This window comes from Zingiber officinale, chromosome 5A, assembly GCF_018446385.1.
Source record: "Zingiber officinale cultivar Zhangliang chromosome 5A, Zo_v1.1, whole genome shotgun sequence".
NCBI classification, from domain to species: Eukaryota; Viridiplantae; Streptophyta; class Magnoliopsida; order Zingiberales; family Zingiberaceae; genus Zingiber; species Zingiber officinale.
The window spans coordinates 116696963-116841141 of NC_055994.1; the positions used below are offsets into that span (position 1 = coordinate 116696963).

Consider the following 144179-nt stretch of genomic DNA (forward strand, 5'->3'; position numbering starts at 1 on the left):
CCCTAGCTTCTCTTCTTGGCTTTGATCCGCCTCTTGACTTGGAAAACTTCTAAGATCCTTCAAGAACTGGCGATCTGAGCTTTGTGAGTGCTGTGGAGGAGCTGGCGAGAAATCTGGAGTGAATCGGAGAAGAGATGCAGAAATGAACGCTGCGGCCTTTATCGACGCCAGCGGTCGGATCCCGATCGATTCGAATGTTCCCAATCGATCGAGGCTTTGGATCGATCCACGGATCGATCCGGCGCTTCGTGCCAGAGTGCGGATCGATCCATGGATCGATCCGGCGCTTATCGCGCGAACCGCATCCCAATCGGTCCACCGATCGATTGGAACATCTGATCGATCCACGGATCGATCCGAGGCTCTGTTCGCTTAGGAGAAGCCTGGATCGATCCACCGATCGATCCAGCTCCTGGATCGATCCACTGATCGATCCAACACTTGGTTTTTGCCCAAAACCAAGTTCCAAGCCTCTCAAACCAACATCCGGTCATCCTTGACCTGTTGGTACATCATGCCTAGCATCTGGTCACTCCCTTGACCTGCCAGGACTTCCCACCAAGTGTCTGGTCAATTCCTTTGACCCACTTGGACTTTTCTCGTCATGCCAAGTATCTGGTCACTCCCTTGACCTACTTGGACTTTTCTATTCAGATGTCTGGTCAATCCCTTTGACCTATCTGTATTTCCTCGTGCCAAGTATCCAGTCAATCCTTTGACCTACTTGGACTTCCCAACACCAGATGTCCGATCATCCTTGATCCATCTGGATTTTCCCTTGCCTGGCTTCACTCACCAGGACTTTCACCTAGCTTCACTCACTAGGGTTTTCCATCTGCCTAGCTTCACTCACTAGGGCTTTCACCTGGCTTCACTCACCAGGACTTTCACCTAGCTTCACTCACTAGGGTTTTCCATCTGCCTAGCTTCACTCACTAGGGCTTTCACCTGGCTTCACTCACCAGGACTTTCACCTAGCTTCACTCACTAGGGTTTTCCTTCTGCCTGGCTTCACTCACCAGGACTTTCACCTAGCTTCACTCACTAGGGTTTTCACCTGGTTTCACTCACCAGGACTTTCACCTAGCTTCACTCACTAGGACTTTCACCTAGCTTCACTCACTAGGGTTTTCCTTCTGCCTGGCTTCACTCACCAGGACTTCCTTGTCAAGTATCCGGTCAACCTTGACCTACTTGACTCTTCTTCAATCAATTTCTTATTGTCAAACATCTAAACTCAAACCAAGACTCAGCTTGGTCACCCAGGTCAACCTTGACTTGAGGGATGTTGCACCAACAATCTCCCCCTTTTTGATGTTTGACAATACCACAATAACACTTACAATACCACATGTAAGTTAGGCTAATCCTATAGCCTCAATCTTCATGTCACTAGGTAATGAACATATAAATTAAGCTCTTCATTCTCCCCCAACGAGGGCACACTCCCTCTAGGTAATGAAAGCCTAACTTACACCCATTCATAGGTCCTTTCATTCTCCCCCTATTGGCACACATCAACCCATCTTTGGGCACACATCAACCCATGCCCCAATTTTGGGTACACATCAACAAATCCATTTGTTGACGACTCTCCCCCTGAAGAGTTACTCATCATTGTTCACAACATCACTTGTTGTGATCAACACGATAATGAAGGTCTCATACCCTTCATTTATCCTTAACTTCTCCCTCAATGTAGACAAATACCCAACCTTGAGCATTATCTAACCACTTGAGTTCCCACTTGAAATAATGAGGATATCCACTCCCCATTTCAAGTTCAAAAGCTCATACATGAGCATTTTCTTTAAAGAAGGTTAACCACCTTCCAAGGTTCATGAAAAGTAATTTTTCATGTCTTTAAAGAGTCCCTCCCCTAAAGACATGGTGGTAACTTCTATCATTGCACCAACAATGACTTGGAATTCCTAAACCTTTAGGAAACCCAAATTTAGAAGTTTTGAGGTTCAAATACTCAAAATTTGAAACAAACCTCAACCTAAACTTCAATGAAACCTTCCTTAACCAATCCATCCTTGTTTTCACATGAAAACACCCTTTGAATGTATACAAATGTATTTTAGGGGTTTGGAATGGTTACCTAGACTCAAAGAGGTTCAAAGATGCTGAAATCAAGCCTACCCAGCCAAAATCAGCAACTTGGATCGATTGGAGTTGGGTTCCAATCGATTGAACCTTTCTGAATCGATCCACTGATCGATTCAGACTACCTGGATCGATCGGCTGATCGATCCAGCGAGCTTCTGCTCGCGGGAGACTTGCCTTCTGAATCGATCCACGGATCGATTCGGGCACTCCAATCGATCCATGGATCGATCGGAGCTCTGATAGTTGCTGAAATTCCATTTCAGTCAACTTCAGAAACCCCTAGAAAATTCAACAAAAATCCAAAAATCATGAAATTTCGTGTAGACATTATTTAGGGCATACTTAATCATGGAAAAATAGCTTTCTATGAAAATACTTCATATTTTCAAAGATTGACACAAACTTGAAAACTTGTAAAAACTTTAGTGTTTTTCTTCAAGTTTGTGTCTAACTATTCAATGGTGATTACTATCAAAAGATAGCCTTCACCAAGGTTTTCCAAAAACATTTTAAAAACATTTTCAAAACTAATATCCCATCATGTTCCTTGGGCATAATGCACATGACTTGTACATTAGCTTTCCCAATGATGGGAAAACACATAACTATGTGTTTTGATGAACCTAAAAACTCAAAAGAATGCACTAAATCAACATCTTGAGCTTTGTTCATCATCCTAACATCTCACTTGTATCTAATGTGCACTAATCACATACAAGTCACCTTATAGTCTTTGTGAGATGTAGATTTTGGTTTTTGCTCTAATCTAGGGATCATGCATATCTATCTAGGCATTCTAGAGATATTAGACATCCACCTAGGATGTCACTCGTTAATAAGTGTTGTTAAATGTCATTTGTCCTTAATTACAAGGAATTAAACTTAATGCATGATTATGTTATGGCATACATCAAAAGAAAATAATTTTCAAAAGAAAATATCCTATTACTACATGATGTATGAATGTCATGACATGGTATTTTTGGATTTTTCATAATAAAACATGAATGCAAAACTAGACATGATGTCATGGCATATGATGGGCAAATAATCATGGCAAGATTTAGCATAAATAAAATATACCTAGATTAACTATCTAAGTATCCTTAAAGTCTTAGCTAAACTTACACCTTAAACCTAGATTGCCCTAAAGTGCTACAAGAGAATGCCAAAGCCTAAATTGGCATTTCTAATTCCCTTGATTAATTTATGCCAATCGAAATTAAGCATATCCTCAAATGTTGGCATGTTTCATTTTTCACAAGAGTAGCACTTTTAAATTAAGGCCCGGATTGCCTTAAATTTCCAAGAGAATACCAAAATCCCAACACGGTATTTCTCAAGGTTCTCCCAATTTGTGTCATTTTAAGATAAGATCAATTTTTCCACCAATAGGCACATTTTACTCTTTAAAGGAGTAAACAATAGGTCCATTTCATTTTCAAAGGTTCCCAAAAACCTTGAAAATGCTCCTTGAGTGTCAATGTCCTCAAAGTTGGGTTAACTACCCTTCTAATCGGAGTTGACACTCTCTAACCCATCTATGGGATAGAGAAGATGCTCCTAGGAACCCAACACCTATTGGTGCTCCTTGGATGCTCTAGGTATTCACTAGGGATAACTTCCTAGTGACTTTGTTGGGCTTCTTAGAAGCCTTGGTCACAGTTTCTAGGTCAACTCTAGGGATAACCTCCCTTGTGACCTTGTTTGTGACTTTCTTAGACTTCTTAGAAGTCTTAGTCACATTTATTGTAAAAATACTCTTAGGGATGACTTCCCTAGTATTCTTGGCTTGACCACTAGACCTAGGGTTTGTTCCATAACTATATGGAACTCTATGGTAAGAGGGCACATCCTTCTTAGCCTTTGGTTTGTATCCCAAACCTCTATGGCCATTAGATGACCTTTGTGCTCCTAGACCTAGGCTATGCTCATTTTGCCCTTTTAGGATACTTTCCATCCTTTTTAGGGTCCTTTCCATTTTATCAAGCCTTGACCTCAAGACTTGATTTTCTATCACTAAGTCCTTAGTTTTAGATTTTTCATTTGATTCATGAGCATATTTGTTCTTGGGCTTGTATCTAAAATCTTTAGAGTTATTGCCCAAGTGTCTATCTACCTTCCTAACCTTAGGTTGGGTAGTTTTGGCATGTAGGGCCACATGTTTTTCCTTAAAGCCCTCATGCTTTCTATTCTTATGGTAAATTGCATTAAAATGATAAAAGTTAGAACTATCATGCTTTTCATCATAATGTAAGGGGGTAGACTCAATAAATGTTACCTTCTTCTTTACCTTGGAGGCTCCCCCTTGACGAATGCCTCCTTGAGCCTTGACCATCTTCTTCCCCTTGGGGCATTGACTTCGGTAATGCCCTTTTTGATTGCAAGAGAAGCACACAATGTGCTTCTTGCTCTTCTTTGTTCCGGGGATGGTCTCCTTGGGCTTCGCCTTGCCCTTTTGTGCCACTTGGCCCTTCTTCTTGGCCAATTTAGGGCACTTGCTCTTGTAGTGCCCATGTTCCCTACACTCAAAGCATATAATATGATTTTTATTTTTAATTGAAATATTTATACCTTTGCTTGTAGGAGTGGCATCTTTCCCTTTGGATCCGGAGGTAGAAGCTTCCTCTTGATCCGATCTTGATTCTCCTCCATTTGATTTTTCTTGACTCGTGGAGGTAGAAGCTTCTTCAATCTCTTCATCTCTTGACCCGGATGTAGAAGCTTCTCCTTCTTCTTGATCCGGCGTCACCAAGGATTGCTCCCCCTCAATCCTAGAGGTGGAGGCTTCATCATCTTGAATATGAAACAAGGAGTATGCTCCCTCCTTGTTCCCTTCGTTGCATTCCCTTGAGGATGAAGCTTCTTGGATTTCTTCTTCTTCGGAGGTTGAGCATCTCTCAACCTTGGAGTCCTCCTCTTGATCTTGCTCCAAAGAGTCACCCTCTCCGGATTCTTCATGATCTTGTACAGTGGAGGGGATCTCTTCATGAAGCTTGGCCAATTTGCTCCATAGTTCCTTTGCATCTTCAAATTCTCCAATTTTGCAAAGGATGGTGCTTGGCAATAAGTTGACCAAAAGCTTGGTCACTTTGTCATTGGCCTCGCACCTTTGGACTTGCTCTTGGCTCCACTTGCTCCTCTTGAGAACTTTGCCCTTTGAGTTTGTTGGAGTCTTGAAGCCTTCCATAAGAGCAAACCATTGCTCTATCTCCATCATAAGAAAATTTTTGATTCTTGATTTCCAAGAATCGAAGCTCGTGGAAGTGTATGGAGGAGCCACCCTCGTGTCGAATCCAAGCCCATCTCGGAATTCCATTGTAGAAGTTGAGCTTTTGAGTTTCTTTGACTTTGACAACTTTGCTTCAACTTCTTCACCCTCTAGCTCTTCTTGTTATGCTTGACCCTTCCGGCGATGATTCCGGTGAAGAGCGGCCTCGCTCTGATACCACTTGTTAGGACCAAAAGTAGCTAGAGGGGGGGGGGGGTGAATAGCTCGTCGCGTTCGCTCGTTGCTCGGCGTTGCTTGTTCCTTCAAAGATGTACAGCGGAAATACAAAGAAACAATCACACAACGCTAACACGGTTGATTTACTTGGTATCCACCTCACAAGAGGTGACTAATCCAAGGATCCACACCAACACACACACCCTCCACTAAATAACACTCTCCTTTATGGTAACTACCAAGGGCGGAGAAGCCCTACAAGACTCAATACAAGAAGAGAGGGAAAGGATACAAGAAATACAAGCTTACAAGCTTACAATGAGTATAAACCCTAACCCTAGCTTCTCTTCTTGGCTTTGATCCGCCTCTTGACTTGGAAAACTTCCAAGATCCTTCAAGAACTGGCGATCTGAGCTTTGTGAGTGCTGTGGAGGAGCTAGCGAGAAATCTGGAGTGAATCGGAGAAGAGATGCCGAAGGAAATGAACGCCTGCGGCCTTTATCGACGCCAACGGTCGGATCCCGATCGATTCGAATGTTCCCAATCGATCGGGGAGGCTTTGGATCGATCCACGGATCGATCCAGAGCGCCTCTGTGCTCTGGAAAAGCGCCTGGATCGATCCACGGATCGATCCAGCGCTTATCGCGCGAAGCAGCCGCGTCCCAATCGATCCACTGATCGATTGGAACATCTGGATCGATCCACGGATCGATCCAGAGGCTCTCTGTTCACTTAGGAGAAGCCTGGATCGATCCACTGATCGATCCAGCTCCTGGATCGATCCACTGATCGATCCAACACTTGGTTTTTGCCCAAAACCAAGTTCCAAGCCTCTCAAACCAACATCCGGTCAACCTTGACCTGTTGGTACATCATGCCTAGCATCTAGTCACTCCTTTGACCTGCTAGGACTTCCCACCAAGTGTCTGGTCAATCCCTTTGACCCACTTAGACTTTTCTATTCATGTCAAGTATCTGGTCACTCCCTTGACCTACTTGGACTTCCATCAGATGTCTGGTCAATCCCTTTGACCTATCTGTATTTCCTCGTGCCAAGTATCCAGTCAATCCTTTGACCTACTTGGACTTCCCAACACCAGATGTCCGATCATCCTTGATCCATCTGGATTTTCCCTTGCCTGGCTTCACTCACCAGGACTTTCACCTAGCTTCACTCACTAGGGTTTTCCATCTGCCTAGCTTCACTCACTAGGGCTTTCACCTGGCTTCACTCACCAGGACTTTCACCTAGCTTCACTCACTAGGGTTTTCCTTCTGCCTAGCTTCACTCACTAGGGCTTTCACCTGGCTTCACTCACCAGGACTTTCACCTAGCTTCACTCACTAGGGTTTTCCTTCTGCCTGGCTTCACTCACCAGGACTTTCACCTAGCTTCACTCACTAGGGTTTTCACCTGGTTTCACTCACCAGGACTTTCACCTAGCTTCACTCACTAGGACTTTCACCTAGCTTCACTCACTAGGGTTTTCCTTCTGCCTAGCTTCACTCACCAGGACTTCCTTGTCAAGTATCCGGTCAACCTTGACCTACTTGACTCTTCTTCAATCAATTTCTTATTGTCAAACATCTAAACTCAAACCAAGACTCAGCTTGGTCACCCAGGTCAACCTTGACCTGAGGGATGTTGCACCAACACATCTTTTGGTTCACTTGCCCTATGAGGCCAAAGTTGGAGGACTTGCCTATTTTCGATGGATGTATCCATTTAAAAGGTATAATTTACATCTTCTATACTTCGTTATTAATGCATAAAAATTGATAAATTTTTGATATATTAATATCTAATACAAATTGTTATATTATAATCATATTCTTATATCATTTGAAGAAAAACGTCAAAAATAAGGCACATATTGAGCCCCTATTGTTAATGCATACATTATGGAGGAAGTAATAACTTTTGCATCATATTATTTTGAGTCTCACGTTCAGACCAAAAGACGGAGATCGAGATGAAATGATGAAGGTCCTATTAATCCCAATTTGAACTCATTCTCAATTATTAACTATCTTGGTTGACCAAATGGACCATGTAAGCAGAGATACGTAACTGATCAAGAATAACAGGCAGTCAAGTCATATGCTTTACCTAATTATCCAGATGTATCGTCATATTTCAAGTTAGTATATATTTTCTATTTTTTTCTTATGTCATAAATTATTTGTGTTATAATTCAATTTTTTATGATAGAATTTTTCAAAACTTATATTCTAAAATGCTAACACTAGAGTTTGATCGCTTCTGCGATCAAGAATTTGCACCATGGTTCAAATCATATGTACTTAGTTTTACATAAATTTAGTTTACACATATCTTAACTTTTAAATGAATAACATATTCATACAAGCTTAGGTTTAAGCTAATCAAGCTCACCTTGAACAAGAAATGTTATTCCATCTGTCATAGGGTCCAAAGCAATGGTATGCACTTGACCAACATATTTCATAAATGGATATAATTATCATACTCAGAAATATGGAAAAAGGAAGACTATAATGAATAGTGGGGTATGTGCTTAATCATCCAATGATGGAGGTACAAATAATGATTTTTATGATTTGTCGGATAAAATTATAGAGCTAGAATACCTTAGCCCATAAATGTGAGTTATCTTATTTATGTGTCATTGGTTTGACCTTATTAGAGGGATAAACGTGCATCAATGATATAATTTGGTTGAAATAAATCATAGAAGATTGTATAAGAGATATGAACCATTTGTTTTGGCACAACAAATGATTCAAATTTTCTATGCTTCATATCCTAGTTTAAACATGATAAAATTGATTGGTGGGTTGTTTATAAAATGAAAGCACAAAAAAAAATTAAGTAACGTTGGGAAAACATTGCATATCAATAAGAGGAAGTTGCAAATATATTTCAGACTGAGGAATATATTATTCCAACGTTATGAGATCCCAATGGAGCAGTCATAAACTTGGATGCCAATGAATTTCATGAGAATGATGATAATGATGATGATGATGAGGAGGAGGAGGAGGAGGAGGATAACGATGACAACAACGACGAGGATAAGGATGATTTTTGGCATGTAGGATAAGTTTTTTTATGATTAAATTTAATTTTAATCTGTAAATTTATAAAATTTATAGATCAATTAGTTGTTTATATATTATCTCATTATTAAATTTATATATTCTATCTATTTTGATTGTGTATTTTTTTTCCTATAGATCAGTAGAGATGACATTATCGTTGTAGATTCTTGCACTCTCAAATATTCATTATGCATATTGTAAGTTTTTTTATATTCTTCATTAAGCGTCAAGTTTTTATTTGCTTTATTTTAATTTTGATTTTTGGTTGGAAGTTTTGACAAGGTGGTCATAGATGATAGTGTCTAGCATTGGCCAAACTAATTCATCATCTACTAGCATGGTACCTATGCCCCCCTCGGTAGGACCTTCACATGGCTAGTCATCGGTAGGACCTTCACATAGCCTGTCACCGGCAGGACCTTCACATGGCCATTTGTCAATAGGGCCTTCACATGGCCAGCCATCGATAGGACCTTCCCATTCACCTTTCCCACTCCATTTGCCGGCAAGACCTTCCCATTCACCTTTGCCACATCAGTTGTCAATACCTAACAAACACTCATCTGCTGAGATTATTGACACTCGATAGCATATAGTCCCTTTAGAAGACTCATAAGTATTAAAAATATTATTATTTTTCAACTAACTTAATTATTTAATATTGTGTATTTGTAACTTTATGATAAGTTCAAAAATTTTGTAAATGTCATTCGTGAGATTAATCAAATCGTGAATAACTATTGGAGAGTTGATTCAATGTCATATTCAAGCACTCCAAGACCCACAAAAGAATTCTAGTGGTTCGAGTTTAAGGTATGATCAATTAATTTTATATATGAAACAATTAAATAAATATATAATCAATTATTTTTTTTCATTTTTAGCTGTCATTCACTTGAGACCCTTATCAAGAGATGGAAATTATAAGAATTTTTATTTAAAAAATGTGGCAGCCACATTCGGTATATATTGAATCATGCCAAGAATAGTGGGAAAAAGCCAGCCTTCATCATGTCGAACAATTGGAGTAAGATCTCCAATTATTGGCAAACCGATGAGAGTAAAAAAGGAGTCGAGAACAAAATAAATCAAACATATAATTTTGGAGAGTCATCTGCAACATATCCGGGAGGATCTGCAAATATCGAGGAACATTCATGCAGAAAATTTTAACTTTAAAACTATTTTTAATCTATTTTATACTATTACATTATTTCTAACCATATTATTTTTAGTCCAGGGAATTGGGAAAGAAGTCGGATTTTATAGACACTTTCGTTCAAACTTTTCAAAAAAGATAAAACTTGGAGTGGAGACAGAGCTAGAACTATTAAAGTTTGAGTTAATATTTAATCTTAATTTGTAACTTAAATTTTATTAGTTTTGTACTTGGTCTAATTAAAATTTTAATTTTTCATATGAGTGATATGATCAACTATCGCTATTACAGAGAAGTCCAGGTGATGGCGATGATAATGCCCTATCTGAGCCGTCTGTTAATAATAATTTGGAGTTATGACTAGAGGTCTCTGGGGGATCAAAGGGGAAAGGATATTTAGTATGAGTTCTATGAGCAAAACCCATAATGTTCCTTGTAGATCTTTTTCTTCTTTTACCCCACCAGTAGTAACGACACATATCCACGACTTAACTGAAAAAGTTAGTAATTTAAAAGATATAATACATGAAAGTGATTGATAAATTCAAGAAATACAACAACAAAACTCACAAAGGGATTAGGAAATAATAGCAATGCGTCAACAACCTGAATTTATTATGAAACACTTTCAGTAGTTTAGCTCTGGTCCACGTTATATTCCTCTCGATACTGGTGATGATGCTGACGATGACAATGATAATACATGAATGTTTATAATTAGTATTTTTTTTATTTTATTGAATTTGTAAAATTTTTATTTTTTATAGTTTTGATTAGTATTGTTATTTTTGTTTCAAACGGGTTGGTGAGACTAAAATTGGAAATCCATATAAAAATAAGTCTTTACATATTTATTTTTGTGTTAGTTTATATAATTTTTTTTATTAAAAATGATACTTTTATTTATTTATTTTCTAATGCAGGTAGAAGAAGAAGGTTGGAATGAGAAGGATCTCTTGAGTACCAGATTATCTTTTATCTTATCTTTCCCTGGTTTTGTAATATTGTGATATGAGATTGTTGGACATTATATGTATGTTGTAACTTGATTGTATTTATTTTTATTGTTGCATTGTTAACTATTGTAACTTGGTTAGTTAGTTGTAAGTTGTATTGAACTTGGTCGATGAAACATATTATTAGTTAGTTATATTTGGATATATGGAACATGTTTGGATATATTGTTGATGATGAATATGTTTGGTTTATGTTATTGTTGTGTTTGTATTCATTTTTATTGTATTTGTGTGAGTTTTCAGTTTTGTTGTATTAAGTGTAATTTATATATATGGTAAATACCAAAATAGAAATATTACTAGTAATTTTTTTCACTTTTGCGATGAATTTTGTGAAGAAAAAGAGTTTGTTGCAAATCTATCATAATATATTGTTTCATCAAAACTTTGCAACGAAAATCAAAATTCATCACAATTTGCAATGAATTCTGAATTCGTTACAAATCTGCAATGAATTCTGAATTCGTTGCAAATTTGCGACGAATTCTTATTTTGTTGTAGATTTACAACGAATTCTAAATTCGTTGCAAATCTGCAATGAATTCAGAATTTTTTTGTAGATTTACAACAAAATTCTGAATTTGTTGTAAATTTGCAACGAAAGTCAAAATTCGTCGCAATTTGCAACTAATTCAGATTTTGTCATAGATTTGTGATGAATTCAAAATTCATTGCAAATTGCGATGAATTTTTATTTTTGTTGTAAATTTGCAACGAATTTTAAATTTTGTCACAAAAACCTAATTTTCAACGGTAGGGAAGTTTGCGATAAATATATATATTTTTAGCAAAATCAATGACGAATTTTGCAACGAATTTTCAGTTTTTTGTCGCTGATTTACAATAAATTATTTTTTTGTCGTAAATGCATTTTGCAATGATTTTTTTTTTTAATTTGTAGCAAAATTCATCCCTAAATGATGAATTGTTTTTGTAGTGCATCTCAATTTTAGTTTAACATGTCAATATTCCATCAAAAGTTGTTGAAATGATGAACAAAACTATATAGGAATTTATTATCATGCACAACACGTTTGGACACCCCGATGATCCGCATGAGAGGCGCCCATGCGCATTGTGCAAGGTGAGCGATGTGCGTTGGCACCTCTCACATGGGGAGGCACCTTATATATATATATCAAAATTCCGTAGTTCTACATTTTATATTATCACGTAGGATTAGTCCCATTCTGATGGACCTCTTTGGTCCTAAATAGTCAACTTTTTTTCAAGCAAATACACATCTCAGAGGACTATTGTTTAAGCAAATTATCCTCTAATCCGACTTGCATTAAAATAGGACACCAACGCTGTTAAAATAGGACACCAACGCTGCTATGGACATAGTATCTGGTAGTATATTATAGGTTATGGTTGCTAAGACAGGCTAAATGATGTAGGATTAATATTTTTTTAAAAGTTGATACTGAGTATCCAGTTTACGCCAATAAATTTTGGGGTGATCGATTCGACTTCACAGAAGTTTTTCACAGGTCATCAGGATAAATCAGGAAGTACTCACAGTAGACGACCATTAGTTCGGCTCTTAGGTCAACAATGATAAACTCATTTAGTCTCATTAACTAGCCCTGGAGGTGACCGGTCTAACTCTACAGAAGTTTCTCATCGGCTACCAAGGTAAATCGAGAAGCACGTACGACTAACAGCTCTGGAGCCCAACATCCTTTGGTTGTGCATCTCATTTGGAGAAAAAATTCCTACAAATATAATATAGCTATGAATCAAATCGTAAGTATCTGGATGATAAACTAGATGTCCTCCCGTGATACCATAGTTCTGGGGACAACTCTTAAGTTAAAAATAAGACTAGAAAGGCAGGATGAATAACCATATGAAAACAAAAACAACTTGAATACAAACCTTAAATAAGAGAGTTGGATTAGTAGAGGAAAATAAAATAATAACATTAATGCAATCAAATTGTTTTAATATGGCTTGGACCTAGTCCTACTCTACAGCATATTGTCTTCTCATGTGAGTCAATTCTCGAAAATCCACTAATTTGTTCTCTTTTAAGAGGTAGAGATATCTCGTATTCTTTTACAACGATAAATGTAATTATATGTGAAAGAAAAACTTGTAGAAAAACGAAAACTTGCAAGAGCTTAAAGATAGAAATCTTAAGCACTTGCAGTAAAAAAATGATTCACTTGTCCCAGTGCTCCCATCAACTATCTCTAGGCCAACATAGAAATCTTAAGCACTTGAAGTTTCAACAAGAGTATAAAGACTACAAAATTAATAAGAGAGGATTTTGAGCAATATAATTGTCGCTAAATTTGCCAAATTTGCCGTGAAAGAGCTCCCCTTGCTCCTCTATTACTATGATACATAGTTTAATTTTTAGTTAGTATTTTTTTAAAATTAGTTGCAATTTTATGAATGTTACATCTTTGTTCTATTAGAATTTAAGACTAGCTTCACAATCATGTTGAAGCATACGAATTGTTCGTATTTAAGTTATGGTTTGCTTATCTTTGTTTCTTTGAAGGTTGATTATGAATAGCTTGACATTAGAAACTTGGATACTTGAGATGTGACATATTTTGAGTTGATCTTGTTAGTATCCTAAGATAGTTTTGATATGTTCAAACAAGGTAGGTTAGATCCTGTTATGTTTAACCCTCTGTCTAAGTGTGCAAGAACTTAGAAGCACAAGAAATCGAGCGAAAGACCCAGCTAGCGAGAAGGACGGCACGGGATAGAGCCGACAGGTTCAGTGTGTCTGAGGGGCGAGGTGCTGCGGAAGAGTACACTGGCGGACGAGAAGGGAGTGTGCGGTGTTTCCAAGGGACAAAAAGCCAAGAGCGGAAGATTGCTCGAGGAGCAAAAGACGCAGCAAGCGAGAAGGTCAGCACGGGAGAGAGCCAACGGGCTCGGTACATCCGAAGGACGAAGCTGTGGAAGAGTACTCTAGCGGACCAAAAGGAAGCATGCGACGATTCCAAGGGACGAGAAGCCAGAGCGGAAGGTTGCTCAACAAAAAGGCCGAAAGTTAGGTTCGGGTGAGCCCTATTCCGGATGGCCAAAATCACCCAAGCGAGTGGAGCTGGAGCAAAAGACTTGGACCGAGGCGAACCGAATCGAAGAAGGAGGCCCTGGCCAAAAGTCAGCAAAAGGTTGACTTCTGATGCCCGGGGAGCCCGGAGTAGGTCGGGGCACCCGGAACCATTCTAGGCGCCCGAAATCCTATTTTTATCCAGATCGACGTGGCTTTTGACCGTTGCATTAGAGATAGATTTCTATCCCATTCCAGGCACCTGGAACACTTCCAGGCACCCCGAGCAGGGTTATATAAATAGCCCTGCTCCCAGAAGCTAAGAACAGAACAAGAAACTGTGAAACAACACTTGTACGCTTTTAGTTTTCTGTTTATCTCTCTGATTCTGTGTTGTCATTGCTGTAAAGAGGTTTCTCTGCCTGAAGGAGAAATTAGTATGCTTTGCTTCCTTGGATTAACCTCCCTAATTGTAACCAAGTAAATTCTTGGTGCCTCGGTCTTTTAGTTTCTTTATCATACTTATGCAAGTGTTAGATTTATAAAAATGTAAATCTGAGAAAGGTCTTTTTGTTCAAAAGCTATTCACCCCCCCCCCCTCCCCTCTAGCCGGCTGTCAAGGGTCTTAACAAGTGGTATCATAACCAGGACGCTTCAGGAGGACTAACCACTAAACGAAGCCCACGAGATGGCCGGACCGAGCATCTACCCACTAGTATTCGAGGGGGAGTTCGCTTTTTGGAGACGACAAATGGAGGTTTATTTTAAAGCTGATTTTAATATTTATCTAACAATTGAGTATGGTTTTGATATGCCCAAAAGCGAAGAAGGAAAAGAACTTGAGAAGCATTGATGGACTGAAGAGCAGCGCAACGACTTCATGGATAACGGTAAGGCTGAGTTTCACCTTCTGAGCGTTCTGCCTGCCCAGGATATCGATAGAATCGGCAATTAAAAGATTGCAAAAGAACTTTGGGAAAAGTTCTTAAAGCTTTACAAAGAACCAAAAGTAGTCGAATCCAACTCCTCGATGAACTTCGTGTTGTTATCAGAAGCAGAAAATGAGGAAATTGCCGAAACTACTCTCATAGCCGAGTACCTACCTGAAGATAAAGAAAGTTCTTCAGAAATGAGTATTGAGAGCATCAATAAAGGGGGAGCAATATCGGAGGAAAACAACTCAACAGGGGGAGAATCAAAAGTCGACAAGGTAAATCAGGTACGGTCTCTACCTCCTGACCAAATATTTAAATTTATAAAAATATTGTCGAAAGATTCTTGTAAATTAGAAATTGAAAATAAAAAATTATTAACCAAGAATAATGAGTTAAAAGGAACTCTAGCAACAATTTGTCAATTAGAGGATTTCGACGAACTAAAAATAGAAAATAAAATGTTAAAGGAATAAATACAAACTTTAAAAGTTTCTGCATGGTCAAAATTCTCTACATCAAATTTTAGAAATGGACTAAATTGAAATTTAAATATCACAATGGACAAATTAGAAAACTGTCAAGAAAACATGTATCTAAAAAATTTCTGGTTAATCCAAGAAATCTATTTTAGATTCCAAAATCATGCTTGTATTAAATTTTTTTTTTTTTACAATTGATTTTTTTACACAAAATTCATTTTGAGTTTAATTATTGTTCAAAATAAATTTGATACTATTTTTTTTATAAAGAAGAATTCAATATTCATCTATAGAAAAATCTCATTTTTTTTAACATTTGAATTTTGCTATTCAAAATTTTTAATTATTTCGCAAGAGTTTCCCTGCTAACTAAGAAAATTTTTTTGAAAAGTTTTTTTTGAGTTATTTATCTAAATATATTTTTTAAAAAATAATTTTTAAAATTATAAATTTTAAAATTATAAATTTTAAAATTATATTTTCTTCTGTTAAATTGCATGCTCTATTTTTCAGAAAATATTTCAAGATTTCCAAAATTATTTTAAGGCTTTCAATTTTGATTTTTTTCTTAGACTTGTGTTTAAGATTCACCAAAGTTTTTTTTAAAGTCATTTTAACCTTATAAATTATGAATTTTATTTGTTAAACGACTTAAAATTCTTGACAAGTTACCCTTAGACTTTTGAAGTACCCACTTTTTTATGTGATCAAAGGGGAAGAAGCGAAGATTAAGTCTAGGGGGAGGTAGTTTAAATTTTTTCAAATTTTTACACTTTAATTGTAAATTTATTGTTTTTTACTTTATGTTGGTTTACCCTAACTTAACTTGGATTGCTTACATCAAAAAAGGGGAGATTGTTGGTACCCCAAGATAGTTTTGATGTGATCAAATAAGTTAGGTTAGGTCCTGTTGTGTTTAACTCTGTGTCTAAGTGTGCAGGAGCTTAGGAGCACAGGAAGTCGAGTGAAGGACGCAGCTAGCGAGAAAGACAGTACGGGAGAGAGCCAACAAGCTCAGTGCGTCTGAGGGATGAGGTGCTGTGGAAGAGTACATCGGCAGACGAGAAGAGAGCGTACGGTGTTTCCGAGGGACGAGAAACTAGGAGCAGAAGATTGCTCGAGAAGCAAAAGATGTAGTTAGCGAGAAGGTTAGCACGAGAGAGAGCCGATGGGCTCGGTGTGTCCGAGGGGCGAAAAGCTGTGGAAGAGTATGCTGGCGGACAAGAAGGAAGCACGCGATGATTCCGAGGAATGAGAAGCCGGAGCGGAAGATTATTCGATGAAAAGGCCGGAAGTTAGGTTCAGGTGAGCCCTATTCCGGATAGCCGAAATCACCCAAGCGAGCGGAGCTGGAGCGGAAGACCAGAACCGAGGCGAGCGGAACCGAAGAAGAAGGCCCGGACCAAAAGTCAGCAAAAGGCTGACTTCTGATGCTCGGGGCACCCGAAGCAGGTCAGGGCGCTCGGACCAGGTCAGGGTGCTTGGAGCAGTCCAGGGCCCTCGAAACCTGATTTGTATCCAGGTTGGCGTGGCTTTTGACCGTTGCATCGGGGATATATTTCTATCCCATTCCAGGGGTCTGGAATGTTTCCAGCCACCCCAAGTAGGGCTATATAAACAGCTCTACTCCCAGAATCTAATAACAGAACAAGAAACTGTGAAACAATACTTGTACGCTTTTAGTTTTCTATTTAACTCTCTGATTCTGTGCTATCATTGCTGTAAAGAGGCTTCTCCGCCCGAAGGAGAAATTAGTGCGCTTTACTTCCTTGGATTAACAACCTCCCCGATTATAACCAAGTAAATTCTCGGTGCCTCTGTCTTTTAGTTTCTTTATTATACTTATGCAAATGTTAGATTTATAAAACTATAAATCCGAGAAAGGTCTTTTTGTTTTATTTTTGTGTAGGGATTATTCACCCCCCTCTAGCCGATCGCCAAGGATTCTAAGAAATCTTGTTATGTCTCATTGGTGTTACATCTTTTTGCGATGATAAAAGGTGTTAATGTTTACCCTATGCATCCCTCACAACTCATCCCTAAATTATGTGAAATGAAATAAATCACGAGTAACTACTAACCCAAGTAGTGACCAGTGCATGGGAAGGACAAGAACCTGACTACTAGCCATGAATTTTGACCTTTAAACTTCATGATAACAATACCTCATACACTAGTCAACTGTCCGTCCCAGAGGGACTGCTATATCTTTTTGTCGATATCACAAGTGTTGACTATTAACAAAATTTGTTGATTTTATCTTATAAATATTTATAAATATTCAATTTGAATAGTAATGTGTGATAAAAGGTTTGGCCCAAATTAGTGTGTTATTCTAAACATGTGACACTCATTGTTTTAGCAAGTTAAGTTATAAGTTGAGCCCCAAAGCTTATAAATTTGATTAGGGCATTTTGGTACAACCACGAGCAACCTAAGTTTCTATGGCAATACTGAGGCATTGGACCACTAACTCAATAGGTAAGGTAGTTTCTATGACATACTGAGGCATTTGACCACTAACTCAATAGGTAAGGTAGGATATCTAAGAGGAGTGAACTCTAAATAGGTGTGAAGTCCAAGTAAATCAAAGGAGATCAAATGCTTAGCAAGAGTGAAAGTCCTAATATACTGTAGAAAATCATATGTTAGGCCAGTGTGAGAACCCTAAACTCTAGGTAAGTGTAAAGTCAAAATAAGTGTGGAAGTCCTAAAAGTGTAAACTTTAAACAAATGTAGAAGTTCCAGAGTGAACCCAAATGAAAATCCTAATAGTGAAGTTGGGCAGGTGGAGGTCCTAGCAATAAGCTTGGGAAATATGATCTTGTCTTTAGGCAAGGAGACGGGATGACCTCAGAAATAAACTACGTGGAACGAGAAGGGAATTAAATTGGAATGTTGTACAAATCACGACTTAAACATAAAGAAATACATATTCTTATCCAATAATAAATGGATAAATCAAAACCATGTGATGAATCAAATTTTTAGTAAACACAGAAAGACATCTACAGAAATTCGAAAGTGTATCAAATGGATGCCTCTCCAAGTAATACTTTGTTAAACCAACAAAAACACTTCATGTACAACAACTATTTATTTTCTCAAATTATTTTCAAGGTAAACCAGCATTCAAGTAAATGGCGAGGCAACTGGGCCAGAAAGAGAGTCTGATCTCTTTATGCTTCCCATGCCACAGATAATACAACCTGGAGTAGAAAGAGCAGAGAACTTTGAGCTACAAAGGTCGCAAATGTCGTGTCCAATGGTTGAGAGGCGGCTGAGTGTAGCAGCACAAAACTGAGAGGGGTCTTCAAAAGGATCAATGGATTTGTTGGACAAGCCTCTTTGTATGCACATTTCAATCAGACCCCTCAGTTCTTCTTGCTTGCTTGGTGGTGCCTTGGAGAGGAGGAGATCAAGCATTTGTTTAGCGTAGGCATAGTTCTGAACTTCCATATTTCTTTTAATTGCTGTTCTTATGCAGTTTATGCGATGTTTTGCCTGGAGGGGCAGGGAGGCAAGATGTCGAGAGAGTCTAGCCATTTCATCTTTTGCACTAAGTGCTCCAGGTCCTTGGACTTTTTGGAGCCTAGCAATTTCCTGAATTAAAAAAATCAAGTGAATCTGGATTCCCACGGTAACTTGTATATATAATTAATGAATTGCTGTTTCCGATTTGACAGATTGTTTTTTTTCTCAATGTCTACATCCAAAAATGATTTATTGATATATGACAACCTAGCTTCATGAAATCCTCAGATATTTGGTATATAGGGAATTTTTTAACAGCCTGAGTTTAATTTTCATGCTACAAAATTGTTCTAGGGTCACATTGTCATAGAAATTTTAAATTCCCAAAATCAATATTATGTTGGAAAGTTGTCCTAAAGCAACCTAACTTCACCATATTCTGAGAATTTACAACATTTCAAAGTTGTTTTGCATATGAAAACAGTTTGTGAAGTACCACAAAATAAAAGTGCAGTTTCATTCTTCATTTATCATGGATTTTAATAATTTGAGCAATAAACTAAAAGAATGATATCCACAAAATTATACGCCAACAATATTCTGTGTGTCACGTGCCATCTTAGATGAAAGCTAACAATATAAAAATTAGCAAACTGCATAGTACCTGTAATATCGCCACTGCAATTTTATACTGAGCACAAATAGTTGCTTGTGCTTTAATATCCGATCCACGTGACTGATCCTTGGCAAGAGCCAAGAAAGCTTCATCCAAGCAAGATAAGGCATCTGAAAGTTGATTTTGCTCAAGGTGAGCAAGGCCTGTCTTGAAACATACTGAAGCGGCAGCACCACGAGGGACCTGTAATTCTGAATTAGTACATATGGATCAAAAGGAAAAGCAAACCTATTTTTCCAAAGTCTAGTATCATTTAGATTCTTACTTGGCCAGGGCGCACAGCAGTAGGTTGGGAAGGTGGAGTTTTAGTTGCATCGAGTCCAGAATTGGACCCTTCAAGATAACTAAGATCGACTGGTGCAGAGGTTGGTACCCGAGGAGGAAAATTCTGGGCCTGTGGAGGAACTCCCCCACCAGGAAGGTCAATTGATTCGATTGGTGTGGCAGATTGCTGAGAAACTTGGGTCTGTTGTAATACTTGTGGTGGTACCCCACCATCTGGAAGCCCAATATCAGCCGTTACATTCTGACCTAAAGCTACTCTGTTCCTATCCATGACTTGAGGATTTTGATCAACTCTTGGCAAGTATGATCCTGGTGGAGCCAGCGAAGCTGCAACTTGTAGTGATGAAATTGTATTTTTGAAGAAGTCTTCTGGAATAGGTCCAGCTGTCACTCCCATACCCATAACTGTCAAGTTAGGCTGTGTTGTTTGTGTTGGTAATGCATCAGTGCCAAACATGTCAACAGCAGTTTTTGGTACATTTGAATTATTATCAGAGCTTGGCTCAGGTGAAGTAGACGAAAAATCTTGCGATGGTCCAGATAATGGTTTGGCCCTCATAGAAGGGACCAAACCTAACTGTTTCGTAGCTTCCTTGAGCTTGTTGACATCAACTGTAGGTGCAGCAGGCTTATCACGGATTCTTATATGAATCTTTTTAGTTTTTGCTGTTGCCTCATCTTCATCGCTACTACCACCATCAACAACACCATACAAGGATTTCTTGAACTCTTCCTCTGCCTTTGACTGCTCGTCAGCAGCAGTAGCACCAGTCAATTGTTTGGTCAGATTATCAACCATAGGATCATTCTTAGATTCACCAACCAGATTTGTGTTCTGTTTCATTTGGGACTCAAATGAGATTGTAGAGTTGTTTACACCACTTACTGCAGATAGAACTTTCACAAGACTCTTATCATTGGCTTCAACCACATTACCTCTTCCCCTGATCACGCCCAAATAAACACCAATATGATCTGCAATTATGGCAGGGATGCCAGCTTCACTGGTTCTCATGTACGGCATAACCTCACCTGCCAGTTCCCACTGTGGTATATCCTTCATATTGACTGGTGTTTTGATATCCCAGTTTCCTCCACCCCACTCAGGTCCTTTGGGTACCATACTTTCAGCAGCAAAATTAGCAAAGATACCCTGTGTCCACCCAGTTGAACGGACTCTTAAAATTCTTTCACAAGCTCGCCTTAGCTCTGAATCAATAGCAGCTTCTTCTAGTTTTTGCGCAAGGTGACGCATGGCACTTGGATTCAGGTGGCATACAAAAAGATCTAGCATGCTTTCATAATCTCCAATAACCTCAAAGGTCTCTTTTGCACTGTCAAACTGACCATACCTGGTTGCATGATGTGCTAAAGTGTCATACAGAATAAAAACAAACAACAGCTGGTGCAGCTAACTCCAGGGAATTAATTGACAAGGCAATACAAAACAAGGGATTCACAACTAAGCAACAATGTCATGAAATTCTTCAGTTAGCAAATCTTCAACATAGTTAATGCATTTTTAGCTTGGTTACTAATTCATTTATTTGCACCTCACCCAAAGCAACAGCACTGGAATGTGAAGTTTATTGATGTTGGTTTGGGTCCTTATGGCATTTATGCATGTGGAACTGAGGTAAATATTCCAGTTGATTCACCATCAAAAATAATATTGAAGTAGGCACTTATTTTTGAGTCCCTTTTATCATGTGCATAGAATGTGTTTAGTTTTATATCGTATAACTAATTAGGTTGCTTTTCATAGTGTTAAAGAATTCAAGAAACTTGTGTTTTCTATGCAACTCTCTCACTCCTGATGCACTGACATTTAACTCTCTTAATTCACTAGTTTCACCTTCTCCCTTCATCGTTGTTTGCTGTTTTCAAGTATAAATATTCATAGATACTCTGTCTAATGGCATCAACAGCGGATGCCATTAAGAGGATAGGAATAGCCCTATCCAGTTGGTGCTACAAAGCAGAGTGCAAGAAACAACCATGTCTCAGATGCCATATCAAGTGTAAAAAAACATCAAGAAGCCAGGTATTCAAAATATCTGGGGTGGTGATCTTATTCTACCATTTAGCTCAACAAAAACCTAAGTAATGCTCATAAGGTAAATAACATGTCACGCAAAGAATATATCCAGTGGAAAACAGCAAGAAGCCTTCTCCATCCACATTACCAATTCAGTGAGCAAATCACTTCCTAGCATAATCACACCACAGCTGCACTACCTAATTTATAATAACTAAAAAATATAACACTAACAAGCCCTTTTCATCCTCTTCCAATTCATCAAACCAATAGCAAGTTCACCCAAGAGGTCAAGTAGACCTTGTCGGCCAACTCCTCACTCAATAAAGTTGACTGAAGACTGATAAAACTTAAAAAACGTACACAAAAGACCTCCATGGAAAAAGTTAATCAAGTGGAGCAATTTGTGGACTGTGGAACCTATTAATTAGCACTGAGATAATTTAGCAAAGTAAAAAAAATATACAAATGCCAAGTTGTTTGAGTCCTCCATAATAATGTTTTTAATTTACATTTTATAGTAAAGCGTCTCCCCCTTACTTTATGTTTAGAGTAGAAAATGGTCATTATGTTGGTTTTTCTTTTGCATTAAACTATCGTAGATAGTTTTAAATAGCCTTACAGTTGGTATTCTAGAAATCATAGGGTGCCATTTAAGGAGATACAATGAAAAAATAGCATCTGCATGACAGGAAAGGGAGATGAAACTGATGTAGCTATGCAGATCCATCAGTTTCTGAAATTAAGGTTTCCCCTCTGGGAAGTGAGTTTCAGATAATTCTGGGTGAAATGTATTGTTTTTTTCTTTTACTTTTACAGAAAACATAAGCATAATCATATTGGTTATGCTTTTTCAACTTACTATAATGGATGATAGAAAGGACAAATTTTAAAGATGAAAGTTTCTAGAGACTGTAAGTTGCAGAATTTGAAAAATGGAAAGATATTAATTTTCCTAGATTAAGTAGAGAAGATATGCACTACTTCAATCTTCAATTTGTATTTTACAATTTACGCAGATACATGTGCTAATGTTTAATTGGCGTAAAAACAAGTATTTCATCATACATGTACATCCGCATGCAACTACAGATATGCACACATATAGATGCAGCACTAAATATTTAGATGTAGTATCAACTCTAAATATCAGTTATTGAATAAGCATAAGAGCCCAAAGCTGAAACGTGCAAAGAAATTATATATTAACCACACAGAAAAACTCACCAGAATCTCAACCCTTAAGTCAGAGCTTAAATGGGAGCAAAGACAAAAGCATAGTAGTCAAAATTGAAATCCAAACCATAGGATTTTGCAAATCCAATTGACTTAAACAACCTAGATCCCAAATAGGATTGACTTGGGCTATAATTTGATCTACAATCCAATCCTAGGTCTACCTATCGTCTTTATGTAAGAACATGGTCCCAAAAACATTAATTAGAATATATTTACATTCAATTAGACATTTTAGCAATTATTATTTATTATAGCTAATCACTTTTTCATGTCATATTACTTGAGATAGTTTTTAATAATGTAATTAGATGAATCTTTTTCAATTAATTTTATATCATCCATCTAATACTTACCATTCATCGTACAGAAATTGTTGGATGAAACACTTGTATTTTTTTTTCATATATATGCAATTTGAATAATTTTATTTATACCTCGTGATGAAGTATGAGCTTGAAATATTCATATCAATACTATATATTGAAAATCAAGATGTAATAAATTATAAATATCAAATATAGTTTTAAAGTGATCTTATGACCCTACACTTCAATCCTACAATCTAAAGCTATGGACATCTTCTCATTCCAAGATAGGATCTTAATTCTGACAACCCTGGATGGAAGCTAAACCACGGGCATTGGGTGGAGGTTTAGCAATCCTTTTTCCTTGGATGGATGCCATTGCTACGAAATAAGAACATAGGAGCTGAATGAATTAAGGACAGCTATTTCACACGTTACAGAGGACACTAAGCAATTGAAAAACGAAGAACTTATTACGTATGCCTTTTTAACCTGAGAAAATCAACTCCTAGATGGGGAAGAAATCAGGCTTGGTTAACTTAGGGTAAGAAATCTAGTTAGGTTGACTATGTTTCATCCTGTCTTATTCCAATTAAAAAGTTTAAATTAAGTTCTCGACTCGGTTAGGACATTTTTAAGATAGATATATAAAAAATGTAAGAACGTAAACAGATTAAATTATCAAATACCTATCAAATATTAAAAGTATCCTGCATCAATTAAAGTTGTAAAAGTAAAATCTAGAATTAGCACAAAAATTTATCTGCAGTAAAATAATTGAAGAAAAAACTGGTGAGCTTTGATGTGATCGACATACTTAATACAAGCATATCCCAACTGCCGAAACCGATGGAATAGATAAGAAGTGGGAGGGCACTGAGGATAATCTCTCGATCTAAGAAATTCATCCTTCAGAACTGACAGCGCAGTAGAAAAGCGGAGAGCTTTGGTTGCATAGCTACTACGCAGCTCCTATTGTATAATGAAAGTATTAGATGCAATAGCTTATACAGAAAAGTTGAATCACAAACAATAAAAAGAGGATACCTGTGTAAACTGGGGACCTGCTTGGGATAAAGAAACGGCAAGATCACCACAGACAGGAGAGCCTTTAGCCAAAATATCCAGGGACCTTGGAGTAATACGCAAACTGTCAAACCTGCAAAATCATGCAACCAACAAAATAAGCAAGTATAATCCGCATTAAGAATGGTTAGAGCATTGTAGACCAAGCACATATCCCATTTTCAAACAAACAAATCTGAATAAATTTGACAACACAGATAATTTTGTTTACTTGAATAACAATTTATAAAGCATAGAAGAGACACCTTGTGGATATTTGATATAAGACCTCAGCAAGATCAAGCTTCTGCTCAAAGTGTTGTTGCATGGTAGCAAATCCAATTAGAAGGGGCTCAAGTAGCCCTACAAGACAACTACGTATTTCAACACCCTTTTTCTGCCTAGGATTTATCTCTGTAGGATTTACGAGCAGTATGCGATCATTCAGAGCACCAATTAAGACTGCATCAACATGAAAAAAGTAAGTAACAGAGAAAAAAGCGGGAACAATTAGAAATGCAAAACTTCCATTGTAAGGATTGCAATAGTATTAGGGCATTTTAGCAAAACACTAAAATATGAAATCAAAGATTCATGAGAGTTGCAGCTGGCATCTTTCTGTAGTATTTATAAGAAACTTTTGACACTATCTTTGCCAAACCCAAGCCTCAATGAGAAAGGTGGAGTTACAGTAGGAGGCAACAACCAACACAAAATTATGCTTAAAAAAATCTCATGGATATGGATCACAATCATAATTGTCGTAAGATAAGATTGTTACTGTTAAGAATGTCAATATAAATTGGTTAGTTTTCGAACTGTTCGAGTTTTGGGGTTTTGGGGGATAAGCAGTTAGCCAATCAATTTAAACAGTTCAAAAAATAGTGCCAAATGTGAAAGTTAATGGGGGAAGATGTGGCCCCAAACAGTTCAACACACAACTGTTTTTTCCTCAATAACCTAATGAACTGCATATAGACTTTGCAGTTTTAACAAATGTTAGTCAATTAAAAAAGACTACCTAGTCAAATTTTCCACTTAAATTAACATCAGTTATCCATAGAAGAATATAGATCATTGTCAAAAGTAGTTCTGAAATCAATTTAAACACACAAAACAAGGAAAGGAACCATGTCAAAAACATAAAACAATTTTAGCACAAAGTCCAGAAAACAAATTTTTGGAGTTAATCCATAAAATGATAATTTAGCAAATCCATGTTGGTTTCAGTTTCTATGTTATATTCCTAATTTCCTCCAAAAAAAGCTAATTATTTATAATTTATGCAATTCCATTAATGAATTTATTGCTTTCCAAAATCTTACGTTGTTAAAAAGCTGGTTTAGTTGGTTTTTGGGGAATTAATTTTGAACCCTATGTTCAGGTATCAAGTTAACTTTCATTTGACTCAAGTTTGGCTAAATTTGGAGTCCAACTTGTTAAGTTTGGGTTGAACCAAATTTGAAAGTCTAGATGAATTTTATTTTCAAGTCAGGAGTTTATTTTTGTTAGCCAATCACTTCAGCTCTTTCTCATCTCATGTGTACACCAATCTTAGCCGAACTCTTCCCCTAGGTTCTCACCATCGCCTTCTCCCGATGGGCAAATAAAAGCTGTCCATTCTACCGAGGGGCAAATAAAAGCTGACCATGAAAACTCACCTATATCGCAGTATAAACTTCCCTGGAGGAAGAGGAAGCAATTCCCAAGCGTCATTCAAGTCAAAAGCATCCAACCCGTCTCTTATAGTTTACTTCCACTCTAAAAGAACCTATTGGACATTCCTAGAAATTGACTTCAGGGATAAAGAAAATAAAAAGGCATAGTAGTTATGTGATTTGAAGTGTAGAATATAATCTAAGTGGATATGCAGTACAGCACTTTCAAATATCTTTATCAAATCATAGAAGGATCCATGACAAAAACTAGTAATTAAAGATCTAAAGAGCCTTGAGGACACGTCAGAGAATTTCATCTCACAGTCATCAATTGTACACTTATAAGAGAGGCTAGTAAAACAATGAATCCTCAGTAGCAAAAAATGTGGAAAGTTCCATTGGAGAGTTTGGAAAGGACAATGGAACAAGAACAAGGAGAACTTCCTGCACTAACTTTGATAGAGATAATGTAAAGGGAAAGAAGCAAGTTGGCTCAAAAAATGTCATACTAAAAGAGATAAAATCTTAATGCAACTCAAAAGAGTAACAACAGCAATCTTATTTGACGCCAGAATAACAAATAAAACTACACTTGATGAACCATGCTAATAACTCATCACAACCAAGAATTCCAAGATATAGAAACTAAGTACATCTAAAGGGCCTTGTAGGAAAAAATATATAACATCTTATAAAAAGAAGATAATGAAGGGAATTTAACCACGAAGAGTAGATGATAGCTTACAATTGATAAGATAACATGTAGTGAAAAGGGAAAAGCCACTAAAAGAAGGGGGAGCATACATATGCAAAAGTAAAGTCGGACCAGTCCTAATGAGATGTTGATTATATTTGGTGCAATTGATCTCTGGTCTATGTTGGCCAGGTTGACTAGTTTGATTTGACTCGAGTTGAGTTTGGATGTTTGATCAATATGTTTGTTGACTTGTTGATGAGAGTGAGACGTCAAGTAAAAAGAGAGTTTGTTGACGAGGAAAATTGTTGGTGCAATCGACCTCAGGTTAGGTTGACCAAGATTGATTTGAATGTATATGGCCAAGAGAAAAGTTAAATAGGTCAAGTATGACCAGATACTTATTAATGAAGAAGTCCAAGTGGGTCACGATTGACTGAACACTTGGCATTCGGAAGTTCAACAGAGAGTCGGCAAGAAAAAAGTCCAAATGAGTGACGATTGACCAGACACTTGGCGATTGAAAGTCGAACAAGGAGTTAACATGAAAGACGAAGTCCAAGTAGGTCATGAGCAGCCAGACACTTGGCGGTTGAAAGTCCGACATGGCGTTAACATGAAAGACGAAGCCCAAGTGGTCATGGAGGCCTGGATATTTAGAATGAGATGTGAAATTCAAGTAGATCAAGATCGCTCGAACACTTGGCAATGAGGGAAGTTCTAACAAGTCATGAAGGATCGAATGTTAGGTACAGAAATGAAATCCTAACCGATCATGGAGGGCCAGTTGTTAAACATGAGAAAGGAAGTCTAAACAAGTCAAAGAGGACATAATGTTTGGTAGTGGTGAAGTCCTAACAAGTCAAAGTTGATCGGATGCTAGACGGTGGTTAAGTCTTGGCAGATCAAGGTTAATCGGACAAGTTCCAACAAGTCAAGATTGACCCAATGCTAAAGAAAGTCCTACTGAGTTGAGGTCAAACTAAATACTAGGGAAGGTGAGAATTCAACTTTGGTAAGATTGACATAGAGATATTAGTCAATTGTTAGTCAGTAGCAATCGACTGATGAACCCCTTATGGGAGTTTGTTGTAGATCAGTCAACTACTAAATTTGAACAATCGATTGATGGTGCTATTGCAGCAAATAGAATATTTAGAACTCGATTGATGTCAATCAATGGATTGCTGGAGTCAATGTTGTCAAAATCGCGAGTCGGAACGTAGAATCGCACGATTCTACGCGTTTTTGGTGGCCTTCCGCGTTGCGTGCCCAGGCGGAAGCGGAATCGGGTGGAATCGTGCAGAATCGTGTGGAAGCGTAGCGGAAATCGTAGACTCGTAAGAGTCCAGCGATCGATCAAACACGGGTCCAAGAAACCCTAACTTTCCTAAGTCGCGTCGCGAGCCATCGTCGCCGCAACTGCTGTGCTTCGTTCTTCTTCAGCAACCATCGTCTCCTTCACGTACGCGTCTGTCTCCTCCTCCCTGTGCGTCCGGTGTGCGTCGACCGGCACTGTGACTGACTTCGATTAAAGGTACGCCACCATCCGCCTCTGTCCCTTCTCCATCTATCTCATCTGTGGGTCTCTGTTCTTTACTTCTTTGGCCGTCTCTGTCCCGTCTGCATCTCTGAAGGTTGTTGGCCACGTCTGTGGTTCGCGAGCTGCTGTTGCAGAGTTGCAGTGTCGTTGGTGAAGCTGAAGCTGCGTGGTGGTGTTCTTGCTCTTCTTTAATTTCACGAAAATGAGTAGAGAAGCTAGTGTTGGTGGGTCTGGTGAAGCAAGCTCCAATAGTGGTGCAGCCACTCCAAGCGTAGCTTCCACAACTGGTGGAACTTCAGATTCCAAAAGATTGGCAGTGAATGCTCCTGGAAATAGATCTGATCCAGGTTGGAAACATGGAATTGCAGTTGATGAAAATCCAAAGAAAGTGCAATGCAAATACTGTCAAAAGGTGATAAATGGAGGGATTTATAGACTCAAGCATCATTTGGCAGGAACACAAAAGGATGTTGGAGCATGCAAGGCTGTTAGTGATGATGTAAGGAAGGAAATGTGGAAAATTGTATCCTCATTGCAAGAAAATTTAATAAAGAGGGCAAAGGAGATTGAAGGAAGATCAAGTGATTCAAGTCCTCTTGGCCAATATGAAGATGAGGAGGTGGAGGGTGCAAAAAGACAAAGGCGAGAAATTGCAAAGAATCCTGCTGATCTATTCAAGAAAAGGGGTGTGAGTAGTCAAACTACCATCAATGGCATTTTCAAGAAGAATTTGAGGGAGGAAGCTTGCCAAGGGATTGCCTCTTTTTTCTACAATAATGCTATACCTTTTCATGTGGCAAAAAGTGATGAATTCAAGAAGATGCTAGACTTGGTTGCAAGACATGGTATTGGCTTTAAGCCTCCATCCTACCATGAGATTAGAGTCAAGTATTTGAAACAACAAGTTGATTGCACCAAAGAAGTTATAGAGCAGCACAAAGCATTTTGGAAGAAAATGGGATGCACAATTATGACTGATGGGTGGACAGATAAGAGGAGGAGGACTATATTAAACTTCTTGGTTAATAGTCCTATGGGAACCATTTTTTTGAAGTCAATTGATGCATCTGATATATCTAAAACAGCTGACAAGATTTTCATGTTGATGGATGAAATTGTTGAAGAAGTTGGTGAAGAGAATGTAGTGCAAATTGTCACAGACAATGCAGCAAACTACAAAGCAGCTGGGAGATGTTGATGGGGAAGAGAAAGAGGCTATATTGGACGCCTTGTGCAGCTTATTGCATCGATTTAATGTTGGAGGATTTTGAAAAAAAGATACCAATACATAAAGAGACAATTGCACGAGGTAAAAAGATCACAACTTACATCTATTCAAGGACTGCGCTTATTTCTCTATTGCATCAGTTTACCAAAGAAAAGGATTTGATTAGACCAGCCACTACCCGTTTTGCCACATCTTACTTGACTTTGGGTTGCTTGAATGACAATAAGGGAGCATTGATTAGAATGTTTACATCCAAAGAATGGAAATCTAGTCAATTTGCAAAGACTAAAGATGGAAAGGTTATTGAAAATGTGGTAATGGATAAGGACTTCTGGAAAAGCATTATTACATGCTTGAGGAGTGCTTATCCTTTGATCAAAGTCCTTCGTTTGGTAGACTCAGATGAGAAGCCTGCCATGGGGTTCATTTATGAGGAAATGGACAGGGCCAAAGAAAAGATACAAGCTGCCTTTAATGGTATTAAGAAAAGGTAACTTAGTTTATTACTAATTATTAAATACTCGTATAAATTTATAATTTCTTGGAAACTAATTCAAATTTTTTCTCACTCTTTAGTTACTTGCCTCTATGGGAAATTATAGATGGAAGATGGGATAATCAACTACATCGGCCTTTGCATGCTGCGGGCTATTACCTTAACCCTCAATTTCATTACAGTCCTAATTTTAAAGCTGACTTTGAAGTGAAAAGAGGAATATATGATTGTCTACAAAGGATGGTTGAAAGTATGGAAGAAGTAAAGAAGATTGATGCTCAACTGGAAGACTTCAAATATCGAAAGAAATTCTTTGGTAGTGCAGTAGCCACTTGTGGAATTGAAACCAAAACTCCAGCACAATGGTGGGAATCATATGGTTATGAACATCCTGAGTTGCAAAAGTTTGCTATTCGTGTTTTGAGCTTGACATGCAGCTCATCTGGCTGTGAGAGGAATTGGAGTGCATTTGAGATGGTATTGCATTTCATTCTTGAATGAAATTACCTAGTTGTATGTGATTATATGAGTATGTGTTAATTGATTTTGTTATTAGTTAGGTCCACACTAAGAGAAGAAATCGTTTGAAGGCAAAAACGATGAATGACGTAGTCTTTGTGATGGCTAATTCAAAATTAGCCAAGAAGAAGGAATTGAGGAAAGTCAATGACTATAGCATTGATGACCTAGCTTCTGATGATGATTGGATTGTGGATGATAGTGAAAATTTAGATTTGGATGCTTCAAATGAAGATTTGGTTCCAGTTGAAGAAGGACCTAGTAGTGGAGCACCTCATGATGATTTGGAGCTGCCTAGTTATGATGATGATGAAGTTGAAGAAGGTGGAGATGCCATGGAGGATGCTGGAGATGAAGAACACATGGAGGATGATTATGAATTCATGAATTTATGAAGCTTAGAACTTGACTATTATTTTTCATGTTGTAGACTTATATGTTATCTAAAATTTGTGACTTATGACTTATTTTATGTGTGGATTGTAGAAGACCTTATAAATGTTTAGTTTAATCAAATGTTTAATGTGTTTTTGAGGTTATTAATCTTATCTATGTTATTTTCAATGAGTATATATATGTTTATATATAATTTTACATTTTGGTAGAAACTTACGATTCGTATTACGATACTACGAGTTTACGATTCTACAACTCCCTTCCGTTTCAACGTAGAATCTCGATTTTGACAACCTTGGCTGGAGTGGAATAGTTGACTATTGTCACTATTGCAGCAAACAGAATGTCTTTATCAGTCGACTATTCATGGGCATCAATCAATTGTTGCTACTGTTGAAGTAAACAAAATGTTAACTTACACTCGACTGATTGGAACCAATCAATTGATGAATAGTAATCGACTATTGTGGTTAAAGTTGAGTTGGAAAGAGTCATTCTATAGGAGCAAAGCAATCAACTGATGGCGATATCGATCAATTATTAGGCAGAAATCAGCCTTGACAGCCTCGACTTGAAGGCTATAAAAGGAGGATTTTCTGGGAATATTTCGACACCAATTCTTGAAGACATTAAAGGTTACTACTGCATTTCACACCTTCAAAAAGCAATCCAATGCAACCAAACAACGAACAAAGCAAAGATCACTTGTGTAAATTGTTATTTACATTGTATTTCATTTTTCATCTTTATCTTTATATTTTGTTTGTGTTCCGTATAAGAGGTTTCTCCGCCTTTGAAAAATGTTCGAGAAGAAAATTAGTGAAGTATCACTAGGACTAGGCCATGGAGTAGGAGTCGGGGATTCTGAACCATGTAAATTGGTTTGTCATGCATGTGTTTTACATTGTGTTTTATTTCTATATTTTCTGCTATGTGTTAACACATTGTAGACAAGCACGATGATCAAGAACCAAGAAAGAATCGCAAATCACTATTTACGCCCCCTAGCAACACTATCTGTCTCATCCCAACAGATTCTTCTATCTTATTACATCATTCTGCTAAGGTGTGTAAAAACATGAAGATTGATGAGAATACCTTACCCAATAAGAACACTTAAAAGGAGTAGGAGAGAGAAGTCTTCCTTAGCATTATCACTACATAAAACCTTGATACAAATGCCAAGCTTATTTTTAATTTCAATATAAAATTAAACATAAAAAAACACCAAAAATATTCTTTTATTAGAAAACAACTAAGTCATCGATGAATAATCATTGATAAAGGTCGCAAATTATTTCAATCCAAAAGTATAACAGACACAACATAGGCCCTGGATATTTGAATGAATAAGAACATCCTGTACAAAACCACATTTATGATCACTTCTAAAGAAAAAGGACTTGGTATCTTTACCGAACTTGCAAGACTCACAATCAAGGGATTGAAGACGTACTTGCAAGACTCACAATCAAGGGATTGAAGACTAGATGAACTAGGAAACATTTGTTTCAAATGGTAAAAAGCAAGATAACTAAGCTGGTTGTTAATCTGGAGGATAAATGTAGCTAAAAGGGCTGAAGATAATGAGTAAAGTCCAGAAGACAACTCTAGTATATTCAAGAATCTCGACCATTAGAGTAATGAGGTGCTCACACGGACTTTAGACTATGAAACATACTCGAATAGCAGTGGCTGAGGAAGCATAATTCTTTTTCATTCAAGTTTTTTGCGGAAATGATTAAGACCCCAAAAATGGTAGGACAAGTCACACAATTAGAGGCATTGAAGAAGTGTCAAAGAAATCCAAAATTCAAAATGGTGCACTGTTCATTGAATCAAGCATGGCTGAAAGAAAATAATGGGATGTCTAGATTTTGGTTGAAATGTTCACTGGATCGAGCATGGACCAAGAAAAGAATGGAATGTCTAGATTTAGCTAATAATTTCTTAGGGATGAATTTACTAGGTGCTTGGGATGGCTAAATTTGTTATGCTTGAGATTGGTCTTAAATGCTATCCAACCCAAGGAATGATGCAAAGGACAGACAATGCAATGGCTAAGAGCTCAGGGCAACATAGAGGATCAACACTGAGGGTAACAGCAAAGGGAGATAATTCCTCTTAGCGAATGAAGGTGATTAGCACAGAAGTGATGCAAGAAATAGCTAACAAAATCAAGGAGACCTGATAAAGAAAGGAGAAGTTGTCAAAGGAATCAAGGGACCCCCCGAGAGCAGTGGAAAAAACTTCACTAACAGAATAAAGGAGAAGACTAGGTCGATTAGCTTCAACATATAGAGGGCTGCATGTTTGGAAGTATGAAGGTGGATTTGGTCCTACCGGCTCTAGAGTTTTGAAGAGATCTTGTGCAAAGGACATCAACAACATCGCACAACACAATGAGAAAGAAACTACGGCAGCAGCTTACAAGGGTATCAACTTTGATACCATGAAGGGAGAATTGTTCCAACATATACCCCTAAGTAGCTCTCTCTTTACATATATATATGTTGTTAACAAACAAGAATTTTTATTACACGTACACACTCACAGCTTTTACATATAGTCAATAACATATGTTGTTAAGCTTAATACTAGCTTTACTATATTTGTTATGTCAATAGAGCATAATTTTTGAAGTTTGATATTGATAATTAATACGGAGTTATTAGTGAATGAAATAGGAAAGTTAATGTAAATGGTTAATATATAAATATAGCTATTCTCCTTTGTCTATTGAGCTCTTCACAAGCTATTCATTCATATATTTTTTTGTTTTTTTTGTTAATGCACACCTATTGGGCATAATTATGCTCAAACCCAAGATTTGCAACCTGAAACAAGTCCTTAGCTCCCTTATAGTTGTCGATGTTGTATTGTGACTCAAAGATAACCTAGATGGTTCCAGTTTTTTCATTTCTTGTTGATTGAATTTATCTCTTGCGCTACGTGGATGTTGTAATCTTTCTAATAAGTGAACCTTCTTTTTATTTTCCTTGAGTTGATTTTTGGCTTAATTTAAAGTGGTGAAAATAATTTACACTTCTAAAAATGTCAGAATCTATTTAATATTGCCTTTGTGAAGCTTAATTGTTAAAACTTTGTTTATATGGTGTGATTTATATGGTACAGCAAGCTTGAATTCGTATTCAATCATGTGTATAATTATTTTTACTTGCAAATCATTGGTGTGAAAACAGGTTGCCTCCACAACATATAGGGGAAACTATCAATTTTTTTAAAAAAAAAAAAGTCATCAAATTTTGTTAATTATAGAAATTACTCTGCAACTCCAAGGGTGGCATTTATCCTTCATAGGAAAGTTCCTCTTGGAGCATTACATTCTAATAATAACCAGACTTACGGCTTTGTCAAATCAGTTCACTCTAAATTTGAGGGCATAAACTAGATCAATAAAGCAGATATGAACTTTTATGGAAAGGTATTAGCATCACTTGTCATATAAGTTACCAACCAGTACTCTTCTGCCATTCAAACTATCTTACCCTAAGGTTAAGTAATTCTAAAGCTGTTTTCACCAAAATAACAGAAAGTAAAACATCAACCAATGGAACTAAATAAGAACAAATCTCTTGCAATCAATCCATTTTAAAGTAGGGAAAACTTTGTGTTCAAAAATGAATTTTGTATGCTCTACACGCTTATCTTCTGTACACACTATAGTTTTGACTGTTTTAATGTGCAATCTAAGAGAAGATGGATAAAATTGCCTAATAACTAAACAAGACTGAAAAAAATTGTTATGTACCTACAAATTCAAACAACTCACCAGAATAAGGCATACTAATTGAAATAATAGTTCGGACTTTGCTATCCCATCCGAGAACGCTAACTGCAGTAGTGCTTGAAAAGAGAAGTGCTGGACCAACCCATAGAAGGGACCGGAAGTAGAATGATGTTAAGGTACTAACAAAACCTAAAGAATGTAGATAATAAATACCAAGTTCAAAGATAATGAAGGCTTCGGATTAAAAGGATATTGATGGAAATCCTCTATCAAATTTGGCTGAACTGCTAGATAGAATATCCAGATCAGCCGAACAGATTAGAACTCTATGACTAGTTAGTATTCCAGCAACTTGACCTCTAAGAGTTTCTTGCCAGTGAACCTGCACAAGCAAAATAGAGAGGTAAGAAAGAAACTTGAAATATCAGTGTCAAAGAAAAAATGGTGGAATTATTTATAATTGTGTTTCATAGAAGAACTAAGAACCAAATTTTAAGAAATAACAAGATTTAGCGACTCCTAACCAAGGTTTACAGTCATGAACCATGCCGGCCATATCAAAGTTTCAATCTTTAACTAGAATGATACTTTGACTAGAATGATACAATTTTGATACTCTTTCATATCATCTCTATACGATTGCACTCGTATTTACTTTTAAGTACACCAATCAAAAAACTCATTTCCATTAATATTTGAGAGTAATAGGTAATAAATTATTACAACAATCTTGATCATTTTGTTTATAGAGTTATCAACATCAATATCTTATATAATCTTCTCTTTCAATAAACAAATTATATATATTTTTAGTTTACTTTTTACTCATTTTTCTTTTTTGGATTGAAAGCAGAACACTATTTCTAGTTGTTTCCTTTGTAGGAAGGAGGAATGCATTAGCTAACGGAAGAAAAAGCTTCATGTGTATAAGATGTGCATTATACATTGAGAAAGTAGACCTGTATCAAATTTATATTCATGTAAATTAATAAATCAACAACAATAACCTAGCCTTATCCCACTAGGTGTAATCGATTATATAGATCCTTCTATCCTTCTATGCCGTTGAACTTTATCTGCTTGTATATCATCATTTATATTTAAATAAATTTTTTCTTATTTTATTAATGCAAACTAAATCTTTTTTTATCTTCTTATTTCTCATTTGATGTGCACATTTATCATAGTTTCATATCACCTGAGTATCTATTAATCATCTACGTATATATCTGTACCATCTTAAATGTGTCTTCCAAAGTTGGTCCTCAATAAATGCAACCCTGACTTTCTTTTTAATATTTTTCATTTCTTATCTTGTTCATCCTTATATCTCCACACATCCACCTTAATGTCTTAATCTCTACAACTCTCATCTTCTGCTCATATGCTCAAGTCATAGCCCAACATTCAGTTCCATATAATATAACAGGTCTAATCGTCATTTTATAAAATTTTATTCTTAGAGGTATTTTATAATCACAAATATAGTTCGTCAGAACAAACGTGGAACAGCCAGAACGAGCGTTTCGACACGGGGACAACTCACGTCGTTCCAAAGTTCCAATGAATAACGTGGATTGCTTTGGGACACCGTTCTTAGATGTTATAACAACAAAAGAACGGAACCAACATCTTGATTAATTTGGATTCCAAGTTTTTTACCGTTTTGTTTAATCTAACTTTGCTTTTGATTCAATCTTTCAATGTTTTGTCTATATTAGAAAAAAAATAGCATCACATCACGTCTTTTTTTTAAGTTCGCTAATAATGCATGACTGCATGAGTACCCATCAGATCAATTAATTGAGCATCTACCATAAATTTGAGCATATGAATTTGTTAGCTCACTGCCATCAATTCCTTCATTTAATTAATTCATTGATTCTATCATTTCCATCATATTCGCAAACAAGATTAGTTTTTTTAATTTGTTCAATAGTTCTATTAATTGAACATCTACCATAAATTTAAGCATATGCATCTTCTGGCTCACGTTCATTAGCTCCTTAGTTTGATTAATTGATTTCTTTTATCATTTCCATCATATTCGCAAACAAGTTAATTTTTCATCTAGTTCTATTAATTGAGCATCTATCATAAATTTGAGCATATACATCTTTTGGCTCACATTCATCAACTCCTTAGCTTGATTAATTGATTTCTCTATCATATTCGCAAACAAGGTAATTTTTCATCTAGTTCTATTAATTGAGCATCCACCACAAATTCGAGCATATGCATCTTTTGGCTCAAGTTCATCAGCTCACTTTGATTAGTTGATTTCTTCTATCATTTCCATCATGTTCGCAAATAAGGTAATTTTTCATCCAGTTCTATTGATTGAGCATCTAACATAAATTTGAGCATACGCATCTTTTGGCTCATGGTCATCGGCTCCTTCGTTTAATTAATTTATTTCTTCCATCATTTCCATCGTATTCGCAAAAAGATACATTTTCTAATTTTTTGGTTTAATATACTAATTTATTAAGAATGCTTCATTTTTATGTGATTCAACATATGTTCTCATTATCATGATTTTTATCATTATCATTAAGTCAAAATTATATATTATTATTTATTTAGAATGAAACCATGGTATTCATTGACTTAGAAAAAGCTTATAATAGAGTCCCAAGAGAAATTATATGGAGAATTTTAGAAAAGAGAGGTGTTAGCGTAACATATATTGAACTAATTAAGGATATGTATGAGGATGTAACGACCAGAGTAAAGACTTCAGGCGGAGTAACTGAAGCATTTCCAATAAAGATAGGGTTACATCAAGGATCAGCCCTAAGTCCCTATCTTTTTACACTAATTATGGATGAACTCACTGCGCACATTCAAAACACAGTACCGTGGTGCATGTTGTTTGCAGATGATATTATTTTGATAGATGAGACACGCGAAGGAGTAAATGCTAAACTAGAATCTTGGAGGGAAACACTAGAAGGGAAAGGTTTTAAGCTTAGTAGATTAAAGACAGAATATATGGAATTTAAATTTAGCAATATTAGAAGTAATGAAACAATTGTTAAGATAGGAGAGGACGAGTTGTTGTAACAGAAAATTTTAAATATTTAGGATCATTTTTACAAAAGGATGGAGAGATTGAGAGATATCTTATATAGAATACAAACGAGATAGTTGAAATGAAGGAGAGCGTTAGGTGTTGATCGTAAAGTACTTCTAAAACTAGTTTTATAAAGTTTTACAAAATAACGGTTAGATCTGCTATGTTATATGGAGTGAATGTTGGGCTATGACTTGAGCACATAAGCGTAAGATGAGAGTTAGAGAGATGAGGATGTACGAAGATGGGAAAAATAAGGAATGAGAGCATTAGAGAAAGTCGGAGTTGCGTCTATTGAGGAAAACTAGGAAGACACGTTTAAGATGGTACGGACATGTACTTAGACGACCAATAAATGCTCCAGTTAGACGATGTGAAACTATGATAAACATGCATATCAAACGAGGAAGAGGAAGACCAAAAAAGACTTGGTTAGCAACAATAAAACAAGATAAAATTTATTTAAATATAGATGATGATATAATAGGAGATAGAGCTCAATGGCGTGAAAGGATTCATACAGCCGACCCCACCTAGTGGGAAAAGGCTTGGTTGTTGTTGTTGTATTTAGAATGAAACCAAACTCTAATATTGGTAATTATAAAACAATACGATGCTAATTTTGTGAAAAAGTTATAACTAAAAGAATTACAAGATAAAAACAGTATATTGCATATGTTACTGTAAATATCGAGACATGTCACAAAGCTCCTATTGAAATATCATCGATGTTACAAAAACATCTTCAAGACTCCAAGGCAAGTAGAAGTTTTAATGCAAAGAAAAAAAACAAATAGTCTTAGATTCAATTACATAAAACATGTGCATATGAAAAAAAGGGCAACCCGATGCACGAAGCTCCCGCCATGCGGGGTCCCGGGAAAGGATCCATTGTACGCAGCCTTACCTTGCTTTTTGCAAGAGACTATTTCTAGAATTCGAACCCGTGATCTTTTGATCACATAGCAACAACTTTACCGTTGCGCCAAGGCTCCCCTTCAACATGTGCATATGAAGAAATAGAAAATTGAGAATTACAAAAAAAACATCAAACAAAGTCATAAAACAAGTCATTGAAGAGAAGATGTATAATCGTTATGGTCAATAATATTTTCAATTCGTGTCTATATATCTTATCAATTTAATGTACTTAACTACTCTAAATTTTATAATCGTAGGAATTTCTATTCTTCGTCTTTGAAAAAAGAAAGGATGTCTCGAAGCTTTAAGTGTAAGAGAGGATTCTCGATTACCATAAAAAGGAATCGACCCTTTTATGTTTCCCACGAAACATAAGAGTATCAAAAACTGGTTTGGTGCTGAAAAAGTAAAAGATATTGACAAGGCAATATCAAAATGGTTCATATGTAATGTTATTCCATTTAATGCAGCAGATAGTGGTTCATACTATCAATACATGATAAACACCATTGCTAAGGCTAGAACAAGAATAAAAGGTCCTACATGATGCCAAATTGATAGTGCTTATTTACAAGAGGAGGTGGATGAGATAAATGGATATTTAAGCACTTTAAAATCAAAATGGCCAAAGTATAAATGCACAATAATGTGTGATAGTTGGAGCACAAGCATCCAATCATAAATTTTATGATATATTGTGATTGCAACATGGTATTTCATAATTCTATTAATTACACCAACAAAGCAAAGAATTTTATTTTATCTTTGTTAGATAAAATTATAGATGAAATCGGAGAGGAAAATATTGTGCATGTAGCCATAGACAGCGAAGGTGCAAATAAGGTCGTTGTACCAAATTGATGATAGAAATGCAACATTTGTTTTTGTCTCCTTATGCAGCACATTGTATCGATCTCATGCAAGAAGACATTGGCAAGATATAAAAAAGTGTGTTGAGAAAGCCAAGCAAATAACGAACTTCGTATAATAGTGATAAAGTCGTGAATTTGATGAAAACATTTACAAATGAAGGTGAATTATTACGACCAAGAATAACCAGATTTGCGAGCAAGTTTATTTCAATTAAAAGTTTTGTTCGACATTCTTCAAATTTAAAAAGAATGTGCACTGATTGGGAAGCATACAATAACACAAGCAAAAGAAGGAAAGAAGCAGAAAAAATTACAAACATCATAATGGATGGAAGATTTTGGAAGAGGGCTCCTAATATTTATGTTACAACTGAACCATTAGTAAAAGTTTGGAAATTAGTTGACCATGATAAAAACCAACAATATCAATTATCTACGAAGCAATGGATAGAATGAAAAAAAAGGTAGATCCGCTACTTAATGACCCCCCTAGTGTCGGCCCCACGAATATGGAGGGAAGTAAATACGATACACAGGCGTTAAGCGCATAGTAAGGTAAACCCTAGGTCATCAGTTCCTGAGAATAGACCCCTGGCCATTACGCCAGTAATGTTATGTGCTCACCGTCTACGCTACACCCTGTGGGCCAAAAAAAATAATAATAAAAGATAATACCAGAGATTGACAATCATATTAGAATATTATTGATGGTAAAATCAATTACACCAGCATCTATATGTCGCAGGTAACAAATTTGTTTGTCATCAAAATCATTTACAAATTCCTTATTTCTAATTTCTTATTACGTTATTGATATTTCAGCATATTTCCTAAATCCGTTACTTCAATATTCTTGAACTTGTGTTTATAATATGATGAAGTTAAACAAGGATTAAAGATTGTAATCAAGAGATTGCAACAAAACTTAAATGCACAAGCTTCAGCGATTGTGAAGTAATTTTTTTATGTTCCTATATTTTTTTCCAAACATAAATAATAATTATTTATTTTTTCTTATATTTTTCAGATTAATTTTTCGCATACCAGATAGGTAAATTGGGTCTCCACTAGCAAAAATGGCAATTAAAAAAATTCTTCCACATTTTTAATTTAAATTTTATAAATATTTAGAATTAAAAAAATATATATGATATTGATTTGTTTGTATTAGCTGAATGGTGGAGCGATTATGGTGAACATGCCCCACACCTTCGAAAAATTGCAATAAAAGTTCTAAATCAAACATACTCATCTTCAAGATGTGAAAGAAATTGGAGTACATAATCTCTTATGCACACAAAACTTCAAAATCTCTTGGCTATTAAAAAGTTGCACAAATTAATCTACAATTTGCGTCTTAGGGTACGAAACATGATGCATAAAAAAGATGATTTTTACGGCCCGATAGACCTCAATCACATTTTTCATGATGATGACATGTTAAATGAATGGACAAGAGATAATGAACCACCAATTTTAGAAGATGATGATTTGGCATGGTTAGATCAAGCACTTCAAGCATCAAATGCTGAAGAACACAACACAACTATAAGGGTTCAAAGTCATTCAAGAAAGAAGAATAATGTAGAAAAGTTAACACCATTGAAAGGAAAAGAAGTTTTATCAAATAGTGAAGATAGTGATGGATCATGGTTAACAAAGTGAACATCATGGTCATCAAAGTCATCAAGATGATCAACATGACACGCACAAGGTCATGAAAATTATTATGCAGCACAAGATACTAATCATGGGTACGGCCTGGGATGGAGGGAAAACATCACTTTTATATTTCGATGATAAAAACATTCAATTGGATCTTCACGATAATATATGAATGTTGAAGAACATATGAAATATTTGCTTTTGAGAGGGAACCAATGAATTATAGTAAAAGATGATTACGGATAAAGAAATTATCTCAAGATATTAGGCATGGTCCAATTGGATATCAATAAGGTAAATATAGATAGTATGGTAGCAATCAACCCAGAGAAGATTCATTTGATAGATCATCTAATTATTCACCATCTTATACAAGTGGAATTAGACATCATGGATTTGAGGGTAATTTGACATCTCTTGGGAGCAATATTGGACATCATGATCGTGATCGTGAATCGTCAAATGCTACTGCCAGTTCTATTGGGTATTAAGGTTTTAGATATTATAATCGTTGTGATGAAACATTATTACAAAGTCAGTCATCTAATTCTGAGCATCTTTCATAAACTCAATCAAATGAATATCCATATGAACGATTTAATGTTAATTTATATCAATGCCCATATATTGGAGATCAATTTAATCAACATGATACTCAAGAAGAATAGAATGAAAATTTGATTCCTCCACATCATTCTTCATGGTATTAGCTCTAATAAGGTATAATTTTCATTGTATTTTTCTTATTATGTTATATTATTGTATGATAATTATGAACTGATATATTGTTTTTATGTCTTCATGTATTTTATTGTCATATTAGTAATGTAATTTATACATTTATTTATTTTTTTTTACTAAATCTCTATTTTTATTTTTTTTTATAAATTTGTGCCACGACTGTTCCATTAAATGATATCGGAACCGGAATAGTAGTGTCCACGACAACCGCCACGACCGTTCTAGCGAACCATGATCACAAAAAACACCGCTCTCCTTCATTTCAACTATCCTGCTTGTATTATATATAAGACATTTCTCAATCCTTCTATCCTTTTGTAAAAAAAATCCTAATTACTTAGAGATATCAGTTAGACAACTCGTCATCTCTTATTTTAACAATTGTCTAATTACGTCTAATATTACTAAATTTAAATTCCATATATTCTATTTTTACTCAACTAAACTTGAATTCAAGTTTAGCATGTACTCTTTCATGTGTCTTATCTACTAAAATAATATTATCTGCAAACAAGTACCGCGGTACCTGAATGTGTTCAGTGAGTTCGTCGATAATAATTGTAAAAAAATAGGAACTTAGAGTTGACTTTTGATGTAACCCTATTCTTATGGGAAACACTTCGGTTAATGCATCCGAAATTTTCTCTTGTCATTATATCCTCGTATATATCCTTAATTAATTCAATATACGTTATGCTAATACCTCTTTTATTCTAGAATTCTCCATATAATTTTTCTTTGAACTCTATCATAAATTTTTTCTAGATCAATGAACACGATGTATAAGTCTGATACTTTTCAATTAGTTGTATGAGAAAATGTATAGCTTCTATTCTCGACCTTCCAAGCATAAATTCAAATTAATTTTCGGTCATTAAGGTCTCTTCCTCACTCTTAATGTTTCATGATATGACTCATTAGTTTCATACTCTTACAGTTTACACAATTTAGTACGTCTCCGTTATTTTTATATAAGGAAGCTAGAATACTTACCTTACACTAATCAGGCATATTTTTTGTTTTCAATATCAAGTGGAATAACTTTGTAAGTCATTCAATACCTTATTTTTCAAGATACTTTCATATCTCTATCAAAATATCATCGAGTCCAACTAATTTTCCATTTTGCATCGTATTTAAAGCTTGTTCTACTTCTGAAGTTTGAATTCTACTATAAAAATTTAAATTTGACCTACTTAAGTTGTTTACCTAAACCTTTATTAAAAAGTTAATAAAAATATCAATTTGATCGCTCTTTTATTTCCTCATCATTTAATAGTATTGTACTCTATTCATCTTTAATATATCTTATTTAGATAAGATCTCTTATCTTCCTCTCTCGCTTTAGCTATTTTATAAATATCTCTTTCTCCTTTTGTATCCAATTTTCAATATAAGCATTAATGAGTTTTATTTTTTGCTTTATTTATTGTTTTCTTAACATCTTTCTTGACTATTGTATACTTTTTAAAGTTTTCCTCATTCTTACAAGTGTATAATGTCTTATAGGCTGTTTATTTTTTCTTCACTTTCTCAAATACTTTCTCATTCCACCACTAAGATTCTTTACTTGGTGGTGCACGTCTCGTCGACTCACCGAGTACGCTCTTGCTACTATTGATTGCAAAATATCTTATTGTAATCTTTTACATATAAAATTAAAAAGAATCAATTCTTTTTTCAAAATTCAACTACTCTACCAAACATTGTTGTCTATTTGTCTAATTATCGTTGTCATTTAACAAGATACAAGTATCAATATTTATTTATTTATTTTGCATCATCTTTATATCAAAATAAAGCTAAATTAGTATAATTATATCATCTTTGCTAAGCAATAATGCGATCTTAAAAATAAATTAACCATATAAAAGAATTATTTCCTTAAAGAAGACAATATTTAAATCTTTGGTCCAAACTTCAACATAAATAGCTTTAAAATGTAAGGATATCCCATAGAACAATTTATACAATTTTTCATTGGTTATTTGTAAAACATAATCTTTTTGTGTTGGAAACATCATTTGATTCATTGCATTCAGTATCCTATGATTGGGAACATTAACAAAGATAGAGGAAAAGCTTTGGTTCCGGTATGAGCCAGCTAAAAATATCAAAAGTGAGCATCTATCAAAAAATGTACTAAACTTTCTTCACTATAAGAATTATTACTATATTCTATTTTTCTTTCAATTAAAATTCTCATTTCTATTTAATTTCAATGTTTGTCATTATTTAAGCTGAATCATACTGATTATGAGGCTTTAGGGATCTCTAATTGGGATCTAGTTGAGTCATTTTAGTAGATTTTATTGTCAAGGTCAAGTCGGTTCAAATTGAGTATAATTCAGACTTGACTTGATTAACTTAGGATCAAACACGATAACTCTCTTCTCATGATGGCTCTTTCTCGCTGTCTGTCTTATCACACTGATCCTTGCATGGAATGCCCATGCTCTCTCTCTCTTCATCTCCCTTGCGACACCAGAGCGAATCGAGCAGCAGCGATCATCTCTCTCATTCCCAATCTCACTGTCTCTCCTTCCCACACTTCTCCTTCAGTGCCTTGTGTTGGTATTGATCCATTACACATCTCGCTAGGAGAGCCGAATGAAAAATCTCACCTGTGTCAACCAGCACAGCATAAGATTTTAATCTGTGCTTTGACTCACATAACTTAAGTATTTGGTAGTTTTCCTGATGAAACAATAGGAGATCTCTTTGCCTAAGCATAAGGAAGAAAAGCACGAGAGAGCACAAAATACAGGGGAATTAAATTCAATAACAAAAAAGATCTCAAATAATAGCTTTGCACAATTACATACACTTCTACAATCTGATTGAAATAAAATAGGTTGAATTATGAAAAGGACATAGTAAATTTGTTCTAATTAAAAAATAATAATAGAATAATAAGCAAATAAGGACATGGTCAATATCTGGAAACCATCTAACTCTTTGAATCAGTTTATTATGAATGATATTCCACCATGACCAGGAACTCAAGTCCCACAAGTTTAGTAATCCAATGTGAATGCAAAAATTGAATTATGGAGAAATGTCATTTCCATATTCCTAGTCATCTTCATCTTTGGTCATCCCTTCTAAAGAACAATATGATTTAGAAAAATGCTTTGAGATAAATGAATCGTTTGTGCATTTTGTGATGAAGTTATTTTAGAAAACTATATTTGCATATCAGAAATTGCTTCAATTTTTGCCTTTGGACAATCAACCACAAAAGCACATGTTGAAATCTCAAGCATAGACAGTTGTGAACACTATTGATGGAATTATCAAATAGTCATGGATTGGTGATGCCTTGTAGGAAAATCAAACAAACATAGATGATGCTCCAAAATCTCCTATTAAGATTTCACAAGTCATCATAAATAATTTGTTGAACAAAAGGTGGTTCAGATGCAGGTAATATTCCTAATCCATTACGGTTAATTATTTGCCTTCTTTCATTGCAATAAGTTTATCCACTAGGACTTATGGAAAAAGTTGTCTCAATCACAACTTGAAACAATTCACTCAAAAACACTTAGGTAATGACAATAAGAAAAAGAAACTAGATAATAGGACAACACAATGAGAAAAAAAAGATAGACGACCCCAATTACTTGAGATTCAGTTTGTTTGTTATTTTTATAGATAGGTGGATAGCTCAGCATGACTGAGTTGGGTTGACTGTGTCTTTTTAAACCAAAGAAGCTGGTGGACTGGTGACCCATTCCCTTATTTGGTTGAAAATGCCAAAATCAAGTTCAAACAGATTTTTTATTGACTTGGCCCAGAGAAATTTTGTTTCCAGCTCCTAATTAAAATAACTCAATCTGGTCTGGTTTTCAAAACATTGGTGACCCATACCATGTGTTGATACAGGTTCACATTGGAATAGTACCACCTTGATTAGGGATCAAAATGAGTAGAATAAGTAAAATTTAAAACCTTGGTACAAAAATGATAAAAACAATACAAGACATCAAGCCTGCAATTACCAAGTGCAATTCCAGAGTATGAACTTGTAGGAATTAACCAAACAGAAATACAAGAAGCATAAATGAAAGACTAAATATCACATAGAACAAAATAACAATAGTTGTCAGAGTCATTTTTGTCAGCATAGAAAAAAAAAGGAAACAAAAGATAGCACCTGAAGAACAGTTTCATTTGGTTTCAGCTTAATGAACTTCTTTCCATCAGTTTTTGTTGAAATATACTGTCCATCATCATTTGATAGGCGATATCCCTGAAGCAGTTTGGCTAGTCCAATGTGCTTACCAGATATAACATACAACAGAGTTGTCTCTGAAAGAAAGGAAATTGGCATTATCAAACACTAGTTGTTATTTTGTGCTAAAGAAAAATTCTTGAGTAGACAATATTTTTCTGTATTTGAAAGGATAGGTTAGATATCCACCTAATGGAGATGAGAATATGCGATCAACCTCTGTTTCAAAAGAAAATTGAAGAGGCCCTTGATTTGAGGCAACATTAGACTCTGTAAATGAGTTTTCATCCAGTGCTCCGTTTTTCTCATTGGCTCCTTTTTTTTCATTGGCTTCTTGAGAAGTTGCTCCTTGCAAAATATAAAGAGAAAGGCTAGTTCTATCTTCATCTAGAATAGCATAGTGGTTTTCACCAGGGCCCAAAAAAGCTGCATCTTGACCTGCAAATCAGAGGAAAAATTAGCAATAAGAAAAAACAAGTAATTCAAATGCACTCAGGAAAGAGCTACCTTTTACAGAAGTTCCTTTAGTATTAATTGACTGAATATCTGTCTGTTCCCAGTAAAGAACAACTTCATGAACAACACCATTAGCAGCACTCAATTCAAAGACAACAAGAAATAGATGCTGCTTCGCACTGTAAATCATTGTCTTGGGAGAACACTCAACATTTCCAGGAATCTGAATAAATTTGATAAATAAAAGTCAAATGTACAACATATTCTAGTGTGCTGGTTCTCAATTACAGAAGAAAAGATGAAAACAAGCCACTCAGTTGTACCATGGAGTATAGTTTCTTGTATAGGTTATCACCTCCAGAAGCAATATTATAAGCCATGAGGTTGAATCCATCAAGATAAAATGCTTTAGCAGGATATTGAACGACACGATTCTCTTTATTGAAGAAATTTAATTCCAAATGGAAAGGCTGGTACAATGAAGCATTTATTAAAAGAACACAATATGGTTCAACATCAAAGAAGAAAAAGGAATTAGTGACAAATAGACACCTGACAAACAGGAACATCTCTCAGTTGATTTTTGGCATCTGAGATGGTAATGACAGGCAAACGAGATATAGGGCCACTTTTAGCATGTCCTTCCATAAAATGCTGCCAAATGTTTTAAAATATAATTCAAAGAGTTGGAGAATTGAATGTAAATAGATGTAGAAGAAATGAACCCACGGACAAAAGGCAGGTTAAAAGACAAGATTGCAGGGACTCACATCTGTTCTTACAAGGACACATGATAAACCACAACATGACGATCATGCCCACATCTAAGGTAGTTTGCATTACCACGAAGACAGTATGATATTTATGTTTTCAAAGATTGATGGCAATAGAAAAACGATATGGAACTGATAGTGATATATGATTTAATGCTCAGACTTTAATTCATAATGTCATAAGAAAACCAAAACCATAATATATAATATTGGCTATTTATATTGTACATATACATAGGTTCCAAATAGTGCTTACACTATGAAGAAATGCCTTCCTTGCAATATCTGAAATTGTTAGCTGACCTTGTCTGGAACATAACGAGAGAGAAAAAAAAAATAGTACACATTACTAAAGTTCATAACATGGATTACTAAAGAAAAATAAACACTAAGAACCCCCAATTTTTCATTACAAAGATCAATCTTCAAATTAAATGATTCACCATAATAAGATTTACGAGAAGATAACAAACATATCCATTTTATGTTAAGCGGCCCAACAGGTACATATCTTGGTACTTAAAAGATGATTATTATTTGATAAAACAAAACTGAATCATACCCTTAACTACTCAATTATAGAGAGCAATCATGCAGGATGAGTTGGATTTAAGTTGGCATGTTTCCATATCATATTTGTCTTTACCAAAGGCAATTTTTTAGTACTCTTAAATAGTGAAATGAACTAGTAATTTTGTTCGTAAATCATTTGTACTAGAAATTAAAGATTTGAAATTTTTCTACTTGTTCATAAACACCTATAACCTACTTTGAACAAAAATTAAGAAAAAAATTAAAAATTTTGAAAAAACTTATATATATAAAATAATAAACTCGGAATCAACTGAAACTGGGCATAAGACCAAATAGTGGACTGACGATTCATAATGGCTACAAAGCTTAGTTTTACTTGGCTTTGATTACATTGACTGGAATCCTATAGTCATGTTATGATTTATTATATGCATTGGAAACACCATAACTTGCTTAAACCTCATTTGATTCTCAACCCTTTCGTTGAGTAATCATCCACTGAGAACAACCCAAGAAAAACTTGAAGATTTAGAGGGCCACTTTTGTGATAGCGCTATGGGATAGCAAGAGAAAAATTTTCTACATTGACCAAGCATCCCTATCTTCATTTAGTTTTGTATTTTAATTTTGATGTATCATAACTAGTTAGACAATAGTAGGTGATTTTATTTGATAATTGATATATGAAGTGCCAGAAAATCAGGATGAAGTAAACCCCTTGAAGTGATGCTCTTGAAGCTGAGCTTGAAGCTGGTGATCTGCTAGCATACCCGAGGAACCTAAAGCGGAAAGCTTTTCCTTCAGGACAGCAGCTGTAATATGAGATGTCAAATGATTAGCATCTGAAAGGAATGCAGCAGAGGAATACAATTAAATCAAACTTGTCACAATGCAATATAGGCTACAAACAATCCCTTTCATAACTCAAGAAAAAACAAATGATCTTTCAGCGATCATGGTTCTGAATGTCGGCCTGTTGAAGTTGATTACCAGTCCAACCAAGCCCTATTTCTCATTATCAACTAGGCTCATATGAGTGTAAGCCACTATACCTTTTGTCCAATAACAAATACCATTCCCATGACTAAACTACAATTTTTTTCTTTCCTTTTCCAATAATTTAAATTTTGACCGCCACTCAGAGACAAGCCACCAACAAAATGTACTTCAGTTTAATGTTCTTCCATATCCAAACCTCTCTGAAAAACACAAAAAAAAAAGAAACCTATCGTTCCAACACAAATTTCTCAATCCTTTCTTATTAAATTTAAGGTTTGATGAATATATACTCATTCAAGATTTCATTCAAATGCAGATCAAGTGGATCCACCATGGATTAAAATCTCGTTCCATGCTGGTCGGCATAGGTGGAACTTCTTGTTCTAGAAGTTGACTAGCACATGGAAAACCCCAACACAGCTTGAATGCAGTTGAAGTCATCCTTTGAGGTCTATGAAACTTCTGCAAGGTCGGCAAAACTTCCATGAAAGTCATGAATGTTTTGGAAGCCATAACCTTGCATGCTGTTTTGGATCAACAAGTTCACAAGATGGTTCAACATTGGAACGTCACACTAATGCAACCAGAGTCTTCCTCGCAAATCGGTAAAGCTTCTGCAAAGGTTGGGAGGTGTTTTGAGAGGTTGCGAGGTGATTCAAATCCACAAGGCCTCCAGGTGTTTTAGGATTGGAATGTCACAACAAAATAGTTCAGGTCTTCCTTGGAGGTCGGTAAAGTTCCCGCGAGATCAGTGAAGCTTCTTTGGAGATCACAAGGTTGTCTTTGTCATCTATGAATCAAAGCTTCAACAATTGACACCTCCGGTGAAACTTCTCTTTCCTCTTCTCTTCTTATAAGGTTTGTCAAACCTATCAACACCTACACCCAACATGTCTAGTACATCTTCCAGCTGCTAGGAATTGAAACCCCAATTCAAAATGATATTTCAAACCCTAATCCATACTAACATATCTTTGGAAGATATGTGTGGGTGCATGCCCTCGGAAAAAAAAAAAACCCTCACACCCCTTAGCCAACTTAGCGGTCGGCCCTGTAATTTACCTCCCTTCACATAACCTGGGGACGGGTTATGAGGGGCGTCTGGGGTGAGCGTATATATATATATATACCCATGACATGATCTAATAATTAATATGGTAGTTTAACATGTTATAATAGATCAAATTGGTCAAATCTAGCAACAAAGATCTGCAAAACACTTGGACAAAATAATTCATTTCTCAATAGATAGAACTCATAAGAACAATGAACCAGAACCTGCTGAGTTTAAATCTCTCTTTAATAATTTGGCATTGGTATTTTTTACAAATCATGAGCAAGCAGTTGAAGTAATAAATGTGGCTCAATTGATTATCTTTAGAATTTATAATTTCTAGTTAATAAGATAATCTATACATTTATTTTGCAATTAATACCTTTATGACATTAAGGTATTTGGCTTAAGGTAATATCTTCTTTTGGCAAATTTACTATGCTTTGTGGAACAGCATCAGTAGAGTGACACAAGAGTGCTGAATGTGCCACAAACAGCTCTTGTGAATCTTGTTAACCCAATGGTATTATCCACATCCCATGAACTAAATGAGTTGCAAGCCCATTTTTCAAACCTGCAGATGACCCAACTTGATCGAATAGCATATGTTAGACTTAAGCTAATATCTTCTTTTGGTAGATTCACTATACTATATTTTATGGGACTGCACCAACAGTAGGATTAACACAGGAGCGTTGAATGTGATACAATCAGCTCTTGTGAATCTTGCTAACCCTATGGTATTATCTACAACCCATCAACTAAATGAGTTGCAAGCCCATTTTTCAAACCTACAGATGGCCCAACTTGATTGAGTAGACAAATTGAATGCTAAAGAGTTAAAGTGTGTGCCTTTATGTGAAGAAAGATCAACCACTTGACTTTGATTTTGAAACAAGTAAGCATTTTCCAAGGAAAAGTTATGGTTGTTTCTATATTAGGTGGTCTAGCGTGCAGATTCAAAGGGAGAATTAATTGAGCTTATCTTATTGATCAAGAAAAGCATTAAAGAGCTTAGTAAATCAATAAATTTCATACTAGCCTATGCATGGAGGGTTGTTTCATGTACTAGTATTTATTTTGGTGTTTTGTAGTGAGAAAACAAATACAAACACATTAATGTGTGTATTTGTCATGGCTCACATCGCCTAACTAGGACATTTAGGCGATCAATAAATGCTTCAGTTAGACGATGTGAGATATGATAAATAAACATATTAATCAAGAAAAAAAACTAAAGAAGACTTGGTTAGCAATGATAAAAAAGGATAAAATTTATTCAAATATAGATGAGAATATAGTAAGGGAGCGGGCCAAAAGTACAGAAGGATCCATATAACCGACTTCAGTTTGTGAGATCGAGACTTTATTGTTATTGTTTTGTAGCAAGAAAACAACTTAGAATTTAATGATGAATTTAGAAAAGTATCTCTTCTATAGTCTCTATATCTCTTGGATTTATGCTTGTCTGTTGAAGTCTATTTTGGATCTATATCCAAATTTATACATCATAAGGGTGGTGAATCTTTGTATCCCCTTAGTGAAGTTAAACTTAATGGTGACCATTTATCATATTTGTTATTTAAAAGAAATTATGTCAATCTACTACAAAACTTTCGATTTCCATTTTCTCATTATTCAGTATCAGTTTGGTATTGGAGCTGAAGGATAGAGATAATAGCAAGTGAAAAGGAAACAATGTAATCAGAGAAGTTAGTGGTCATGAAGAAAATGCTGAGTCCTTGAGGTTGCAGCTATAAAGATTGCTACATAATTTGCAAGAAAAGGATGAACATGAACTCATTGAAGCACTTCATAGAAGAAATAACCTACAAGCCAATGATGTCCAAAAATCTGGTTGTTCTGATGTTGATACACTTGGGAAGATACTGAAAGCTGGATATTACGAAGTTTGAAGGTAAGATGAATGTTGATAACTTTATCGATTGACTGAATACAATGGAAAGAATGTTTGAGTTTCATGAACCACCAAACCAAAAGAAAGTGAAGCTTGTAGCACTTAAGCTCAGAAGGAATGTATCTTTTTGGTGGGAAAACTTGAAGAAGCAAAGAGATCATGAGGGGAGGAGTAAAATTGTGACATGGAAGAAATGAAAAAGGAGTTGAACAGAAAATCCTTGCCTAACAACTATAGGCAAGAGACCTTTCTCATCAACATCCATGATTTCAAGTAAAAATATCTCAGTGTGGAGTAATATAGAGCGAAGTTCACTAATCTCATGTTAAAAGGAAAGCTAGTGGAACTAGAGCTAGAAGAGGAACAAACTATTGCAAGATACCTTAGTGGTCAGAAATATGAGATTGCCAAAGTGGCATATTGGACATTGAATGATGTGAGCAAGATGACTTTGAAGGTTGAGAAGCAACAAAAGTTTGAAAAGGGTTCACGTCGAAAGATGATTATACGAGAGGAGAAAATGCCAAGCCTACTCTCCAAAGTAAAGTGGTGTCGAAGGAGCAAGACAAGGGTGAAGGATCTACTAGCAGTGAATAAAACCTAATCCTTTAACACCAAGTGGCCAAAAATACTTAAAATGTTATGGTTTCGGGCATATTACTTCAGATTGTCCAAATAGGAGGATTGTTACACTGGTAGAAAATTATGTTGATGGCAAAGAAGATGAATCCAAATATGAATATGATGATGTTGAAGAAAAATAGATGACTTATGATTGTGGTACAACACGACTTACACGTAACTAGCTGAGGATGAGAGTTGGGTGAGAAAGAATATATTTCACATCAAATGCACTTTCATGGCAAGGTGTGCTTGGTTATCATTGATAGTGGCAGCTTCGAGAACATGTTATCCTTGGAGCAGTGCAAAAGCTTAAGTTGAACACTATCCCTCATCTAAATCTCTACAAATTGTGTTGACTGCAAAATAAGAATGATATCAAGGTAACCAAAAAGTATTTGGTTCCTTTTTCTATTGGCAAGAATTAAAAAGATGAAGTTTGATGTGATGTTACTCATATGGATGTGTCATTTGTTGTTGGGAAGCCTTTGACACCATGATAGAGGGTGTTGTATGATGGCTACAAACACATGTAATCTTTTAAAGTGAATGAAAAGAAGATTGTTTAACTCTATTACAACTTCTAAAACCAATCCACTAAAGAAGGAAGTTTGTGTTCTTATATCCTATGGTCAATGCAAGGGTAAATTAGAAAGAGGTCATGATGTTTTGGCTCTCGTAGTTGTAGAGAAGAATGAACAACACAAGGAGGAATGATATGAAGGTAACTAAAAGATGCTTGGTTCCTTTTTCTATTGGCAAGAATTAAAAAGATGAAGTTTGATGTGATGTTGCTCATATGGATGTGTCATTTATTGTTGGGAAGCCCCTGACATTATGATAGGAGGGTGTTGTATGATGGCTACAAACACACGTACTCTTTTAAGGTGACTGAAAAGAAGATTGTCCTATTACAACTTCTAAAACCAATCCGCTAAAGAAGGAAGTTTGTGTTCTTATATCCTATGGTGAATGCAAGGGTGAATTAGAAAGGGGTCATGATGTTTTGGCTCTCGTAGTTGTAGAGAAGAATGAACAACACAAGGAGCCATCAGCTAATATGAAACCAATTCTTAAGGAGTTTCACAATGTTATACAGGAGGAGCATCCACCCTCGAGAGACATCCAACATCATATTGATCTTTTTCCAGGAACTATTCTACCAAACAAGGCAACCTACAAAATGAGTCGAAAGAGCATGAAGAACTCCAATGGCAAGTGGATGAATTCATGGAAAAGGGATTGATTCAGGAAAGCATGATTCTATATGTGTTTCCAGCCTTATTAGTCTCAAAGGACAATTCTTCAAGAATGTGTGTGGACAGTCGTGGCATCAACAAGATCACAAATTACTTATCAAGGCATCAACAAGATCACAAATTACTTATCAATTGTGCGATGCTTCTATTTTCTCAAAAAATGATTTGTGGGATAGTTACCACTAAATCAAAATAAGGCCTATACATGAGTGGAAGTCGTCATTCAAAACTAGAGATGGCCTATATGAATAGTTGGTTATGTCATTTGGATTATCTAATGCTACTAGACCTTTCATGAGATTTATGAATCACATAATTCGTGCATTGGGTTTTTTGTTGTGGTTTTTTTGATGGCATGATGGTATACAACAAAAGTGAAGAGGAGCATATATACCCTCTTAATGAGGTCTTTCTTTATTTGAGGCAGCAAAAGTTTTATGCCATGATTTGAAATCTCAAACAGTGAAATGATTGAAACGTATCGTTCTAATAAATCACTGAAACTCGATACCACTCAATAACAAGGTTTAAAATCTTGAGCTATGTTGTAGTTTCAATCTTTCACCGGATACTATTCTCGTATTGTGTTAATGTTCCAATGCATGGTGTCGGTGACAAATTAGAGGTTAAAGGAGATGAAGCAAAGAAATGACACATTAATTGTGCCGAGTAATATCAAGTTTTAGTAATTTAGCGGAATGATATGTTTCGACATTTAGTCCAACATGGTACAAGATTTAAAACCATACTCGGCATAAACAATGTCTTCTTCCTATTGTTCATCTCCTTCATTCTTAACTCCAATCTATTACCGACACCATCATGAAACATTTAATTTTATTAATCACCAACATAAACAAGAGACATGCAACTTGGGTTCTTACAATCTTATAACTTTACTATCAAGTACAAATTTGACGCAAAACATGGTTGCTAATGCATTGAGTAGAAAGCATGCCTTATTATAACGCCATGTAGATAAAAGTGGTTGGATTCAAGGCCTTCGAGGATATTTACGAGAACAATGTGGATTTTCGCTCAATATCGCAAAATTGCAAATCATCCTTTTTATGTTTTCTTTTTTCAGGTTAATGTCTTGTGTGTTCCAGCTTATTCTTTGAGACAAATGATTCAGATTGAAGCTCATGGTGGTGTGCTAGAAGAACATTTTGGTAGGGACTAAACTCTCTCTTGGTCAATCTAATTTCCATTTGCAAAAGATGTTCAGGGATGTCGAACAGATTTGTAAAGCAATGTCAAGTGAATCATTTGGCCAAAACAAATCGAAATTTTGATTTGTACACTCCACTAATGGTTCCTAGTGCTCCATGGGAGGATGTGAATCTTCACTTCGTTATGGCACTGCCACGAACTGAAAGGAACAAGGATTCTATCATGGTTGTTGTTGATAGATTCTCAAAGATGTTTCACTATGTCCCCTACAACAAAACAAATGATGCATCTCATATTGTTAATTTGTACTTTAAGGAGATTGTTTGACATTTCAAGAACTATGATGTATAACACACAACAACAACAACAACCAAGCCTTTTCCCACTAGGTGGGGTCAACTGTATGAATCATTTTACACCATTAAGCTCTATCTCTTACTATATCATCATCTATATTTAAATAAATTTTATATTGTTGTATTGTTGTTAACCAAGTCTTTTTTTTTGTCTTCCTCTTCCTCGTTTAATATGCATATTTATCATAGTTTCGCATCACCTAACTGGAGCATTTATTGGTCATCTAAGTATATGTTCGTACCATCTTAAACGTGTTTCTCGTAGTTTTTCCTCAATAGATGTAACTCCGATTTTCTCTCTAATGCTTTCATTTCTTATTTTGTCCATCCTCGTATGTCCACACATCCACCTTAACATCCTCATCTCTGCAACTCTCATCTTCTGCTCATATGCTCGCCATATAACATAGCAGGTCTAACTGCGATTTTATAGAACTTACCTTTAAATTTAAGAAGTTCTTTACGGTCACATAAAACACTCGACGCTCCCCTCCATTTCAACCATCCTACTTGTATTCTATGTAAGACATCTCTCTCAATCCCTCCATCGTTTTGCAAAACTGATCCTAAATATTTAAATCTCTCGGTTCCGAGCAACTCGTCCTCTCCTATCTTAACAATTGTCTCATTACTTCTAATATTGCTAAACTTAAATTTCATATATTCTGTATTAAGCTTAAAACATTTCCCTTCTAGTATTTCCTGCCAAGATTCTAGTTTAGCATTTACTCCTTCACGTGTTTCATCTACTAAAATAATATCATCTGCAAACAACATGCATCATGGTACTGTGTCTTGAATGTGCGCAATGAGTTCGTCCATAATTAGTGTAAAAAGATAGGGACTTAGAGTTGATCTTGATGTAATACTATCTTTATGGAAAATGTTTCAGTTACTCCGCCTGAAGTCTCTACTCTGGTCATTACATCCTTATACATATCCTTAATTAGTTTAATATATGTTACGCTAACACCTCTCTTTTCTAGAATTCCCCATATAATTTCTCTTGAGACTCTATCATAAGTTTTTTCTAAGTCAATGAATACCATGTGTAGATTTTGTTTTTGCTCCTAATATTTTTCAATTAATTGTCTAAGAAGATGTATAACTTCTATTGTCGACCTTCCAAACATGAACCCAAATTGATTTTCAGTCAATGTGATCTTCTTCCTTAATCTTTTTTCTATTGCTTTTTCCTAAAATTTCATAGTATGACTCATTAGTTTAATACTCCTATAGTTTGCACAATTGTGTATGTCTCCCTTGTTCTTATCTAAAGGAACTAGAGTACTTATCCTCCATTAATCAGACATTTTTTTTGTTTTCAATATCATGTTAAATAATTTTGTAAATCATTTAATACCTTGTTTCCCTAGGCACTTCCATACCTCTATCGGAATATCATCTGGTCTTTTCCATTGTGCATCTCATTTAAAGATTGTTTTACTTTTGAAGTTTGAATTCTACGAAAAAAATTAAAATTTTTATTCTCATTTGACCTACTCAAATTACCTAAGTTAAGTTGGTTACCTAAACCTTCATTAAAAAGTTGATGAAAATACTTCTTCCACCGCTCTTTTATTTCTCCATCGTTTACTAATACCCTATTACATTCATCTTTAATACATTTTATTTGGTTAAGATCTCTTGTTTTCCTTTCTCTCCACATTAGCTATTCTATAAATGTTTCTTTTCCCTTCTTTTGTATCCAATTTTTTATATAATAGTTCAAAAGTTTCATTTTTTGCTTCACATACAATTTTGCTTCTTTCTTGGATATTGTATATTTTTTTAAGTTTTCCTCGTTCTTACAAATATATAATTCTTTATAAGCTATTCGTTTTTCCTTCACTTTCTCTTGTACTTTCTCATTCCACCACCAAGATTCCTTACTTAGTAGTGCATGTCTCTTTGACTCACCGAGTACACTCTTAGCTACTATTTTCAACTTTGATATCATCTTATCTCATGATGTATTAGAGTCATCGTATATTTCACCTAATGCTTGTACTTCTACCTTCTCCTTAAATATATTTTGCTTCCCATCCTTTAACTTCCACCACTTAATTCTAGGAATCATATATATTTTCTTTCTATTAATACTATGTTTGAGGTGTATATCCAACACTACTAACATTAAAGTTGTAAACAAGCCGAGCCGAGCTTTGGAGTGTTCAAGCTTGTTTGATAGGTAACTAAGCCTAGCCGAGCTGAGCTTAAAATGAACCAAGCTTTTGAAATGAGTGTTTAAGTTTGGTTTTGTTTATTTTTTATGAGCATGAGCTTGTTTGAAGTTTGACTTGAGCTTGGTTCGTTTAGATATTATCAAGCTCTCAATTCAAGCTTGGCTTGAGCTTGGTTCGAGCTTGGCTCGAGCTTGGCTTGAACTTGGTTCAAGCTTGATTCGTTTAGATGTTATCAAACTCTCAATTCAAGCTTGTTTGATTGTTTGAAACTTTTAGTTGTTTGATTGGTTATTGAACTTGATAATTTAAATTTATTTATTTATTTTATTTTATTTTATTGTTTATTTAACATATTTAAAAGAATTTTATTAATGAATATGGTTCGTGAACGTTGGTCATAAATGTTGTTCATGAACATTGTTCACGAACGTTGTTCACGAACGTTGTTCACCAACGCTAACGAGCTGCACACATATGTGTTCAAGCTTGTTTGTTTAGCTTAACGAGCTGTTCAAACTTATTTGTTTAATTAATCTTATGTATATTGAACGAACATAAACAAACTCTTACCAAGCCGAACACCAAGTTTGTTCACGAACGCTTGGTTCATTTACAGCCCTAACTAACATATGTTGGGCAGTTAAGCTTTTTCCCTGGGATGACTTTTCAATCTTTACAAATCTTTCTACCCTTCTTCCTAACCATAAGAAAGTCAATTTGTGATTTATTATTCCCACTTTTGAATGTGACTAAGTGTTCTTCTCTTTTCTTAAAAAACGTATTAGATAATATAAAGTCATATGCTATCGCAAAATCTAATATAATTTTCCCTTCCTCATTTCCCGTTCCAAACTCATAACTCCCATGTACCCTCTCATATTCCTCATTTTTCACTCCAACATGCTCATTTAGATCACCTCCTATTAAAATCATTTCATTTGGTGGAATATTTTGTAATATTTCATCTAAGTCCTCCCAAAACCTTGATTTGGTAACTTCATCTAATCCTACTTGTGATGCAAATACGCTAATTATGTTCATAGTTTCTTTCGTCACTATTATCTTAAGGGCTATAATTTAATCTCCTTTTCTAACTACTCCTACAACTTCATCCTTTAACAAACTATCTACAATAATACCCACTCCATTTCTTGCTTTACTCTACCATAACTTAGAACCCGAGTTCTCTATCATCTTTGCCTTCTCGCCTACCCATTTTGTCTCTTATACACACAAAATACTAATTCTTTTCTAATCATCATATCTACTACCTCCATTGATTTACCATGTTCCAAATTTTAGGTTATTAGTTTTCCTATCATATTTGTTCTTATCCAACCTATGGTGTGAAAACTCTTGTCTATTTAACACTACACCCAAGTTCTCATAGAGATGTAGCGGTCCTTGCTGAACCGTTACAGTCGGACCCTGTAACACGAACTCTTGCATATTTAGCACTACACTCAAGTTCTGGAGATTTAGCGGTCCTTGCCGAGACGTTACAATAGAACTCTGCAACGCGTTCCTTCCAGGGAATAACCTAGCATTAGCGCAATAGTTTAATGAATCCATTCATTGAATATAACGCTGGCTGGCAATCTAACACAACCCTCCTTTATCCGGGCTTGAGACCGGCCATAACTGGTCGTCATGGGTGGAGTATATAACACACATGATGCATCTCATATTGTTAATTTGTACTTTAAGGAGATTGTTGACATTTCAAGAACTATGGTGTATGATGAAGGAAATTGGGTACCTCACTAATTTCACTAGTTCTCATCGTCCACAAACTGATGGACAAACTGAGATAAAATAGAAGCTTGGGAACCTACTTAAAAGCTATGTTGGTCAAAACATCAAGTAGTGGGATCTCTTTCTTTCACATATTGAGTTTGCCCACAATTGTTCCATGCATCATAACATTGTTAAAAGTCCTTTTGAGGTTAACTTAAAGAGTCCATTGAGGCTGACTGAATTCCACATTCTATAACTAAGCAATTCAGTGGACATGCTAATACTAAACAAATAAAGAAGTTGCATGAGAGTGTTAATTGAGAAGAAATACAAGAGGTACATGCAAGCTGCCAACAAGCACAGAAAGTATCTGGAGTTTAATATAGGTGATTTGGTCTGGATTCATCTAAGGGAGGAGAGGTTTCCACAAGGAAAATTTGGTAAATTGAAACCTAAAGTTGATGGTCCATTTAAGGTACTTGAGAGAATTGACAAGAATGCGTATGAGATCAAGGTAGCTGAAGATTATGGAATTTCCCTAATGTTCAATGTGGTTGACTTAAGTCCTTATCATGGAACAAATGAGGACTTGAGGACAAGTCATTTTCTACCTGGGGAGATTGACACGGGAGTGTACCGCATGAGATCTTGTGAATCTTGTTGACCTAGGGTATTATGTACAACCCATAAACCAAATGAGTTGCAAGCCCAATTACCAAACCTACAAATGATTCAAGTTGATTGAGTAGTCCAAATTGAATGCTAAAGAGTCAAGGGGCGTGCCTTTATTTGAAGAAAGCTCAACCACTTAATTTTTCAGCAGATTTTGAAACAAGTCAAAAGCATTTTCCAAGAAAAAGTTATGACTGTTTCTTTAATAGGCGGTCTAATGTGAAAATTCAAAGGAAGAGTTAATTCCCTTTATCGTCTTGACCAAGGAAGCACTAAAGAGCTTAATTATCAGTAGTAAATTGATAAATTTCGTACTACCCTATGCATAGAGGGTTCTTTCATACACTAGTATTTATTTTGGAATTTTGTAGTGAGAAAATAGCTTAAACTTTGAAGGTGAACTCAGAAAATCTTTGATTTTTCTCTTCTAGTCTTCATATCTCTTGGATTTATCCTTAACTGGTGGTGAGTCTATATTGGTTTTGTATCCAAGTTTATGCATCCTAAGAGTGGTGGATTTTTATATCCCATAGTGAAGTTAAATTTGACGGTGACCTTTTATCGGTTTTGTATCCAAGTTTGCATCCTAAGACTGGTGAATTTCTATATCCCTTACCTTTTATCATATTTGTTGCTTAAAACAATTCACTCAATCCGCTACAACACTTTTGATTTCTATTTTCTCATTCAGTATCAAGGAGCAATTCCAATCGGAAAGATACGTACCAATAGCAAACCAATATTTCTACAAACTGTCATTCTTATCTGTAAAATGGATCAAGAAATATACAGCTACTTGAAAATGTGACTCCAGAAGAGCTTCTGTATTCCTATTGGCAAAATTGAACCTTGAGCCAAATGGTGAACTTCAGTTTGTTTTTATCTCCATAAGATGTAAGTAGAATGAGAACTTGATTTCATAGTTTGTATTCTGTAATGACTAGCAATAAAACTTAGAAACGCATTAATACATGCAATGCATGTTGGTTCAACAAAACTGGATTTGAGAACCAAAACATTATCAAAGGGAGGACAATATAAAGAAAGCTATCTTAGTGTTCCCGTTGATGCAATCATACCCCAACCTCAAGTGACTAAGACATCAGGGAGATTTTGGAACAATTGCCCCAACCAGTCGAGTTCAACCAAGTATTTTTATATTTGGGCAAGCATTTAAGTTAGATTCATATTATGATTAATGATATGGTTTGTCAAGTGTGTCAAGTGTGTAGATACGTGCAAGTACAAATTACTTCATAAAAATATTGCAGGTGTAATAAATGAAAATAAATGGGTCAAAGTTCTAAATAGTTTGAGGACTAGATACTAGGAGAATAACAGTCAAGCAAATCAAGAAGGAGATTGAGATTAAGAGTGATGCAGATGCTTGGCAAACGGAAGTCCTATAAGCATGTCAAGAGTGATAGTGATCGGATGCTTGGAGAATGTAAGTCATGTAGGTCAACGTTAACCGAATACCTAGCAAACAAAGAAGAAAGACAAGACCTCTTGACAAGGAAACCACGGAAGTGAGCCTTCTTGACAAACAAAGAAGTCCGAAAGGTGAGGCCTCTTAGGAGGTAACTCCTAGTGAGTTGAGAATCGGGTGAACCTGAATTTGAGTTTTAGGTAGAGCTGACCTTATAATAGATGGTAGTCAAAGATCTAATTAACTGATGGTTAGATTCAGTGTTGAGTCGATGGGTAGTCTATTGGGATGAAGTTAGTCAACTAGACAATTGATTGGGATAAAGTTAGTCGACTAGGCAGTCCACTAATTTTTTGATAGGAAGCATTGATTAAAAAAGAAAGATTGCAACCATCAAATGACTTGCATGATACTAGTTAAGTTGAAGTGGATTGAGTTGACTAAAATATCCATTGTTGTTGTACATAAGGCTAACACAAGACTTAGAATCAGTCGACTAAATAAATTTGGAGACGATCGTTTTTGTGCAGAGCTAGGCTAAAGTGAAACTAAGTTGAATGTTATAAATATGGGACCAAAAGGATCTCGTGAGATTACTGAAAGCACTCACACTTAACATCCAAAGCCCCTTTCTTTAGTTTCTATAATCTTAATTTTCACTGTTACATTTCATACTTTTCTTTCTTTATGCTTAGCATATTTATCATTGTAAAAGCAATATTTATAAGAGGTTTCTCTACCTCCGAAAGGATCCAAAAAGGAAAACTATAGTGGCGGTATTCATGGGGTGACTCACTAACGAGTCATAGGTTGTAGAGTGCCTCTAGAAAAACTCTGATGAGGCGATAGTCATGGAGTGCCTCTAGAAAAAAATGTGACAAGTCATAGGTCGTGGAGTTCCTCTAGAAAAAAATGTGACGAGTTATAGGTCATGGAGTGCCTCTAGAAAAAAACTCTGAAAAAATGCAAAAACACAAAGAGGTGAGAACAAAATAGTTCCTGGATGTGCAAAGCTTCCTCAATTATCGAAAAAGAACATAAGCAAAAGAAGAATCAGTAAGCATCCTTTTAAGACAACTAATATAACTATAGAGAAAGCCCATGAATAACCAATATCAATTGATCCATATTATAACTTCATTTGCCAAAAATTCTAAAAGAAACTCACAAGGGAAAGAATGATTCTAGGTCATGAAGATGACATGAGAATTTCATAGAAAATGACAGCATACAAATGTAAAGCAGTTGTGAATTACACCTTTTCTGTTTTAATTAATGCAGGACTTTGCATGACTCACCATTAGAACCTCTTGCACTTTGAAGGACAGCAAATAGTTGTTTTCTTCCCTCTCTTGTATAGGCAGCTCTATTTTTTGCACTCATCTCACTCATCATATCCTGCTTCAAATTCAAAGTTGACATGATAGCTTATTAGTGTTTTTTATTTTCCAATATAAACATTTCATGTGATTAGCAATTTTTCCATGCTTAACTGCAAACAATAAGGCCACCAAATTTAACTTTGGGTGAACAGCCAGACTTCTAATTCGTGGTACAGGATAGACGGCTTCTCCTTCTTGAAGAGATAAAATCTTAGTAATATCAATGTTCTCAATTGCTGCAAAACAAGATCATAAGAATAGCTGTGTATGGTTAACTACTAATTGCAAGTTAGATTGACTCAATAACAGTCACATTCTAAGATTAGGCATACTAGTAGTTAGAAGGATGACAACCTGCATGTTCAAAAAAAGTTGCCTGCATAGGCTGTCTATTTGGATTAACAATCACGCGTGTCTTCCAAACTTGCAGTGTGCCATCCTTCATTACAGTAACAAGAAGCCGCACCATAGGAAGCCATGAAATGGATGTTATAGGATGAGATCCAGCCTGTGTACTGCATGAAAAAATTGAAAGGCAAGAATCAGAACCAAATCAAATGAAGCATCCAAAAATTGTATGCACCTAAAAGCAAAGTTCCTTTAATTTCCAAACAGCATCAAGCAATTAGTAGCAAACTCAAAGCATTACCATGCAACAAGAGCATAGCAGATTGAATCATATTTTAGATGCATCAATCATTAAATGTCATGATAAAAACCAAAAATCCATAGGTAAACTGCATGATCGGTTCCGGCATATTCGGACAATATTACTGGTCAAACTAAGAAAAATTATTTTCAATGTCAGGACTAGAACACTCAAAGGTTGCTCCTTAAATCTCTTCAGACAGGTTTAAAATTTGAAGTTATGTCAGAGTTTCCTTCGGAGGGAACAATATAATTTTGATATTGTATTGTGTCATGCCAATACAATTTCGATAACTTTTTACTTTTAAATGTGTAGACTAACTAAAAAACAATGTCTGTTAATATTTAATTATTTTTTATATATGCTCAATATTGAATTTATGTTTTGGGTGTTACCTTATGAGTTAATGCTTCAGCACAACTTTGTGAGTTGTTTGATGCTTGTTGAATTTGATGCAACAACAATTAATAAGCTATATACTAGAAACATATACTTTTATGATTATTTGCAAATATGAAAAGTAAGAAAGTTCAAGTGTTAATTACTTAAAGATTTATCACATAGGTGATTGCTCAACTATTTGGACTATTCTATAGCTCCTATTTCGAGTTTGAGAACCTGCATCTAAATTGGTCATAATAATGGTCTTCGACTCTAACATATTCAGATATATATAGTGAATCCAGATTATCACAAGTTTATAGTTTTCATCATGAGCATTACTTTTGTTATATGTGACTTCATATTATTATGGAATTTAATGTAATTTTTATCATTTTGAGAATATTTAAAAGTGCCAGCTAAATTTGGTTTAAGAATATAGATAAATTTCTTATTGTACAGTAAGGGGATGATAACTTTGGCTAATTGATATAACTGTCTAATAATTCTTAAATGAATGAGCGTTCACTTTATATCTTTATCTTTGCATGTAGCGTTTGATTGTTTTTGGGATTAAGATGTTTGAGAACATCTTAATTAGAAATTATCAATCAAAAAGATTCATTATCTTCCCCACCGGCATCTCCTTTATGTTTGTACTTTTTCAATCTGCTGAATAAGGATTTACCTTTTCGATCTATTGGCTAAGGAATTAAGATGATTATGGTAGAGCTCCTCCTAGATCAAGTAATGGATTCTCAACCTCAATAGCATTTCACCTGTTCAGCATGAAATATTCTCAGTCTAGAAAAATCCAATATGAGTCTGCATTAGTAGACTCTAAGTTCTTCCTTTTCTTCAATTATGGCCCTTAATTAAAGACACATTATAGTGCACATGAAACATCTTCTCTAAACAATGGTAAGAGAGATGATTTCGTATTTCGTAAGAACAAAGAAGAAAGTTGCCCAATTTCGTTTGCAACAGCTTAAAGACATCATCTGTGAAAGAGTCTGTACTGCAATTTCTTTTTCAGATTTAGAGCTGATCCTCCATATTATAACTACAACTCAATTGCATGATAAATACAACAACTAAACATTATCCCACTAGGTGGTCCGCTATATGGATCCTTTTATGTCACTTTATCCTTTACTATATCATCATCTATAATTAAATAACTTTTATATTGTTTTATTATTGTTAACCAAGTCATTTTTGGTCAACCTCTTTCTCGTTTGATGTACTTATTTGTCATAGTTTCACATAGTCTAACTAGAGCATTTATTAGCTGCATATCCGTACCATTTTAAATATGTCTCTCGAAATTTTTCGTCAATAGATGCAACTCCAGCTTTCTCTCTAATACTCTCATTTCTTATTCTGTTTATTGTCGTATGTCCACACATCCACCTTAACATCCTCATCTAATTCTCATCTTCTGCTCATGTGCTCGAGTCATGACCCAACATTCAGCGTCATATAACATTTGATTATCTACAAAATAATTACTTAACCACATCTAATCATGTAACAATGTAATGATTATCAATGAAATGAATTCTCTAGTCGATAAGTATGTCTTCAATCTTGATAATAAGATTGATGTTTTGGTTTGATGTTATTTGTCTGCCTATGCATCAATAAAAAATTGAAATAACAAACGAAAATCATTCCTAACAAATAAATACATTAATATAAATATGGCATATCTACAACAATGCAATTTTTATTAACTACAAAATTATTCAATTAAAAACCAAAGTTAACCCATTAACAATTAATTAATTAATTAATACAAATAATATATAAAAATCAATTGTATTAGTTATTTTATAACTTTATATTACTATTATATTTGTACATATAAGTGTTATTAACTTTTATATATGTATATATATATATATATATATATATAATTAAAAATTTCGACCCGAGCCAAAATTTCAATTCCAGACTGAAACGATACACTTTCGATACTGTATCGTGTCATGCTAATATAGTTTTGATACTTTTTAAAATTTTAAATATTAATATTTGATTATTAAATATGCTCACTAAGTTATATTTGGAGTAGTTGAGTCCGTATTTCAATATTTTCTCATAGGATAATGCCTATTAAATTTTTAGAAATAATATTTTAAAAAATAAGTAATTCTTAAAATTCAAAACTAAATATAAAATTATAAAATAATTTGAAAGGCTACAGAAAATTATAAAATTATTTGAATAACTTAAATCATTTTTTGAAATGTAAATTTTTTATTTTTAAAAATTTATTTGAAATGTTTAAGAATTATATTTTGAAAAAATAGATTATTTTAAATTTATATTCAATTTTTTTATATATTAAAAATAAAATATTTATTAATTTTTTATATTATTTAAAATTTTAAAATAATTTTTAATATTTTATAATAATTATTAGTATTAAATATAATTATTATATATAATTAATCAATTATTATAATAAAAAAATACATATTTAAAAAAAATAAAACCACGGTTGTTGCAGCCCCATTGAGACCACCGAGGGGTCGTCGCACCCTCCACGACCCTGCAAATGGTCGGGTCGCGACACCATCTACGACCTCGCCAAGCCGTCGCGGCCTCGTGAAGCTGTCATGGCCTCGCAAAGCTTCCACAGCCTCATGGTCACGATGTCGGTCCCACGTCGAAAGGGTAAATATGTTTTAGATGGCACGGCTCAGTATTTCAAACCTTATATGTATATATAACAATTAATTAATTTATGATTAAATCATACAACTACCTTATATACATCATTATGTCTTTGTCGTAGTCCTCCACACATCTATCGATGCTCACTGGCACTACCTAGGCCTTAAAACCTTAATTTATAACTTGATTGCTTCTTCCCTGATGATGGATAGAATGAAACAAATTCAATTCCTTTTGTCTCATCCCATGTCCTCCGTGAGCATACCAAGAGACCACAAGAATGTGTGGTACGAACACCATTTGTAATTTTACCTCATGCTAGTAGATTTTGGTGTCAATGTGAGGTTGAAATGAGAAGTTTTTTCAAACTACTAACTAATACTAGCTTAATAGTCCAAAAGTATATCCACATGGTAAAGGTCAATTTTTGTACATAATGAACCTTAAACAATTTTTTACATTTTAATACTTGATAAATATTAGACCCTAGGATCAAATATGAAACACATGACTTTCCAATGTCAAGTTGTCTCATGCTTTTAGTTAGCTCTTATATTAGAATTATGGTGTCATTTTCATGGTAAAACATGATTTTACTTTCATTATCCTGGTAAAACATGAATTTACTTATTTATCAAAGTCTATCATGTTTGAACCTTTAAATTGCTCCTAAAATAACTTGCCTCATGAAAAGAAGATATACATATATGGTCAAGATATTGTCCTCTGTAGATTTATTCCAGTGTAAGATATTAAATAATAAAAGTTTGTTCCTATTGATAGTTTACAAGGAATTAATCCACATACCCCGTCCCCCCCCCCCCCCCCCCAAACAACTACCTCTATATATATAGATGCTGTATTAATGATATTACACAAAGACCCCAATAATACATAATTATGTCTTTGTCAAAACCCTAATAGTTTGAATAGTAACAATTTAGTCAGGAAATGTACTAACTAATCGTTAAAACTAACAAAGGAGGTGACATTCTTATTAGAATGTATTTTTTCTATGATGAAATTACATGAAATTGTCATGAGAATCTGTAAATAATTTATCCTATCATGAAATTCAGATGAGTTTGCACATTGCTAAGGTCATATATTCTCCCTCTGCATTTGACATTGCTGCTACAATTTATTTTTTAACTTTTTTAAGAAATAAGATTATGTTCTAAGAGAATGCAATAATATGATGTAAGTTGTCTATCTATAGGGAGTATGTCTAGTCTACATCAGCAAAATCAATAATAGAACAAAATCCCTTTCCCTAAAACATTCTTGAGGTATCATAAAATTCTTAAGGCTGCTAACTAATGATCATAGGATGGGCTCTCCAAAAACCATAATTATGAAACTCAAACCAGATTGATCATAAAAAATCAAACCTGGGTCTCAGTTTGATTCGATTTTGTGACTTGATCAGAAGTGTGTCAGCGAAAAGTTGGTTTGACTGACTAGTTTTATCAAACCAATAAAACTGGTCGATTTAAAACAATCGGCCAAGATTTTTCAACACTTGAAAAATTAAAATCAGATTAACTACTTACCCTAACCCTTAAGCAATTCTTCTCTCACCATGCGCACCGAGCTTAGTCTTGATTCTCAAACTTTTTTTCTCCTTCTCGTCTTACTTTCTCCCATCTTTAGTTTTTGCTAACACTATCATGTCACACAGGAGAACATCATCAAACTGTTCTACTCAACTTGAGAAGTGAGGCGTCGAGCTTTTACACGAAGTCAAACTCAGGGATAATGCAGCCTACTGTTGGCATAAGGAAGATCTTCAATTGTCAGCTAACATGTTTTCAAAGCCCTGACTCAGAGGCAAGGTTTCACCACTCATATTGATCTCTGATGAGCTTCTGCTATCAGAAAGAGCTAACCCTGATGAAACTATTCTTCTTCCATTTTTACGCTTTGTTCTTTGTTTCTCAGGAAAGAATATACCAAGTCACAACTTAAATTAAGCCAGCCAATTTTATATGTTGCACAGCTTTAACCCTAGATTAAATTTTGACCTCCTAACAAGCTTGGTGATAGCAAGAACTGAATTTATCTTAGGTGATGATAAAATGTAACAAAATTTGTTTGTGTTGCTGCCCATTGTTTAGTTGTTCATACAACTAAATTAAGGTCTTTCGGTCCTCTTTTTTTTTTTTCTCATTCATAGGATTATAGGTATTACAAAAATTAGCATCTAGCTAATTGTGAGATTAGTATTTACTATCACATTAATAAGCTATGCTAGAAGTTGCAATGTTTTGATATTTAAGATGTTATGATAGGTATAATTTTAAATTTATTCATTCTTATTTCTTGTTAATATAAATTTTTTACTGATAAAAATTAGATGTATATGTATATTAGTTAATTTTTATATACCTGATATTTAATTATTAGCTAGTTTGACCAAGCCAATTCCGGATTCAATATGCAATCGACTAATTAGCCCATTGATTCATCCACTGAAGCAGTGATCAGAAGTGTTTCAGGGTTCCTCTTTGAAAACTATGCCAAGAGTTAGCTGATCAAACTCATTATAAATGTACTGTGAAATACTTTAATTCCACACTAACATTTTGTATTATCAAGGTCGAATAGAGGTTCTCGTCTGGTATTAGCTTAGCACTAGGGTCCATCAAAGTATCCACCGGTCTAGCCCTCAAGATACCAACCTCCTCGAGTATATCCAAAACATACTTCCACTGAGAGAGATAGATACCTTCTCCAAACGAGACGGCTTTATACCAAGTAAATACCTAAAATCACCCAAGTTCATAGTCTAGGAATGTTGTAAAGATAACCATTCAACTGTGATTTCAATGGAGCCATCACCCATAACGATGATATCATTATTATAAGGATTTGTTTTCCTAATGGAGACAAGCAAATACCGAGTAATTTGACACACTCTTGATTATGGTATACTGAAGAAGGTGGAGAAAGGTTGAGCTAAGCTTCTCAAAATAAGCATTCGAAGGTTCTTTTAAGCTATACAATGATTTTCAGCTTGTATAACAGTCTAGTCTCCTCTTGAGCAACAAACCACAGCTTTCTCTGTCTAACTTCCTCTAATTGATCGTCGTAAAGAAATGCATTTTTGATGTAAAATTGAAGTGACCCATGGTAAGTAGCCGACAAAGAAAGGAATAACCAGACCAAAGTAATTTTTGCAACTGAAGAAAAGGTATTGAGGTACATAAATTTGAATAATCTGAGTCTACCCTTTTGCCACCAATGAAGCTTTGAGGCGGTTAACGGTACCAGTAAGAGAACACTTAATTCTAAAGAACCATTTGCCCACAGTAAATTTTCATTGAAGAGAAACAAGCACCTAAATGCCATTGGAGTGAAGGGCATCTATCTCATCCCGCATAGCGTGTCTCCGTCTAGAATCTAAAAGACCCTCTAAGTCATTTCTAGGAACAAGTTTCAAAATAAGACAAAAAAAAAAAAGCATAATATTTGGGTGATAATGAAGCATAGGATACAAAACGATCCTATATACATAGATCCTCATAACCCTAGTTAGCCCTCCACCCCACCACCACCACCACCACCACCACCACCACCACCACCACCATCTCTACATATAGATGTATTAATGATATATTGCACAAACACCCCCATATAATACATAATTACATGTGATGGCCACGACACCTATATAGCATGTTGACTGCACCTACACGTACCTAATGTCATTATTCAATTTAGTAAAGTTCAACCATTTTCAGAATGACATTAAGACAATCATAGAGATGAGTTTACATGCAGGAAATTAACTAAGGCAAATCTGTTATAATCAACCAACCATAAAAGAAAAGGATGATCAAATCAACCTGCCAATGGAATGCAATGGATGCATCATCAAAAAAAAAAAAAAAGGAGATAACACAGTGATATATTCAGGTATCCAAGATTTAGATTAACTGTGGAATCATATTTGAAATGCCTTCAGATAACTAAATACTGAAACAATACATATTCGACCAATTCTGCATAGTTCCTATCTTATATTTAAACTCGCATTCTGTTGACATATGTCCTCATGAGGTACATAATCTTATCAGCTTCCACATTTTGTACCTCAAGTGAAAGGAAATAAGTAATTGTATTGAGAGGACTTACATTCCAATCATATTAGGCCTATCAGTTGAGACATCCCAAGCCAAAAGTGTGCCCTTTCTATCACCAACAAATATCCATTCCAAGGTTGGATGAAAAGCAAAAGCACTTGCACCCAAGAGCTTAATTGTATTATCCACTGAGCCAAAAACAGTAAATGTCAGCACATGTTAGGAAGACAAGTAAAAGATAGTTCAAATACAATTAATAAGAATGATGAAAAGGATATAAGCAATGATATAATGATACGTTGCAGGGTATAGTGGACAGCATATGTCTGAATGTTATAGGCCCGAATCAAGCCATCAGCATAAGCCACATACTACAGAGGGATAAGAGAGAAAAAAATTAGACACCAGACAAAAGCACAAAAGGCACACGGAATGAAATAGTGTATAAATTCAAAAGAATGCTTAATTGTACTTAAGCATATTACCAAAGCAGGAAGTCGTGGATGACAAGCAAGGTTGACAATAGGCTTTTTAAGATCTGTTTTTATTTTTGTTGGAGGTCTACCTCCCTCAACTGTGCCAACCACTTCATATTGCCAGGAACATTACATGTCATTTAGTATACATAACAAAAGATAAAAGGCCGCAACAAAATGATAATGGAAAAATAAATAAAACCTGTCACACTCATCCGTTTGTGAAAACCAAAAAATACAACAGGCTGTAGAGGTGTCAATGCAAAGTTGACTTCTGCATCCACTGAAATACGCTCTGATCTCTTCTCAGGTGAGTGTAACACAAGAGTCTGCTCAGTGTCAAAATCACATGACCGGATTGTACAATCCTGCATTCACAAAAGGTAAAAGATATATAACAGAATGATCAGATTATTTATAGCATCTAGCTAAAAAAAATATAAACTAAGAACATGTTCAACCAGTTATGAAGTTGAAGAATATACATACATCAGGAGCGTTAGTTAAATGTTGAAAGCATATTCAAGAGTGTACAAATACATGTATACAGGTCTTTAGATATCTATTTAGATCTGATACTACATCAGACATGAATAGACCCTAAAACCTCACATGAATAAGAAACTAACAAAGGTAAGTTTATCAAAGAGCAACAAGTACTCGGATTAGGCAAACAAATTGAGCTAAAACACAACTTCATTTTCAACAACAGTCAACATATATACATGAAGTAGTAGTGAGAGCAAGGTTCAAAATCTCGAGTCGTGTTGAAGTTTCGATTTTTAACTAGAACGACACTATTTCAGTATCGTGCCAATATTTCAATACATGGTGGTAATAATAGATTGGAGTTCAATAAAAAAGGAAATGAAGCGTAAGGAGACATTGTCAACGTCAAGCATGGTTTTAATTAAATCTGGTAACATGTTGGACGAAATGGTCGAAACATATCTCTCCAGTAAATTATTAAAATTCAATACCACTCAACACAAACAATGTCTCCTTCCATTACTTCATCTCCTTCTTCCTTCAACCCCGTGCATTGGAGCATCGACATGATATTAGACCAATATCTTTCTAATCAAAAACTAAAACTGCAGCACAACTCGAGATTTTGAACCTACGTGCCTAGTGGTATCGAGTTTCGATGATTTACTAGAACAATTTGGCCTAGCACGGTACAAGATTTCAAATCATGAGTGAGAGAAGTGTCAACTAAAAAACTCTGAGAAAAGTTTATTGAAAACTAAAATACATATAATTGAATTTCCACACAAATCACACAAGAAAAAAAAACAAAAATTGAGCATCATCAATAATAAACTAATGAAAAATAATTTAATAAAAAAATCAAATATCATATTGCATTGGTGTCCTTTTCATGATTGGATAAACTATATACCTAGAGTTAAACAAGATTCCCTCATAGTAACAATGATAATTTAATTCTAATTTTTGGAAATTAAATGATGAAAAATTGGCAATCAGCAACAGCAACTAGTACAAATAGAAGAGTTTGTGCAATCCAAAGAAAAGTAAACTTTTAGAGAGAAAAAGGTACTAACAAATTTCATAATACACCTGATACAAGCAAAGTTATTTTCTACTGCTTCAGGCCATTTTGAAATACATGTGCAAAGACCCAAAAGGAAATGTTAACGTGCATCACTCATGACTCCCAAAGTACAGCAAAGTGGAATAAAACAAGTTATTTTGTGTAAAAAAAGAATAAAACAAATCGCATGTGCATTAATTTATTGAGAGTGTATTATTAGTTGGATACTTTTTTCTCTCTGTTTTGTCATCAAAATCAAACCCTTAATGCATCCACAAATATGGGGAAAAGATAAGTCATTTGATTCTGATAAATGCCTTTTTGGATATAAATATTTTAACAACCAAAATTTACTGCCCATGCATTGGACAAGTTGAGCAACAACTAAAACCTTGATTTAGGTCATGTTTCCTATGAGGGAGGGAAATGGCTAACTATAGAACTGTTGTAGGAAACAAAAATTATAAAGACTAGAGAAATGTTTCCCTAGTGTCTGTTTCCCTGGAGGGAAGGAAAATAAAAGCACTTAAATTCTCATAATTTCCTAGGAAGGAAGGAAAGAGAAAAGGAAACTTTTAATATTGATTTGTTAAAAACATTTAAAAAAAAAAGGCAGCCCGGTGCACGAAGCTCCCGCCATGCGGGGTCCCGGGGAAGGATTCATTGTACGCAGTCTTACCCTGCTTTTTGCAAGAGGTTGTTTCCAGGATTCGAACCTGTGACCTTTTTATGTTTTTTTTAAACATTAAAAAAACATAAATAATAAATAGACTTGAAAAAAAATATGGTTTTTACTAACTAGTTTTAATGGGCATCTGTGCCTTTAAAAGTAGAGTTTTGCCCGATTTGAATGGAAACCAAATTGACTTGTGCTGGAGAAATAATTCCCTAGTTATTTCCTTCACTCCATTTCTGCCCAAGGAAACAAAGTGAAAAAGCAGTTGGAGAATTATCGTCCCACCAGTGTTTCCTTCCTTAGGTGATTCCAACCAAGAAAACAGACTTAAGCAATAGAAATTATTCCATACCCCACCAATCAAACCTTATCCCACTACAGAAGACTGTATAAAAAAACAAAAATTTGACTACATAAATATTAAAGCATATTATTTATAACAGAATATGCATCTTAACCATCACCAATTAGCACAGAATTAGCTTTTGAAAATTTGGCAAATGATGCTATTAGAGTTTAGTTTTGTTCTTTGCAAGATCTAGGTAAGTTGGATCTAATTGCCAGTATACTTTTAAATTGTCAATGTCTTGTTTTATCAACCATTTGAGAAAATAAACTATGATGTTCACAATTTTATATTGCATGTACTTATTAAGGGCATGTTTACTTGGGCAGAAGAGGAAAAGGTGGAGGGGAAGGAGGGGAAGGAGGGAAGGGAAGTGAAAAGGCACCTTTCCTTTGTTAACTAAACTTTAAAGGAAGAGCTGAGAGAAGAGTTAGATGGGAAGAGGACCCACTTCCCTCTCTTTCCTCCAAAAATTGATCCTCCCAGATCCCAAATCTGTTTGTTAAAGAAAATCATCGCCTCAATCTACTTTTTCTCTTTTCCTTCTATCATTCCTTTTTTGACAGGTAAACAACATGATGACACATTTTCTTCTCTCCCTTCCCAGCAGGGGTTCCTGTCTCTTTCCTCTTCATCCTCCCAAGTAAACATTGCCTTAAAATCCTGGTGAACTTTGTGGGCTTTCGTGTTTACTGAAATGTTAGGACTGTCTAGCAAAAGAAAGCATCTTTTTGTGTGGTCCAAGATATCACTAGTAGCCTGCAAGCAATTTCACAAAAATTGGCTGAGGATGTTAATGGTGACTAATTCTAGGATATCTTGCTCCTTCTGTCATTATTTCATTTTTAAAAAAAAAAATAGTATTTCTTCATTTTTATTACATGCATCAACAGTAGATCCCCATCCCAATCATCTGCCCTTATGTCATGCCTCTCTTACTAGGTGCCCCCCAATTTATCCGGGAAGCATTTGACCAATTCTTGAAATACTTTGGTTTCATGTCTTAACTAAGAGCCATCAAATAATATTGACAGCCTGTGCAAAAAATGACCCTTTTGTGGGTTTACATCATGGTATGAATAATTTTGGTAAAAAAGATCTGACCCTTATCCAATCATCATAAAATTACAAGATAGTATTAGAGAGAACTAGGAGGAGATCAACACTGACTAGAACAAGCAAATCCAGCTCAACCACGTGAAAGTCAATTGAAGTCTCAATCAAAAATGCAACAGTTCCTCATGACTATGTTTATATTTGTAGAAAAAAAAAAGAAATTCCATACTCGCCAACACATAGAAAGTTCAGGAAGACATTGACTGTGACACTAAATAGACTAACCTCAAGGATGGAAATTAGAGCATGTCCACTGGTAGGACTATATGACATGCGAACAACAGGAGAACCAATATCAATTGAAGAAATCTTGCTTCCTGTAAGAGCATCAAATTCTAAAGAAAAGAAAAGTGAATCAGTACATGAGGATCAAAGCAGAAGAAATAGCTATAGCACACTTGTCTAGAGAGATATACATAGAACAAAGTACATAAAAATCAATGATTCTTCAACTATTTGAAGTAGAACCAGCTCAGAAACAGCACATCTACTCAAAGTTACATCTTTGAGATTTAAAGTGTACGCTCTCTATCTTGAAACAAAGTTTTCGAATCAAATTTATTAGAAGTTTTAGACATTGATCAGAAATCACAAATTAACCATTTGACAATTTGGCTGTCCTTGCCTTGTCCGTACACAAGCTTAGCTAATTCTAAATTGAGAGGCAGATCCGCATACTCTATTGTACGTGTTACCATCCAAATTGCAATGATAATGAACATTAAGTTTGCCACGTATATGCACTCCATAAATCCTAACGCCTTGCATCGAACACACCTAAAGCGAACTCACCAAAAAAGAAAAAAAAAATGGCAAGTTTTCCACATCAAAAGCAAGAAACGATCAGTTAGTACCAATGATGTAGGTACCAACGGCGACGGCGATGAGGGCTTGGGACGGATGGAAGACTGCGGCGTGGGGCTGAAGGGGCTTGAGGCCGTGACCAACGTGGCGCAGGTCCAGATGATGCACCGTCTCCCACTCCATTCCTGTATTCAGACACTAAGTATTTCTCTCCAGCCTTCTTCTCCGCACCTTCGCCTCCTCTTCCTCCTCCAGCAGATCTACAAGACCCCTCACGGTGTTTATTTGAGAATCGAGGCAGCGAGGAGGGTCAGATCTACCATGAGACCACAAGGATCGAAGAAATTGATGTGAGATCTCGCAGTCGCCGGTAGAGGAAGAGCTCCTGTGACATCAGAAATGGAGACGGAGGAAAAAGGGTGGAAAGTGCAATTTTCATATAGACGCTCGCTTATTCATTAATCTCAACAACCTCTGTTGAAGATAAGTGGCCAACTTCTCAAAGTCTCGTCTCAAGTCAGACACGGGCACGATCAGTCACGGTCGGACCGGAGCGAGACGAAATAAAATTTAAAATAAAAAATGGGTAATTAATTCCTAATTTAGTCCCTACGTAGTCCTTCCTAATTTTTTAATTGATCAAATTTAGTCTTCTAATTTTCAAACATTTTCTCAAATCAATTATTCTGTCCAAATCCCTGTTAAAATAGACGGGAAGACTTGTTTAACCGGTAGACAAATAGACGACCCTCTTTGGCATCGCGTCAGTCGAGTTCTGCTCCACTGTCATCGTTATTCGTCGCCAAAATCTAATTTTACGGTCGAATTCGATTTTTACCGGAGCTCTCTGTTAGTTTACCTGGGAAACAGGGCCAGCGGCGTTGGAGGAAGACTTGGTGATGTCGGCGTCGTAGGTGGGCGTGAGGTTGAGGCGGAAGAGGCTGAAGGAGCACTCGGAGGTCGGATCGGGCTTCATATCTTCGTCGTAGAGCGCGAAGATGTAGGTGTCCACCGACTTACCCGCCGCCATCGGCGTTCCGACGAGGGAGTGCAGGTGTGCCACCAGCCCGTCGTTGTATGCCTGGGTGTTCTCCACCGTCGCTCCCTCCTCCCCTGCGTCCCCCCTGTACGGCCACCCGGTCTCCGCCACAACAATCTCCACCTTCGGGAACCCCGCCGTCGTGATGGCCGCCCTCACTGCATCCACCTGTGCGTCGAACATGTTCATGTAGGTCGACCCCGACCTAGCGTCGTGCCACCCGACATTGGGCTAGAAGAAAGGGTAGGGATTGATCATGAAGGGCTTCCGGTGTCCTTTAGGAAGGCGAGGACGCCCTTGAGTGCAAGAAGCACATCGTCGCGTGGAAGGCGCCGGAGGAAGGCGGATCGGAGCTGACGGGCACCGACATGATCAATAGGTCACTTCCACATGTTAAACAAGTCTTCCTGTCTATTTTAACGGGGATTTGGACGGAAAGATTAATTTGGGAAAACGTTCGAAAATTAGAGAATTAAATTTGGTCAATTAAAAAATGAGGGACAAAATCAACATCATGTCAAATAATGAGAGACTAAATTGAGAATTACCCCAATAAAAAATAAAAAAAAATAGATTGATAGAAATTTTTTAGAAAAAATATTCAATATTAAAAAATTCTTAAATATTATTAAATATTGACTCATCTATAATAAATAAAATTAAATTAAAAAAATAAATGCAGTATAATGAATTAGATATTTAATTTTTATTAATTAATATTTTAAATTTAAATAATAAATAAAGAATAATTATAGTCACCATTAACATTAATATATTTTGTTTATTTAAAACATTTATACTTATGTTTACTATTGAGTAGATTTAGCCTACCGTCATATATTTTAATCATCTCTAAATTAACATAATTTTTATATATGAGAATTTTTTCCCTCTAGGTGAGCTGTTTTTTTCTTTGCTTCATTGATTTTATTTCGATTTCCTATGTGGTTCGATAAATTTTGATGTTGGGTCAATTGATATCAGTATTGCAGTCGGGTGATTTAATTTTGATAGTAGTTAATTCTATTATTCATTATCCTCAAACTTTAATTACTTCTTTATCCACCACTCATTTGCAATCTTGTACCTATTTCTTTCTTTAATTTTTCTTTAGTAATTACTCTTTTATTTAGAAAGCTAAAAAAAAAAGACAGAAATATAGTGTTCTTGCTCATCACCACTAAAAGCATAGATGACGCCACCATGAAGATCTTCATCACTTTCCCTAGGTTTCCCTTCTGCCTTGCTACTCTCCACCGTCTCGCCCCATAATCATCCGCCATTATTTCAAGACATCATCATTTTCCTCAAACGTTACACCATAATTTTGTTGTTCTTTTATCTTGCCTTCCCGATCCACCAACACTAGCTCATCACGCTAGCCACAACCATGATGCTAGCTCCTCTTGATTGCAAACAATGTACATTGGAATAAAGAAAAACCAACACAATTTCTAAATAGATTTAATTGAACTTTTGCATTTTAATTTATAAGAAAGTTATTATCTTTTTTAGATCAAATAAAGAGCAAATTGGCTATCTTCCTTATTAGTTCAGCTCAAAACTAAAGCAACTTCAATATCAACTAATGTTATCTTTTTGTCAGCATGAATCAAACACAAAAATAAAATTGTAATCATTCACAGTGATCTCTTGAAGAAATCAAAAAGTTGTTGGACATCGCTACTGTCGAAAGCACGATCATGGGTAACCGAAAAGTACTTTAAGGTTCACGAGCCCAATCTCTTTCCTCTCGGATGTTCTCCTTTGTTCATTGTCGTTGATTGTTGTCTTTTTGTCAACATGAATCAAACACAAAAATAAAGCTATAACCACTCACAGTGATCTCCATCGCCTCTTCCTTTTTTTCTACTCCCTCTCTCAATTGCCCTTGGACGCCATTTTAAATAGGAAGCAAAATATCGGTTACTAACCGATGCTTTGATGGCTTTCAATGGAGGAAGATGAAGGTGAATGGTCACCCCTTCATCTTCTTAACGTTGCAACTGATGCAATGTCTAACATCTTCCACTCGTCCAAATCAATCCAAAAATATTTTCTGGTCACATAGACCTTGTCAGTCACATAGACTACATGCTGATCATGTCACAATGCCAAAGCCAAACATTAATTGGTCACAAAGACCAAATAAGTCACATAGACTATTTGACGATCAAGTCACGAAGACCAGATCAAAAATTAATTAGTCACAAAGACCAAATAAGAACATCCTCCATTCCATACATTAGAGAAAATGGCTCATGCGACAGCAAGCATACTGAGCATTTATTGCTAAGAAGATTATTACACCTTACATAGCTGCTCTTTAGAACGAATCAGAGACATCAATGACTTGTTTTTACCCCCAGATTAAATTATTTATATCATTATAAACATCTCTAATCCCTCACATTAACTATATGTCGAGCATGTTCAACATCTCCAATTAAACAACTATTCACAATTACATTTTATATATTGAACAAAAAATGTAATTGGTACCAGTGAATAAATGTCACAGATGTAAATCAATCTTAATATTCCTTTTTAGCTAGAATCTATTCATTCTAATCAGTCGCTTTCCTAGTTATGCTCCATAGACCGAATCATCCATAGTCAGTGGTGGACCGACTGGGGGGAGCTGAGGGAGGATTCAGCCCCCCCCAGCCTGGTTGCCGTCCATTAGATATCACCGGACGACAAGAAATTTTCCGCACAGAGCAAAAGGATGAGGAGGCTTCAGCCTCCTCCACCTGGACGGCTGGACGGCTGGACGCCGGCGCGCCGCCCACTGCCATTGTCGGACGCCAATGTAGCCATGTACCCGTGTAGGCCCTGTGGCGGTGCACCGGCGGCTTGTGTTGTACGGTGCGACCATTGTGCGTCTGTGCCATGCGACCATGCGGGTGTGCTGCCTGCCACTGCCGGAGAAGACAAAGGCATTAAGCATTTTGTTTTGTTTTTCATTTCCTTACCAATTTTAATTAAACAATAGTGGCAGAGTGGGGCCCAAAGTTAAATAAATTAAATAATAAAAAAACAAAAAACATTAAACTGGACTGCAACTTTGTAAATTGTAAATATGCTTTTTTATTCTTTGGCCCCAATTCATCATTGTTGCTTCACATTTCGCAGAACGACAGAAACCTCAAACCCTAACTCCTTGACTTCTTCCTCCTCTCCCACTCAACTCTCCTCCAACTCCAAGGCTCTAGAGTCCAAGGCAGCAAGGCTCCAAGCCTCCAACTCGCGGTCTCTCTTGCGGATAGCCAGGCGGCAACCGGCAAGCGCTAAGCGACGACATTAGTTTGAACTCTGAAGTCTCCATTTTCCAACCTGCAAGGTTGCAACCGAGTCTCTAAGACTAACTCTAAGGCTCTAAGCTCCAACACCATTTCTTCATAAAATCACAAGGTTAGAACTTAGATTTGCTATGTTTTAATTTTTTTTTATTATTTGATTTTTTTTGGAAATGTACAGTCTACAGAATACCATATTACAATTTAACATATATTTTCCATTACATTTGTAGTTGTCCATTACATAATTTATTTTTAGTTATTTATTTATGTTGGATATGGAGAGATTTTTTAAACGAACTCGTAGTTCCGGCTTTGGCTCTTCTAATGAGCCGAAGTTATTGAATAAGTAGAAAATCAATCCCATGTAAAATTAAATTTGGATGATATTGTTAGTGATCCGGGATTACGAAAACCAATTGAAGAATTTGATATTACTATTCGAGATCAAGCTCGAAGAGAGTATACGCTCCGAGGGCCTTGTCAACCAAATGGTCATGTGTATTTGAAAATAACTTTTGGTAATCAAGAAAGAAGTTTTCAAGGAACTTGGTATAAAAAATATACATAGCTAGAGTATAGCATATCAAAAGATGCTGCATTTTGTTTTTGGTGTTATCTTTTCAAACCTTTAAATAAAGAAAATGTAGATAATGCCTTTATAAAAGATGGATACAACAATTGGAAAAGGGCATTAGAATGATTCAATCGTCATATGAGGATTGTGAATAGTTGTCACAATAAAGCTATAATACAATTTGAGGCTTTTCAAGATCAAAGGCATAGTGTGGGGAATATTTTACGAGTACATAGTCGCGATATGGAAATTGATTATCAGACTCGTTTAACAGCGATGTTGGATGTGACTAGGGATGTAAACGAGCCGAACCGAGCCGAACAATATTAGGCTCGAGCTCGGCTCGTTTAAGTTATATTTGGGCTCGAGCTCGACTCGAGCTTGAATCAAGCTTTTATCATAAGGCTCAAGCTCGGCTCGTTTTAGAATTATCAAACTCGCGAACAGTTCAAGCTCGGCTCATTATTAGCTCGATTATCAAAGTTAACGAGTCTAACTCGTTAAGCGAGCTCGTGCTCGTTTTCGGGCTCGTTTAGAGCTCATTTTCGGGCTCGTTTAGAGCTCGTTTTGACTCGTTTTAGAGCTCATTTTTTGGCTCATTTTAAAGCTCATTTTAAAGCTCATTTTAGAGCTTATTTTTTTGACCCATTTTAGAACTCGTTTTTTGGCTCGATTTAAGGGTCATTTTAAGGCTCGTTTTTTTGGCTCGCGAGCCTATAAATGAACATGTTCACGAGCTCACAAGTCGAATATCCTTAAGCTCGAGCTCGGCTCGATAAAACTTTCGAGCTCGAAATTGAGCTCAAGCTCGGCTCGATAAGAAAAATGAACAAACTCGAACGAGCTTTTTATCGAATTGAGCTCCGAATAGCTCGCGAACCGTTTGGTTCATTTACATCCCTAGATGTGACACGCTTTCTATTGAAGCATGGGTTGCCCTTTCGTGGACACGATGAGTCAACTAGTTCTTCAAATAGAGGTAATTTTCTTGAGTTGCTTAAATGGTATAGTCAACGAAATGAAGAGGTTTCTAAAGTTATAAAACAAAATGCTCCTGCAAACAATCAATTGACTTCCCCAAAATTCACGTGCTTGTACTTCAGAGATCACACTTGCTATAATCAATGATATTGGAGATAAATTCTTTTCTTTGATGGTTGATGAGGCTCGGGACAGTTCAGTGAAGGAGCATATGGGAGTTGTTTTGAGGTATGTGAATAAAAAAGGATGTGTGATTGGACGATTTCTTGTAGTTGTGCATGTGCCTGACACTAGTTCTCATTCTTTAAAAATGGCTATTGATGCTTTATTTGTGCAACATGGTTTATCATTATCTAGATTGAGAGGCCAAGGATATGATGGAGCTTCAAATATGCGTGGTGAGTTCAATGGATTGAAATCTCTGATACTACAAGAAAATTCATTTGCAATGTATGTTCATTGTTTCTCTCACCAACTCCAATTAGTTCTTGTTGTTGCCCATGACAATGTTACTGTGAGTGAATTTTTGGGTATATCACTATGATTATGAATATATCTAGAGCATCTTGTAAGAGGATAGATCAACTTAGAAAGATTCAACATGATAAAATAATTGCTGAATTGGAAAGTGGAGAAATTACTAGTGGAAAAGGAAAAAATCAAGAAACTAGTTTAGCAAGATCTGGAGATACTCGTTGGGGATCACACTACTTAACATTACTTCGTTTATGCTCTATGTGGTCTTCAGTGATAGAAGTGTTAGGAAATGTACATGATGATGTCTCTTATTCTGCGAATAAAGGTGTTGCCGCAGGTTTAATTAAGAAGATGGAGAGTTATCAATTTGTTTTTGTGTTACATTTGATGAAGTATATATTGGGAATTACAAATAAGTTATCACTTTCCCTACAACAAGGGGATCAAAATATTGTTCAAGCCATGTCCTTGGTTAGAAGTGTGAAATGTCGACTACAAGACTTCAGGGAAGATGGATGATAGATAATTTTGGAACAAGTTAATACATTTTGTGAATTGAATATGATTCCAATACTCGATGTGGAGGACAACATGCTAACTCGTGGTCATGGTAGGCATAGAGGGCAACTCATCACTAATTTTCATCATTATCGTGTGGAGATTTTTTATCAAGTATTATTTCTAAAAATCTATTTTTTTTAAAAGATATTTTATTGATTATTAATGTTATCATGGTTGCAAATTTGAATGCTAGGTTGTTGATTTAATTATACAAGAGATGAATAATCGTTTTTCAGAAGTTAGTACGGAATTGCTTGGTTGCATATCATGCATGTCTTCATCCAAGAAATTCTTTCTCTCAATTTGATGTTCACAAACTCATCCATCTTGCTGATTTTTATCCCGAGGACTTCTGTGGTACTGAGTATTTATTTTTGGAACAACAACTTATGAGTTAGTTTATTATCTGCGGGATGATCCTTACTTTTCTTCAATTGATGACTTGAGAATTCTTGCTCAGAAATTGGTTGAGACTGAAAAACATTTGGTGTTCCCATTGGTTTATCGTATGATAGAGTTGACATTAGTTTTACCAGTTGCAACAGCTTCGGTTGAACGAGTTTTTTCTGCAATGAAGATTGTGAAGACTGATTTATGCAATAGAATGGGAGATGAATGACAGTCTAGTTGTATACATTGAAAAGGATATTTTTCCACAATTGAAAATGAGCAAATATTACAACATTTTCAACAAATGCAGTCTCGTAGAATCCATTTGCCTCCTCTTGTACCGACTCGTCGACTGTCGCAGACTTCTGTGCCAACCCGGAAATGAAGCTCACCTATGGAAGAAAGGTAGACTAATCTTTCCTAAACTTCTAGTTTTTTTTCTCTTGCAAGTTAGATTAAATGTTCTGAATGTTAATTTATCAAGTTATGGAGAATCGGTCGAGTATTAAGTGGGATAAGAGAAAGGCTCTCAAGTTCTAGTCTCTTGGACTCTTGGTAAACTCTAACAATATCATTTTAATCACATATTGTCAGTATTAGTATTGCAGCCTGTTATATGGTTTAAATGAGAATCCTAAGTGTTCAATAAGATAAATTGGTTGTGATTAACTTAATAGGCTAAATGGCTAATAGCTTTTGCATGGAGAGTGTTTCATGTTGTTAGTCATCAAGTGGGTTGCAAAATGAGATGTAGACCTATTTCTTATTGCTTCTGTATTGACAGAAACATTTGTTATTAAAGTGTTCTTTGTTCATCATTGATTCCTCAAAATTCTGAACCTCTTTTTTTTGCTCTCTTTTACACTATCTCTCATAAGAATTCCATGCATATTCCGATTTATGTGAGTGACGTTCATGTTTATTTGGTTGCAGTTTCTGCAGCAACGTATATTATGCAAGAGTTAGAGCCTTGGAGGGATAAGCACAGTGGAAATGAATAGACTAGAGTCTAAAGCTTAACTCCTTTGTCTGTTAGATTTCAGACTTCATGTGTATAGTTTCTGCAGTATCGTATATTACGCAACAGTTGATGTTAAACTTTAATTATTAAATATTTTTATTTAGTCGTAAAAAAAATATTTGTACAATTCAGCCCCCCTGAATTTTTTTTCTGGTCCGCCACCCAGTTTTAGAAAGAATTTAATTTTAGTTTCTAAACTGTATTTGGATGGATATTCTGTTTCTTTCAGTAACAATGTAGTTATAAAGAGAAATAGAGAAGTTTTAAAATTAAAATTTTCTATTTTTTGTAACCATGTTAAAAAAGGAAATTTTTAGAAGAGAAGTTTTTAAATTTTAAAACATGGTTTTAATTTTTAAAATTTTCCTTTTTTAACATCCACTTTAAGAAAGAGAGCTTGTAAAATTTTATAAGAGGATTTTTTCTTTTATAAAATTTTATAAAAATTATTTTTCCTTCTTGATGAGGTGGTCGGCCACCCTTGCTTGGTACCCAAGCAAGGGCCGACCAATCAAGCCAATCATTCCATGATTGATGATTGATTCAATCAAGAGGAAAGAAAAAGAAAAATAAAAAGGGAAAAGAAAAAACAAGAGGAAGATTTTAATTTTTGTAAAAAGTCTTTCCTTATTTGCCTTGGGCAAGTAATATAAAAGAAGGGGAGGGAAGACCTCATGAGATAACAATTCTTATTCTCCTATTGGTGATCCTCTTGTGGTCGGCCCTCTCTCCCTCTCTTTTCCCTTTGCTCTCTTTTTCTCCATAGTGGTGGTGGTGGACGAAATATAGAGAAGAAGGAGAAGCTCTTTGGGTGGTGTTCATCTTGGAGGTTCGTCGCCCACACGACGCCCAAGCCAAGGTGAGGAATACGGCAGAAGATCTCGAGGTTATTAGCATACAAAGAGAAGGTATAACTAGTAATTTTCTTCTGCATCATGCTAGTTATTTTTCTTTGTATGAATTCCAAACACAAGATGTATTAGATTCTAGTTTTTCGAATTTGTTATTCGAGTTTGTGTTTTTTTTTGTTTTTCGAATTTGTGATTCGATTGTTCTTTTTCATTAAACCTAGAGTTATATAAGGAAATTAAATATTAGCTTTCCTTAAAAGGCTTTGTCTAGGAAGTGGTGATTGCTCCCATATCCAAGAAGGCCTAGTGCCTCGCCATGTTTAACCTGGAAGCCAATTTTGGAAATTAATATTTAATTGAATTTATAACATAGGTGGATTTGGATCAATAGTGTTAAGTTCCGCTTGCGATCCAAGTCTAAACCATTAAGAACAGATAAGTTAAATTTGGAATCAATAATGTTAAGTTCCGTTTGCGATTCCTAATTTAACTTCTAAAGAACACAATAGGTTATTTAGGAAAGGTTTGACACTTGTACAAAATTTTTGTACAGTGGAACCGGTACGATCTTCCTAAGACTAACCAACAGAGGGTACTGATTTAGAAGGTACCAAGTTCATAATGTACGCCGCCTTTTCCAAAGATTATCCCCAAAACGAATTTGGTAATTCTAAATAACTCATCATTGATCTAACCATTTTCGTAAGAGTTCTATTCCTTCGTTCCGCCACACCATTCTTTTGGGGTGTACCAGGTGCAGACAATTGGGATTGAATCCTGACCTCTGATAAGTAACTCCTAAACTCTCCTAAGAGGTATTCTCCACCACGATCAAACCGTAGTGTCTTGACACTTTCACCATGACGTTTCTCCATATCAGCCTTGTACTCTTTGAACTTATCAAAGCACTCAGACTTATGGTGCATCAAGTAAATGTACACATATCTCGAATAGTCGTCTATAAAAGAGATAAAATATTCGAAATCACCTCTTGCCTGGATAGTCATAGGCCCACACAAATCAGAATGAATCAATTCCAACACTTCTTTGGCTCTATATCCCTTTTCCTTAAAAGGCCTCTTGGTCATTTTTCCTTCCAAGCAAGACTCGCAGGTCAGAAAGTTTTCCACTACCAATGAACCCAAAGGTCCATCGGTTATTAACCTTTGAATCCTACTCAAGTTAATATGACCCAACCTTAGATGTCAAAGATATGTTTGGTTCATTTTCGAAGGTTGCTTTCTCTTATTAGAATTAGAAGATGTGTTATTAATTTCCATTTGTTGCATCGTGGGAGTTATTGGATTAAGAGTATACAAATTACCAACCAACGCACCAGAACAGATAACCACCCTATTTTTCTTGACAACTACTTTATCATCAAAAGAAACAGAATATCCATCCATAAATAATTTAGAAACTAAAATCAAGTTCTTTCTAAAACATGGTACGTAAAGATAATTTTTCAAAATCAAAGTTTTATTCCTATCAAAAGATATTAAACATCTCCCACTGCAACAACCGCCACTCTTGTAGCATTTCCCATGTAGACGGTGATTTTCCCTTCATGTAGTCGTTGGGTTTCTTGGAGCCCCTGTAATGAATTGCAGACATAATCAGTGGCTCCCGTATCTACACACCAGGTACTGGTAGATAACACCGTTAAACATGTTTCAACAACTAATGAATAAGATACACCTTTATTGTTCTCCTGCCTGGTAGCCCGATTCTGGTGTCTGAAGAGTTTCTTGAGATTGAGCATCATATCATAGGCAGTGGGTAGGGCCTGATGCTGATGTTTCAACACATTTGACATAGAAGCCAAAATGTAACACAGCGCCATCTCATCTGCTTTGACCCATTTCCTATGTCTCTCTATCTCCTCTTCACTAGAATACTAGAATCCTTATTAGGCACGCTAGGATAGACCTCAAGAAGTATGAACTTGTATTCTTCAGCAGTTAAGACAATGTCCAAGTTTCGTTTCCAATAAATATAATTTGGACTAATAAGTTTATTTTATTTTAAAATAACAGCAAGAGGATTGAAAGTCATTTTGAAATCCTGAGACTCACAAAATAAAACATTTGGTCAAAACTTTAGAATTTAAAATAATATTGATTCCTTAAGCAATATAATTTAAATTCACCAACACCTCAAAACATCATGAATTTTGTATGTCACGATAGTGTGTGATCCTGTCCGAACGCTGAATCAACGAACGCTGGGCACGTGGCGCTCTCCGAACTGCTGACGTGGGTCTACGACCGGTCGTATGGACCTCCGGCGAACCTGCAAGGAAGTCGGGCTGGGAAGGGGTTCCCGGCGACGACCCTCCGACGCTCAAGTCAGGCAAGAGGAAATGCAGAAGTGGCTTCGGATACGAGAGAATGCGTACCTCCGGTGAAACCTAGGGGCTCTTATATAGAGCAGTGAAGAGGCTTATGCACACATACCGAGGTGAATACGTGTCCTCTTACCATACCTCGGTATGGGTTTGTCAGAGGAGCTTGCCTGACCCCATACTGCTAGAGTCTAAGCACCTCTTTGATAGGACAACAGAACCTTCCATCGTACGATTCTGCGTATGGCCTAGTCGTCGAACATGCCTGCTGTCAGAAGATGCTTCCCGATGTCCCCTAATCCTTGTCTTTTCTGTTCATGCGCCGAGCATCCGGCCGCTCGGCAGGTACCTTTGGTCTGACCGGATCGACTCCCGATCGTGCGCTCGGCGGAGACTATTCACAGTATTGCTGCTTTATGCCTTCGGCTGAGCGGGCTACCTGCTCGGACATACGACCCTGTTCAACATGAGCGTCAGAACCCCGACTCCCCGTCGGGGTGTCTTTGCTTCCGTTCGGAACTTTCGGCCGGTCGCCCCAATCTTTATCCGCTCGGTAAAACCTCTGGTTGACCTTTTACCTTTCAACCTCCATGTGGCGTTGACTCTGCCTGGAATTCTGGCCGGTCTTCTGCTCGGAGGAGGGGGGATATTTTATTTTGTGAGTCTCAGGATTTCAAAATGGCTTTCAATCCTCTTGTTGTTATTTCAAAATGGCGTTGACTCTGCCTGAAATTTAAATAGAACAGAATTCCAGTGCCTTAAAAGGGGGGGGGGGGGTCCCCCCTCCATTATATAGAAACTCCAGTGCCGGTCTTCCGCTCGGAGGGTTTATAGTCGCTGGCTCGACTCTCGATATTTAACGTCGGAGCTCGACGGTATTCCGCTCGGAGGGTTTATAGTCGCCGGCTCGACTCTCGATATTTAACGTCGGAGCTCGACGGTCTTCCGCTCGGAGGGTTTATAGTCGCCGGCTCGACTCTCAATATTTAACGTCGGAGCTCGACGGTCTTCCGCTCGGAGGGTTTATAGTCGCCGGCTTGACTCTCGATATTTAACGTCGGAGCTCGACGGTATTCCGCTCGGAGGGTTTATAGTCGCCGGCTCGACTCTCGATATTTAACGTCTGAGCTTGATGGTCTTCCGCTCGGAGGGTTTATAGCCGCCGGCTCGACTCTCGATATTTAATGTCGGAGCTCGACGGTCTTCCGCTCGGAGGGTTTATAGTCGCCGACTCGACTCTCGATATTTAACGTCGGAGCTCGACGGTATTCCGCTCGGAGGGTTTATAGTCGCCGACTTGACTCTCGATATTTAACGTCGGAGCTCGACGATCTTCCGCTCGGAGGGTTTATAGTCGCCGGCTCGACTCTCGATATTTAACGTCAGAGCTTGACGGCTTTTAAGGCTAATTTCAACACTGTCGTTCGGCGAAGATTGCCAAATGCGTTTATCATTTTGCTTCCTGCATTAAAAGAACACAGGCGACCAAGAGATACACAAAATGAATTACATCAGCGCACCTCTCACCCAGCTCGGTACGGCTGGAGATTATTTGCGCTCCATGGTTGCTCCAGTCGCCGTCCGTCTTCATCTTCCAAATAATAAGCACCCAAGCGGAGCTTTTCGATGACTTTGAAGGGACCAGCCCAAGGAGCCTCCAGCTTGCCAACGTCCCTGACAGGCTTTACTTTCTTCCACACTAGGTCGCCGACCTTGAACGCTCTGGGGATCACGCGCCGGTTGTAATTCTGCTTCATCCTCTGTTGGTACGCCATCAGCCGGACGAACGCTTTGGCTTGCTCTTCGTCGATCAAGTCCAACTCCATGTTCCTCCGCTCGGCATTATCATCATCATAATTCTGCATCCGGACGGACTCGACGCCGACTTTAACCGGGATAACCGCTTCGCCGCCGTACACTAAATGGAACGGCGTGACGCTCGTTCCCTCCTTTGGAGTCGTGCGGATGACCCATGGGACGCCTGGCAGCTCGTCCACCCAACTTCCTCCTATGTGGTCAAGTCGAGCTCGAAGAATTCTGAGTATTTCTCTGTTGGTTACTTCCGCTTGGCCGTTACTCTGGGGATACGCCACGGAAGTGAAGTGTTATTCAATGTCATAACTTTTGCACCATTCTTCGAGCTGCTTCCTGACGAACTGCCGTCCGTTATCGGATATGAGTCAGTGCGGAATGCCGAACCGACAGATTATATGCTGCCAGATAAACTTTTTGACCATCTGCTCGGTGATTTTGGTCAGTGGCTCGGCCTCCACCCATTTGGAGAAGTAGTCGACCGCCACCAGTAGAAACTTCTGCTGACCGGTCGCCATAGGGAATGGACCCACGATATCCATTCCCCACTGATCGAATGGAAAGGATACCGTAGACGCTTTTATCTCCTCTGCTGGTCGGTGGGAGAAGTTGTGGTACTTCTGGCAGGAGAGGCACGTCGTGACGGTCCGAGCAGCGTCTGCTTGCAGTGTTGGCCAAAAGTACCCAGCCAGCAGGATCTTCCTAGCCAACGATCGGCCGCCCGGATGTCCCTCGCACGATCCTTGGTGCACTTCGTGGAGGATGTACTCCGTGTCCTCCGAGCTCACACACTTCAACAGTGGGCGGGAGAAAGCCTTCTTGTAGAGTTGGTCTCCAATGAGTGTGAACCGACCGACTCTCCTCCTTAATAGCTGGGCTTCTTCCCGATCGGACGGTGTTGCCCCTGATCTCAGAAACTCCATGATGGCTGTCCTCCAATCGCTCGAAAACGCGATGCCCTACATCCGGTCGACGTGCGCCACCAAAGATACTTGTTCAATTAGCTGCTGAATGACGACCAGTGATATTGAACTTGCAAGCTTGGCTAACTCGTCTGCTGCCTGGTTTTCCGCTCGGGGTATCTTCTGGATAATGACCTCTTTGAAGTGGGCCTTGAGCTTTTCAAAGGCCTCAGCGTAAAGCTTGAGCCGAGCATTGTTAATCTCAAAAGTGCCCGAGAGCTGCTGAGCGGCCAACTGGGAGTCTGAATGGAGTGTCACCCGACCGGCGCCTACATGCCGAGCTGCCTACAAACCGGCTATGGGAGCCTCATACTCCGCTTCATTATTTGTGACCTTGTAATCCAGTCGGACGGATAGGTGCATCCTTTCTTCTTGGGGAGAGAGTAATAATACACCAATCCCGCTCCCGAGCCGAGTGGACGATCTATCCACAAATATTTTCCACATAGCTTCGGGCTCTGGCTTTTGCACTTCGGTGACAAAATCTGCCAAGGACTGCGCCTTTATCGTCGAACGGGGTTGATACTGAATGTCAAATTCGCTCAACTCCGTTGTCCATTTGATGAGCCGGCCGGACGCTTCTGGGTTCAGCAGCACTCTTCCCAATGGGATGTTCGTCCGGACTATGATGGTATGTGCTAGGAAATAAGGGCGAAGTTTCCGAGCGGCGAGAACCAAAGCAAAAGCCAGCTTCTCAAGCCCAGTGTAGCGAGATTCAGCGTCTTTTAAAATATGGCTCAAGAAGTACACTAGTTGTTCTTCTCCGCTCGTCCTCACTAATGCCGAGCTTACTGCCTGCTCGGTTGAAGATAAATAAATACAGAGCGGCTCACCTACAGCTAGCTTGGCTAGCACGGGCAAAAATTTCAGATATGTCTTCAGTTCTTCAAACGCCCGATCGCATTCCTCGTCCCAATGGAACTTAGTAGCTTTGCGCAGGATCTTAAAAAAAGGGAGGATCCAGTCGGCAGTCTTAGAGATGAATCTAGACAACGCAGTTATCCGACCGGTCAGGCGCTGTACTTCCCTTAGATTCCTTGGGGGCGGCATATCTTGCAACGCTTTGACCTTGCTGGGAATTGCTTCTATGCCCCGTTTAGTCACTATATAGCCCAAAAAACGCCCGCCTTTTGCTCCGAACAGACATTTCTGAGGGTTGAGCTTGACTCCATACTTCCTCAGCGTTCGGAAGGTTTCCTCCATGTCAGTAAAAAGATTGGCCGCTCGGACGGACTTGATGAGAATATCATCCACGTACACTTCTAAATTGCGTCCGATCTGCTTCTTGAATACTTTGTTCATCAAGCGCTGGTAAGTTGCTCCTGCGTTCTTCAATCCGAACGACATTACATTGTAGCAGTAAGTGTCGTCGGTCGTGACGAAGCTAACCTTCTCTTGATCCTCTCAGGCGAGTGACACCTGATGGTAGCCCTGATAAGCGTCCAACATGCATATTAACTCGCACCCGGCTGTGGAGTCCACCAGTTGATGAATCTGAGGCAGAGGGTAGAAATCTTTTGGGCATGCTTTGTTGAGATCCCAGAAATCAATGCAGACCCTCCACTTGTTGCCCGGCTTGGAGACTAGCACCACGTTCGCCAACCAGCTCGGAAACTGCACTTCACGTATGTGGCCGGCCTCCAGAAGCTTCTCGACCTCCGCTCGGATGATAGCGTTCTGTTCGGCGCTGAAGTCCCTCTTCCTTTGCTTCACCGGCCGAGCGTCCGGTCAGACGTGAAGTTCATGCTGTGCTATGCTTGGCGAAATTCCCGGCAGCTCATGCGTCGACCAAACGAAGACATCACAGTTTTTCTGGAGACATTTGATCACCTCCTCTTTCTGGCTTGCCTCCAGATCGGCCGCAATAAATGTGGTGGCCTCCGATCGGGTCGGGTGAATCTGCACTTCCTCTTTTTCTTCATAAACCAAAGAGGGTGATTTTTCAGTAATGGCATTCACCTCGATCCGTGGCATCTTCCGAGCAGAATTAGCTTCAGCTCGGACCATCTCGATGTAGCATCGTCGAGCCGCCAGCTGGTCTCCTCGTACTTCTCCTACTTTATCTTCCACCGGGAACTTGATTTTCTGGTGGAAGGTGGAGACGGCCGCTCGGAACTCGCTGAGTGCCGGTCTCCCCAAGATGACATTGTATGCAGAGGGAGAGTCGACCACGACGAAGTTGGCAGTCCGCGTCCTTCTGAGCGGCTCCTCTCCCAGAGAAATAGCTAGTCGGACCTGTCCGACCGGCAGAACTTCATTGCCCGTAAACCCGTAGAGGGGGGTTGTCATGGGCAGCAGCTCGGCTCGATCAATTTGCAGTTGGTCGAAGGCCTTTTTGAATATAATATTGACCGAGCTTCCTGTATCGACGAAAATGCGGTGAATAGTATAGTTAGCTATTACCGCTTTGATGAGGAGAGCGTCGTCATGTGGCACTTCAACTCCTTCCAAGTCCCTGGGCCCGAAGTTGATTTCGGGCCCGCTCGCCCGCTCTTGACTGCAGCCGACCGCATGGACCTGAAGCTGCCTGACGCTCGCCTTCCTTGCTCTTTTGGAGTCGCCTCCGGTCAGCCCGCCAGCGATGATGTTGATTTCGCCTCGGGAAGTGTTACTTCTATTTTCTTCTTCCCGAGCGGTCGGCCTAGGCCGCTCCCTAGACACCCGGGGATAGTCCTCGTGCCTCTGAGGATGATGTTGCTCGGGAGACTATCGCTGTCGCCTGTCGGATATACGCCGATCGACTTCATGGTGTTGCTGTCACCTGTCGGATGATGGTGAGCGACGACGGCTACTCCGAGGAGCGGGGTGGGCGATCAGGGGAAGGCTCCGGCAATCTCTTGTGTTATGTGTGTCAGTCCGGTGGAACGAGCAAAACATAGGGGTCCATACATTCTTCTTTGGTTTGGGCCGCTCGACAGCTACCTCTTAGACTGCTTGCGACCTCGCGTGGTGAGGGCGAACTACTTCGGTCCTCGGTCCTCTAGGCGGCTCCTGGCGATTGACAGGCTTCCGCTCGGCAGGGGCTAGCCGCTCAGTTGACACTTCTTTTCTTCGGGCCGCCTGGGCTTCCTCCACATTAATGTACTCGTTGGCCCGGTGTAACATATGATCGTAGTCTCGAGGCAGCTTCCGAATGAGTGACCGGAAGAAATCACCGTCCACGAGGCCTTGCGTGAACGCATTCATCATCGTTTCTGAGGTGGCCGTTGGAATATCCATGGCCACTCGGTTGAATCGTTGGATGTATGCTCTGAGCGACTCTCTGGGCTCTTGCTTGATGGCGAATAAGCTGACACTAGTCTTCTGGTAACACCGACTGCTTGCAAAATGGTGGAGGAAGGCCGTACGGAACTCCTTGAAACTTGTAATGGATCCGTCCGGCAGCCTCCGAAACCACTGTTGCGCCGATCCCGAGAGGGTGGTAAGAAACACCCAGCACTTTACTCCATCTGTGTATTGATGTAGGGTAGCTGTGTTGTCAAACTTACCCAGATGATCATCCGGGTCGGTGGTTCCATTGTACTCACCGATCGCCGGGGGCACATAGTGCTTTGGTAGAGGGTCCCGCAGGATAGCCTCTGAAAATTGCCGATTGATCCGCTCGGGGGAGGCGTCCGTTCGGGGGGCCTTGCCTTTTCTGTTGTCTCGCAGAGGCGCCTCGTCGGACGAAGATCCTCTATCACGGTTAACTGTTGTGGCTTCAGGAGGCGTACGAAATAGGGCCCGATAGAATGGAACCGTGGTCGGTGGTGCTTCCGCTCGGCCTCCTGACGCGGACGTCACTTGTTGCTCGATCCGCTCGGCTTGCGCCTTCTATTTTTGTTGTTCCACAAGCTTAGCTGCTCTTGCCTCGATCAGAGCATCGATCTCCTCCGTGGAGAGCATCACCGTATGCGGTCGTCCAGCTTCGTCCATTGCTTCCGCTCAGATGTAGGTGCGTTCCCACAGACGGCGCCAATTTGATCCTGTCCGAACGCTGAATCAACGAACACTGGGCACGTGGCGCTCTCCGAACTGCTAACGTGGGTCTACGACCGGTCGTATGGACCTCCGGCGAACCTGCAAGGAAGTCGGGCCGGGAAGGGGTTCCCGGCGACGACCCTCCGACGCTCAAGTCAGGCAAGAGGAAATGCAGAAGTGGCTTCGAATACGAGAGAATGCGTACCTCCGGTGAAACCTGGGGGCTCTTATATAGAGCGGTGAAGAGGCTTATGCACACATACCGAGGTGAATACGTGTTCTCTTACCATACCTCGGTATGGGTTTGTCAGAGGAGCTTGCCTGCCCCCATACTGCTAGAGTCTGAGCACCTCTTTGATAGGACAACAGAACCTTCCATCGTACGATTCTGCGTATGGCCTAGTCGTCGAACATGCCTGCTGTCAGAAGATGTAATCCTTGTCTTTTCTGTTCATGCGCCGAGCATCCGGCCGCTCAGCAGGTACCTTTGGTCTGACCGGATCGACTCCCGGTCGTGCGCTTGGCGGAGACTGTTCACAGTATTGCTGCTTTATGCCTTCGGCCGAGCGGGCTACCTGCTCGGCCATACGACCCTGTTCAACATGAGCGTCGGAACCCCGACTCCCCGTCGGGGTGTCTTTGCTTCCGTTCGGAACTTTCGGCCGATCGCCCCAATCTTTATCCGCTCGGTAAAACCTTTGGTTGACCTTTTACCTTTCAACCTCCACGTGGCGCTGACTCTGCTTAAAAGGGGAGGTCCCCCCTCCTCACTGCCGGATCAGTGTGATGCATAGAAATTCAAACATTATAAGAGGAGGTTTTACCCATTAATTTTATTATCTTGTCAACCTAATTTTATGACAAATAAAATTAATAGTTGGTTCATTTTCGGTCACACAAATAATAGCAGTGACTTCGATAGGGAGGATACTATTAAATGCGCCTAAGTATATACCTGATCCGGTGGTAAAAGCCCGGGACCCCCTAATGAGGGGTCAACGCCACGTGGAGGTCAAAGGGCCAGGTGGTCCGTCGAAGAAGGGTGAGCCGACCGGACTCATGAGAAAAGGGTAGGCCGATCGGTCTGACAGTAAACATCTGATGGTAAAAGGCGCCCTGAAAGGGATCGGGGTTCCGACGCTCAATGAAACAGTAAATAATGACCTAGTGGAAGGCCTAAGAGACGGTAGGACGTAATGGGCGCGCCGCCCGGCCGGGCCGGCGCAGGGAATTAGGGTCGTCCGGACGGCGCTCTCCGTCTAGCCGGCCGGGCGGACGTCCTGGCCGGCGGTGGGTAAATAGGGATAGGAACATCTGCTGACAGCCGTCAAGACGAATGGCTAGGCCATACTCCTAGTCTGACAACAGGGTGTCCTGTTGTCCCATCGAAGGCACGACGGGACTGTTGCAGTATGGCGTCGGTGGGCGTGTAGAGGTTCTTTCACCGCTCTATATAAGGAGTAGCAGACTTCGCCGGAGGTACGCGTTCTACAAGCTTTGGAGCTACTTTTTCGACCACTTGCTTGCCTGACTTGAGCGTCGGAGGGTCGCCGCCGGGAACCCCTTCCTGACCCGACTTCTGTGCAGATTCGCCGGAGCTTTGTGAGACTAGCCGGAGATCTACATCGGCGACCCGGAGAGCGCCACGTGCCCAGCGTCCGTTGAGTCAGCGTTCAGACAGGATCAATTTGGAGTCGTCTGTGGGAACGTTCCTGCATCCGATCGGAAGCAATGGACGAGGCTGGACGACAACACATGGTGACGCTTTCGAACGAGGAACTCGACGCTCTGATCGAGATAAGGGCCGCCAAGCTTATGGAGCAAAAACAGAAAGCCACAGCCGAGCGGCCGGAGCAGCAAGCAACGTCAGCGTCTGGCGGTCGAGCGGAAGTCCCGCCGGCCACAGTTGCATTTCATCGGGCCCTATTCCGCACTCCTGAAGCCGCGGCAGCTCATAGAGATCGGGGATCTTCTTCAGATGAAATGCCTAGACGAGATGACCGGAAAGGGAAAGCCCCCCGAGCGGACGCATCGCCCGAGAGGATTAATCGCCAATTTTCAGAGGCTATTCTACGAGATCCTCTGCCAAAGCACTACGTGCCTCCGACGATCGGCGAGTATAATGGGACAACTGACCCAGATGATCATCTGGGTAAGTTCGATAACACAGCTACTCTCCATCAATACACAGATGGAGTAAAGTGCCGAGTTTTTCTTACCACTCTCTCGGGATCGGCTCAACGGTGGTTTCAGAGGTTGCCGGACGGATCCATCACAAGCTTCAAGGACTTCCGAACGGCCTTCCTCCACCATTTTGCCAGCAGCCGATGCTACCAGAAAATGAGCGTAAGCCTGTTCGCCATTAAGCAAGAAGCCCGTGAATCGCTCCGAGCTTACATCCAGCGATTCAACAAAGTGGCGATGGATATTCCAACGGCCACTTCGGAAACCATGATGAATGCCTTCACACAAGGCCTAGTGGATGGGGATTTTTTCCGATCACTCATCCGAAAGCCGCCCCGAGATTACGATCACATGCTACACCGGGCTAACGAATACATCAACGTGGAAGAAGCGCAAGCGGCCAGGAAAAAGGAAACTCCAGCCGAGCGGGCTCCTCCGGACGAGCGGAAACAGCACGCCGCTCATCAGCCGCTTAGAGGACCAAGGGCCGAAGCAATCCGATCCCCCCACGCCAGGTCCCATGTGCAAGAGGTAGCTGCCGCCCGGCCCAAGCCAAAGAAGAGATGGACCCCGATGTTCTGCTCCTTCCACCGGACGGATACGCACAACACAAGGGATTGTCGAAGTCTTCCCTTCGTGGCTCATCCTGTGCCCCGGAATGCCGGACGACGGTCTCCCTCAGTCGACAGGCAACAGAGAACTCATAAAGCCGATTGGACGCGAGCTGATAGGCCACGGTGACAGACTCCCGATCGGCATCGTTCTCCAAGGCAGGAGAATCGCCGAGCGTCCAGAGAACGGTCCCGACCGTCCGCTCGGGAAGAGGAAAATAGAAGCAATACTTCCCGAGGCGAGATCAACGTTATTGCTGGCGGGCCGACCGGAGGAGACTCCAACCGAGCTAGAAAGGCGAGCGTCTGGCAGGTCCAGATTTATGTGGTCGGCTGTAGCCGTGAACGAGCTGAAGGACCCGAAATTAGTTTCGGGCCCGGGGACTTGGAAGGAGTTGAAGTACCCCACGACGATGCTCTGCTCATCAAAGCGGTAATAGCCAATTACACTATTCACCGCGTATTTGTTGACACAGGGAGCTCAATCAACATCATGTTCAAGAAGGCGTTCGATCAGCTGCAAATTGATCGAGCCGAGCTGTTGCCCATGACAACTCCGCTCTACGGGTTTACGGGTAACGAAGTTCAGCCGGTCGGACAGATCCAGCTAGCTACCTCGCTGGGAGAAGAGCCGCTCAGGAGGACAAGGACAACAAACTTCGTGGTGGTCGACTCTCCCTCGTCCTACAACGTCATTTTGGGACGACCGACGCTCAGCGAATTCCGAGCGGTCGTCTTAACCTTCCATCAGAAGATCAAGTTCCCCGTGGAGGACAAAGTGGGAGAAGTACGGGGAGATCAGCTAGCAGCTCGGCGATGCTACATCGAGATGGTCCGAGCAGAAGCCAATTCCGCTCGGAAGGTGCCCCGGATCGAGGTAAACGCCATCACCGAAAAGCCACCCTCTCTAATTTATGAAGAAAAGGAGGAAGTGCAGATTCACCCCACCCGATCGGAGGCCACGACTTTTATTGCGTCCGATCTGGAGGAGAAGTAGAAAGAGGAGCTGATCCAATGCCTCCGAAGAAATCATGATGTCTTCGTCTGGTCGACACATGAGTTGCCCAGAATTTCTCCGAGCATAGCGCAGCATGAGTTGCATGTCCGACCGGACGCTCGGCCAGTAAAGCAAAGAAAAAGGGACTTCAGCGCCGAGCAGAATTCCATCATCCGAGCAGAGGTGGAAAAACTTCTGGAGGCCGGCCATATACGCGAGGTGCAGTTCCCGAGCTGGTTGGCTAACGTAATATTAGTCTCCAAGCCAGACAACAAGTAGAGAGTGTGCATAGATTTTCGGGATCTCAACAAAGCTTGCCCGAAAGATTTTTTTCCTCTGCCCCGGATAGATCAGCTGGTGGACTCTACGGCCGGCTGGGAATTAATCTGTATGCTCGACGCCTACCAGGGCTATCACCAAGTGCCGCTCGCCCGTGAAGATCAAGAAAAAGTCAGCTTCGTGACGGCCGACGGCACATATTGCTATAATGTGATGCCGTTCGGATTAAAGAATGTGGGGGCCACATATCAGCGCTTGATGAATAAAGTATTCAGAGAGCAGATCGGGCGGAATCTAGAAGTTTATATGGACGACATTCTCATTAAATCCGTCCGAGCGGTCGATCTCTTCAAGGATATGGAAGAAACCTTCCAAACGCTGCGCAAATATGGAGTCAAGCTAAATCCCCAGAAGTGCCTGTTCGGAGCAAAAGGAGGGCGCTTTCTGGGGTACATAGTGACCGAGCGGGGCATCGAAGCAAATCCCAGCAAGGTGAAAGCTCTACAAGATATGCCTCCTCCGAGAAATACAAGGGAAGTGCAGCGTTTGACCGGTCGGATAACCGCTCTGTCCAGATTCATCTCCAAAATCGTCGACCGGAGCCTTCCGTTTTTCAAGATCTTGCGCAAGGCTACAAAATTTCACTGGGACGAAGAATGCGACCGGGCGTTCGAAGATTTAAAGGCATATCTGAATTCGCTCCCGGTATTAGCCAAGCCGACTATTGGTGAGCCACTCTGTATTTATCTATCCTCGACCGAGCAGGCAATCGGCTCAGCACTGGTGAGGGCGAGCGGAGAGGAGCCTGTATATTTCCTTAGTCATATTTTAAAAGATGTTGAATCTCGCTACACTGGGTTCGAAAAGCTAGCTTTCGCTCTGGTCCTCGCCGCCCGGCGCCTTCGTCCATATTTCCTGGCGCATACTATCATTGTCAAAACCAATAGCCCGCTCGGGCGTGTATTGCTGAATCCAGAAGCGTCCGGACGGCTCATCAAGTGGACGACAGAGTTAAGTGAATTCGACATCCAATACCATCCCCGCTCGGCGATCAAAGCGCAATCCTTGGCCGATTTTGTGACTGAGGTGCAAAGGCCGGAGCCGGAAGCTATGTGGAGAATATATGTGGATGGGTCATCCACTCGGCTCGGAAGCGGGATTGGAATATTGTTGCTCTCCCCTCAAGAAGAAAAGATGCACTTATCCGTCCGGCTGGATTATAAAGCTACCAATAATGAAGCAGAATATGAGGCCCTCATAGCTGGCTTGCAGGCTGCCCGGTATGTGGGAGCCGGTCGGGTAACGCTTCACTCGGATTCGCAGTTGGTCGCTCAGCAGCTCTCTGGTACCTTCGAAATTAATAATGCTCGACTCAAGCTCTACGCTGAAGCCTTCGAGAAGCTCAAAGCCAATTTTAGAGAAGTTGTTGTCCAGAAAATACCCAGAGCAGAAAATCAAGCAGCTGATGAGTTAGCCAAACTCGCAAGCTCAATAACGCCGGTCGCCATTCAGCAGCCAATTGAAAAAGTACTGTTGGTGGCGCACGTCGACCGGATGGAAGTGCTCACATTTCCAAGCGACTGGCGGACACCCATCATAGAGTTCCTCCACTCGGGCGCCACACCATCCAATGAGTATGAAGCCCAGCTGCTAAGGAGAAGAGTCGGTCGGTTCACACTCATCGGCGATCAACTTTACAAAAAGGCTTTCTCACGCCCGTTGTTGAAATGTGTGAGCTCGGAGGACTCGGCTTACATCCTCCAAGAAGTACATCAAGGATCATGTGGAGGGCATCCGGGCGGACGATCGTTGGCCAAGAAGATCCTCTTGGCCGGGTACTTTTGGCCTACTTTACAAGCAGATGCCGCTCGGACCGTGTCAACGTGCCTCTCATGTCAGAAGTACCATAACTTCAACCACCGACCGGCAGAGGAAATGAAGGCATCAACAGTTTCATGTCCGTTCGATCAATGGGGAATGAATATTGTCGGTCCATTTCCGATAGCGACCGGGCAGCGGAAATTTTTGCTAGTGGCGGTCGATTATTTTTCCAAGTGGGTGGAGGCCGAGCCGCTAGCCAAGATCACCGAACAGATGGTCAAAAAATTTATCTGGCAACACATCATCTGTGGGTTCGGCATCCCTCGCCGATTGGTTTCCGACAATGGGCGGCAATTCACAGGAAGATGCTAGAGGAGTGGTGCAAAAGCTACGGCATCGAGCAACACTTCACGTCCGTGGCTTATCCCCAGAGCAACGGTCAAGCCGAAGTAGCCAATCAGGAAATTCTTCGTATTCTACGCGCTCGGCTCGACCATTTGGGAGGAAGTTGGCCGAATGAAGTGTCGGGCGCCTTATGGGCCATCCGAACGACGCCGAAGGAAGGGACGGGCGTCACGCCATTCCATTTGGTGTATGGCGGCGAGGCGGTCATTCTGGTCGAAGTCGGCGTTGAGTCCGTCCGGATCCAGAGTTATGATGATGGCAACGCCGAACGGAGAAACATGGAGTTGGATTTGGTCGACGAGGAGCGAGCCAAGGAGTCCGTTCGGCTGATGGCATACCGGCAGCGGATGAAGCAAAACTACAACCGCCGCGTAATCCCCAGATCATTCCAGGTCGGCGATCTCGTCTGGAAGAAAGTCAAGCCAGTCGGCGACGTCGGCAAGCTTGAAGCTCCCTGGGCGGGTCCCTTCAAGGTTATTGAAAAACTCCTCTCGGGAGCTTATTATTTGGAGGATGAAGACGGACGGCAGCTGGATCGACCGTGAAGTGCGAATCATCTCCAGCCTTATCGAGCGGGGTGAAAGGTGCACGAATGTAAATCATTTTTGTATATGTTAGTCGCCCAGGTCCTTGTAATGCAGGAAGCAAAATTAATTCAAAGGATGGCCGAGGGTTCCGCCGATCGGCAATGTCGAAGTTAGCCGTAAAGGCCATCGAGCTCCGACGTTAAATATCGAGGCGCGTGTATAAACCGTCCGAGCGGAAGACCGCCGAGCTCCGACGTTAAATATCGAGAGGCGGCGTCTATAAACGTCCGGCGGAAGACCGCCGAGCTCCGGCGTTAAATATCGAGAGACGAGCCGCGTCTATAAACGTCCGACGGAAGACCGCCGAGCCGACGTTAAATATCGAGAGACGAGCGGCGTCTATAAACGTCCGAGCGGAAGCCGTCGAGCTCAGGAAATATCGAGAGACGAGCGGCGTTTATAAACGCCCGAGTGGAAGACCGCTGAGCTCCGACGTTAAATATCGAGAGATGAGCGGCGTCTATAAACGTCGGCGGAAGACCGCCGACTCCGACGCGTTAAATATCGAGAGCGAGCGGCGTCTATAAACGTCCGGCGGAAGACCGCCGAGCTCGGACGTTAAATATCGAGGGGTCTATAAAGCGTCGAACGGAAGACCGTCGAGCTCCGACGTTAAATATCGAGAGACGAGCCGGCGTCTATAAACGTCCGAGCGGAAGACCGTCGAGCTCCGACGTTAAATATCGAGAGACGAGCCGGCGTCTATAAACGTCCGAGCGGAAGACCGTCGAGCTTCGACGTTAAATATCGAGAGACGAGCTAGCGTCTATAAACGTCCGAGCGGCTCGCATTGCGAAAATCTATCGAAAACTCCTTTGAGGTAAGGCGCGAAGCAAAAGATGATTAATCGGAGTTAAAAATGCGAACAAGTGAACGCACGCGCCGAGCGGCTACTCAGTCGCATGATGAATGACGTTATTAAAGACAATCGACTTTAGTCTGACAGAGCGTGGTGCCGAGCGGAGGAGTTTTAAAGAACACTTTAGTTATAACGAGAGGAAAATTTCTTGCCAAAACAAAAGCTGAAGGAAAGGAAAAGATTATCTATTAAGCACAAGGCTAACCAAAAAAGTTGGGCCGAACGGCCTGAATACAAAAGAGTTCATAAAAAGAAAAAATGCTTATCACGCGTCAAAGTCAAAAAGAGTGTCAGGGATGGCGCCCATCACGGTCGCGAGGTCCTCGGGGGGGGATGGCCAGCTCGGCGGGCAGGTGGCCCTTGGTCTTCAGGTAATCCATCGCCGCCTTGATCGCTTCTTCGAAAGTGAGGGATATCTTGTCGGTAAACTTCTCTCCGAAATCTTCCGAGCGGAGATACGCCTTCCTCACTTCGTCAGAACGAGCCGACTCCCCCTCTTGATACTCTTTGAGCTCGGCGTGGGCAGCGTCGCTGGCAGCTTGGAGATCCTTCAATTCAACATCAAATCTTTGAAGATCGGTCGAGCGGCTCTCCTTCTCGGTGGCCAGAAGAGCATCCAGATCCTTGATGCGTTGCTCCAGCCCTCTGATCTCCACCTTCATTCGATCCATGTCATCGATGGCCTGTCGCTTCCGAGTGATCGCCGTCTTGATATCCTTATCTCGTTGTTTGACCATCGCTTCGAGCCGAACGACCTTGCTCGCTAGATCGGAAGCCCGTTTCGCTCGGCTTCGATAATTTTGGCTTTCTCGAGGCGGTATCGCTGTTGTCCCCGGCTTTGAGTTTTCAATTCATCCTCCAGCTCGGCCAACCGATTGCTAACGTGTCTGCTCCACCAGTTCTCTGACAAAGTGAACAGGTTAAAACTTAATTCAAATACGAACAAAGGAAAAGAGCATACCCCGGTTGCTTGTTGGTCGCCGAGCTGCCGGAGTCATCGCTTTATCCGGCGCCGAGCGTCCTCCCAAGCTTTTGCGAGAGGTCCAGGTGATCTGCTGCTCGGGGACCACTGGCCGATCAGCAGCAGCCATATATTCCTCTGAGGGGAGGCGCAGGACGGTTTTAATTAAATTCGAGCCGCTAGGCTCGCCTTGAGAAGCATCGGCCTTACCGGATGGCCCACCGGTGGACGAGGAAGGAAGCTCGCCCAAACGCCGGATACGGCGCAGAGTTCTTGAAGGGCTGGACGGCGGCGCCTCAGAGCTTGCCCTCGGAGAGCCATGTGGGGTCGGGGTACTCTCTAGGGAAACCGTCCCGGACAACACCGGAGCATCCGCGCCCCGCTCGGGCTGTGGCTCATCAAGTGGAGTTGAGGCAGATGCAGATTCCGGTCGTCGGCGCTTCCGAGTGCGTAGCGGAACATCATCGGCCGAACGACCCTCCACTTCCACTTCTGCTGGGGTAGAAGGTTCTGTGCCGCCCGCTGCCTCGTCGTGAGAGGTAGTAGCTGCTAAGGCTTTAGGGGCATCCTGAGTCCCCTCGCCTGATTCGCCAGTCGGATCAGCTGGATCAAGGCCCCGCTCGGCGACCTCCTTGTTCTTCACCGCCTCAATCTGAGCGGCTTTCAATTTGAGCTTCTCGGTCGCCTTGGCACGCCACATAACTTCAGCTGCAGAAACAAAGATTAAATCAATTAGAACAAAAGAAAAAGGAGGGATGAGAATCGCTTACTCATGCTGCAGGGCAGATCGGCGGGGGTAGAAGACAAGCCGAATATATACATTACTCCTGGGAGGAGCAGCTTGTCAATGTGATAGCGCTGACCCACCAACCGCTCGGCTGCATGAAGGTAGGCCGCGTCGCCTCTAAATTTGCCGAGCTCCGGTTGCGCTGGCATCGCCGTCTGCCACTTGGTGCGAAAAGTTGGCCGCTCGGGAAAACGTATATAGAAAAAATGCTCCTTCCAATGTTTGTTGGAGCTCGACATATTATCGAAGAGGACGAAACCTATCCTAGACTGGAAAACAAAGGTGCCCCACTTGACTTGCTTGGGATAAAAAAAGTAGTGGAAAATCTTAGGGTCGAGGGGAATGCCGTTCAGTTTGAATAAAATTATCACCCCGCTCAGCAGCCTTACGGAGTTCGGAACTAGTTGGCCGAGCGGGATGCGGAAGTAGTTGCAAACTTGCAAGAAAAATTTATGGGGGGAGGGGGGAAGCGTAGCCCGGCCAAAAATTGGTCTCGGAAAAAAAGAACTGTGCCGGGCGGCGGTTCATGAGGCCGATCGGCCGGTGTGGCTAATACTATTTGGTGGTCGGAAGGAATGTCGTAAGTCCGAGCGAGACGCAACGCGTCCTCCTCGTCAAAACGGCTCTCCATGGTCGTGTACCATAGACCCGGAGCGCCGCCGGTCGACTGCGAGGTGCTAGTCATGGTCGAAAGACAAGAATACGGGACCAAAAGGGAAGGTTCAAGCAAGGAATGGAGGAAAACCGACTAAAGGAAACGATTAACAGAAAGAAGAAAACGTTGGGAACGAGAAAGAGGGTCTTATGAGCAAGAAAGATGATCGACGGGGGTCTGGGGGTTGCCGAAGAGTTGAGGGACGAGGTCGCCGGAGAAAAAAACGAGCAGAGGAGCGCCGGAGGAGGATGAAGCAACAATGCGGCGGAAACGGACTCGCGGGCTTTATATCGCCGCCCGGGAGCAACCTCCACCGTCCAATCCAGGTCGTCGATAACGAGGTCATCATCCAACCGTTCATTTCAAACGGCGGCTGTCCCATCGGAAGTGACGCCACCGCCATACGCTGACAAACGCACGATCGCCACGTGTCCGCAGGATATTGGCCGCATTTAATGAGCTCCTCTTACCGTGCGCAGCGCACGTGATGGGTAGTAGGGGAGAGCATCGGACGTGGATTCCAAGAGAACACAAGGCATGGACAAGATACAGCCGAACGGATGAGCATCCCTATGCCGGGCCGAGTGGCCCAATGCAGTGATCATTGCTCAGTCAGATCGGCAGTCCAGTCAGTCGGACTTCGCCTCCTTCGACTAGACTCGAGGGGAAGGCAAGTGATCCGGTGGTAAAAGCCCGGGACCCCCTAATGAGGGGTCAACGCCACGTGGAGGTCAAAGGGCCAGGTGGTCCGTCGAAGAAGGGTGAGCCGACCGGACTCATGAGAAAAGGGTAGGCCGATCGGTCTGACAGTAAACATCTGATGGTAAAAGGCGCCCTGATAGGGATCGGGGTTCCGACGCTCAATGAAACAGTAAATAATGACCTAGCGGAAGGCCTAAGAGACGGCAGGACGTAATGGGCGCGCCGCCCGGCCGGGCCGGCGCAGGGAATTAGGGCCGTCCGGACGGCGCTCTCCATCTAGCCGGCCGGGCGGACGTCCTGGCCGGCGGTGGGTAAATAGGGATAGGAACATCTGCTGACAGCCGTCAAGACGTATGGCTAGGCCATACTCCTAGTCTGACAACAGGGTGTCATGTTGTCCCATCGAATGCACGACGGGACTGTTGCAGTATGGCGTCAGGTAAGCTTTCTGACAAACACATACCGAGGTATGGGCTGCGGACACGTACGCGCCTCGGTGGGCGTGTAGAGGCTCTTTCACCGCTCTATATAAGGAGTAGCAGACTTCGCCGGAGGTACGCGTTCTACAAGCTTTGGAGCTACTTTTTCGACCACTTGCTTACCTGACTTGAGCGTCGGAGGGTCGCCGCCGGGAACCCCTTCCCGGCCCGACTTCTGTGCAGGTTCGCCGGAGCTTCGTGAGACTAGCCGGAGATCTACATCGGCGACCCGGAGAGCGCCACGTGCCCAGCGTCCGTTGAGTCAGCGTTCGGACAGTATCAATACCATTACTTGATACTTAGTCCATTAATTAGAATTTTGCACCTTCAGATGGAGAAGATCAAACATACCTAAATAATTTCCTATAATCATCCATAGAGGAAGTTTGATCTAGTGATTCACAAACAACTCATCCAATATGGAGGAAGACACTTAAAGCCAACGCGCAAGTTTGAATGCATCACTTACAAACCAGTAATAGAGACCATGGAATTTATTTAAATAATCCCTCTCCTACTTAGTTATTTAAATTGAGGAATTTTAATCATGCACGCACATCTCAACACACACATCACAGCGCACACAACACAGCACATAAAAACAACATATAAAGGCAATAAATATGAAAATAAAATTTCCAACTATTATGACATCATCCAACGTTGTCCTCCAATATACCGCCAATGGATCAAGCCGTCACGTCTATCTTGTTTCCTTCTCCGCCGCGCCTTCGACCCTCAAAATAGCACCACGCATAGCAAGAATACAAGCCGCAACAAAAAAATAAAAAATAAAAAATTACATTTATCGATCCTATATTCCACAAAGGAATTTACATGTAATCTAGATTGAACAAAATGTAAAAAAAATAATACGGCAACCGGTTGTATTTAATTATTACAATCATGCACATACAAACAACCTCGACATGCCCGAGGGGTCAAATCACACACAAACACACAAAACTATAATAGTTGGACTTAGGACACCTGTAACCATAGAGTTAATCTTTCTTACACATCCTACTATTATCCGACCTAAACTTATGTATGAGAAGTACATAATTTAACTGAAAACTAATCACACAAAACAAAAAAACTTGCTCTGATACCACTTGAAGGCACTGGAATTCTGTTCTATTTAAATTTCCCTATACAAAAAAAATTGTACAAGAACAGAACTTTTCCTAGCAACCCGCATGTTCTATCAAACATGTGTTTGATCAATCAGGCAAGTTCTTAACGGATCAAAGCACACCTTGATCGAAGTACAAGATCGCTGGCCTCTTGTGTTGGTATTCAAAATCGATACAAAGAAAACAAAATTAGATACGCAGCGGAATTAAAGAACTAGTTGTACATTTTTTTGTAGCTAAAGACCTCTTGATCTTCTTCCATATTCCTCTCCATTTCTTGGACGTTGTGTGGGTGACGATCTACCAAGACAACACCACCCTCCTTCTCTTCTCATTTTCCAAACCGCCGGCTACAAAAGGAGGCTCTAGGATGGGGCACCTTCTAATCTTCTTCATCTTCTTCCTCTTCTTCAAGCCGTCAGCCACCAATGGATTGCTAGGAAGGAGTGGCGGCCCTAGCTAGGAGAGGAAGGGGGGCGGCCCTTGCAAGGTGAGGAAGGGGCGGCCCTAGCAAGGTGAGGAGGGGCGACCCTAGCAAGGTGAGGAGGGGCGTCGGCCCTAGCAAGGGAAGAGGGGTGTCGACCACAAGGAGAGAAGAGGATTGTGGAGAATTAGATAATTAGGTTTTAGGAGTCACCACCTACTCCTTTTTATAGGCTTGTCATTGGTTACAAAGAAAGAAAAATAACAGAATTTTGTTTAGAAAAAATCTCTCTTTCTTAACCGAATTCTATTTAGAAAAAATCTCTCTTTCTATAACCAAGTTAAACCAAACCAAGTTAAACCAAATCAAGTTAAGTTAAACCAAACCAAGTTAAGTTAAACTCAACCAAGTTAAACCAAACCAAGTTAAACCAAACCCAGTTAAACTAAACTAAGTTCCTAGACTCCTTTGTCTTGCTTGTACCTGCAACCAACGTAATACATTTCTCAACTAGGTGTGCATTAGTCTGTTCATAAAGTTCAAATTTTGAAAATAGTTCATCTAGTCTAATTAAAGAAAGATTCTTATATACCTTGTAGGCATCTACCATTGATGCCCACAATATATTCCTTAGAAAAGCATTTAGCGCGTACCTGATCACGTCGTGATTTCCACTTTTTTCTGATCACATAGAGGTCGTTCAGAAGATCTTGGATGCGAGCCTATAACTGGCTCGCTGACTCACCTTCTTACATTTTAATGTTATATAAATTATTTAATATTAAGTTGTGTTTACTTACTTTTGCATCAGAGGTGCCCTCGTGTAGTTCCATCAATTTCTCCCATAATTCCTTGGCACTGTTGAAGGGGTCAACCCAATTCAACTCTTCTTTGGTTGGGCCACATTAGAGGATACATGTCGCTTTTGCATCCGCCTCAATCGTCCTCTTTGTTTGTGCATCCCACTTGTCATAGGGGATGAGTACTCCGTCTTTTATAGAAAATGTGAATCCAGTTTAGATTATGATCTACATTTCCACTTGGGTCTTGAGATGGTACTCCATCCGACTTTTCCAGTACCTAAAGTCTTCACCAGAGAAAAGAGGTAGACAAGTAGTGTTGTAGCCTTCTTGGTGGGCCATTTAGAAAAATCTTGCACAAAAAAAAATGACAAATGTCCCAAGACTTGGTCTTGGATTAGTAGTGCTAGAGAAAAATAAAATAAGGGTGTTTCACTAATTTCAAAAAAAATAATAAAATAATAATAAAAATATTATGACAAATTTTATAAAATGCGATATTTCACCAACTCTGACTAATGGTGAAAAAATGAAAGTAAATTTAAAAAAAATAGAGAAAAAAATGAAAGGCGTAAGAATATTTTTTAAACAAAAACGATATTCAATTTTCTTTTTCAAAAAGGAATCTCATTAATCGATTGGTGGTTTCACCAATTCAGACCAACCTTGCTCTGATACCAATTGTAGGATCAATGTGCGCTAGAGGGGATGAATAGTACTTATTTTAAAACTTTCGATAGATAGGTAGTGAAATAAAGAAAAAGACAAACAATCGCAAACATACCAAGTTTTACTTGGTTCATAGCCTATGGCGACTCCTACTCCAAGACTTGCATGTGAGAGTGCTCTTGTTGGGTAGTCACTAATTAATTGAAAAAAAAACAAATACAGTTTTGAATGATTACAAGTAATTTTAATAATAAAAATACCGACGACTTTGGAGAATGAAATCTTCAGCGTAGTCATTGTCAGTCCCTTTGGAGGCCGGCAAGAGGGGAGGGGTGAATTGCCTTACAAAAATTAAACCAAAAACCCTTCTCGGATATTCAACTAATTTAAAAGACACTTGTAATAATAAAACTAAGAGACTAAAAGAAAAGAGCAGACACAAGAGATTTACTTGGTTTGTAATCAAGGGATTGCTAATCCAAGGAAAGTAAGCGCACTATCTGATTATCTCCTTCGGACGGAGTAGCCTCTTTACAGTGTTGACAACACAAATAAAAGAAACAGAAATGAAAGCACAGAGAAAACTGATTATAAGTGAGATGATTTAACTGTGCAGATCAGTGATATATTTATAGCACTGGTCGGGCCACCCCGAAGGGTTTCCGGGCGCCCTGAAGGGGATAAAATTTTATCCCCCAACAATCAGATCACGTTTGACACGATCCTGGTCAAAATCCGGGTCCAGGCGCCTCGGAGCCCAAAGTCAACAGATGTTGACTTTTTCGTCCGGGACCTCTTCTCTGGTTCAGTCCCACCTCGGTCCGGTTCTTCTCCTCCGGATCCGCTCGCTTGGGTGATCTTGGCCATTCGGAATAGAGCTCACCCGAACCCAAGTTCCGGCCTTCTCCTCGAGCAGCCTTCCTTCCTGGTTTCTCGTCCCTCGAACGCCGTGCACGTTCTTCTCGTCCACCGGTGTACTCTTCCGCGGTCACCTCGTCCCTCGAACGCACCGAGCCCGTCGGCTCTCTCTCGTGCCGTCCTTCTCACTAGCCGCGTCTTTCGCTCGACTTCCTGTGTTCCTAAGCTCCTGCACACTTAGACACAAAGGTTAGACAACGCAAGACCTAACTTAGCTTGTTTGATCACATCAAAACACCTTGGGGTTCTAACAATCTCTCCCTTTTTGATGTGAGCAACCCAAGTTAAGTTAGGAAAAACATTTGCAATAAAACAATATATTTGCTATTAAGTCCAAAGATATTTCAATTTAAAAATTATATACCTCCCCCTAGATTTAACATCTGTCTCCCCCTTTGATCACATAAAAAATAGGGGTTCTTAAATAAGTCTAAGGTAAAAAAAAATTTCTATGGCAAATCTTAAAAACAATTTCTAAAAAATTTTCTAATTTTAAAAAAAATTTCTAAGGTAATTTTCATAAAAAAAATTCGAAGGCAGTTATATAAAAAAAATCTTTAGTAAAAAAATTTTAAGGTAATTTTAAAAAAAATCCTAAGGTAATAAAAAAAATTCTAAGTCAATTTTTTTAAAAAAAAATCAAAGGTAATTTTCATAAAAAAAAAATTATTAGGTAAAAATTTATAAATCAATTTTAAATATTTTCTAACATAAATTGAATAATTCTTTTAAAACATTAAATAAATTAAATTAATACTTTTTCAGTTAGTCAATTAAAATTTTCATTTCGATACTTGGCATCCAGATCGTAGCAAGACATTAGGCCTTCTTGGTTATTTGAGCAACAATCATTTCCTTAGATAAAGCCTCATAAAAAAATTAGTTGTTTAATTTCCTTGCTGAAATTGCTAAGTCTAATTTTAATTTTAAATTAAACAGATTTTTAGAACTCAGTAGAGGTTCCTACCTACAGGATTAATCAAGTATTTCCTATATACATAGATTTTTTTTTTTGACAGCTAATGTAATCTTAAAATTCCAATGTGAAATCTAGTAATTACAAATTTTGGACAGTATATTGATTCCTCATCCTTATTAACAAAACAAAAGATCACACCTTACATAGGTAATGTATAGAGGTAATCCTATTATTGGTTGCACGGGTATCTATAAGCTTTAGAAGGCTATCCAAACGAAAACCAACTGCCCATCCTACACAATATTAGTAACAACAAGAAGTCGTGAGAAAAATTAACAATAAAATTTATATAAAAATATAAGAAATTGCCTCTAGCAGTTCCCTGGTAGAGTGTTTTCGAGAGATAAAATTTTCTTCATGATTTCCCTTGGCTCATCCAAGTTGCAAATATGAAAAGCCGTTAGGAAGTTATCCATCAGGTACACTAGAAAATGTAAGGATTTTTAGAATAGTTATCTTGTCACAAGTAGAATTTACAGTGTGTAAAGATCTCATATTTGTTTGAAGTTGCACATTTATGACTGCATGTATTAAAATATCTCATACCTGGATTTTGTTTGCTATCCTTTGCCTTATGCAACAATACTATGTGCACACTTAGTAGCCATTCTATATTCTAAAAAATCATAAAGGCATTATATAGATAGTACAACTAAAACCCTGTCATTCAATTAATCAATTTGTATTCAATGATACAAGTAATGAGATGTTCAATTAAGTAATCAAAAAACTTTCCAGCTTATTGAAGTCCTAACATTTTATGAAACCAGACATCTAATTCAAGTGCATTACGTATAAGATGAGAACACAGAATTAATTATATAATAATAAATGCACTTATACCCCTATGCTTGCAAATATAATAATTATGAACTATATCCCCACAAGACAGTAGGGGGGCACCTTGGAGAAGCTGTCAAGATAAAGGTTTTACCTTTTACATGTCCACAGAATTTATTCAAGTTCTGGTGATTGGGAGATGCCTCAGTAACTAGACTACTTTCAATACCAGGAGAATAATATTTACAAAATTGGATATCTTCATCACAAACTCATTCTTCATCTCCAAGTCATCTTAGAAGTTAACAATTTCAAATGTAGAACCCAAAGAGTTATCTTCTTCAAAAGATCTCAAAGTGGCAAATTATCTTTCTTACAGGGTTACAGTACTTTTCAAATGTCAAAATAAAAGAAAATATGAGGTGACTCTCCCAATATTTAACTTATTTTGATTTCTAGAAAACTTACCGAATATGAAGTAGAAATCATCAACAACCATATCTTTGGCCAAGTTTTTAATGTACAAGACACTTGTAGGGTCTCCAGGAGAATAATTCTGCAAGGTTGAAGCTTTTTTTCCATCAAACCAAGTATGCATGAATAGTAATCTGAACATAATGATAAGATACACTGATCCAAACTGCCATTAAATGATGTGTAAAAGTGAACTTTAGTCTTAAAGATATGGAATAAAGAAAAAACAAAAAAAACTAGTGATCTAAAAAAGTGCATTCATATATTAAGCATAAAGATTTAAAATACTATTTTTAAGAGACATAGTAAGTATAAAGAAAAAAGGATGAGAAATCATATAAAGATAATAAATACAAAATAAGTTCTTTGTATCCAAGGATAATATGCAATAAACTATGGATAAGGATAAAGTAAACAGATAAATACAATATCAAAAAGATTCCAAATAGACTTGCATGCATTCATTTTTCTTTTTCTTTCAAAAATTAGTAAATTTGATATAAGAAGCCTGGTATAAAAAACAAAGAAGAATGATACCTTGAATATGAGAAGAGATAGTATTTCCTCTTGAGGCAACTTTCCACTTTCAATTTCTTGTGGTATCACGATAAGTGATAAGTGAATGCTCAAAATGTTCATTATCTAAAGTAAAAAAAGAAACACGAAATTATCACTACTTCATTTTTTAACTCAATGATGCCTTGTGTGGATGCCTTTTCATAGCTATCTCTTGTTTATCAACCAACTTCCCCTAAGACTTGGTCATACCTTTTATATATATATCACCATATTTCATATTGTTTTTTTAGTGTTCTAAGTTTTCATTCTTATAGACTTGGTCATACCTTATACATTGGACCAAATCCATCTTGACCAAGCTTGTTCTCTGTAAAATTACTTGTTGAAGCCAAAACTGTGTCTAATTCAAATAAAGGCAAGTCCAAATCCTTTTCTTCTATTTCTTTAACAACAACGCGTCTTCATGCAAATAACAAGATGTTACGACATTAAAGTAGAAATGAGAAGGTAGAGTATGAATAATATTTCTCTTCCCGCGTCTGAAAAAATAGCATGCAATGCAAAATAGGAGAAAATGGCGAGGGCAGGAACTGCAGTCATCACAGCTAAGTAACTCTGCCTAGATGATTGATTTGGCGTCTGATTCGATTGATCTGCGATACACAAATTTTATGAGCAACAAAATTGCTTGTTTGGTGAAATATATTTTTTATGAGCGCCCTTAAACAATTGACATCCCACAAAGGAAAAAGATTTAAACATACATATAATCCAATCAAAAGCCGCCAACTTGATTAGCAAATCTTGACCTCCTCCAGTATTATTGTACAATTTGATATCAGTGGTGTCGCCTATCCACATTATGCATCTACTCTCACTTTCACCGATGTGGGAGCTTGCACAGTCTATACAAGAGCAAGTCCTCATGCATAATTCACTGCACTTTGTTGCTTAAGATAATGAGTGATTCTATAACTGTTGTATGACTCTCAACAACATTGATAATTGTTTCACAATAAACAACAATAAAATCTACTACTCCTTTGTTAGGCAATCTCAGTTAGCTCTGGTGAGCTCAATTGCAACACTGAGAACAAGGAGAGGAGAAAGGGTTGCTTGCACTGATTGTTGGCAATCTCAGTTAGCTCTGGTGAGCTCAATCGCAACACTGAGAACAAGGAGAGGAGAAAGGGTTGCTTGCACTGATTGTTGGGAGGGAGCAGCAACTAGGTTGCATTTCCCTTCTCCATTGGAGGTTTTAGCGAGCTTTGACCAGCTTCGATGGGCTCCGATGGCTATTGCCTAGAAGCAAGAAAACAAGGGAGAAGAGAAAGAGAGGGAAGGGAGGGGCTATTGTGTTGGGAGGTATATTATGTTTTTGAGATATTTTGAAATGAGAATCACTTTGGTCAAATGTCTACATTTTATATTTATATATATGTCGATACAGTTATTCATTTAATTTATATTGTAGATAACATGATGTGTGATGCTACGCAGAAGATCATGTTATCGGTTCCTTATAAATTATAAATAGTAGTTCACAACCAAGATGGATAGGGACAAATCATTGGAATAGTTGTAGTGTAATTTGGTATTAGTTTGTCTTGACTATATAATTATACTAGTACACTATGTGTGTATTGAGCAGGACCATTTGAGGTTGTTCAATTTATACTGACTATATAAAAGAACAGAACCTCTATTATTATGAATGTGCGTACTCTTAATCCCGATATAATAACAAATACATATACTTAGTATGTATTTCTTTAATTTATCAAAGGGTGAGATTTATTCATTAAATCAATAGACCCGATAAGTTGGGAGATAACACCATTTATATGGTGTGTTGTTGATTATAAAGGAAAACTGTGTCTTATTTATTTATGTTGATGATGCCCCCTTGAGGAGCTCATAAGGATTATCATGTAAACCCTGCAGGTGGACTTAGTCCGACATGATAATAAAGTTGAGTGGTACTACTCTTGGAGTCAAATGTTAATTAAATGAGTTGTTAGTAACTTATTTAATTAACGGACATACGATATCTTAAATACAGGAATATTAACGCACTCATAATAAGTAGGAGCCCATATTGTAATATGGGATTGGTGCGGTATTTCAATAATGACCCTTTAGTGGTATGGATTATTATTGATGGACTTGAGTTGGATGTTCGGGGCGAACACGAGAAACTCAAGCCCATCGGGAGACCTAAACCAATTTCTTCTCTAAGTCCCTGTTGTAGCCTCTATGTAAAGTCTCGCATCCATCCATCCATAACCGGGTTTGGTTTAACTTAACTTGGTTTGGTTTAACTTAACTTGGTTTGGTCTAACTTAACTTGGTTTGGTTTAACTTAATTTAGTTTAGTTTAACTTAACTTGGTTTGGTTTAACATAGTTTGTTTAGATTTTTTCTAAATAAAATTTTGTTAATTTTTCTTTCCTTGTAACTACGGTAAGTCTATAAAAAGGAGTAGGGCGTGACCCCTAAAACATAACTTTCTATTATTCCATAACTCCCTTCTCTCCTTGTGGTTGCCACCCCCTCTCCTCCTTCTAGGGCCAGCGGCATAACCCCCTCTCCTCCTCCTTGTGGTCGGCGCCCTTTCCCTCTCCTAGCTTAGGGTCGGCTCCCCTTTCCCCCTCCTCCTCCTTGCTTAGGGTCGGCGCCCTTATCCCCTCCTCCTCCTTGGCGGTTGGCGCCACTTCTTCATCTTGGTGGCCGGCAGCTTGAAGAAAGGGAAGAAGAGGAAGAAAAGCAAGAAGAGGAAGAAGAGGAAGAAGAAGAGAAGGAAGAAGATTAAAAGGTGCCCCATCCTAGCGACTTCTTTTTGTAGCCGACAGTTTAGAAGAGAAGAAAAGAAAGGTGGTGTTGCTTGGTAGATCGTCGCCCACACGATGTCCAAGAAGAGGAGAGGAATACGGCAGAAGATCTAGAGGTCTTAGCATACAAGGAAAGGTACAACTAGTTCTTATTCCGCAGTGCAATTAGTTTATTTTTCTTTGTATGGATCATGAACACTAACACAAGAGGCCAGCGATCTTGTGCTTCGATCAAGGTGCGCTTTGATCAATCAAGAACTTGCTTGATTGATCAAAGACATGTCTGATCGAGCATGTGGGTTGCTAGGAAAAGTTCTGTGTCTATATAAATTTTTATACAGGGGATTTACTCAGAACGGAATTCTCAGTGCCAACAATTGATATCAGAGCAAGTTTTTTGGTTCTGTGTAATTAGTTTTCAATTAAATTATGCATTGTTCATACATAAGTTTAGGCTGGAAAATAGTAGGATGTGCTAGATAGATTAACTCTGTGGTTGCAGGCATCCTAGATCCAACTATTATGGCTTTGTGTGTTTGTGTATGATTTGAACCCTTGGGCATATCGAGGTTATTTTGTGTGTACATGATTGTAATTATTAAATACAGCCGGAGCTGTATTAGTTTATTTTACATTTTGTTCGATTTAGATTATATGTATATTCTTTTGTGGAATATAGGATCGATAAATATAATTTTTTATTTCTTATTGTTGCGGCTTGCTATGTGTGGTGCTACCTTGAGGACTTGAGGCGCGGCGAAGAAGGAAGCAAGATAGACGCGACGACATAAACCCTAGGGTCGGTAGCTAGGTTTTCTCCTCCACACTTGGCCAGGGTTGGCGGCGGCTAGGGTTGGTGGCATAAGAAGGACAGTGATGGATGATGCCATAATAGTTGGAAATTTATTTTCATATTTATTGCCTTTATATGCTGTGTTTGTGTGCTTGTGTGCATGTGTGATGTGTGTGCATGTTAAAATTTCTCGATTTTAAATAACTAAGTGGAGAGGAATTATTTAAATAAATTCTACGGACTCCATTATTGGTTTGTAAGTGATGCATACAAACTTGCGTGTTGGCTTTAAGTGTCTTCCTCCATATCGGATGAGTTTGTTTGTGGATCACTAGATCAAACTTCCTCTATGAATGATTATAGGAAATTATTTAGATTTGTGTGATCTTCACCATCTTAAGGGGCACAATTCTAATTAATAAACTAAATATTAAGTAATGATATATACTTAGGTGCATTTAATAGTATCCTCCCCATCAGAGCCACTACTATTATTTGTATAACCGAAAATAAATCAACTATTAATTTTATTTGTCATAAAGTTAGGTTGACAAGATAATAAAATTAATGGGTAAAACATCCTCTTACAAATGTTTGAATTAGTATATGTCCACACTATCGTGGCATACGAAATTCACGGTGTTTTGAGGTGTTGATGAATTTAAATTATATTGTTCAAGGAATCAATATTATTTTAAATTCTAAAATTTTGACCAAGTATTTTATTTTGTGATTCTCAGAATTTCAAAATGGCTTTCAATCCTCTTGCTGTTATTTTAAAAGAAAACAAACTTGCTAGTTCAAATTATATGGATTGGAAATGAAACTTGGACATTGTCTTAACTGCTAAGAATACAAATTCATACTTCTCGAGGTCTGTCCTAGCATGCCTGATAAGAATTCTAGTGAAGAGGAGATAGAGAGACATAGGAAATGGGTCAAGGTAGATGAGATGACGCGATGTTACATTTTGGCTTCTATGTCAAATGTACTGCAACATCAGCATCAGACCCTACCCACTGCCTATGACATAATGCTCAATCTCAAGGAACTCTTCGGACACCAGAATCGGGCTGCCAGGTAAGAGAACAATAAAGGTGTATCTTATTCATTAGTTGTTGAAACATGTTTAGCGGTGTTATCTACTGGTACCTGGTGTGTAGATACGTGAGCCACTGATCATGTCTGTAATTCATTGCAGGGGTTCCAGGAAACCCGACGACTACATAAAGAAGAAATCACTATCTACATGGGCAATGCTACGAGAGTGGCAGTTGTTGCAGTGGGAGATGTTTATTTATCTTTTGATAGGAATAAAACTTTGACTTTGAGAAATTGTCTTTACGTACCATGTTTTAGAAACAACTTGATTTCAGTTTCTAAATTATTTATGGATGAATATTCTATTTCTTTTGATGACAAAGTAGTTGTCAAGAAAAATAAGATGGTTATCTGTTATAGTACGTTGGTTGACAATTTGTATACTTTAATCCAATAACTCTCACAATGCAACAAATGAAAATTAATAACACATCTTCTAATTCTAATAAGAGAAAGCAACCTTCAGAAATGAACCAAACATATCTTTGGCATCTAAGGATGGGTCATATTAACTTGAGTAGGATTCAAAGGTTAATAGCCGATGGACCTTTGGGTTCATTGGTAGTGGAAAACTTTCCAACCTGCAAGTCTTGCTTGAAAGGAAAAATGACCAAAAGGCCTTTTAAGGCAAAGGGGTATAGAGCCAAAGAAGTGTTGGAATTGGTTTATTCTGATTTGTGTGGGCCTATGACTATCCAGGCAAGAGGTGGTTTTGAATATTTTGTCTCTTTTATAGACGATTATTCGAGATATGGGTACATTTATTTGATGCGTCGCAAGTTTGAGTGTTTTGATAAGTTCAAAGAGTACAAGGCTGATGTAGAGAAACGTCATGGTAAAAGTATCAAGACACTACAGTCTGATCATGGTAGAGAATACCTCTTAGGAGAGTTTAAGAGTTATTTATCAAAGGCCGGGATCCAATCCCAATTGTCTGCACCAGGTACACCCCAACAGAATGGTGTGGTGGAATGAATGAATATGACTCTTATGGAAATTGTTAGATCAATGATGAGTTATTCAGAATTAACAAATTCGTTTTGGGGATATGTTCTAGAAACGGTGGCGTACATTCTGAATTTGGTACCTAAGTCGGTACCCTCTACTCCCACAGAATTATGTAATAGGCGTAAGCCTAGTCTAAGATACATTCGGATTTGGGGTAGTCTAGCACATGTGTTGAAGGGAGATGCTGATAAGTTGGAATCACGTACAGAAGATCGCTTATTTGTGGGTTATCCTAAAGGAACGAAAGGTGGTTTGTTTTATAGTCTTAAAGATCAGAATGTCATTGTCAGCACCAATGCCCGATTTTTAGAAGAGAATTATGAAATGAACCACAAGCCCATGAGTAAAATTATTCTTGAGGAAATAAGAGAGGACACGTCTAATTTAGTGCCAACGGTACAAGATGAGATACCACAAGAAATTGCAACACGTGTCACAAATGATGCACAATTACAGGTAGTGCCTCGTCGTAGTGGGAGGGTTGTTCGACAACCTGATAGATTTATATTTTTGGGAGAGTCTTCGGACTTGATCCCTGGTGAACATGAACCTGATCCCTGGATATATGATAAAACACTCTAAGATAAAAATGCAGCATCTTGACAAAGTGCAATGAACTCTGAAATAGAATCTATGTATTCTAATCAAGTCTGGGAGCTTGTAGAACCACCAAATGGTGTAAAAATCATTGGATGTAAATGAGTCTACAAATAGAAAAGAGGGACAGACAGGAAGGTGGAAACCTTTAAAGTGAGGCTTGTTGCGAAGGGGTATACTCAGAAAGAGGGAATCAATTATGAGGAAACCTTTTCGCCGGTAGTCATGCTCAAGTCTATCTAGATTCTTTTATCTATTGCTGCTCATATGAATTATGAGGTTTGGCAAATAGATGTCAAGACAGCTTTCCTTAATGGAAGTCTTGAAGAAAACATCTATATGAAGCAACCAAAGGGATTCATTGCAAAGGGCAAAGAGCATCTTGTATGCAAGCTCAATCAATCCATTTATGGACTAAAGCAAGCTTCGAGATCTTGGAACATCCGGTTTGATGAAGTGATCTAGTCTTATGGATTCATTCAGTATCTGGATGAGTTTTGTGTATACAAGAAAAGTGACGAAAATGTGGTGGTATTTCTTGTACTATACATAGATAACATTTTGCTCATTGACAACAATGTCAAAGTGTTGTCAGACGTAAGGGTATGGTTGTCCAAACAGTTTGATATGAAGGACTTGAGAGAATGTGAATATATTCTTGGGATCAAAGTAATAAGGGATCACAAGAAAATGATGTTGTGCTTATCCCAAACTTCATACATCGATACTATCCTAGCTCGTTTTAGCATGCAAAACTCCAAGAAAGGTTTTCTACCTTTTCGGTATGGAGTATCTTTATCTAAAGAGATGTGTCCTAAAACATCAAAGGAGATAGAGGAGATGAAGGTAGTTCCTTATACTTCGACTGCAGGAAGCCTAATATATGTGATGCTATGTACGAGACTTGATATATGTTTTATCGTGGGTATGGTTAGCAGATATCAAAGGAACTCAAGACATGGACATTGGACTATCGTAAAGCATATATTAAAGTACATAAAAAGGACTAGAAATTATATGCTGGTTTACCAGGCAGATGATTTGCTCCCTGTGGGTTACACAGATTCTGACTTCCAATCAGATAGAGGCAATAGTAAGTCAATCTCAGGGTATGTGTTTACTTTGGGATGTGGAGCCATAACATGGAGGAGTGTTAAGTAGAAATACGTTTCAGCCTCCACCATAGAAGCTGAGTATGTGACAGTCTCTGAGGCAGCCAAAGAAGCTGTATGACTTAGAAACTTCTTGATGGGCTTAGATGTAGTTCCTGATTTGCCCAAAATTATCATAATTTATTGTGATAATAATGGTGCAGTAGCAAACTCGAAGGAACCACGAGCTCATAGGGGCAAGTAAACACATTGAGTACAAGTACCACCTGATACGAGAAGGAAGAGGAAGAAGAAGAGAAGGAAGAAGATTAGAAGGTGCCCCATTCTAGTGACTCCTTTTTGTAGCCAACGGTTTGGAAGAGAAGAAAAGAGGGGTGGTGTTGCTTGGTAGATCATCGTCCACACGACGTCCAAGAAGAAGAGAGGAATATGGTAGAAGATCAAGAGGTCTTAGCATACAAGGAAAAGTACAACTAGTTCTTATTCCGCAGCGTAATTAGTTTGTTTTTCTTTATATGAATCCTAAACACCAACACAAGAGGCCAACGATCCTGTGCTTCGATCAAGGTGCACTTTGATCAATCAAGAACTTGTTTGATTGATCAAACACATGTCTGATCGAGCATGTGGGTTGCTAGGAAAAGTTCTATGCATGTATAAATTTTTGTACAAGAGATTTACACAGAACGGAATTCCCAGTGCCAACATATTGCTCATGTTCCTCTTGCTTGTTTGTGAAGAGAAAGGAGAAGAAGGACTCGTGCTGGAGAAGGAGAGGTGGTTGATGTGATCTCTCCCTCTCTCTCTCTCTTTTTTTGTGTGTGTTGAAGAGAAGCAGAAAAGAGAAGGAATGGGGGAAGAAGAAGAAAGAAAAAAAAAAGAGAGAAGTGATGTGGAGGAATGGGCGTGAGTATGGTGTTAGCATGGACTTGTCCTTTTTTATTCCTTTTTCAAATACTTAACAGATAGACACCCTAATTGACACTTTTGTGAACTTAGCAGAATAAAAGATACTTGGATATTTTCTTCATTAATTGTCCGAGTAACAATATGCAATAGAACCTTACGACAAGAATTAAGATCTAAATAGGTCTTTCCGAGGGATTATGATGGTGACAAGTTGTCGAGCATGTAACTTTGGTTCAGTCAACCTTATGATACTTGCCATGCAACCTTGAAGTAGTAAGTTGATGTCCCAAGGGTGTAGCACAGTTAGGGGTGCATGGTCTTGTGGTCGAGAGGTCCAGAGTTCGATTCTCGGGGTGTCATAGCTTGGGGTTAACGTCTCTACTATGCGCTTTTAACTGTGTATCTGTATTTATTTCCCTCCATATCTGTGGGACCGACTCTAGGGGCCGCTGATGTGACGGTTCTACATTTTTTGAAATAGTAAGTTGATACTTATGTGGCCATGATGTTCTTATCCTTCAATCATGGAGTGGTCACATAGACAAAGGGAAGTATTGTCAAGGGGAGGACTGAGATTCAATTTATCGAAAGCAAATGAAAGTCAACCCTCACCCATTCTAAATAACATTGAGGATTTGAACAAGCATAGAGACATCAAAATGACAACATTGCATAAACGATCATCAAGAAAATGAATTTTTAGCCTTGTAGCCCTATAAAATATTTCAATTGGCCTGGTAATATGTGACCTTAATGCCTTAAAAACACCCCTTAACTTAGCAAGAAAGTTTAAAGTTTATCGGACTAAGCCTTACAAGGTTGTCCACCCCCAGCGGGGGGACTTGATTGTTTTGAGTAATTTATCCTTGAGGAAAAACACAATTATATTAGTTAGTAGGAGGTTTTAAAACAAATAAATTGGCAGGCATGCGTTCTATGGCTCGGTCTAGATTCAGGAAAGTGATGTGCGTAGATTGTATATACTTTTATGCATTCTTTAACGCACGTCTACTTATATTTCATGAGAATAATTTATGTTTATTGCACTCTATTTCATTAAAATATTATATTTTCATTCTGTTTATCTAGAGATCTATTCTTTGCTTGTTTGGATTGATAGGATGCGATTTAGAGCAATAATGAAGCTTAAATGCACATTGCAGTGAACATAGAGAAAAGCAAGCCTAAGTCGTGTGAAACCACACAATCGTGTGGTTTTGCCCATGGCAAAGTAAGCCTCCCACACTCCAGAAGAGAAGAAGATCATGACCGTGTGGATTTTCCAGAGAGCAAGAAGAGCACAACCATGTACTTCCACATGGTCATGTGATGTAACGCCCGAAAATTCTCAAAACTATATTAGAAATATTCTATAATTATTCTGAAATTTTTAGATATTTTTCCGGAATTTTTAGAGTAGCGGAAGTAGCAAAAATAATTAGAAAAGCAAAATAGCTTAAGCAGGAATCGAACCCGGGACCTCTCGGGTCCGCTAAGCCTTTAGACCGCTTAAGTAACCAGTTGAACCCAGCAGGGCCGTGCTGAAAGAAAGGGGAGTCAATTATATTTATATTTAAGTTGGGCTGAGTTACCCACTTAATATAAATAGAAAATTTAAGTGGGGTTTGGTTTATTTTTAATTGGTTCGGCAATTTCTCCTCCTCACCCTAACCTCACGCCGCACCTCTCCCTCTTCTTCTTCCTCTCGGCGCCAATCCTAGGGTTCCCTCCCTAGGGCCCCAAGGTCATCTTCCGGTGACAACTCCGACACGAGGACGCTCTTCTTCGCGAGGGGAACGCATAGACGCGAGAAGATCGTCGAAAGGATCGTCTCCACCGGAATTCTAGCGAATAGAATTGTAAGGAAATTAGCGTAAGAGGTAAGAAACCCCTCACCTGCAGTATAAGTAGCTTTCGTTTGATTGCATGCCTTTAGTTTAGCTATATGCAGATTTTTCGGCACCCAGGGTGCGTTTAAACCCTCCTCACAGATTAGGGATCTAGATGAGTACCTCTAGATGGGCCAGACACGTTGTTCTCCTTCAGTTGGAGGCTCTAGACGTTGTCGGGTGCCTAGAGGTGGTCTCCCTATTGGAGGGGAGAGTTGGAGCACACCAGGTGTTCGACAAAATGATTAGTGTAGCTAAATACCACCTCAGATATTTTTAACAGCTTAGTTAAATGCATTAGTAGCATTTAAATCAGTATATTAGTCTAGTTGAAGCTTACATGGGACTACGGTCCAATGGGTGGGCTCCCACAGTCGCCTCTAGGTTTAGATAACCTAGCTCTAGGTTCAGATAACCTAGAAACAGCAAAATAAGCAATTAGTAGCTATATTCAGTATTTTATTTTCAGTGGCACTGTACTGGACCAGGTGTCCATTTGGGTTGGGCTCCCACAGTCGTCCCTAGGTTCAGATAACCTAGTAAACCCTACTAAATGCGGGACTTGCAAACCCGGGTCTAGTTAGGGATGCGCGCACAGCAAGTACAGTTGTCGGGCCCAAACAGCAGCATGATTACTATTTTCACTTATTATGATAATAGCTTTCAAACTCATAATCTAGTTATGTGATTATAGTTTAAGATCAGCACTAGCTCAATTTTAGCTCAGTTTCAGTTACAGTTTCAGCTTATTTTCTCCTAGTTGATACCATGAGATAGCTCCATGCTTAGATTTTATTATGCATGCCATGTTTCAGTATTTATGCTATGTAACTTCAGTATGCTATGCTTTAACAAATTCAGTGCATGTTTGTAAATAGCATTTTTTAAAAACATATTGCATCGAATGCATGTTTTAGTGAGGTAGATGGTTTTTTACTAAGCGAAAGCTTATAGATACTTTCTTTTCCTTATACTACAGATAAAGGTAAAGGAAAGATGGACTAGCGGAGGCTGGAGGACAATGCTACGAAGATGTGTGTGGGCAGGAACTTGGAAAGAAGATCTTAGGAAACTCTAGCAAGTTGTTTAAACATTTGAACTTTTCAGTGTTTTAGTATTTTGCACTTCAGTATGTTAATTGCCATGAATTAGTTAACCATGCACCTGATCATGCTTAGAACACTTCTTTTATGATGTTAGAATGTTATTTGTTAGTGTTAGAGTGTTTCCTAGCCATCTTAGAACATGTAATGTGATTGAGGCACGCAATTAGTCTTGAAATCGGGGTTCAGTTCGAATCGAAACTCGGATCGATCTGGATCGATCGAGTTGAAATGGTGCCTGGATCGGTCGGTGGCCGATCCGATCGTAACAGAGTTAGCGCTGTTATGGATTGGTCGGCCGATCGGATCTGAACGATGAGTGAAAGCTCAGCGATCGGTCGGACCGATCAGTGAGCCACTGGATCGGTCTGCCGACCGATCAGTGTACTCCTGGATCGGTCGGTAGACCGATCCAGCCGCATACAGAAACAATATCGCTATTGGATCAGTCAGCTGACCGATCCAGAGTCTTTTTCCGTGCCAGTATCAAGCTGGATCGATCACTGGATCGATCCGACAGCCCAATCGATTCATGGATCGATTGAAATGCATGATTACAGCTAGCAGGACATCCGAGAGGCATAGATTATCTTCCCTAGCATGTATACAACTCCTAGGTACACCTAGAATATTAAGTTCAGATTTTACAGTAATCAGTTTAGTAAAATTTTAATCAATCCACATTTCCGCAATAGTAATTTAGCACAGCATAATGTGGCGATCGGCCTCACAGCCTAGTTAGTAGAAGGCGGGTCGTTACATGTGAGATTTCCAGCGGACAAGAAGATTATGGTCGTGTGAATCCACATGGCCATGTCATTGGACTAGACTATGGTCGTGTGGATCCACATGGCCATGGTACGAGCCGTGTCAGGCCCGTGCCCGCCCCTATTTAAGGGGGTTTTCTCCCTTTTTTGGGGGATCTTTGGCTTGGGGTTTGCCCCTATTTCTTAGAGAAGGATTCTCCTCCTTGGGGGAACCCTAGATCTTTCATCTTCGCTGATCCGTCTATCTCCGGAGCAAGGAAACACTTCTAAGGATGCTACGCTTTAAAGATAAGCATCTCTTCTCTCTATCTCTATGTATTGAGTTATAGTTTACTTCTTTCTTCGTCTCTTGATTGTATCTCCCTTGCGATGGAGTACATCTCTGAATCTAGGATGTAGGAAGTAGTTATGATATGATTGTGGATATATTAACTATATATTTAGACATTTTCTTATTCTATGAAGTGTTTATGTCATGTTCTATGTGTATTGTCCTTTGTATATATTTAATGACATGTATGTGTGGTCAACTCATGTAGATGTAGGGTTTTGATCACCATGTAGAGGAAGAACCTTGGATTGTAAGATCATGGGACATTTTGACAGAAGGTATCCCTTACTTTCTACAGCGTTTTCTTGAAATGGGAATCGATTGTTTACTAAGGAGATTAATTAGAGATTCGAGAGTTCTCTCAAATTAATGTTAGGAAGTAATTTGTGTAATTTAGGAACGTATAACCCGGGAGTCCTAATGATAGGCATTCCCTCTTAACCGGACTTCCTAAGTTACCTCTTCTATTTAATTGAATTAATTTACCATTAGGAAGTAAATCGAATAACTCTAGGAACCGTATGACTGGGGGGAGGGACAAGTATTCCCTTTTAATCGGACTTCCTGGCTTACCTCTTCTACTTAATGCCGTTAGAACTTGGGTAGACTCTAGTGTGACTTTCGCAGAATTATGTTGGACCTTGGTTAGAATCTCTACACGAGTGTAAACATGGAGTTAAGGATATGAATAATGCACATGAACATTAACTAGCATCATAATGAAATCAAAATCCTAGAATCTATCATCCTTCCTTCACTATGCTCATTCTCTCCCTCTCTACTCTCTCTCTCTCTCTCTCTCTCTCTCTCTTCTCTCTTCTCTCTTCTCTTTCTTTTCCTAGCATTCATAAACCAACCTTCGATTGTCTAGATAGCTCACCGTGTGAAGTTAACTAGTGCTTAATCAATAGTCCCTATGGGATCGATATTTTTATTATTGATGATGTAACAGTGCACTTGTGGTTTGTAACAGAAAGAGAAGGCTTTGCCGAATGAGGGATATCCGAGTTGTTTTAACTGAGCTATATACTCATCAAACCCACTTTTAGGCAAGAAAACATGCGGTCCACTTGTAGGTTACTAACCTTTAGGTCGAACCAGAACTTTGTCTCCCACTCTGTTTTTGGGATGACCATTCTTTATGCTTCACCCCATCTCAGCCTTCAACCTTTAGATGGTATGCTTCAAGTTCTCCTTGCAGGCTTTAGTCATGAATAATTTATTAAGGGACGCTACCCTAGCCTCTTCAGCTTCCTTCGTATGATGGTCGGCAAACTCTATCCACTCTCGCATCTCACAACGCGGATATTTCCCATAAAAAGACATCCTTCATCTCTTGGGTGGTAGATAGTGTAAGTATCCTACAATGGTTTTAATGTGATCAACCAAGTCAAGTTAGGTCATGTTATCTTTTGATACCTTGTGTTTAAGTATGCAAGACCATAGGAGCACAAGAAGTCAAGCGAAAGATGCAGCTAGCGAGAAGGATGACACGGGTGAGAGTAGACGGGCTCGGTGTGTCTGAGGGATGAGGTGCTGTGGAAGAGTACACTGGCAGATGAGAAGGAACGCGCGGTGTTTCCGAGGGATGAGAAGCCGGTGCGGAAGATTGCTCAAGGAAAAGGCTAGAAGATAGGTTAGGGTGAGCCTAATTTCTGATGATAAAAATCACCCAAGCGAACAGAGCCGAAGTACAAGCCCAGACACAAAAGTCAACTAGAAGTTGACTGGAATTCGGGTGCCAGGAAACCCAAGGCAACTTGGGGGCGCCTTGACTTGGCGACGCCGCGGATAAGTCAACAAGGGTTAAGGCACCCAGAGCTATTCCAAGCGCCCTGGCCAGAGAAGTTTTATCTGAATTAAGCTATTATGATCCATTGTGATGTGGATAAAGTTTTATCCACGTTCAAGCACCTGGAACTCTTCTAAGCGCCCAAAACAAGGCTATAAATATAGCACTGATTTCAGTAGTTCAGAACAACACTTGTAAATGAATTCTCTTCTGTTATACTACTCTTGTGAGCTGTCAATGTTGTAAGAAGCTACTTCGCCTAAAGGAGATTTTAGTGAGCTTTATTTACCTTAGATTAACAATCCTCTGATTGCAAACCAAGTAAATATTTGTTGCCTCTGTCTTTATTTCATGCATTTACTTTTTGTTTCTAAACAAGTATTTTTCTAACTTAGTCCAAAGTTCGAGAAAGATTTGATTTTTAATTTCAGGTGATTCACCCCCTTTGTCGGCCACCAGGAGACCAACAAGTGGTATCAGAGAAATGACATTTCAGAAGGACTAACCGCCAATCAAAGCAAAGAAATTGATGGTCAGACCAAGCCTCATCCCGTAAAAGTTTGAGGAGGAATTCACACACTTGAAACGCCGATTGGAGGTTGATATGGGTTAGGTTTCGTGGATCTCCGGTGAGGAAGGGAAAGGGGGCAACCGAGTTGAGAAGATAGGCCAATACCGACCGAGATATACCTCCAGGGAGGAAGGTCAATACCGGCCGAGGTATACCTCAAAGGAGGTAGGCCAGTATCGATCAAGATATACCTCCAAGGAGGTAGGCTAATATCGACCGGGATATCCCTCAAATAAGGTAGGCCAATATCGAACGGGATATACCTCTAAGGGGGTAGGCTAATATCGGCCGGAATATACCTCTAGGGAGGCAGGTCAATATCGATCGAGATATACCTTCAGGGAGGAAGGCCAATATCGGCCGTGATATACCTCAAAGGAGGTAGGCTAGTATCGATTAGGATATACCTCCAAGGAGGTAGGCTAATATCGGTCGGGATACACCTTCAGGGAGGAAGGCTAATATCGGCCGGGATATATCTCAAAGGGGGTAGGCTAATATCGACCGGGATATACCTCCAGGGAAGCATGTCAATATCGACCGAGATATACCTTCAGGGAGGAAGACTAATAACCCCATATGTCATGAACAAATTCTTAGTCCTTCGTAAGTACTTAAGAATATCTTTCACAACTTTCCAGTGCAATAGATTGGGGTTTGACTGATATCGACTCGTGACACCCAGAGCGTATGATATATCAGGTCTTGTAGATATCATACTATACATGATACTACCAATGACAAACGCATAGGGAACGCGTGTCATCATCTCTATCTCTTCGTCTGTCTTAGGGCACATAGACTTAGATAAAGTTATACCATGACACGTTGGTAAGTACCCTCTCTTAGATTCTTCCATTGAGAATTTTCTGAGTATGATATCTATATATGTGGATTGAGTCAGCCCCATCATCCTCTTTGATCTATCTCTATAGATCTGTATTCCCAATATGTAAGATACTTCACCCAAATCCTTTATGAAGAATCTACTGGCTAATCATACTTTTTTTGACTGAAGCATTCCTACATCATTCTCAATGAGTAGAATGTTATCAACATACAATATTAGGAATATCATTGCACTCCCACTAACCTTCTTGTACACACATGGTTCCTCATGATTTTTAATAAAATTAAACAGTCTAATTGTATCATCAAATCTGAGGTTCCAACTTCTCGACGATTGTTTGAGACCATAAATTGATCTCTGAAATTTGCATACCTTATGCTCACTTCCCATAGATGTGAATCCTTTAGGCTGAGACATGTCAATCTCTTCCTTAATATCACCATTAAGAAATGTCATCTTCATATCTATCTGTCATATCTCATAGTCATACCATACAGCTATGGCAAGCAATACCCGAATGGACTTAAGCTTTGCAACTGGTGAAAAAGTTTCATCATAGTCAATTCTTTGTCTTTGATTATATCCTTTTGCCACCAATTTAGCTTTGAAGGTCAATACCTTTCCATCAACTTCAAGTTTCCTCTTGTAAATCCATTTGCATCCTATGGGAACAATTTCTTCAGGTAGATCCACTATTGACCAAACTTGGTTTGAGTACATGGAGTCTATTTCGGATTTTATGGCTTCTAGCCATTGCATCAAGTCGATATCAGATATCGCCTCCCTAAAGGATCTTGGATCACATCCATGATTAAGATCATCCTGATTTCCTTCAAGGAGTAGACCATATCTCATGGGTAGTCTTGAGACCCTATACTACTGGCTGTTGGGGCGTAGGCTCTATTATTTCAATTGTGGAATCGTCTCGAACCTCTTCAAGTTCTATCATCCCGCCTTTTCTATCTAATAGAAACTCCTTCTCTAAGAAGGTGGCATTTCTAGAAACAAATACTTCTATTTTCTTGAGATTATAGAAATAATATCCAACAGAGTTTTTTGGATATCCCACAAAATAACATAAAGTGGATCTACTATCCAGTTTATCTCCCACTGCTTACTTCACATAAGCAGGACATCCCTATATTTTCAAGTATAAATACTGGGGGGGGGGGTTTCCCATCGATATTTCATATGGTGTCTTTTCTACTGCTTTTGTATGAACTTTATTCAACAACATTGCCGCAGTTTCGAGCGCATAGCCCCAAAACGATGACAGTAAATTAGTGAATCCCATCATAGATAGAGCCATGTTCATCGACGTTCGATTACGACGTTCTGCTACACCATTAAGCTGTGGTGTTGCAAGAGGAGTCCACTGTGAGAGAATCTCATTCTCATTTAGATAGTCCTTAAACCTATACTTAAGTATTATCTACCTCGATCTGATCGAAGCTTCTTAATACTTTTTCCCAATTGTATTTCTACTTCATTTATGAACTCTTTGAACTTTTCAAAATATTCAGACTTATATTTCATCAAATATATGTACTCATACCATGAATAGTCATCAGTAAAAGTAATGAAGTAGTGATGGCTATATTTCGTGCTAACACTTAATGGACCACACACATCAGTATGGATCAAATCCAACATATCATGTGTACGTTCCACTTGACCTTTAAAAGGTGCCTTAGCCATTTTTCCTTTCAGACAGGATTCACAAGTTGGTAGGGAATTTATGTCTGACGAATCAAACAATTCTTTACTTAATAATTTAGTCATCCTTCTTTGAGAAATATGACCTAGTCTAGCATGTCATATGTGTGCTTGATTTGTACTATCTTCTTTTCTTTTCTTTGTTGTTGATTGCGCCTGTATATTGTTTACTGGAATATCTTTTAATTTTAAGTTATAGAGATCATGTAACACCCCACCCTCCTCACCGCTAGTCTGAGAGGATGGGGCGCTACTAGACTACTAACTTTACTTAATTAGAATTGTTCACATGTAAAGATCAATACATAAACTCTCTAAACATGCAACTGATAGCAGCTAAAAACATAAACAACTTATCTCTACATTCTACTCTAGCATGTATACACAACTAAAATTATACATCAATCTAAACATGCTGAAATATATGTATTAATCAGAACATGCATGCAATAATACTACAACTCAAATCATGGAACTATTGTAACGGAAACATGAATAAACAATCCCAATAGCTTAAATACAAAATATCTTAATAAAATCTTAAACTAAATCTCAAGGCTTCTATAGTCCAGGCATCACACATCCATCCACACCTCCTTGTCGCCTTCCTTTTCTATAGCTTTTCCTTTCCTTTATTTGCAGTAAGAGGAAAATGCATCTATAAGCAAAATTGCTTAGTAAGCGCTATCTATCTCACAAAAACTCGAATATGCATGTAACTGAAGGAAATCTAAAACTGAATGCTCAGAAAGAAATGCTACTCATGCTCATCTAATAACAAAAGAAATATAGCATACTGAAATACTAAACATGTAAATAAATCTAAGCAACATGTCAGCATACAAGAAAACTAAACTTGCTGAATTTTAAACTTATGTGAAGCTTATTTTACTTGTTTAAAAACTTATACTTTAATACTTCAAAATAATAATCAATCTCTTCTTGGGCCCAGGCTTAGTACCAAAGCGCGCTCCCTAATAGAAATTGGGGTAACGAGCCACCAGTCCTATGAGGGTAAAGACCTCGGTCTTACTAGGGCCAAGACCTCGGAATCGGTCACCTGGATTTATTTAACGACAACCTCGGAAGTCGGGTACTAGCCTTTCAAAGTAAAATATCTTAATTACTTCTTCTTTAAATGCCTTGGCATTTTAACAAGCACATTGTGTGCCAAAATTCCTAAAATTTTGACTTTGGGATTTACTTAAGGCCTTGACCTTTTTCTTTCTTTCCTTTATCTTTATTATACTTTTCTTAAACTCAAATATTGATAGGGAACTCAAAATCTGGAACTGAAATGCTTAATGAAAAATCTGTACTACAATGCATATTAAAAATCTGCAATGCATATTAAAAATCTACACTAATGCTTAACATAAATCTGCACTAATGCTTAACAAAATCTGCACTAAAGCTTAACAGAATCTGCACTAAAGCTTAACAGAAATCTGCACTAATGCTTAACAAAAAAATCTGCACTATAAGTTTAATTAAAATCTGCACTATAAGCTTAATTAAAATCTACACTATAAGTTTACATAAAAATCTGCATATGAGCTTAATTAAAATCTGCACTATAAGCTTAAATAAAAATCTGCACTATATGCTTAAATAAAAATCTGCACTATAAGCTTAATAAAAATCTGCACTATAAGCTTAATTAAAATCTGCACTATAAGCTTACGTAAAAATCTGCATATGAGCTTAATTAAAATCTGCACTATAAGCTTAATTAAAATCTGCACTATAAGCTTAAATAAAAATTTGCACTATAACCTTAATTAAAATCTGCACTATAAGCGCTTCTCATGCTTCGAATTCAAGAAGAACAAAGGTCCGAAACTACTCCTACTACATGTGAGAAGCACTTACCTCCTCTTGAACTTACAACCGAACGAAACGACTTCTAGGGCTTCGGAGAACTCGAGATTTCCAGCAACTCCCCGCGTCCACGCACTCTCCCCGACGAGGGGATCGTGAAGATGTGAAGGAACTACAGATCGATCCTTGGCCGGTCGCCGGAGACAAGAACCCTAGCTTCCTTCGGCTCTGTTTTCGCTCGAGCAGATCGCCGTCGCACGCAGAAGAGAGGGACGAGAATGGTTTAGGTCACAGGAAAACAGAACACCAACTTATCCCTTTTTATAACCTAGTATTTCTGTTATGGCTTAAGAACAATTCGTTATTAATTTATTCACAAAACACCTAGTGAACGCTTGGCTATCGCACTTTGTCTAAATCTCTGACCGGGTCAGAGGTCGAGGGTTTGAATCTCGGCCGTATCTCTTTTATTCTTAATTATTTTCTATTATTAACTACTACTTAAATAAATTTCGTTCTTCCTTTAATCATCACCGCCCGCTTGGGCACTTGGCTATCGCGTTTCGCTTAAGTCGTGGACCGCGTCGGAGGTTGCAAGTTCGAACCTCAGCCGAAACCCTTTTATTCCTAATTATTTTTCTGTTTACTACTACTACTTAAAATATTTCCACTCCTTCTTTAATCAGCACCGCCCGCTTGGGCACTTGGCTATCAAGTTTCGCTTAAGTCGTGGACCGGGTCAGAGGTTGCGGGTTCAAATCTCGGCTGAAACCCTTTTATTCCTAATTATTTTTCTGCAACTTGTTTCTTTTGGTAAAAATACCAAATGAACTCCAAAAATTACATAAAAATACTCTAAAAATTTATAAAAATCTCTAGAATATTTCTAAAACATTTCTAAATATTTTTAATTAGGGGGTGTTTGGTTCTTTCCTAGGAATAGGAATCGGAATGAGAATCATTGTATTGTGGAATGTGAATGGGTATGAGAATGGATATCACTCTTAAAAGTAATGTTTGGTTAGTTGCATATTTTCTATCAGAATCAATCAAAATTTTCTTTTTTACCCTTAAAGGAAAATAAGAGAAAAAATTAAATGTGAGAGAAAGATGAATGTGAGAGAAAAATATGAAGAAAGAGAATGATGAGAGAGAAAGTGTGATGAGAAAAAATAAAGAGAGAGAAAGTGTGATGAGAGAAAATGAGAAAAGAAAGTGTGATAGGAGAGAGCATGATAAGAGAAGATGAGAGAGAAAATATGATGTGAGAGAAAGTATGATGAGAGAGGATGAAGAGAGAAAATGTAATGAGAAAAATGAGGAGAGAGAGTGTGATGAGAGAGATTGAGGAGAGAGAATGTATGATGAGAGAGAAAGTGTGATAAGAAAAAAAATTAGTGAGTGTGATGGGAGAGATTGAGGAGAGAGAAAGTATGATGAGGGAGAAAATATGATGAGAGAGAAAGTGTGTTGAGGAAAAAAAGGAGGAAGTGTGACAAGAGAGATTGAGAAGAGAGAAAGTATGATGAGATAGAAAGTGTAATGAGAAAAAAGAAGAAAGAGAGTGTGATAGGAGAGATTAAGGAGAGAGAAAGTGTGTGATAAAATGATGAGAGAGAAAATATGATGAGAGAGAAAATATGATAAGAGAGAACAAGGAGAGAGAAGTGATATGAAAGAAAAAATAAATAAATATATTTTGATATTTGATATTAAGAGAGAAAATTTTAGTTTTAAGTCAAGGGTATTTTTGGAATAAGGGAATATTTTGATTGATGAAAATAGGGTAATGGGTTGGTGCAACCTTAGGTCAAGGTTGACCTGGTTGACCAGACTCGAGTTGACTTGACTCGAGTTGTGTTTTGATGTTTGACGAGTTATGTTTGACAATGTTTGATAATGTTTGACGTGAACAGAAAAGTTGTATCTTGATGTTTTACAAGGATACAAGCTTGGGAGATTGTGGGTGCAACCCGTGGTCAAGGATTGACCTGGTTGACCCGAGGTGAGGTGACCTGACTCGGAAAAGTCCAAGCAGGGAGTTTGGCATGGTGAAAAGTCCAAGCAGGGAGCTTGGCACGAGAAAAGTCCAAGTATGGAGACTTGGCACGGAGAAGTCCAAGTATGGAAGCTTGGCACATGGGAAGTCGGAGAGGGCTCGGTAGCTATTTCTCTGGACTGTGGTCAGAGAGGGCTCGGGAGCTCGTTCTCTGGACCGGATGGAAGTCGGAGAGGGCTCGGTAGCTCGTTCTCCGAACTGTGGTCAGAGAGGGCTCGGTAGCTCGTTCTCTGGACCGGATGCGGATAAGTCCTGGTGAGTGAAGCCAGGCAGACGGATAAGTCCTGATGAGTGAAGCCAGGCAGACGGATAAGTCCTGGTGAGTGAAGCCAGGCAGTTGGAAAGTCCTGGTGAGTGAAGCCGGGCAGATTGAAAGTCCTGGTGAGTGAAGCCGGGCAGATTGGAAATCCTGGTGAGTGAAGCCAGGTGAAAACCCTAGTGAGTGAAGCTAGGTGAAAGTCCTGGTGAGTGAAGTCGGGCAAGGGAAAATCCAGATGGATCAAGGGTGATCGGACATCTGGTGTTGAGAAGGTCAAGTAGGTCAAGGGAGTGACCGGATACTTGGCACGAAGAGAAAAGTCCAAGTGGGTCAAAGGGATTGACCGGACACTTGGTGGGGAGTCTTAGCAGGTCAAGGGAGTGACCAGATGCTAAGCATGAGATACCAATAGGTTAAGGTTGACCGGATATTGGTTTGGAAGGCTTAGGACTTGGTTTGGGCAAAAACCAAGCTCTGGATCGATTAGTGGATCGATCCAATGATACACTGGGTATCTAGATCGGTCTGGTGACCGATCAGTAACCAAACAGTAGCCTACTGAGTGTTGTCTGATCGGTCTGCAGACAGATCAGGAAATAACGATCAGAAGGCAAGAAGCTCGGGAGAAAAGGAAGGGGATCGGTCCCTGGACCGATCAGAGAAAGATCTGATCGGTCCCCAGGACCGATCAAGATGAAGCTGGACCGATCAGGAGCATGCTTGATCGGTCCAGACCTTAAAGGTCCAGGCTTAGCCTGATCGGTCTGTAGACCGATCAGGGCTTCGCCTGATCGGTCCCCATGACCGATCAGGAGCTCTGTGGACCGATTAGGATGGAGCTTGATCGGTCCAGAACTATCCGTTGTGAGTGACAACGGCTATCTCCGTCTTCTTCGATGTCCTCTTTGCAGTGCAGGTTATAAAGGAGATCGAGGGCTTCTAGGCGATAACTACTTCTTCTTCTTCTTCTGGTTCGAAGCTACTGCTTCTTCTTCTTCACTGCTGTGATCTGAGCTTTACTGAGCTCGCTTCTGCTTGAAGCTTCGTGTGAGCTTCCCCGGCTGGTCAGCTGCTGCTGTTCTTCCGTGAAGTTGCTGCTTCGTCAACGGAAACTAGTCGAAGGCAAGCAAGGTGTTTTACATTCATATTGTTTGTATTTCTTGCTGTATTTCTATCTTATTGTTGCAAGTTATTGTGGCGAGGTTTCTCCACCCAGAAGGAGTTGTTATTAGCCGGTATTCCGGGGTCTCATCCACCGACGGATTGATAGGTTTCGTCCACCTTACGGACACACCGAGGAGTAGGAGTTTATCTCCGAACCTCGTTACATCATCGTGTTAGGTTTGATTTTCTTCTCCTTCCTAGTTTCGTTTCTTGTTTTTATTTCCGCTGCGCTAACCCTAGTTTGTAGAAAGAAACGAGAATTTGGGGCGGCTATTCACACCCACCCTCTCTAGCCGCGATCATCGGTCCTAACAAGTGGTATCAGAGCGAGGTTGCTCTTCGCCGGATTAACACCCGAGGGAGCACAAGCTAAAGATGGATCAACTCGGAGAAGACATCACCATTCCACCTTTCTATGACCGCGACGACTTCGCGTATTGGAAGGTAAGAATGAGGTATTTTCTTATGACTAATCTTGAAAATTGGAGTTGTGTTCAATTAGGTTTCAAGCCTCCAATGGATAAGGAAGGAAAACCACTCGAGAAGAAGAAGTGGACAAGGGAACAAATCCACCATTCCACAATCAACGATGAGGTAATGAAAGTATTTGAATCCTCATTACCTAATGACATTCTATGTAAGATAGGTGGATACAACAATGCCAAGGAGTTGTGGAACAACTTGGCTAAGTTCCATGAGGGGAACTCCACTTCAAGCCATGAAGAGGAGTCAAGTGAGCCAAGGAGTTCACATCATGGAGGGATGGATTTAGAAGTTGAGGGCTACTCAACATCTAAAGAAGAAGAGGAGGAGAGTTCCTCTTCAAGTTCGGAGCAAGGAGAAGAAGCTTCTACCTCCGGAAGGGATGAAAGAGAGAGCTTACATCCCACCTCAACCCTAGGTAACTCAAGCAATTTAAGTTCTAGTAAATTGCATATATTATGCTTTGAGTGTAGGGAACTTGGACATTACAAGAGTAAATGTCCAAAGAGGGTTAAGAAGACTCCACCGGCGCCAAAGATCAAGGAAGCCGGAGTCCCGATACGCAAGAGCAAGGAGCACGTGGTGTGCTTCCAATGCAAGCGAAGGGGACATTATCGGAGCTAATGTCCGAGGGGGAGGCAACCTCACAAGGACAAGAAGACGAGCACATCGATAGGGGGAGCTAACCCAAACCCTAAGGTAATCTCTAAGGCACATTATTGCAATAATAATAAGACACATGCTAGTAGCCTTATTGCTATTGTTAATAATTGTAAGCATAATAACATTAGAAATCGATACACATGCTTATGTGCCAAACATGTGAGCCTAGATAAGGATAACACTAGGAAAGCCAACCCTAGAATTAACCCATCTAAGGTTAAGGAAAACCTAGGTAGGAATCTCAAATCAACTAGACACATGCCTAGGAATGCCTCAAAGAAAAATGACAAATCAAGTCTTGAGGTATTAAAGAAGGAAAATCAAGTCTTGAGGTCAAGACTTGACATGTTAGAAAAGACCCTTAAAAATTTGGAAAAATCAAATATAGGGTCTAAGGGGCAAAAACCAAAGCCCAAGGACATGAAAGGTTTGGGTCACAAACCTAAGTCCCAAGTGGTCAATCCCACTTATCACAATGTTCCATTAGATTATGGAACAAAATCTAGGGCAAGGAAGACCATCACCAAGGTCACAAGGGGAGTCACCCCTAGAGTTGATGAGTCCCAAATGACCAAGGCTTCAAAGCCTAGGAGGGTCATTAGAAGGGTTGCTAGGGAAGTCATCCCTAGTGAATACTTAGTGAACCCAATGAGCTCCAATAGGTATTGGGTTCCTAGGAGCGTGATTTCATCACGCTAGATTAGTTAGGGTGTGCCAACCTTACTTGAATAGGTAGTTAACCTAATCATGGCAAAAGGGGGCACTTTAGGATTTTTCAAGGTATAATCAAGCCTTGAAAATGAAATTAAGAATTATTCCTAAGGTGATTAGAATGTGTCAATCAAATTTGAGGAGTTTTCTAGGATCAATCTAATTGGCACATAGTGATCTAAAAATCCTTAGTATATGATTTTAGGTCTAATACACTTAGGAATATGGATTTTATGGCAAAATGATCAAAAATAGCAACTAAGGCTAGAGTTAGGTATTTTCTATACCTTTACGTGTTATTTGCCATATATTGCTTGCCATATGCCATGTCATGACATCATACTTAATTTTTCATCATTTGAAATGTCATGATAATGCTTAAGTTATTTATATGTCATGCTCTAGTTAAGTTTCACACTTTATGCCATGACATCATGACATTGGCACATGTTTTCATTTATGATACTATTTTATGCCATGTCATCATCTCTTGCATGTATAATCAATTAAATTGATTTAAGGACAAAAACACAACGTGATATGGAGATCAAGTTGTAGTTTAAGATAACCTAGACCCATATCTCACATCAAAATTGACTTGAATGTGTTTGATGCACCTTAGATGTGTGTGAGATATTAGGATGATGAGTTAGCATCAAGGCGCATAGTTCTTGTACCTAGATGAGCCTAATTCTAAATTGGGGATCATAGGGAAAGCTTGTGTACAAGTCATGTACATTTAGCCCTAAGATTGTGGTCCCAAATTAAAGGGTTTAAAATCATTTCAAAATTGATTTGAAAAACCTTGATGAAGCTTTTCTAGTGATAGCATTCATCATTGAACAAGTTGATACAAAGATAAGTTAACTTTGAGCTATTTCAAAGACTTTTGAACTTTGTATCAAGATTGAAAAATGGAAGTTATTTTCATAGAAAACTATTTTTCCATGATAGTATATGTTATGAGGAATGTATCCTCAAAATTTCACAATTTTTAGAATTTTTTGTAATTTTCTAGAGGTTTCTGAATTTCGTGGAGAGAAATCAGAACTTATCAGACCTTTATCAGGTTTGTGGACCGATCAGAAGGGTTTCTGATCGGTCCAGGGGAGCCTGGATCGGTCACTGTGACCGATCCAGAGGGAGCCTGATCGGTCTGGTGACCGATCAGGGCGTGCCAGTTTCGACTGTGCTGTCTGAAATTTCAGCAATGAAGTTGGTGTTTTGGATTTCTAAAGGGTTGAAACTCTCCAAGACATTGTTGGTGCAATGGTCAAGGGGGAGTTGACCTTTAGGGGGAGTTTTACCTATTAGTCAAGGGGAGTTGACTTTTAAGGGGAGTTTTTACTCCTAAAGACTTGAGTGATATGGGATTATCACTAAGTTAATTGTTGGACCTTAGTATAAGGGGAAAATTAAGAGTTTCAATGAAAGGTATGGGACTTTCATTAGGAAGAAACTCTTGACCTTGATTCACTCTTTTTGATGTGTGTCAAAAAGGGGGAGAGTAGAAAGGAGAATGGAGAATGTCTAGAGAATGTTCAGGGAAGAGCATTGGAAAACCTAAGTTAGGTTATCAGGTTAACCTAACTTGATTATGGGTTTTGTCAAACATCAAAAAGGGGGAGATTGTTGGTGCAACCTTAGGTCAAGGTTGACCTGGTTGACCAGACTCGAGTTGACTTGACTCGAGTTGCGTTTTGATGTTTGACGAGTTATGTTTGACAATGTTTGATAATGTTTGACGTGAACAGAAAAGTTGTATCTTGATGTTTTACAAGAATACAAGCTTGGGAGATTGTGGGTGCAACCCGTGGTCAAGGATTGACCTGGTTGACCCGAGGTGAGTTGACCTGACTCGGAAAAGTCCAAGCAGGGAGTTTGGCATGGTGAAAAGTCCAAGCAGGGAGCTTGGCACGGGAAAAGTCCAAGTATGGAGACTTGGCACGGAGAAGTCCAAGTATGGAAGCTTGGCACATGGGAAGTCGGAGAGGGCTCGGTAGCTCGTTCTCTGGACTGTGGTCAGAGAGGGCTCGGGAGCTCGTTCTCTGGACCGGATGGAAGTCGGAGAGGGCTCGGTAGCTCGTTCTCCGAACTGTGGTCAGAGAGGGCTCGGTAGCTCGTTCTCTGGACCGGATGCGGATAAGTCCTGGTGAGTGAAGCCAGGCAGACGGATAAGTCCAGTGAGTGAAGCCGGGCGGTGGGAAAGTCCGGTGAGTGAAGCCGGGCGGTTGGAAAGTCCGTGAGTGAGCGGGCAGATTGAAAGTCCGGTGAGTGGGCGGGCGGTTGGAAATCTGGTGAGTGAAGCGGTGAAAACCCTAGTGAGTGAAGCTAGGTGAAAGTCACGGTGAGTGCCGGGCAAGGGAAAATCCAGATGGATCAAGGGTGATCAGACATCTGGTGTTGAGAAGGTCAAGTAGGTCAAGGGAGTGACCGGATACTTGGCACGAAGAGAAAAGTCCAAGTGGGTCAAAGGGATTGACCGGACACTTGGTGGGGAGTCTTAGCAGGTCAAGGGAGTGACCAGATGCTAAGCATGAGATATCAATAGGTCAAGGTTGACCGGCTATTGGTTTGGAAGGCTTAGGACTTGGTTTGGGCAAAAACCAAGCTCTGGATCGATCAGTGGATCGATCCAGTGATACACTGGGTATCTGGATCGGTCTGGTGACCGATCAGTAACCAAACAGTAGCCTACTGAGTGTTATCTGATCGGTCTGCAGACCGATCAGGAAACAACGATCAGAAGGCAAGAAGCTCGGGAGAAAAGGAAGGGGATCGGTCCCCAGGACCGATCAGGATGAAGCTGGACCGATCAGGAGCATGCCTGATCGGTCCAGACCTTAAAGGTCCAGGCTTAGCCTGATCGGTCAGGAGCTCTGACGACCGATCAGGAGCTCTGTGGACCGATCAGGATGAAGCCTGATCGGTCCAGAACTATTCGTTGTGAGTGACAACGGCTATCTCCGTCTTCTTCGATGTCCTCTTTGCAGTGCAGGTTATAAAGGAGATCGAGGGCTTCTAGGCGATAACTACTTCTTCTTCTTCTTCTGGTTCGAAGCTACTGCTTCTTCTTCTTCACTGCTGTGATCTGAGCTTTGTTGAGCTCGCTTCTGCTTGAAGCTTCGTGTGAGCTTCCCCGGCTAGTCAGCTGCTGCTGTTCTTCCGTGAAGTTGCTGCTTCGTCAACGGAAACCAGTCGAAGGCAAGCAAGGTGTTTTACATTCATATTGTTTGTATTTCTTGCTGTATTTCTATCTTGTTGTTGCAAGTTATTGTGGCGAGGTTTCTCCACCCAGAAGGAGTTGTTATTAGCCGGTATTTCGGGGTCTCATCCACCGACGGATTGATAGGCTTCGTCCACCTTACGGACACGCCGAGGAGTAGGAGTTTATCTCCGAACCTCGTTACATCATCGTGTTAGGTTTGATTTTCTTCTCCTTCCTAGTTTCGTTTCTTGTTTTTATTTCCGCTGCGCTAACCCTAGTTTGTAGAAAGAAACGAGAATTTGGGGCGGCTATTCACACCCCCCTCTCTAGCCGCGATCATCGGTCCTAACAAATGGCTCATTGAAGGGGAGGTACATGGGAATGAGTTATTACCCAATTTCAAAGATTCATTCCCTTATTTGTATTCCTATTCCTATAATCCAAATATTAACAATGACAATCAATGATTCTCATTCTAATTCCTCAGTCCTATTCCCCTAAACCAAACACCTCCTTACTATTAGGACCCGAAATGAGGAAATTGGATTGTTACAGATCATTTTCTAATTCACCAATCCCAATCAAATATTTATCTTTGTAAATATTGCAAATACCTTTTGCAAAAAGACAAGAATAACCACATCTATCAAGCATAGAAATAGAAACAATGTTTTTAACTAAGTCTGGAACAAATAAAATATCTCTTAAATACAACTTAAAATCATTGCTCGAGATCAAAGTAATGCCCTCTATAGCTTTCGCAGCAACTCTTGCTCCGTTCCCAAGTCTCAAGAAGGTCTCACACTCTCTGAGTCTTTTACTTCTTGTCATCATTTGCAAATTATTGCAAAGATGAGAACCCCATCTGGTATCCAATACCCAAGAAGTAGAGATAATAGAGGCATTAACTTCTATATAGAGTATACCTTTGCCAGAATGCTTCTGAGCAAGATACTCCTTATAATTGCACCTCCAATGTCCAGGCTTATTACAGTGGAAACAAACATGTTCTAACTGATTAGGCTTTGAGGGTCTTGGCTTCTTATTAGCCTTAATCTTCTTTATAGGAGCAAAACACTTCTTTCCCTTTTTCTTGAATCCTTTCTTGGATCCAGAAGATGAACCCACAAGGAAAATAGATTTTTCCTTTTTCATGGTTGCTTCATAATTTGCAAGCATATTGACTAGCTCTTCAAGAGTAGCCTCTAGCTTATTCATATTGAAGTTAACCACAAATTGTCAAATGAGGAAAGAAGAGACAACAATATGATGTCTTTCGATAGCTCGTGTGGAATAACCAAGTCAAGGCTCAATAACTTTTCAGTAAGCCCAATCATCTTGACCCCATGCTCATAGACCGAAGCCCCATCTCGCATACGAGCCATCATGAGCTCTTTGACAGTTGTGTGCCTGACTGAATGAGTCTGTGCACCATACAACTCTTGAAGGTGTATGTGAATATCTTTAGCATCCACAATCTCCTCGAACCGTCTTTGCAGTTCATTTGACATTGAAGCCAGCATACAACATCCTGCTTGATTATAGTCTGACCATTTTTTAAGCTTCTCCAACTCATCAGGGGTGACATTAACAGGAGCCTCTTTTGGAGGCGCCTTATCCAATGTATATGCAATCTTTTCAGATGCCAAAACAATCTTTAAATTTCTTAGCCAATCAAAATAGTTAGGTCCAGTTAATTTGTTCTAATCAAGTATCACAGATAGTGGATTCCGAGATGCCATATCGAAATATACTTAAATGAAAACAAATAATTAATATTACTAATTATTTTAAATAATTCATAAGACAAAATATGTGGGCTTTTATATTTTGAATTACCTCCCACTATTTTTAACATTTCATCACCCTCTAATGGAAACGGGAAATTATATTTCCTTAATGAGTACATAGAGCTCAATTAACCAATTGTGATCTCTGAATGATATCAGCTGATCATAATTCCCAAAAGGTATAACTCAATTATATCATATGCAACCTCTATGTAATTCGCCTCACGTTTGATAAGGGCCCAATAATATGACGGCAATTATCTTTACGTGTCAAGTCGATCCATTAATGTTAGATTGTAATGGACGGTCGTCATGTGCCCCCTCAATGATATGAGTCGAAGTCATGGGAGTTCCACCTAATCCACATCATTTATGTTAGTGGAAGACACAACTTTCTGGCGTTCATGCCTCCCCAATGATATGAGTCCGACACTAACCACGGGTAACTTTCATCATGCAACCATCGTTGATGGAAGGCAGTAAAAAATATACTCTTTTATTTTTCCCGTTATGGCTTGATATAAATTTTGAATCATATTCAAAATGAGGGATTTTAATTTAAATATTTATATCATCACTCAGAAGATATAATATGCTTTATGTATGTTTGCCAGATTCAAGCAAATATGTTATAGAATAACATACATACATATATCAAATATATCATATTTTAAGGATGAGTAATCAATGAGAGTCATGTAATCATCCTTCTTGTATCGGATGCATAATATCAAATATTTTATATCAATTAATCAACAATTAATTAATTGATCAATTTATGCTTCTTATTAATTCTTTAAATTTGACCACAAGATTATCAACTAAATTGATAAATCAACTTATCTATAATCAATTTTGGTAAACCTATTATTATAGGTAAAATCAAGTTTCACCATAATATGTTATCAAATATTTACGTGATCAAACTAATTAACAAAAACATATATACTTTTGTCTTAAAGTACATACGACAAACAAAGATAACTTGGCTCTGATATCACTGTTGGAACCGAATTCGAAATTTAGTGATCATGTTTCTACACTCCTATGCACAACGAAAATTTAAAATTTTATTTATGATTTAACAATTAAATCAAAGGAGTGTTCGTATAATTTTTAAAACAAACATAAGGATGATCTTTATCTAAGCATGCATTACAATCTAACCGTATAAGTAAGATCCTAAAAGCATAACAAAGATAAACTATTATGTAATTGATTCATATAATGCTAATTTAATCATTTTATTTATACATGCTAAACTATCTAAAATAAACATATTAGATCATTTAAGCATAACATAAATAAAACTATTAACATACAAATGAATCATAGTACAAGCATAAACATACCTTCCAAACAACCTATGTTTGGGGATGACTTCAACTATTCCGGTTGTAGCAAAATAACTCCTCGTCATTGTCATGAGCTTATATTTCCTTCGTCTAATACGGTCCACGATCGGAGTCCTCTTTTCAACACTTAATTGCACTAGAGATCAAGTGTTATTTTTCGTCGAGACGATCAAAACAACTTCCTCGAAGATGAGGAAGGGGTTGCCCAATTACCCTTCACAAGGAGTTGTCTAATAGTCCTCAACAAGGGACTACACCTTCCAAAATTTTGCAAGAAGGTGGACAACAACAATACTTTTTGAAGAGGAGAAGTAACAACAAGGAGATGAAACTTTTCGATGGAAGAGAGGGAAGGAGATCTCTATCTTTTTCTCTGGAAGTGGCTGCCGAAATTCTAAAGAGAAGATGAAGATATGGCTGCCGAAACTCAAGGAAAGGAAAAAAAATGCTTGAACACTCCACGAAAGAATCCCTTACTATCTAAATTCAGCCCTCACACAAAAATATTGCTATTGTATATATTTCTATCAAGTAATTAGCAAGCAAAATAAGTAAAAAACGTGGAGTGCATTTCATGTGTTAGTGGAGTTAATGGGTGAGTGGGAAAGTGGAGGACAAGGAAAAAGGAAAAACAAAATTAATTATTTTTCTCTTGATTTCATTTCAGGTGGAAATGAAATTCCTTCCTTTTTTATTTATTTTTATTTTCTTCTCGTGATTCAATATTTAATGTAATTGCATTTCCTCTTGATGCAAACATTAATGTATTACATTTTCTTTTGGACTTGAATTTTTAAAGCCCAATATCTCTTCCATCTTTACCTCTTGGATTTTTAAAACTTTTCTAAAACCTAATAATACAAGTCCATTGTAATCATATCAACGATCCAATATCGTTGACATGACAAACACATTTGCTCGCTATTACAATAATATAAATCTAATTTATAGAGTTTATGTGGAACTCTTCCACTCTCCTTGTTTCCATTGACTGGAAATCAATCTAACATTTGATCATATCAAATTTTATTTGTCAATTCACTGTTTGATCACATCAAACTTTACTGGTCAAATTCAACTACTTGAATTTTACTTTCTCAACGGGAAATAGGGAAACCAATACTTGTGTGACCCTCAATGGTTCAGGGATACAGCTAGCCATGAGTTCACAACTCTTTGTGATTCGGGACTATACTTATCCTTTATTCGGGCATACCCTCAATAGCCGCATCCTATGATTAACTCCTTAATTATATAATGTCAGAACTAATTCTAATTAACACCTAACGAATCATGGTAAGAGCATCTAGCAGAACCACCCATGATTCCCTAAGTATCACTGAATAGTGTCTGCAAGAACCAATCGATCATGGTTAATGTACAGTCCGATCCCTTCATCTCATATATCCCGATCGAATCTATAACCATTGGTATATCGAGGGTTGTATATTGATTCAACAACCATGTGATATATCTTATAGTGATATCACATGTGCAATTAGGAAACTCCTTTCCTAATGTACATCTTACAGCTCTGATCAAAGACTT

At 38.7% G+C, this 144179-nt stretch overlaps 2 protein-coding genes and 1 pseudogene across 2 annotated transcripts; 1 reads left to right on the forward strand and 2 right to left on the reverse strand.

The window, feature by feature from the left end:
• Window positions 1-18207: 18207 nt before the first annotated feature.
• On the reverse strand, window positions 18208-75894 carry LOC121981456. Its single transcript, XM_042533985.1, has 24 exons — window positions 75499-75894; window positions 74870-74979; window positions 71154-71319; window positions 70961-71061; window positions 70774-70846; window positions 70528-70663; window positions 63033-63193; window positions 62790-62914; window positions 62595-62694; window positions 48608-48704; window positions 47615-47666; window positions 47138-47239; window positions 46909-47055; window positions 46637-46808; window positions 46319-46567; window positions 46052-46206; window positions 34871-34999; window positions 34660-34777; window positions 24599-24794; window positions 24315-24426; window positions 24085-24239; window positions 19666-21037; window positions 19389-19583; window positions 18208-18853 (listed from the first exon to the last, which is right to left on the reverse strand). The coding sequence occupies exons 1-24, from the start codon at window positions 75629-75631 to the stop codon at window positions 18383-18385; spliced, it is 4827 nt and encodes a 1608-aa protein (XP_042389919.1). The 5' UTR covers window positions 75632-75894; the 3' UTR covers window positions 18208-18382.
• LOC121981457 lies at window positions 28395-30989 on the forward strand (annotated as a pseudogene).
• Window positions 75895-76298: 404 nt separating the features above from the next.
• Window positions 76299-76676, reverse strand: LOC121979921 (glucan endo-1,3-beta-glucosidase 7-like). Its single transcript, XM_042531897.1, has one exon. It carries the CDS (start codon window positions 76674-76676, stop codon window positions 76299-76301), a length of 378 nt encoding a protein of 125 aa, XP_042387831.1.
• Between the last annotated feature and the right edge of the window lie 67503 nt (window positions 76677-144179).

What these genes read in the sequence shown, in the direction of transcription:
- LOC121979921 (XM_042531897.1), bottom strand. Translation starts at nt 76,676, where the DNA reads ATGAACATGTTCGACGCACAGGTGGATGCAGTGAGGGCGGCCATCACG.
- LOC121981456 (XM_042533985.1), bottom strand. Translation starts at nt 75,631, where the DNA reads ATGGAGTGGGAGACGGTGCATCATCTGGACCTGCGCCACGTTGGTCAC. An exon ending in AGGCCTAATATGATTGGAAT is followed by an intron (nt 63,194 to 70,527) that starts GTAAGTCCTCTC and finishes TTTTTCATGCAG; the next exon opens with TACACAGGCTGGATCTCATC. An exon ending in CTGCTGTGCGCCCTGGCCAA is followed by an intron (nt 19,584 to 19,665) that starts GTAAGAATCTAA and finishes TCAGAATTACAG; the next exon opens with GTCCCTCGTGGTGCTGCCGC.